This window comes from Phoenix dactylifera, chromosome 8 (genome assembly GCF_051530095.1).
Source record: "Phoenix dactylifera cultivar Ajwa chromosome 8, Ajwa_hap1_PhDact_Kaust_v1.1, whole genome shotgun sequence".
Classification (NCBI taxonomy): Eukaryota; Viridiplantae; Streptophyta; class Magnoliopsida; order Arecales; family Arecaceae; genus Phoenix; species Phoenix dactylifera.
The window spans coordinates 32,613,046-32,736,667 of NC_143197.1; the positions used below are offsets into that span (position 1 = coordinate 32,613,046).

Here is a 123,622-nt window from a genome sequence, read left to right on the forward strand (position 1 = left end):
AAAGTCGGCGTCCGACCTCGGAACGCCCGACCTCAAGACATCCGACCTCGAGACCTCCGACCTAGGAAAATCTTGATGCTCAAGGTCTACCCTTGTCAGCCACCTACTACGGCCGTACTCCTCCGAGGTCCAACTGAGGACCATACCCTGCCACTGCTTTAGCATTTATTGCGCATGGCCGCTGTAACCCTCCGGTTCACTCTACAATTAATGTGGATCTCCGGCTTACTCCACCATTAATGCGGATCTCCGGCTTACTCCACCATTAATGCGGATCTCCGGCTTACTCCACAATTAATGCGCATGGCTCCTGACATCTACGGATCCTCGGCTCTCCACGGCAAGTTAGCCCAGCAGAGTCTGGTCAACCATGATAAGTCTCTGATCTCGGCCATACCTCCGACACCAGTGCAATGATTCGCCTGGTAGCGTACTGGTTCGGGTCGTACGACGCCCTCACCGCCGACATCAGCACAATGATTCGCCTGACCGTGCGCCGACCTGAGCCACATGCCGAGCCGTACTATGGCCTCGCCCTGTTACATCACAGGTAAACCGACCCCCACCTATAAAAGGGAGCCTTGGCTTCTCAGGAGGGGGTTGGGAAATTCCGCGCCTTACAAGCACTGTTCATCTCCTCCTTACACTATCTGCCCCCTCCCTGACTTGAGCGTCGGAGGGCCGGCGCCGGAAAACCCGGCCACCGGTTTGTCCGCAGGCACCCAGACGGAGGACGCCGCCCGCTGACGGATCGCTGCCCCGCCGTGAGGACCCCCAGCTCCCTCTCTCCGGCCACCCCAGACGGAGGACGCCGCCCGCCGACTGGTCGCCGCCCCGCCGTGGTGATCCGCAGCTCCCTCTCCCTCGACCGAAGATTGCCCCCGGGTCCAATTTCCAACAACAATTGTTATGGTATTTATTTCATTCGATATTGTTTTTCCCATTATCTTTATCATAATTTATATTATTTATATTGATGTAGTAGTTGGAGATTCTTACAAGACTAGAAAGCTTATATCCATCTATTATATATATTTTTCTAGAGTCGTAAAATACATAATTTTGGATGGGTTGGTCATGAAATTCGAGCATCAGAGTTACTAGTTAGAAAGTTGCTTTTCTGTTACCAGATGAGCATTTAAATTAGTAATTTAGTAAACTTTGTTATTTGATAATAAGGGATTTATTTAAATATGGTTGAATTCTATGATTGCGATGATTTTCTAGTTTTATTAGAGATTTTGTTCATCTTATAGGCTTTACATGATCTTTAAGGCAACGCTTTAGAGTTCATGTGGTTGTATTACATGGGCGACCCAAGTAATCGGTTCGGGGTGTGACAAGAACACAATGCATTGAGATGAAGATGAGCGTTGGCACAAACGGTGAGCTTGCTTCATTATAACTTGAAGGTCACGAGTTTGAAATATAGAAATACACTCTCTATATATGGAGCAAATGGTGCTTATATTTGACTCTCCCCAAATCTTGCAATTGCAGGAGCCTCGTGCACCAAGGCCTCTCCCTTTTTTTTACATTGCATTGAGATACGCATTTGGGTATAGCATTAATTATCTTGCCGGCATTATCTTCAAGGCTTCATGCAATTCTCTGAATTAGGATGCATGTCACTGAATGCAGGACATGACAATGTTTTCATAGTATTTCTAAGTTTTATATCTCAAGTTAGTATATGATGCATTAAGATATATGCTTGAGTAGGGCATAAGGTTTCATTCCAATAATAGAATATAAATCATTTATCTAGTGAGGTTTACTAGTGACTGCAACATGCTCGGCTGCATGCATCGATCGGATATTTAGTAGATGTTAAGCACAAGCCTATTTTCACTTTAGAAAACCTAGCTGCCAACTCATCTAGGAACATGTGCATGCAACCGACATTTACTAGATGTTATGTACGTGCCTATTTTCACATCAGAATACCTAGCTTTCAAGATCTAGATTCGGATATCTAGTTAAAAAAAATCCTCCAGCAACTTATAATAGGGGAAAAATTTTCTTTTATATAACGTATACAAGGGATCAAATTGAAGACATCTTGGATTGTTACCTTCTACTCAGCCGCTATAACAACATTAACTCCCAGCATATAGTTATTTTTAAATCCAGTGAGATGGGGGGTATCATGATTTCTCACAGCAATAGGACACCGGCTGTCCCACTCCCACCCGATCCCAAAAGTTCTAATCGCCGTGGTATCCTCCATCGCTCTATTTCTTCTATCTTTTCTTTTTTCTTTTTCTCTCTCTTTTCTTTATTTCTTTTTCTTGCACCTTTCTTACTTTCTTTTTCTTCCTTTTTCTCCTTTTTCTTCTTCTTTTTCTTTCCTTCTTTTCTTCCTTTCCTCTTGTTTCTTCTCTCCTTTTATGGATGTGCCCCTTAAAATCTTGATACATCGATGTCCACAGTCCAATTCGTTTTCAGCCCTGCTACAAACTCATATAGGAAACGCAAGCATGCATGTGAACAGTGCATGCGTTTATAAAAAAAAGTGGATGGTGCATGAGGTTTCTACTGTTACAGAAACTGGTGAGGATCAGAAGCAGCCTTGCCACCGCACATAGCTGTTTTTATTTTTGGAATCCATAGCAACCAGATTACAGTAAAGCAATCACACCGTCAGCCAAATTCCGCCCAAAGGTGCATGCATTGATTGATATTACAAGAATTGTCGGCATTCTTTTTTAGATAAAAAAACGAGAAACATCAGTGCATTGCATTGATTGATGTTGCTCTCAAAAACGTACGCCCCCAGTCTCGCACTGACTCTTCCATCACTCTCTTTCAGTACTGTATGCACTGATTGATGGTGCGAGAACTGTGGGCATAACTTTTTTAACTTTTTTTTTTTTTAACTAAGCAACATCAGTGCATGCATTGATCGATGTCGCTTTAAGAAAATGTATGCTCAAGCCACATCACTGTCCTCACACGAATCCGTACGAATACATATTTAGTCCCACGTCAACTATATAAATATTGAATACTTATATCGAATCAAAAAATCCAAATAATACATTTCGGCTAGCCATTTTAGATGAGGTCTTGGATTGTTCCAAATGGTATCAGAGCGGATTCGATCCATAACCTATGTGGATTAGGAGATACTGCAGTACGGGTCTATTAGGATCGATCACAGGCTAGTCGTGGTGTTTGTGATTAGATCTGAATGGATTTGAACCCTTAGCTTGACGAGGATATCAAGACTTAAATAAGAAAGCATGTGAGGATCCGAGCAGGTGTCTTTTTAGTTCTACATCAATTATTCGCTAGATAGATCTTGAATATTGATATAGGCTCAAGAAGTCCAAATAATACTTTCTGACTAGCCATTTTGGGTGAGAACCTTATTGTTACACACCGCCTATTCCACAACTCTCTTTCACTCTTATATCTTCTTTTTCAACTTCTTTCAACAAAGTTTAAAAGCCAGTAGCTCTCAATCTCCACCCGAGAGAGATGGCTAGGTTTTTTCCTCTTAGTACTGGGGCAAAGATCCCTTCCGTGGGATTAGGTACATGGAAGGCTGAGCCTGGAGTTGTTGGAGATGCTGTTGTTACTGCTGTGAAGGTCCTAATATCTCCCTCTTCATATAACCTTCTTTGCGTATCCTTTAAAAAGAAGTTTGCGAGAATTTTGATTTCATCCATTACATGAAATTGCTATGTGCTTTCTGTTCTTTTTGTCATTCATCATTTATAATGTATTGTGGGAACAAGATTTGGGCTTGTTCAAGAGTAAATAAATGGTAAAGAAAGTAGGAGGGAAAAAAAAAAATTGAGGAGCGAATGATGCTTCACCATACAGTTTTGACCTGTATTTTTTTTTAATGTGATACTTTCATGTTGATGAGAGTGGGTTTACTGTCTCACCTAAGGACCAAAATAATGGTTTTGGATGGATGACCTTTATATGCCCGCCACCAGATTTTCTTTGAGAAATTGGTGCAAATTAATGTGGATTAGTTGCAAGCCTTTCTTGGGTTAATTCAATGCAGTGTTTTCTGTTCCATATGTAACTGCTCTAGCTCCTAAATCAGCTAATGTATCTGATACTGGATGCTGCAAATTTCTGTAGTGCCCTTTTCTTAATAATATAACTTGATTTACCAGATAATTCGAGTTTGTTTCTCTCGGAAGAAAATATTGAGAATATTATTTTAAATCATAATTTTTTTATGATTTTACTTCCATCTCGATATTTTACATTTAAAGCTAACAGTTGCTTTTTTGAGTTCTGATCATGCTTGTCTTGATGTTGTGAGATATGAATAAAGACCATTTTATCTATGTAATGGTTTAGTCTGAAACATTGTTGCTAGATTTCGTATTCTTCTTACGTTTGACATTTTTGTTATCTGTTTGTTGATGCAGGTTGGTTACCGACATATTGATTGTGCTCGAGTATATGATAACGAGAAGGAGGTATTTCTCGAAACCTAAGATTTTTCTCCACTTTTTTTTGAGAATAATGTCTGGAGTGCCACATTTTCAAGTTAATACCAGAACCTCTCCCCAGCTCATGCACTAAGAGGAGAGGTGCAGGTGCCAACTGGTGGACCCATGTATCTGGCTAGGAAAACAATCTTTTGATTATAATGAAGCAGACTTGGAGATGCATGTTCTCAATAATTCAATTGTTAAATTATATGTGGTGTGATTTTTTAATGATATTATTAGGGCATTTTATGATAATCGGAGGAAAAGAATCACCTAAACAGGGTTTAGTGAATTATTGATGATCTTATAGGTCTAGCATAACTCTGAGAAGGAAATCAAAACCAGTGCTTTCACTTATCATGCCTGTATCAATGAGCACTTGGCATAATCACATCATGCATTGGCAAAGAGAATATTCAACCATAACCTACAGACACAAAAGCATAGTGTGATAAATTAGATATGTCGGTTAATACTCTTGCATCTGGAATGTAGACTGTTCTAGACTTTTGCATAATGATTTTTTTGAGCAATGACTTTTGTATAATGATGAGTAGACAAGTTTGAACATTAAATATATATGATTCTTTCTTATAAAACATGTGTTCAGGTAATACTTCAGTTGTTCTATGCTTATGAACAGGTAAATGTTAATTTAAATTAATCTTATGCGCAGGTGCTGCATTTTCATATGAAGATAGGTTGAACTATCGTTTGTCTGGTTTATTCTAAACGAATGGTTCTCTATAAGAATTATAAATGAAAAAGATTGTCTTGCTTTGGTGTCCATATGAAATAGAATAGAAATAGTTGCGAGCACACGTTTGGATACATACATATATATGCATTTGTATATGTATATGTGGGCACTTTTTGAGACAATTTGGCACCAAAAGCTATTGACCGATCAATTACAATGAAGAAGTAGCCAACAATTTGCTAATGGAGTATTACCCAAGGTATCTCGTACCAGTACCAGTAGGCGTACCGGTCGCCTACCAGACCGCTATAGCTCTAGTTCGGACTGGTTTGAACTGGTACCGACAGAGCTAAGCGTGCGCGCCCCACATTAAATGCCACTCTGTGGCGTTAAATCTCCTGTGCGGGCGCGCTACCCTGCACGCGGGCCGGTGCAAACTGGTTCGGTTCGCACCGGTACGCAGCAGAAACCGGTCGGTACCGACCGATTCCGGCCCCTTTCCACGGCTAAACCGTTCCGGTTGGCGCCAGTACCAGTACGGTACGTGCTGAACCGGCTGGTACAGGCCCGTTTACCAGACCATGATATTACCCAAATCTTCTTTTTATGTATGTGTGAGGCCCCAACTGCTCCCCAATGAAAATCAATGGTGGCCTCTTAAAATGAAAAATCACACCTTTGATCATGATATAAGATTTATAAAATGCCTTCAAACAAAAATCGCATGCTTCAAAGCTCTTTTAGCCATGTTCAAATGGATACAAATATGAATAATTTGAACAGTATGATATTGTGTTTTGATTTGATCTATAATTCGAAAGCATCCAAATTAGCTGATTTTTTGTTTGAATATGTTTTAAAATATTTAGATCAAGATCAATGGTTTGCATTTGCAAATTATGTAGTATATAGTATACTTTTACTTGTTATCTATATTTTTATCATTCACTTTATGCCCATTTGATACATGGGCAAGAGGCCTCCAAAATGTGGGACTTCTAGTTTTTAAGCATCTGTACACTGTCGATCATGATCATCACAATAAGGTGTGGTGAGATATGAATATCATAATTCAGTTCCATTAGAATTTCAGAGGAGGCCAAACATTAGAACCAAACCAAAAGTCACAAATTTAGATTACTATACTATGGCATTGCTTGAGATTCAACTTAGTTAACCAATTTTCTTAATGTGGACCTTGGCCTCAAATTGAGATGGTAGAGGATTCAAGAAACATGTAGTGCCCACCGTAGCATGAAATGTTACTAGAATCAGCATCAAATAGGTGCTCTGACAGTTCTAAGAGTAGTGACGAGATAGAATTTCATCCTTCACAACCATGTCAGACTTGTCTCCATAAATCATGAAAGTGAATTCTCTCCTTTTCCCCCTTTCATTTTCCTCACCTTTTCTTCCTTAAAAATATTTTAGAGATATGAAGCTGTGAAAACCCTTGTAAGTTGGTAAATGATCTTTTTTTTGTTCAATCTTATCGAATACATTTTTTATGAAAATATAGAATCCAGGTGGCTAACTTCATGATTAAGTTCTACGTGTTGGCTCTTGGATTAGTTTTCTGCTTTCATTGCTGCCAAATTCCATCTTATTTTGGAGACCTTTTGCAGCTTTGCCTTGCACGCATAGAACTAAGATGAGCATAATATACTTTTGTGGTATTTGTAGGTTGGTTTCTCTCTGAAGAAGCTATTTGATGAGGGTGTAGTCAAGCGTCAAGATCTTTTTATCACCTCTAAATTATGGTTGGCCTTGCTTCTTGGCTTTTAACTCTTACACAGTAGAGCATCTGCTATTATGGTGTTGAAGAACCAACTTCTCTCCAAGCAACCTGACAACCTTTCTATTATTTAACACTATGCAAAACTATTTTGCAGGAATAGTGATCATGCACCAGAAGATGTGCCAGCATCAATGGACTTAACTTTGAAAGCATTACAGCTAGACTATGTTGATCTTTACCTTGTAAGTTTCTCAGCATTGTCAATGGTGGCTCGGCTTGATGTTACAGTTTACTTCGGGGTCTGACATTCATGCATGCTCGCAGATGTTATATTTTAGTGAGATCCATGATTTCTAACGCCTTTTTTTGGAAAAAAAAGACTTGTTCTATTAAAATAATACACATTCTGGACCCTGCATTAAGCTACTTAAAGAACAACCATCTGTTGTAGAATATTTTTGTCAAAAATTGTTTTATTTGCCTCAATATTTTCTTTGATGAAAATGCTCTTAGGTAAACCCATGATCCCTTTGTTTATGCAATGCAAAGGATGGTAAGTGTTAAAAAGAAATATTTCTTCTACTAAAGCAAATATTTCCAATTGTCACACAATCAGGCAAAGGCAGTTCTGATCCCTGAAAGCTAAATACAGTCCAGGCACCTGGCTTCTACTAGCGGCCTTTTTCTTTTTTCAAACTAATTGTGTTTCAAAAATCACCTTTACCAGGGAAGCAACTCATGATAGCAATATTGGACTATGCATTTCTTCTCTGCCATGGATTCTCGACTGTAGATGGGCATGTTAGTGGGAGATCCCAATGGAAGGCGACGTGGGCGAACTGGACTTAAGAGTGGTTTCCTGCAGTGGTTTAGAGATTCTTTAGACTTAACCTTGTAGAGTATGCTGTGTTACCTGATCTCTACTGTAAAATGGTTGCCGCTAGAAACTCTACTTTTCGAGATATCTTTTAATGTTTCAGGGTCACATAGTTACCGAGTCACCATGGTGCTTTCTTTCTTACTCTTGCTTTGCAAACAGAATCACTCATACGTGCTGTTTCAAAGTTTGTGGCAGAGTTAGAAACTGAAGTCTGGTAAGGAGTATCAACTGACAATTTGGACCATACATATTATGTAAATAGTTGTGCAGTAGTGTTCAATTTGTTCGTATCTAGTGTAGAAGATTGCTTCCTTTTTGCCAGATGCATTTATATGACACAGTATTGTCTTAAACACCGCATTAGCACTTCCAGACATAACACTGTTCATGGCTGCTCAGTCTCTCTGTATCATTTTAGCTGAGTCAGAGGTTCTAGTTTATGATATAATTATTGTCATGACAAATTATTACTTTGTAACTTACTGTGCTGCATATTTGTTCAAGATCCATTGGCCTTTTCGCTGTAAGAAGGGGACTCCTTTTGTTCTTGGCCCTGACAACTGTGTCGAACTTGACATACCGGGTACATGGGGGGCAATGGAAAAGTTGTATGATTCAGGTAAAGCTCGTGCCATCGGTGTGAGTAATTTTTCTACCAAGAAGTTGGAGGATTTGCTTGCTATTGCACGCGTGCCTCCAGCTGCCAACCAGGTGGAGTGCCACCCTGGTTGGCAGCAAACTAAGCTTCGCGCATTCTGTCAGTCAGAGAATATTCACTTATCTGTAAGTTTACAATTTGTCATCAGTGCTCTCTCTCTCTCTTTGTTTGCCAAAAACTAATCAAGAACAATTGCACATATGATTCTCTATCAAATTAATTTACCTGTGGACTTCTCATAGGCATATTCCCCCCTGGGTTCACCTGGTTGGTTGAAAGGCAGTGATGTCCTTAAGAAATCTGTGGTGGTTATGGTTGCTGAGAAATTGGGCAAGACGCCTGCACAAGTTGCTCTACGATGGGGGCTTCAAATGGGCCATAGTGTGCTTCCCAAGAGCACAAATGAAGCGAGGTTAAAGGAAAATCTGGACATTTTTGAATGGTCTATTCCTGATGACTTGTTTGCCAAGTTCTCTGAAATTGAACAGGCAAGTGGCCATTTTCTGTTTGAAACCTTGTGTGACTAAAATTATGTGACATGAGGATGGGAACAGCTTTTTCAAACTAGGAGCAATAAAAACTAATGAAATAGCATATTTTATAAATTTTCCTTTGGACTTGCTGTTTCTTCCTAGTACTGCTTGATACGAGGTTTTCTTCAAGTGCAGAAGATGAAAGAGGCATTTAATCCTTTAAAAAAAACATTAGATAAAGGGAGGTTTATTATTGAATTTTTTTTATTATTGTTGACAATTAAAGATCATAATATATCTAGTAACCATTGTTTTGATGGTTAATCTAAATTTTTTTAATGCAAGCCATGCCTATTGTTCCGTTATTACATTTTATTTGTTTTTGGTCAACAAGTTGGTTGCTGCTCACTTTGTATCTAGGATTTTAAATTTTTCTTAAAAGAACAAAATATTAATTATAACTTTACATGACTGGTCTATGGCTGACGATTTGTTTGCCAAGTTCTCTGAATTTGAGCAGGCACTTATCTGTCTTTCATTTAAAGTTCCATCACCCAAGAGATTGGAATTTTATGATGAGTTTTCAAATCCATCTGATATGAACAATTTCAAAGGAACATGATTGGTTAAATAAAGAATGTACACGTATATATGTAGAAGGATTTGTTCTGTTGTTTTTGCTTCTAACACTTCTTTTGGTCTGTGGTATACAGGCTAGGCTATGGACAGGTGAGTTCTTTGTTCACCCTCAATGTATCTACCAAAGTGTGGAGGAGCTCTGGGATGGTGAAGTCTGAGCATGCATCATATTCATTGGTCAAAGAGTGGGCATTAAATTCTGCATTTGGCCAGAATTTATATATTAATAAAGATGACTAAGCCTGTTCTCAATAGATCACACATTTACCTTCTATGTTCTTGCATCTATGCTGCTAGTTCTTTCTGCAAATAAAACCTCTGCATCTGAGGATATTGTTGATCTCTGCACTTGTCTTGCATTCATGCTCTTTGAGCATGTGAGTCTGCTTTCAGGAAGAAATGGGCAATAAATCCTGCATTTGGCCAGAATTTATGCATGAATAAAGATGACAGCCTGTTCTCAAGACATCATACATTTACCTCTTATGTTCTTGCATGTATACTTCTAGTCCTTTTCTGCGAGTAAAAGCTGTGTCTGAGGATAATGATGATCTCTCCATTTGTCCTGCATTTAGTCTGCTTTCTGGAAGAACACAAGAATACCTTTTCTTTGTGTACATAAGCTATCTATAAACAAGCCTGTCTTATTGTGAGAGAGAAATTATTGCCTGTACTGCATGCACCAACATGGCCATAAAGGCAGCCAATAACAGCATGAGATAAGAGGAATGGTAGCTTAGCTAAGGTACAAGGGAGAATAGTCCAACTCGGTGGTTGATCTTCTGTTAGCTTCCATTCGTTAACCAATCAGACTTTGGCTACACCTTCAAGAAGATTGTTGGTCCTCTGTTTTCAGCATCAAGGGATAAGAGAGCACCTGTTAGATATGCAAACAAGCCTGCCTCCTAAAATGAGCTGTACCAAGAGAGAGGAATAGCTTCTTTCGAGTTCTCTGTGCTACGCTTGCTGCTGCAGCATCATAACTCGCCAAGCTTCTTTTATCTTAGTTATTAGCTTTTTGACTCAATTTAGAACTTTTTTTTCCTCCTTTTTCACCCGAGTCGTTTAATTGCCGCCGGTTCCTCTGACACGTATCTCGGTGCACCATCATAAGAACCGCAATAACGCAATGTGCATGATCATGCTGGTGCATGCAGTGTAGACAATAATTTCTCCTTATTGTGGTAGGAAAGATTGGTAAGCCAGGAGTTATTTCTTATGGCGATGCTCCATGGTTCCTCTTTTATTTGTTGATGCTTCCATTAGAACCAAAGTGCTGCTTGTCATTGTCTGCTGAACATCACCAAAAGCATGATGATTTACCGGTTAGAGGGATTGAATAGATGTTCCCTTCATTTTTGGAGGAAGATGGAAAAGCAAAGCAGCTCTGACGGTGATTATCGAACAACTAGTTTGACAAGCTAGTTCATGAAATTTGATCAAGCAGCTGTTGAATTAACTCATGATGATTACTTTGCTTGGGGTGATTAGATTTGCAGTTGCAACTTTGTGGGGCATGTAGTTGCAACTTGTCATGATATTTTTCATGATCAAATGGGAAAATTTTCTTTTAGCCCTCTTCACTTTGCCAGTGTTGCACATACACTTCTTGGCTTCTTGCACTTCAAATTTTTTTTAATCAGATCCTTCAAAACATCATTATTGCAGTCTACTCCTTGCGCTAGTTTTCCGGTGGTGCCGGTAACAACTGCAGCCAAGAAGTATTCCATTTCCGAAACTATCCTTATTTCTTTTCTGTTCAGACACTCGATCGAACGGTGAGAAATTTGTATCATGTGACCCTTGATCCCAAGGTAAGGTACTGCATAATTTCTGAACTCGCCGGAACATGTTACCGCCACTTCCCTCTTTAACCCTAGACTACGAGTAGACTCCCTCGCTAAAACCCTACTCGGCCTGCCATTAAGGTTTCGTTCCATCCCTTCTAGAAGGCGTCGGCGGGCGGCGGCCATGGCCTTCTCCACCCCCCTCCGGCGAGCATTGTCTGCTGCGTTTCCTCTCGCGATCCGGTGTCTCGGAAGAAGTTGCCATGGCGGTCACCACTCCGCCCTCCTCCGTCCCCTGTCCCTGGAGGGGATCGTTTCTCGGGCGACCATAGGAGAGCGAACCGCTCTCTCTTTCCCTTCTCTCGCTCTATTCTCTTCGGGGGCCAAGAAGCTGCCGTCCGACGCCAACCTCCTCCGTATCATCGACGATGAGATCAAGTGCGCCGAAGACTCCGACGACCACGACCGGGTGAACCCTAATTTTCGCTTTTAACAGATCCTAATCTGTTTTTGCTTCGATTTATTTTTCTTAAAACCAAAATCTTTGGAGAAAATTGAAATTTGAAACCTGCTTTCGCATGAAGATTGCATTTTTTTCTTTTTCGGTCTCATGTTCAAGGAAAGGGAACGCTATATCGGATTGCATTTATATATGCTTGTCGAAAGTTGAAAACGCTTTCACAAGCCATTCTTTTTTCATTTCCCGAACCAAAGTTGAAATGAAAACTGCCATCATGTAAAAACTCTAGCTTTATGTGTCTAATATTCACCAACACTCTGATGGATGAAACTTGGTTAATGGCTGCGGGCATACCGTATACTAAGTATTAGTTACTTGATACTAATTTATATGAAAAGGTTTGGTTTTTAGCAATTGATGGTCAAAATAGTTTCTTGGAATTCCACTTTATATATAAAAAAGAGACGCTTTATATATAAAAAAGAGACAGGAAAGAGTATTTTTCTCTTCTCTATTATGATCGGAGTGCTTGCTTATTTTATGACTTTGAACAGGTAGAGGAAATACCTGAAGGGTTTCCTTTTGAGATCCAAGATGAGAAAGAAATGAATGTGATCACTCTTAAGAGAAGCTATCAAGGTGAGAACATTGAAGTTGTAGTTTCTATGCCAAGCCTCGTCACTGGAGAGGAACCAAATAATGATATGGAGGACGACCATGATGAGGATGAGGATGGTGGCCATGGTGAGAAGCCTAGCCAATCAAGCATCCCGTTGACTGTTAATGTCTCTAAAGGAGATGGACCCAGTCTGGAGTTCTCTTGTACTGCTTACCCAGATGAAGTTACGATCGATAGCATGTCAGTAAGAGAAAATAAAGAATCTGAAGAGGAGATGATTGCCTATGAAGGCCCTGATTTCAAGTGAGCATTTCCGATCTCCCTTATGATCTCCTTTGCCATTATTATGCATGATAGTTTGTATCATTTCTTTGTAAGTTTAGCTAAATAGTTCCATTTGTTGTGTCATAGTGATCTGGATGAGAACCTTCAGAAAGCCTTTCACAAGTACTTGGACATAAGAGGCATTTCGCCGATGACCACCAACTTCTTGCACGAGTACATGATTAACAAGGATTCCCGTGAGTACTTGCATTGGTTGAGGAATTTGAAACAGTTTGTTCAGAAGTGAAATTCTGGAAGTTTTGCCATGAAGCTGTGGCACATGTTCCATTTTTCAGATATCTATATTCTGCACCCATATATTGCCTATAAACAGTTTTTGTTGAAGAGTATGTTTGTTATATGATACAGTTTTAGTGACTAGTGGATTTTGCTCAAACTAATAGGCATTACTGACTGCATATCATCTTTCAGATGGTTAACTGTATGCAAAGAGAGATGTATGCCTGTAGTTAAGTTTTGAGAACTGGTGGTAGTGATTAAATTACCAATATTGTTGTGTAATCTTTCTTTTCTCAAGTTCTGCTCTCTCTCTCTCTCTAATAGCTTATGCTGTACATGCAACCCCACTATTTTGCTCTTGCTAATTAGAGCAAGTTAGAGATATTATTTTGCCTTAGTTCATGAACCTTTTTTTTTCCCTTAATGTTCAAGATCCTTGAACAGTCATACGTGCTAATCTTGATTTGTAAGTTCTGATGCACCTAAAAATTGCTAATCTGAGCTGCAGTTAAATGTTGATGATGAAATGGTATCTTGACCGGACACCTGGTTCTCATTCACAAACATTCAACTTATGATATACCTATTATGAACCATGGAGTTGCACAACTACTAGTCTGTGATGCCGTTTGTAGTTGCACTGTATGAAATGGAGGTGGTATCAAAAAGAAGCAATTCTATTTTATAGTGAAGCTGATGGATCCCTTTTTGTCATCGCTTAGCCTCTGGATTTATTTCTTGGTGTTCCTATGATGGCTGAAATTCTGCTTAGCCCCATAATTCCTTGCTTGTTATTAGTTTATGCCTGTGAGAGCTGATCTATACAAGCAAGCTGCTTGCCTTTTTGATGAAGATAATAGTCAAAATTTTGTAGGCTTTTATTGTGGGACAAACCATATTCAGTTTATGGCTTATTACATGTTGACTGTCTCACTCTTGGAACTATTAGATCAGAGGCTTTTGGATTGGTTTGTCTAGTGTTTGTTTTAGGCTTTTGTTGAATTGATCCACGACCTGGATAACCTCAACAACATGCAATCTGGTTTCACGCACCTCTGTTATTTATTCAGAGTTCTCTGTAAGTTTGTTGAGCAGTGAGCTTCGCATCTCAAGATTTTGCAAACGAGGTCCAGGAAACTTCTCTGCTTTTCTTCAAGTTGAAAAATATTCATTGAAAACCTTCTCAGTTGATCATATAATCAGTACGGCTAGGCCTTATAACTATTGCGCACTTGTGAGGTAAATTATGATTTGCGCTTACCTGGGATAGCCAAATATCATTGAGACTTGCTGCTGCAATGCTCATGTTATTTTAGAAAAGTGCTTTTTTTTTATTTGCTTTTTATGTCGAATTTCATCTATACAGGGGTAAGACCTTTGTTGTTTGAGCAGCTTACAGGGTAACAGCCTTCATTCTCATCATCTCCATGTACATTCTATTTGGGAGCACCCTTTATTGTTGTTTGCTAATTGTAAAATTGTGTGGTCAGTTATGGGCATGGTGATACATATGAGTTCTAATATACCAGTCAATTCTGTGTTAAAGCTGAGAAACAGACTGCAGGCATATGCTCTATGGTAGCATGTGGAGTTATAGTGAAACTTTATTTTTTAGAAAAAAATAAAAGGAATTTTTTTTCACTTACATGTATGGTCAAAATTAATAAAAATTATTTTTCAAAAAAAATAGAGATAGGGTAACCAATGTTCTACATTGGATTCTGTGTTTTGATTATTAAAAAAAAGGGTACCAAACTGGGTCTAAATATACATAGGAAGGGTATGGACCATTTTTCCATTTTAGCTCCAAAGAGGAAAACTGCCTTTTCATTTTTGGCTCCAAAGAGATAGTAAGTCTTATACACCAAAGAATAAAAAAATTGGAAACGATTTTGAAGTCCCAGCGTCCAGTAGCTGGACCATGCGAGATGGCGAGCCTACCTAATGATGAGCTGACCTGATATTTGTGTGACAAACGGGGTTTATTGAGGTATGGTCGTATCTAGGCGTTTCACGTTATATATATATATATATATATATATATTAGATGCAGTGCCATACATGAAAGCCCTGAAATAGGTCTTTGAACAAAATCTTTCCGATGGCACCTTCACCGACCAGCAAATCAAATCTTTCTGATGCTACCTTCAAATCATAAATGCAAACTCCAAATACATGAAGCGGTTTGAGGGCAAAGGCAAAGGTAAACCACACAATAAGTCCACCTAAACCAGGTGTACAAGCCTGATATTTTAATATCACCCAATCTCACTGATATTAACTGTTAAGTCCTCACCTGGGGAAAAATTCATGGCAGCAAAATCTTCTTTTAAGCCTTGCCCATAAAAACAAAAAGATATCTTCAGAAAGACGGGGAAAAAAAAAAGGGACCCAAGAGGCAATTCCATTCAAAGATCAAGCAAGGAGATCCTCTCCACCACAATTCCAATAGCATGATATACATTGTAGGTCCAAGTCAGTTTGAAGCAAAAAAGCATCATCCAGCAAACAGTTTTCAAAAATATCAAGTCTGGCAAAACATTTCACTGCAACTCCAGACATCAATTTAAGGTGTTTACATCATCCCTTCTCGTCCACTAGGTTCAGTATGTAAAGTCAGACCTTGCAACCTCATTTCCGTATGATAGTACCCTGCATATAGAATGAAGTAAAGAGCCTTGCCTTAAAATTCATCCGTAGCAAGTTGCAAAAATATTTAGCAAATGTACTGGTTCTTTGAGTAAATTTGTACATTTTATAAACAATATTTCTCAGACAAAATTCCAAATAGATCACGAAGAACATTTGTGCAAATTAGATCAAATCAAACAATTAGATTTCTCAAGTTTTAGACACTAATGATGAATCTGAAAGATTTCATTAAAATTTCTGCACTTGGCCTCCAGCAGAGAGTCCAAGATACTGAGTGAACAGTATGATTATGCAAATATTTTGCAATGCCCTTGATGCAGATCAGTAGCAAAATTGATGGCAAAAAAATATACTGCAACAATTTGAGGTATTTCAGAATTATTGTTTCTGATATCAAAAAATGCTATCAAGAGGTCAACTTATTTGGAACAAATGATTTATACACTTGAATAACATTATAGAGATTATATAATGTAGTGGATAGGGAGTTACAATGCCAAAAGTAAGCAAGCTTAAATAAATCTTGAGAATAAAACTACCTTCAATCATCATTGAACCTACCTAAAACATGTTTTAAAACATGTTTACATAAATTCGGCAGCAGCATGGAACTCTTTTTAGTATTTCACACACAAGCAAATGATCACATAATTCAACCTACATTACATACATCTTGGGAATCTGGAGCTTACCTGTACATCTGCTATCAAATATGCTGCACGCCATGATACCCCCTGAACATACAACCTCACGCGAAGAAGAAAATTTTGATGAAAAGTGCAAGCACAATTTGCAACAACAAGGCGCTAACAATTAAAACCATCAGATCACTCCCCTCTGTATAAGACTTTAAGTTTAGCGCAACGAACCAAGATGATGCAGCACCAGCAAGAATTATAATGATCCATCGGAAAATCTCAACAGGAGCTATCAACAACAACTGAAATATCAGTTAAAAGAATCCATAATTAGTTGATAAGAAACGATCATTTTCCTATGATGGAAAAAAAATTTTATAGTACAACTGGTTGTATGCATCATTAGATTGCGGTTGCTCTGCAAAACAAGCATAATTTTTCCCCATTTCCTCCATTTTTGTTAATCAAGCATACAGTTGAAGATGATATATATAGCTATGGCAGTACAGTACAATGGAGGTAGGAGAAAAATGCTTGCATCTAACTACTGTCAATAGATTTGAATCAATCTTAATCTATCAGACCTATAATTCACATCATGGAGCAGCAGGTGCCAAATATTATCATGAACAGCCTGGTATCCTGCTTTTAGGCAGCGAAAGATTAATAGCTGACAAATGAAAAGGAAGCTCACCGGTGTCGGATTTATCTTATTTAATCAAAGTGAAGTTTGGGTGGAGGCATGCTCTTGAAGTGAAGAAACCCACTAGTGAGCAATTATTAGTCATGACCTCTTTAAAGTGGAAAAAAGGGTTAAATTTTGCTTACTCTCCAAGTAGAAGTGTCAACCTATTAAAAGTTTTTGTGTTCTGTTGTTGACCTAGATGCACCATTGTTTATAGATATAGTGCTGAAAGAATCTTCACCAAAGTCATATACACCTGGAGTTCTCTCTTAGAATATAGCTAATCAAAAATTTATGAAAATGCAAATGACCAAAAGCAAAACAGAAAGGCCCGACTATTTAGAACCAACTTTTATAAATCAATCGCATTGACCCTAACGGTTGCACCTCCATTAACTTTAAAACCTTCCAAATCCTTTTAATGATTTTTCTCATTTTCTTCTCTTTCCCACCCATGCGTGCAAATGTGAGTCTCTGCTTACCCAAGCTCTCCAAATCTTTGTCGAATGTTTCAGTAACATCGATGTTCTAACATATTTTGTCCTCCATTGATATTAACCCTTGCTCTTCTGCTAAGTACTACTTTCTAATTGTTCTTTGCATTTCCATACAAATACAATTCAACATTTCCCAAAACTCTGACATTCTTTTTATGTGTTTCAGTGCACTTTGTCGCCGGACAGTCTGAAGAATATATGTTGCTGCTGACCTTGTTACAGCCTTAATGTTTAAAGAGATGACAATCAAAAAACCACCTGGATGCACTGTTCCACTTCTTAAACTCCTCCCTGATACTAATTGAATATCCATCTCTCCCTTCTAAGTTCTAACCATATTTAACAGGAAAAAACATTACATTGGAGCATCTCCCAATCATCATCTTTTATGGGCAACATTGTTGAATTTTCATGCCACCATGCAGCTGCAATACAAACCCACACAAAAACATTCCTATTTGTTCTGCCAATTTTTTAACCTATCCTTGTCTTTTAATTTGATGCTCTGTCTGCAAAACATACTGTATGATGGAGCTTAATTATCAAAAGTCAGTACACACATGAAAGTAATAACTTAGGACCTGTGGCATCATTGTTGTTTTTGTGTTTTTTATTATCTATAAATTAGTAAAATCCCATATGGAGATCGATGTGGAAGACAACATTCACTCCAAACTTCCGCTATTACTTGTTTCCAATTTCGCCCGTTTCTGAAAGCAACAAATCTTTCATTCCTAATTTTCTGAAGATTTTCACCAAACAAATTGAAAAAACAAAAGGGTTATGGTCTACTACATTTTGTTCATATTTAATTTTTGAAAACAAAAACAGAAAAACAAAAGCAACACAAAACAGGCCCTTAATCATTAAGATGGAGCTCAACTCTGCACAAACCGAATCAAGTGCTTCATCTCATAGTCTAAAAGTTCTGGTTTTCACCTGGTTGCCAACCTAACAAAATCATTAACCTTCATAATCCAAGCTTTTATGACCAACATCAACAGGGTTCTAAGACATCAGCCTATATGCATAATGAGTAAGGCTGAAACTGACTCTCTGATAACAACTATTAGAAGCCTGCAAATAGTCCTTTGCCCATGCCCTAACAGTTGTACAGTTACTGTAACTTTCTTAATGCCCAACAATCCAACTCCAATGACACAAATCCCTTCCAAGCCATTAAAACCCATATGCATAAGCTCTGTTTGACCTCAAATCTTCACATCAATCACATAGCAAATAGAGACATGCAGCAAAATTGATGCACAAGGATCCTCACATTTCTATATTGTTTTTTTTAAATCACTTCTCTTATAGATTCATAAAGTCATGTATTAGCGTTATATTATTTCTGCAATGATCTACACAAATTAATGACATTTTATTCGGTCAAAACTGATAAGAACCCTATACAACCAGTGATGTCCTGAGATATACCTTAGAACAAGTTGTGAGAAATTTTATTTCAAGTTGAGCTCCTAAGAGAAAAAAAGGAGGGAGGTTCATTCAGTTATCAAGAAAGAAAAAAACCTGATACATCTTCAGCCGGATAAAGGGACAGAGAAGTAAAACAAATAAATTGAATGAAATTAATGAACAATTATTTTATATATATTTTTCAAAATTATTTTGTGAAATTTCACTCTATAAAATGTTCCAGCAAAGCAGGCACTGCGCCTGAACAAAAAATTAGCTTTATGAGTGACAACTCTCCAAAGATTTCTTGGAAAGGATTATTCTTTTTATACCATCAAGTTCTGAATGTAAATCTGGACATCCCTCCAAAATCCTTTTTTCCCCTAAATCCACATGATTTTCTTATGATGGATTTTGGAACAATACGAAGTGATCATTCATTTAAATAACTCAACAATTATGTAGTTTAACTGGATGATGAGTCCTCAAGCAAAAGCAATCATTTGATTGAACAGTACAAATCAATTACAGAAATAAAAAGATGTAGCAAGAAACTTACAGAACTTGGTACGAAGATGAACAGCGAGTAGCCCCACATACACCAAAGGCGTATGAGACTTGCATTACATCCAAAGTACCGAAGCAAGAAGTAAAATGCAACTGGCACAGCAAGTGCATAACCATATATGATACATGCCGCCCAATTTACATAAGTGACGTCAAAGGCCCACGCAATATCTGGTTCATTTCTTTTGTGCATAAGATAGGTTGCACAGTTTCCAAGGGCAGCAAGCATGAATACCAATGTAGTAGAGATCCAAATGGGGCCATACCTATAAATGTCCAAATGTTTAATCATGTAAGCCACACATAATCTTTCATGGAGAGGGGAATGTAAACATTTTTCTTCCATTAAATGAGTGCCAGGAAGGATAGATCAACTCATCAACCAAAACTCCAAATAGAGAATTGTTGATTGGAGCAACCAGGGAAAAAATGATGACTTCAATGATTCAAAAATGTGAAATAATGATCTAGGAGAAAGTGCAGTCATATGCTAGTTGTAGGGGATCACAGGTAGCTAAGCACAAGTGGAGTAGAATGAAGTGAAATAAAAAACTCTCAATCATTTAAAATCCCACCAGACTAAGGTAGACATAGTTTCTGTACACATGCATTCTCAACAGCCAGGCAACTCTCTAAAGAAGAAACAGTTCCCATTTTTACAATAATGTAATATTGTCTGATAATCTAAGAAACAGACAAGTGACACATACACACATTAATTTAATCCTTGCATGAAAAAATGAGCCCAAATTTCAAAAGCTTCATCAATGCTTATGCAGCAGTAATATTGTGATTGTAACCTTCCTATTTACAGACCTTTAAAGGAAGGTTGTAAAAAAACTTCCACAAGGTAAGTACAAATTTCAAGAGCCCATTAAAGGTTTACTTTCAGGATGAAAATAACAGATCAGCAAGAGTTTGAGCCAAGATAGCCCGGAGATCAGCACACTGTACAAGAGAAAATAATAATGCAGTGACATTTAATACACAAGTGGCAGCAGGTATTGTTACTTCTATTAATTTCTTAGTATACATAGATTTATGAGAACAAACTTCATATGCTTGTAAGATGACAAAGATGGTATGAGAACACAAAACAAATACAAGCGCCTCAAATGTGATAGGGTAAATAATCTAATTTTTATTTGTTTGTCAGAGAGTAGATATCTAAATTCAATGCAGTCCAACCAACACAATATATGGGGACAAAGGTCGCAGCAGCCAGCTCACAATGCTCGTTATTCTTATGAAGTTAACTGGTATAAAAAGGTTTTTGGAAATGTCCATGATGGGTCAGCTTGAGAGGGGGAAATATAAATCAGTGAGAACTTAAGCCAAATTTACCAATCAGCAAAGATGCCTGAAAAAAACAGAAGTAAAAATGTAAGCATCAAACATGTATTATCAAACCTGGCAATATCTTGACACGTAGTTTTGACAGGACAAACATAATATGATCTCAAGCAGATAGGGATAATGATAATAAAGAAAAGATTAATGCTTTGGTTATTATATTTTATAGCCTACATGGATATTATGATTTTATGTATAAAGCAATTTGTGTATAAGCACAAATTAAATCTAACTGCCCAAATACACAAAAGAGTCTCATAAACTTAGGCTTCTATTTTAATTTATATTATGAAAAGGACATATTAGTAGAAGGGGAGTATTATATACACACAAAAAAAGCCTAAAAGTGAAAATATCAAGAGGAAATTGCAAACTATATATAAGCTGGTAAAAATTACAGGGAGGAGGAACTCACAGATCAGGATTGCCATCGATTTTCCCGGTAAAATCATTCATGGGATACACAGAACTAATAAGTCTACCCACCACAATATCGGTATCAACATTGAAATATGGGGTGTACGATGAAATGCTACATACCCCTTTCCAACTGCTTGTAGCTTGATCATCTCCACCTGCATCAATAGAAAAATGTTGTACATAAGCAAGAATAGCAAGTAAAGAAAGTAGCAACAACTACATATGGGCAGGTACAAAAACATATGGCCTTCTTTCAAATTACAACTAATATTTGATGGTTGAGCATCGACCAAATTTTATTCTAGCTATCTGCTCTCTCTCATGGTAGGTGATTATTAGCACACCTTCTTGTGGTAGGAGCTTCATCCAGGTACCCTTCATCCAGGCTTTTTCCAATTTTTATCAGTATAGGACTAAATGCATAACCTCGAGTTACAGGCACAAAGACTGCAAACTCACCTCTTTGGACATAATATATATCAGATTATGTATTTCTAACAATATAATTTTTAAAGTTAGGATTAGGCATCATTTTGAAGAAAAGGTTATTTAAAAAAGTTCTAGCAGTAAGTATTACATGTCAAGGGAGATAGAGAAGCTAGGTTTCAATAGAAAGCACAAACAGCTCCAGGATTGAATTGGTCATGATGCAAATTTTAAACTTACACAAGGCACCCATATTAATCTGGCCTTAGGCAGTTATAGAAAGTAATCCATGTAATTATTATCCATCAAACTGATCGTCAATACAAGTAATAACAAGAAATGAGATCATTAATTAATGATCTGCAGGTTTCATCACAACAGTTCCACGATTTCCAGGCCCAATTCGGTCATTAAACATGATATCTGAACAAGAATCGCCTTAAAAGCATACATACCATATGGACTCCCAGGGGCTTGATAGCCTCCATTAGCAGGCGGAAAGATTTGCAAGTTGGCAGATGAGGCTGCACATATGCCACAGTCAAAAAAAAAATTTAAAAAAGGAATCACAGAAATTGTTGTTTAGATTTTCCTTGCTAAAATTAAACAGCAAAAATCTTTATTCTTACATTCACTAGCAGCGCCTTTGGCTTTTTCTTCAGCAACCGCAGCCTAGACACAAGTTACAGCAGTTAAAAAAAAAAAATCAAGAAGTCCAAATTCAAGCAATAGTGGTGCAGGCATATGAAAATGAAAAAACACCAGTTCATGTCACTGAAAATAGTTTTCATTAAGAACAAATAGGGAGAAGCAAGAATGATTTCCTATATCAATTTCTGAGAATATACCACTAAAGGCGATCAAATCCCAATAAAAAGAACGATGAGAGAGAAGATCAAATCGGAAAAAATAAAGACGAAATTTTCTTGAAAAAGGAAAGCCAATAAACGATCGGACCATCATGTGATTAGAAGAATTCGCGTTTTCTTGAAAAGAAAAAAGAAATAGCCAAGAGAAATCGCGAACAAACGAGGGAAAGGTAGGGGGAAAGAGAGGAAGATGCATACTGGAACGGAACCGAGCAAGTGGCTGGTAGGCAGGCTGGTGTAACCTTCTTCCATGGCGGAGAAATCTCAGCAGAAGAAAGCCGGAATCACCGTCGTCTATAGATCACCATTTGCGAGCCCAATCGGAGGACTTTCCATCCCCTCTTTTGATTTCTTTTTTTTTATATATATACATCTCTTTCTTCCGTCGCTCACTAAAGAAAGCCCTAGCCTCGAGATATCTGCACCGAAGTCTTCTTTCAGACTCGGATACCTTTCAACTGTACGGGGCACAATTGCACCAGAGAAAAAAAAAAAAAAACACTATACGGGCACAAGAGGGGGAGCCAGACCCAAGATGTGGCCACCGTGCGATAAGATTCGTGGAACTTTCCGCATATTGGATTTTTTCAAAAAAAATTGAGAGAGAGGGCGTTGCAAAGTGAGAGATGGAATGTTGGAAGGAAAAATAAAATGATACCATCACCGTGTCAATACCAAAACTTTGAGCTCTCACTTTTGACTGAACTTGATCATTCAATTTGCAGACATAGTTACGGCTAGAAGTGGTCCGAGTCAGGCCGGGCCATATCCAAAAAATAAATAGCCTTTACATCTAAGCTCAAATCTGGTCCGAACTTTTTTGGGCCTAATCCGAAGTTAGCTCGTCCCGATGGGCTTTGAGCTGGCCTGAGCTCATTTTTAACCCTATCATAGCCCTCAATGTATTGCTGGATATTCCTAATGCATCAAGGCCCAAGGAATATATATGAGAGAGTTTATTGCAGAATACTATATAATGCTAGATAGCTATAGTATTATCTATCTTAGAGATGGATAGTTGTCACTAGTTGTCACGATCCGAGTAATTGTGTTGATGCAATGCAAAAGACACATTGCAAAGAATCCTGAGATTATATATATGAGACAGCAATCCTTGCAGTACATGGATAGTTGTAATCATAAATTGACTATCAAGTTTGAGAGCAAAACTTATAGAGGATCTGAACTCTAAAACTTCAAATTCGCACCACAACGCTAGACTTAAAGGTGGAGGTTCAAAAGATGATTTTGACAACAAATATGAAGGAGGAAATAATATACTTTGACGGTTATAGTATGCCATACCAAACTAAATTATATAGTCATACCATAGTGCTTTGGTATCCATACATAGTAGGAGGTCATGCTAATACTTGGTATGCCGAATCGATCTCCAAACCTAACAGAATGCCATAGGTACAGAATTCAATAATGAAATGGTATATCTTGTCAATAACAATATTTATAAACAAATGTTTAAAAACCTCCTATCTTCTGGAGATAATTTAATCATCCCTCGTGCATCACGTGATAGTTACTTTGAAAATAGAGGAAATATTTTAACGGATTGTTTTAAGAGTGATATAAGATTGTTCAGTGTGGTTCATCCTACATCATTGGTCAGGATTCGACCACATCATCAGAGATTGTAGTCGTCCATTTTTTGCGGGCCTGCAAGTTATGCCATAGGACCATCTGCCCATCCGGGCGACCTCGCACGTGCCTTTCGCGAGTTTGCGCTCCGAGCAACTCCAATCACGAAGTTTTTTGTTAGCTCATCGTGGACTGTAGCTAAAAGCGGCTAACTTTTACCTTATTATTATCTGCTACACTCCCCAGCTTCCGTTGCGGGAATTCAATACCTCCCTCCGCTACCCTCCAAAAAGATTCGCAACGCCACTTACCACACCCGCTGCCAGCTAAGCCACTCGTCTCCTTGGTCCTCTCTCCTCCCCTTCGCCGAATCGCCGAATCCTTTATTCATGGCTGCCGCCACTCGGATTCCGCTACCGCGCCCTCCCGATACGCCACCGGATCTTTCGCTGTTACATTCATGCCGAAACGCCCGAAGTGCCGCTCTCCTCTCCCTTCCCTCCTCTATAAAACCCTTCCCGAAGGTAACGTCTCCGCTCCCACTCGCGTTCTAAAACCCTAGCTCTTTCAAAGGTGACGTTGCCTTTGTGAAACCCTCTCTGTCTCTCTCTCTAAAACCCTGGTGTCCTCTTCTTTACTCTTTCTCTCATCCGCAAAATCCTAGATTTCGATCGGGAGGCGTCGCTCGAGCTGCTTCGTCGCGGGATCGGGCACGGCGATGGGGGAGAATGCCGTCTCGGATGAGAGGATGCTGGTAGGTGTCGCGCTCTTAATGCCGTTTTGATCGGTTCTTTTTGTTGGAGATTTCTTCTTTTTTGCTCTTTTTCTTATTGTTTTCTGATCGTATTGGGGTGTAGGTGATGGTTCCGCCACATCCATTGATCAAGCACTGGATCTCTGTTCTCAGAAACGAGCAGACCCCGTGTGCCATCTTCAGTGAGTAGTTTTCCTCCTTGTAGTCTCGTTGTTTTATTCCTTCGGAGCCCATTAGGAAAGGGAATTGCTTGATTATTTTTGCAATGGATTGGCCATACAGAATCCTGGCACCAATGAAGGGTTAAAAGTTGTTTCTTTCATGCAGAATATACATCTATTTGGATTTAAAGTTTCTCATTTGGAAACCTACAAGTGGGTTATTTGGTCGCATTGGATACATGCAAAACATTTGTCAGTTTCTTGATAGATGTGATTCTCTGTTTCCGCACAGTAATAAACTTATTGCAAGTTGTGTGTGTCTAACTGTACTTATATGAATCAATGCATATTAGCACATAGTATATAGAAACCACAATTTATGAGCATTGTATCTATGGGAAGAATAGGCTACAATCATCCTTGACTCTGTCACTAATCCCTTGACATTTTTTTATCTATCTTTTATCTGCTATCCCAGCTGCTAGTTTTACTTTCAGTAATGCTTTACTGATTTCTGCATGCAAGCTGACTCATAAAGAGTTTGCTTGAAATTTGCTGCATGGTAATGTATACTGCATGATATATAGCACAAAACAATTAGAACCAAAGGCACCACAGTGTTCATTTGTGTAATTTCATGGGGTGCGCGTCCTGAATATAATATTTGTTTTAAATATATCTTTTAATTGCTGTCAATTCATTGTAGAGAGTGCCATGGCTGAACTTGGGAGATTACTGATATATGAAGCTTCAAGAGATTGGTTGGTAAGTATGCTTCTCAAAGACCTTCTGGTTGCACTCATTTCATACTTTGTGTGAAGACTTGTACTCCAAACACATGGCGTGTACTTATCATTTAAAGTATCAAGTATGGGACAGTTCTAAATGCTCAACCAGGTTTACGTACTCCAGTCATTAGCATCAATATATTAGCTTTTGCATGCCACCATAATTTATCATGCAAAAATCATTGAAAAACAAACAATGTTTTTGCCACTTTGCAAGAGGAGATTGGCCATCATATTGACTGCCCTCATGGCTAGACTGTATTGCTAAAGATCCACACTGATTTGATGTTTTGTAAAAAAGACTCTTGCATTGCACCTCCTGAACTCAAACTTCTTTCATGTCAAATGGGTCTTTCTGTTTGCAAGCATCTATTGTAGGAAATAGCATATTATAGGTCCTTGGCCTTCCATCTCCTATCCTTTCTAACAATGCTTTTATGTTCAGACTTTGACAACTGACTTTTTCTCCTTGCAGCCTACAATCACGGGAGAGATCCAGTCACCCATTGGTCCTGCTGCTGTTGAATTTATCGATCCACGTGAGCCTGTGGTGGTCTGTTTTTTTTTCTTTAAATTATATCTCAGGTTTTAGATAATTTTTTAGAAATAAGAATATGATAGGCTTATTCCTTATTTTTGTGTTATTCCTTGCCATTCATAGTTCATTTATTTAGCATTCTCTTATACTTATTTTGTTTAGATCATTCCCATCTTGAGAGCTGGTCTTGTGCTAGCCGAGCATGCTCCATCAGTTTTGCCAGCAACAAAAACTTACCACCTGGGTAAGGAAAAGTCCTTCATCTGGATTTGTTCAGGCTTCTAATATTATGATGGCTTCATGTATTTGGTGTTAAAAGACACTTATCGTTCTCTAGATTAATGTTCTACAATACAATTTTTGGCATATGCATATTGATCATGATAAACATCTATACTTGCTATCTAGGAATTCTTTACGAGTGATGATATCAGGTTTTAGGATTTAAGTAAACTGGATTTGGACTTGGACTCCTTTGAAATGCCAGTCTTAGTTTTGTTTTTTGTTCAATTATTCTGAAAGAAAGATGTTCCATGCGATATCGGTTTAAATCAGAAAGCTACTGAACATTGGCTGATAGTCAGGTTGATGGTTATGATGATGAAAATAGTATACAAACTAGAATTTGAAACCTCCTCTGTTTCATAATCGTGTAATGTTTTCTTCTTTTTGCAAATGAAGGCATGCGTAGGGATGAGGAAACGCTACAGCCATCCATATATCTGAACAAGTAAGAGCATATTTTCCATGCCTTTTCTTTTATATTGCAAAGTATCGAAATGTTTATATGTGGTCTAGTTCTAGTGGTGACACTTGGAAAGTTCAAGGCTTGAACGCCTAGTAACTTGAGTGCACTTATCCATGATACAAGGGTAGAGGTCGTGGAAGGGTTGAAATTTTCGTTGGCTGACTTCTTTGAGTTCATCTTGGAATAAGCTTCCCTTATTGTTGTAAAAAGATTGGCTTATTAGCATATTTCCTAGTTTAACTTTGTGCAAAACTCTCTTTTGCTATTATTTCTTCCAATTGCTATCAATTGGTATTCTTGTTTGCATTTTGTTAACAGGTGCATTCTTGCTTGCTTTTCTAGTCTAAATATAATTTCTACCAGAATACCATCACAACAATTTCACTTTATCTAATTGGTCATAGCTCCATTATCTTGTTTTGCTGAGTCAGGACATATTCTTATTTGCAAATGCTTATATTTGTTTCAGTGGTGGCACTAGAATGCCTTGAAGCTTGAGAACTAGTTAGCATAGAGCTGTTTATTAATTACGCATGTGATTTAGCAAAACCTTGCCCAAGCCCTTGGCCATCATCATTTGGTTGACACACTTCCCTAAGTGTGTCAAATTTGTTCTTTTATGTTATGATGGTGTGAAATTACATTAAATGGGGAGACTTGAGCAAAACCTTCATGCAACAGCTTTGCAATCAGAAGGGTAGCTTTTCTTTTCTTTTTTTTGGGTTTTGTAGTGAAGGGGCAAGGTTCAGAGAAAGAAGGAAAATTACAGCCAATAAAAACGTCCAACCTAGTTGGCATATGTCAGGTGCAATAGAACCCAAGGAAAACTATCAAACCAAACCTGCTGCACAGGAGGCTGAGAACCCATATTAGCCGGGAAGTCCACTTGGTCATTGCCCTCTCTGAAAATGTGGGAGGCCTAATAGTGACTCAGTGAAGGGAGGAGCTTGTGAAGGAAGACAAGGATGGAGAGAGGTAGCATCAGTTGACAGCCAGGCCACTACGGTAGAAGAATCACTGTCCAGCCATATTCACTCAGCTCCAAACTGTCAATGCCACTAGGAGACCTGTCCATGCTCCAGTCAACCCAGTCATCGGCACCAGCTGGGTTGAGCAGAGGGAAAGACCTGAGTGCAAGTCATGGTTTAAGGATTAGGGAAGCTCGAGATAGTTGAAGAAATGGCATTTTAGGGATAAAATAAATGGTAAAATAAATGAACAAGGCTTGTTGGTTGTTGATTCATTCATCTATTGTACTTTGTGATATATATATATATATATATATATATCTATATATATATATATCCATTGTTAAGTAGACTGAATAATCTGCTCTTCTTCTATCGTAAAAATATGTCAGGTTGCCTGCATTTTTTAGAAAGAAACTGCTGAGTTTCCTCATCATGCCTGTTTTATTTAGTTATTCATTTCCTGTTTTCCTTCGTGTAGCGTAGTAGAATCATGCACATATGATCTCCAGACGCATTTGGCAATAGGCGGTCTTGCAAATAATTATGGTATATATTATTACTAACTTGTGAACTGGATTCAGGTTGGTCTACTTATCCTTCATTGTTTACTGCAGGTTACCTGATAAATTTCCAGAGGGATCTCGTGTACTTGTTGTAGACCCTATGCTCGCAACTGGTAATTTTTTCTTACTGATGTATATGCTTTCTACATATTCTGGTTGAAATATTTTATCATGGCAATTTCCATTAGAACCATTACATTTTGATTCTAGTTTGGTGGTATCTTTTCTTGTTTCTGATGCTGAGATCCACTTAGAAACACTCATTTAGATTGTTTTACTTCTATCTAAACTAATATACTTTGGCTAGTAGCACACACTCTTTATGTATAATTTGTTCCCTTTGCTCTCAATATAGCATGCATTCTGGAACCTTTTCAAAGTTATGTTTTGCTGCATCAACTAAAACCAATTTATTATAATTTCCTTGGTAGTTCAATAGGTGCAAATTACATTTGTCTCTGAGGTTTTGTGTTGTAAGGGCATGTAATCCGGACTTGAATCCTTAACATTATTTTTATTTAGTTAAACCACTACTATCTATAGACCTATTGATTGGCATCTATAGGCTAATAGCCAAACATGTAAATTTTGGCAAATCTGTGGAAAAAGAATGATAATCATGAACGACAAGACCTGTACTAGCCATTTGGGATCAGTCGGTCGAGCCTCCATGACCTTTTGCTCTAATTAAAAATCCAATCCTCATTCATGGCAAGCTTCATCGAATCAGAAAAGAGCAGTTTCTTTATTTCCCTTTTTCTTTTGAAAACTTTTTGCTAAATAGTCCAGTAAGTATTCAAAACATGCCTGGCTTGATTTAAGCGATTGATATTATATTAAAAATGCAATTTTCTGGATAGAACGTTTATTTGTAGAATCATCATAATGATAGCCAGAAGCAATCATGACTCATAATTAGAAAATTATATGCCATGAACATTTTGTTAGGATACTTCATTTCATTGTTTTGTGATTTGATAGGCTGGCAATGCTTCAAAATGTTTCCGCTCCTCAAAATCAAATATAGCTTGCTTTTGGGTCTTAAACAATTCAATGTTGTAAATTTATAAGTTCAAACTTTTCAAGGAAAGAAATATAAAAAGACAGAGATTTAAGAATACAGCAATCTCTTTTGGTTGAGTGATGAGAACTTTTGATGGTATCGTTAAAGAGGAGCAGAAGTGGACCCCCTGGGAATGCTTGTCTTTTGTTTATGCATTCTTGAACTTGTTATTTTTTCGATATGTATGGTTGATCATCAAGATGATCTTGATCATTACCGTTATAAGCAAGTCCTTTTGATCAAATGGGCTCGGATTTGGAACCTATATTTTCTTTTAATAACAGTAGATTTAGCCTTTGAAAATGGGGTATAGAACATAAAATGCGAAAACCTGCTTGCACCTCTTTAAAAATTGAGCACTGCTAGGTGGACCCAGATATTGAATAGCCTATGTGTAAGTTATTTTTTCTGTCAGCATGACAATTACAGAAAATAATTTTTTACTTACATGGAGCAGTGATAACATTATGCAATGCAGAGTCTAAGTTAGTTCGTTCCACATTTGGATCCAACCAGCATATCCATACATCGGCTCACAAAAGACAAGTTCCTAGAATGGGTGCAAAGTGCTTGTTTAGTGATCTAATGCTAACGTTAATGTCTTCCTGAATTGCAGGTGGCACCATAGTTGCAGCTATCGACCTGCTGAAGGATCGTGGAGTTGATGGCAAGCAAATAAAAGTTGTAAGTGCACGAAAACATCCTTCCAACCACTACTACATATTTTATCCTCTGTCTCTTATTTCGTTAGACAAATCACCATTTGGCACTAGATATCTGCTGTTGCTGCCCCTCCAGCATTGCAGAAGCTCAGCAAAAAGTTCCCAGGGTAAGGCAAATATATATCTGCTTGTCCCACTATTCTGGACTCGTTTATCAAACTGGATGCTGGTTTTGTTTTCAGGCTTCGTGTATATGCGGGAATAATAGATCCAGTGGTGAATGAGAAAGGGTATAGTCATCTCTGATCAGTATACATGCATGACAAAGCACATGAACATATGCTTGCACACACAGCATGAAAAATAGGCTTCCCATGTAGAGAAGCATGTTTTATGCTCGCATCGACACACACAATGGATAAAATTTGTCTTGCATTAACATCTTACCATCTATCCATGTTCAGGTTCATTGTCCCGGGGTTGGGAGATGCAGGAGACCGCAGCTTTGGTACCTGAAACTTGGCATGCCTTCGTTTCCACTTATTTTCTCTCCAAAATATCGAAGAAACCTTCAAATTCAGTTGCATTTGTATGGTTTCTGCCAGATTTTTATGCTGAGCATTTCGCAGAATCTGTCTGTGATGGTTTTTGCTGGTTACCTGTAGTGTTAGTTGATTCCTTCACCCCCAATTGCCTCTTAAGGTGGCATGTAAAAAGTTACTTCTCGTACCTTGGAATGAGATCCCTCAATTGCCATTTATGAGATGATCAGATGTTTTAGGTGCTTTGGAGATTCATAAATTTTCTGCATGGTGGTTTGCTTGTCATATGGTACCATTTTATGTTTCTCTCTCTTTTTTTTGAAGCAATATCATTTTTAGGTTTCCAAAATAGAAGGATGCATGTATAAAGGCAAATCTCCTTACTATAACCAAGAAAGTTATAATAACTATTTCATTATTCGTGAACAGCTAATGTCAACATCAAAATGTGGTAAATTTAGGGGGAAGAGAGTTCTAAGGATTAGGGGGAAGAGGTGCAAGAATTGGTTGCATGACATCGTGAATGTTAATCAAATTTTTTTTATAGACGGGTGAAGACGTGACAGATCTCCTCCATTGTTGATTTGCTGCTATGTCAAAGCAAACGCGGATGATCCATTGGTCGCTTTGAGCTTTATGTAGGCGGATTAATATTTCAATTATTTGAGATGTATGCATATGAATATTTAAATTATCCACGGTTGCTTTAAGATCTGTGCAAGTAAATGGATAATTTTGACCCTTTATTGTTCGCTTTAAGAGCTGTGCAGATAAATGAATATTTCAATCATCAGATAGGCGGATGAATATTTGGATCGTACGTGATTGTTTTGAGATTTGCATAAATGGATGAATAATCTGGATCTATAATTGCTGTCGATAGACGGCTGCGATGAGAACTCCGCAAAGCGACGGGTATTTTCGGACTAACGCATGGATAGCCGCATCGTCGGATCCCCAGCTTCCGACATATATATAGAGAGGGGGTCGGGGGTAGTAATAAAGGAGAGAAAAAATCAGGTCGAAAAAGAAAGCCAGCGGAGAGAAGGCTCCTCTCGGCTCTCTCGGCCGCCATGGATCCCACTCGAGCTTTCGTCAAAGACGTCAGGCGCATTATAATCAAGGTTCGTCTCTCCTTTTCTATTTTCCTTCTCTCCTATTCTTCTTTAATCTCTCTTGCGATTTTCTTGTTCGATCCTCTCTTCAGAACCCTAATTCTTTCTTCTTTCTGGAACGAGAACCCTAGTTTCTAGGCGGCAGGAGGCGTCAATACCCGTTTGTCTCATAAAGAATGGCTGGGTTTTTTCAACTTGTCAATGAATTGCCGATATTTTCTATGCTGCAGTTCTTCATTCTTCTCAAGAGCGCATTGATTTTTGTTTACTTCTTTGATATTCACGTTCTTGATTCCCCACACCTAAAAGGAAGTTATTTGTGTTTATATTTCTGATATTTACCTTCTTGATTCTTTTCGGTAATGAATTTTTTTAAAAATTTCCGCTGCTCATGGTCTTGATTTATTTCAGGTGCTTCTTATTAATAGAATCATTCTTTCTTTGTCTTGATTTGTAGTTCTTGAATTGTTTTATTGTAGCATGTATTGATGGTATTGAACTTTAATCTGGGCCCCGGAACAGAAACTTAAGAACTTCTTGTTTATAACTTGTTTTAATCCCTTGATGTCATTTGAGTGGGTATATCCCCTCTCCACCCAAAATTCTTTATTTCCCTGGTAAATTCACTCACAAGCTTATGTTTTGCAATGTCTATCGATGTTCCATGAATCAGAAATTTGGAAATGACAAGTTCACATTAATTGAACACTTTTTAATCTTAATCTTGTGTGCTCTTACTTTGAAAATAAATTCCACGAATCGCTGGTTACTATATAATGCTCTGCGTGATAGCAGATTGACTTTATGATACATATACTTTTTATAGGTGGGGACTGCTGTTGTCACTAGAACTGATGGGAGACTGGCTCTGGGAAGACTTGGAGCTCTTTGTGAACAGGTATGCTTGATCTGTCCCGCAGGCCACGGCCATATGCATATGCTAATTTGCAGTGCAAGATTCAAACTTTACCCTCTTCTTGTTGAAATGGTTCATTTGCAGGTTAAAGAACTGATCTCTCAAGGCTTCGAGGTTATTTTGGTTACTTCAGGTGCAGTGGGCGTTGGCCGGCAAAGGCTTAGATACAGGAGACTGCTCAACAGCAGGTCGATACGCCTTTTATATTTAAGTAAAACAAACATTTTCAAAATTTGGGATGCCCTCATATTTAATTAAAAACGATATTCAAGTTCTCTGCCAAAGAATTTACTCATATTCTTACTTTTGCTTATTCAAATTCATTGAAAGACCGTTTAAATGTTGCAGCTTTGCTGATCTCCAAAAACCACAATTAGAGCTGGATGGAAAGGCTTGTGCTGCTGCTGGTCAGAGTGGCCTAATGGCTCTATATGATTGCTTATTTAGTCAGGTGTGCTTTTGATCTATTAACCTTGTACAACAAATGTTGCTTGTTGTTCACTATTTGGCTGAATATCTTTTCTTCATTCGCATGTCACCCTAGTTTCTGATAAACTTCATTATAAATTCTCAATGCAGCTAGATGTGACATCATCTGAACTTCTTGTGACTGATAGTGATTTTAAGAATCCAGATTTTAGGATGCAGCTTTCTCAAACTGTGAATTCATTGTTAGATCTTAGAGTTATTCCCATTTTCAACGAAAATGATGCAATCAGCACTAGGAAAGCTCCATATGAGGTATGCTTTTTTTGTAATCCTTGAATCTGATCAAGCTGAATTCTGGTTGTTGTTTTATAATATTTGCTGGTATATAACTCATGGATGTGTGTAACTCATTAGGGTCTGTAAGTGTTTTCTTTTTCTTTTCCTTTTTTATCTAATATTTGCTGACAACAGGTGCTAACTATATATTTTAGGGAAAACTTGTATGGCTGCTTATTCTTTGGTAGGCACATTACATTATCTACGTAAAATGATGCTACTCCATTATCTTTAAAGGTGTAATTATTCCTAGGAGCCTGTACATAGATTGTAGATACTGAGTTCTGCATATGTGAATTGCGTGCATTGTGCTTCACTGTTCCATAGCATAACACATATTGTGTAACGCATGTTTCCCAAGTTTCATAATATTGCAGGTTGAAATGCGGCTAAAACCCCTTGCAAAAGCATCATATGCAAAGTGTGGAAATTCCAATTGCACCATACCTTTGCTAATGTATCTTGCCAGATCGTTGCTAAAAACTGCTGACTCCATTGTTGATTTCTGACCCCTATTTCTTTGGGGCTTTTATTTGCAACTGATAGAGGATATCATTGGGCACAATTTGCTAATCATGGGGACTGTTTTGTTTCTCTTTCTCCTGATTAAGCTCTCCCTTCCTATTGTTTAGTGAAAATATTTTTAGGAAAATTGATTCTCAATAATTGGATCTGGAACTAGTATCATTCTGATTTTGAGATGAGATGTTAAGAAGTGATATATTTGATTGGTTCCACAATTACAAAGGTAAATCTTCAAGGGATCATTTAGTACATTGTTTGTTTGCCTACTAAGAAATGGGTAGATATGTTGAGAATAAAATTAGCAAGAGCAGGTCGAGGCCACATTGGAAGGTGTGGACTTCAGAGTCAAGAATTTTTAATTATGAAAGCTCCAAAGGAAGTCTTTGATGAAGTGAAAATTTTCATATGGCCTGGAAAGCGGCACTAAGATTTGAATTTTTCATGATCTCATTCTTTCAAAAAAAATTAGCATATTGTGGAAAATGTTCTGAATATTTTCTTTGTAATAATGATGCTCCAGGAAGGATAATTCCATGTTTAGACCCTTTTCTCAACCGATCTCAAATAGCTAAGGGAATCATAATATTATGGAATTTATACCCTACCTTTCAAGTTTGTGAAATGGGACTACGGATTGTTGAAAATCTTTTGGTAGAAATGTTAAAATATGGAAATAGAACCCTTACACAACATACATTTTTATCTACACAAGACTATAAGTATATTGATGCGAACAGGAGTTTCTAGATATTTCTTTTAAGGTACATATACTTTGAATGTCAATGGCTTCTTGAAATTCACAACAGGCTTCCATAGACTTTGAATATGGCTTGTTTTGCTTGCATAGTCATGCAAACATTTAGATAATATGAAATTGCAATGTGGAGTTTCATGCATAATAGAGTGCATTTTATCACTTATCTTCCATATAACAAAGACTCAAAGAGGACCAACATTTTTAAGGACAGCTCCAAGTAAACTGATAGTTTATGATTCTTTAATTTTGGGCAAAGTAGATCAATACTCCCCCAATTGCCACTAGAATGGAGACTATCTTTGAGGAGTACCCAGCATTATGGCTGTAGAGTGTAGAAAGCATCAATTGAACATTTGATGATGTTGTGGGGATTCGAGATGTTAAAGAAAAAATGGTTGGATGAAATTTTTTAGATGATGTATAGATGACTTGCCAGATGGAAGAATATATTACTATTAACTGGTGATAGCTCACTTAAAGCAACCCTGTCTAAATCATTTGTTCTAAATATCTAATTTATAAAATCTTGTAGTTTGTGCTAGACTTTATTAGACAATGTTGGGAAGAAGTATGAGACAGTTGGGGTTTCATGTAATCATTTTTGGAATAGAGTTCAAAAAACTAATAAAGAAATACTTAGACATTTGGAGGCTTATTTTCTAAATTGGGCTGTTAAAAGCATCTGAGAAGGAATAGTGGGCTTACAAACACAAGTTGGGAGGAATATATCTGTACTATTTTAATGCCAATGCTCGAGGTTTGGACTCCAACCCTGAATTCAACTCAACTTTGTTTTGTTCCTTCCTTTACTGAATAACTCCAGTGATTGAGACTATATGAATTTAGTTTTAAATAGAGGCAGTTAAAGTATCCTCTTATGTGGCCATACGTGTAAATAATAAAAGCATTAGCTGATTTTTATTAGCTGTAACTCTCAACCGGTGGTTGGATTTAGATGGAAAGGGAAATTACATTTGGGTGCATTTTGGCTAAACTAGGACCCAGATATTTCTGATATTGGCGGTCATGTGCATTGCATATGCAGGATTCCATTATTTCTGAAATAGAGGTCATTGGATGCAACAATGGGATCAAAAATGTGGGCCATTCAGGAAAACATAGTAAAAGGGAATGAGGAATTTAGATAGTGATTACAATTTAAGCTAAAGAATGCTTTTATCTTTTAAGAGATATTTGAATAGAAGACAGAGATGGATGCTAACTTTCCTAATTTGCACTATGTTTGCATCATTAAATTTGCGGATTCCTTTATGTAGGTTCCTCTTTTTTCTTCCAAAATCTAAATGCTTATCTACTCATCTAGACTTGCGATTATTTTGCCTCCAAGATTTGTCTCCAGAGGATGAGGGAGAGTATTTTGTGCATCAGAGATAGGAAACTTGTGAGAGGTTTATAGATCGGTGTCCTTAGGATGAAATATGGATGATCATGATTGTAACTCAAAAGTGCGGAAGTTTTGTGCTTCATGAAGTGCCGAAGTGATGAAATATACCAGGATCCAGGATCTTGTTTTGTAGACAAGGCAGTGGCTTATCGGCTACATTTGGTGGTGTACTTGATGGAATTTGTTATTTAAGAAGACTTATGTTGACATCAACTCTCTGATAAGGCAGTTGGCCAACTAGCGTTTGAGCTTATCAGGGGTTTTCTTTATATACCGCAGTTTTCTATTTATACCCCCATATCAATATGTAAGAAGAAACCCTTTGTTTTGTCACTCGCGTTCTCAGTTATGATTTGTGATGTTGGGGATTTAGTTGTTAATTTGAATGGGGATATAACTTCAAGATATCTGCAAGTTCTTTTATGTATCACATAAGTTTTTTTATCTAATTTGTTTGGATTGTATCCAAACTCTTTGGGAAAGTGGATTCCAACAAAGAATTAATCATCACAAGTTGGTTTTTAATATAAGAGAATCATTATTTTGGACAAATTGTCCTAAAATGCGATCTTGTTCCTCAGAGCTCGAATGCTAGATTTTTTTTGTTGAACCAGCAACCTAAAGTTAACTCCGTTAAGCTGTAGAAATCCATTTTTCAGAAGTAATGAATGACCCCTCCTCCCCCGACACCACCCATAATGGTACTTGATGGCTTGATTTCTATCCCAGAATTCTCATTTTTACTGGATGTCTGCCATTTTTGTTGTGGGAGAAACAGTACATGTGCCTGGTGGAATAACTGGCATTGTCCATCGGAAAGGAAACTGATAAGGAACCTCCCTTCAGAATTAGGATATTTCCTGATCTTTGTAAAATCATTTTGTATCAAAATGATTAGCTAGAGTCTTGCTTTTAAATGCATAAATGTTACTTTTTAGAGATAATGATGCTTCTCATTAATCAAGGAGATCTACTTAAATTTTTCTTGTCTCTTACATTATCCGGTAATATCTTTATGATGACTACTCATGACAATGTAACTCAAACATCTACCTATAAACTCAAGCCTATAAGCTTATAACTCTGCCCATATCTTGAGTAACCCATCAAGCTTTTTTATCGCCTTTTGTGGTCTTTTGCTCTATCTGATAGCCAGTATAATTTGCAGGATTCTTCTGGTATCTTTTGGGATAATGACAGTTTAGCAGCCTTATTGGCCTTGGAGTTAAAAGCTGATCTTCTTGTTCTGCTTAGTGATGTGGAGGGTCTATATAGTGCTCCACCTGGTGAACCTCATTCAAAGATAATACATACATACATAAAAGAAAGGCACCAGGGTGAGATTACTTTCGGAGACAAGTCTAGGGTGGGAAGAGGTGGCATGACTGCTAAAGTAAAGGCTGCAGTTTATGCTGCGTCTGCAGGCACCCCTGTTGTAATCACTAGGTATGCCTGATGCCTTAACCCTTACTTTCAACCTTGCCAGTTATTCAGTCAAAATGTATGTTGTTCAGCATATTGTTAGACTGCATATTATCACTTAAAGATTTGTATGCCTTTTTCTTCACTTTATAGTCATTAAAGAAGTCTTCATATGGTCATTCATGCCAAGGTCACGAGAATTATGCTTCTCAGGTTTCAAGTTAACATTTTGATAAATGATTACCTTTGAATGAGATATTTGATGCTCCCTCCCCCCCCTCTCTCTCTCACACATGCATACATACACACCTGTGCACACATATGTGCACATGTGCGTACACACATCCACTTTTGGGGACTCTTAGGGAGAATGCCCTGCAACATGTACATATTCTGTATGTATACATATATATTTATATATCAATATATATTTTTACTGATACTAATAATACTCCACAGATGCTATTGTTGGTTGTAATGTCTATATTAATATTATAGAACTGACTTAATTGCTAATACTGCTGCAAATTTTGGTATTTATACTGATATAAATAACTTTGGTATTTGTGCTAATAATAATGTCTTGACACTGAAATGGGCACCTAGAAAGACCAATACTGTATTATACTTGTAGTAAGAGGCATTGCCTAAACTTGTGCATATAATAATGATAATTGCTCATTTTAAACCATCAACAGTTCTTAATGCTTTGATTTGTGATGAAAACTCAAGAGTTGGAGATTGGTCTCCCAGCTTTTGGGACCTTGGATGTGTACCATAGACTGCTATGCCCTATATGGTATGCTAGTGGCATAAGCAGATAACCGAGGCACCAGACACTTTGTGGGTCATGAGTTGCAGCCAATGATTACACTAATCAGGGGACCAAGTTGCATAGTGATGCTTTTGGCCATATTCAGGGGGTCACAGCAGGATAGCTGTTGTCTTTCTAGTTCCATCTGTTGTTACATAGATATTTTAAATTTCTTGCCTAATGCATCTGATTTTTATAGTGTCTCAACTAGCTTCCTGCTTTTTTCTTTCTTTTGGCTTTTTTTTTTGGGGGGGGGGGGGTGTTACTGCAGTGGTTTCGCCACTGATAGCATTGTGAAAGTACTTCAAGGGGAGAGAATTGGTACTCTATTTCATCAGGATGCACATTTGTGGGAATTGCCCAAAGAAGTTGGTGCACGTGAGATGGCAGTTTCAGCAAGGGAATGTTCCAGGCGACTTCAGGTATATTTTTATGAGTTCAAATAGTAGGGCATCTATGTTCTTTCATGGTGCATTCTGTCATACTTTATATGTTGTTTCATTGTTTATTCTTTATAGGTTCCTGTAGTCATGGTATTGTTTTACTTAAATGTAAACTCATTTCTTCAGACTGTGCTTCAATATTGAGATGTCCTGATTGCTTAAGAATTTTTTACTAACTTTTGTGGTGTCCTTTCCAGAGCATATCATCAGAGGACCGCAGGAAGATTTTGCTGGACATTGCTGATGCTCTAGAGGCAAATGAGAAATTAATTAGAATTGAAAATGAAGCTGATGTTGCTGCTGCACAGCAGACTGGTTATGAGAAGTCATTGATTTCTAGATTGACTTTGAAGCCAGGAAAGGCAAGGCACAGAGAATGCTTTCTAATTTATTTGGGACAGGACTAATGCCCGTGCATTGCAACTTAACATTGCTTGCTAGTTTGAGATAACATTTATATTAGTATCCACATTTACTGATTCAGTATCCACTGCGCCCTTTATTTATGAATATGTTGTATACAAATGCTTTGCTTAGATTCTCTTTTGTTTGTTTTAATCTAATGTTTCTTTATTTGACAGATATTAAGCCTTTCGAAGTCCATCCGTATACTGGCAGAGATGGATGACCCAATAGGCCATGTCTTAAAAAGGACAGAGGTCAGGAATCTACACTAAGAAAAATATTTTTTCCTTTGCTACTTTTTTGACACAATTTTTGATTGAAAGATTATGTAACATGAATCTTCAATATGTTTTTTTGGGAAAGTCTACCTGTTAAATTTGTAAATGCTTTAATACAATTTGATGCATATAGAATAATATATTTGTTTGCTGTGGTCATATGTTGCTTGCAATTCTGAGGCATAATATTCATTCAGCTTGCAGATGGGCTAGTCTTAGAAAAGACATCAAGCCCCCTGGGTGTTATCCTTATTGTTTTTGAGTCACGACCTGATGCCTTGGTTCAGGTAAAAGAACACTCTATTCCTACTTTTGTTTTTGTTTTCAGTTTTTTTAATCATGCTGGTAAAGTAATACTACTTGATATATCTTACAATGCAGCAATGACTAATTATAATGAGTCTACTTAAAGATTTAGCAAGTACCATTCTGCAGTACATGCTCATCTTTGTCTTCTTCCCTTTAGCAAAGAAACAAAATCACCATGCTGACTGCTGACTGTCATGTTCATAAATGTATCTGGTTTCAGAAAATAATGAAGAGCATCTTTTGAGCTTTTTTTATTGGTGAGCGCATTCCATTAGTATCAAAACTTTTGCCTTTATTAAGAAGTGAAAATGGAAAATAAACTAGATTATCAGACAAGTGAGAGGCATCTCTAGTGTATGCTCATCCATACTTCATCTAAAACCTCTTATGTATGTCACGTAATGAGATCTAGCATTGCTTGAGCAGTATTTGAAGACAATCCATTTGGTGGCACTTTAAACCTTCATGAGATGCATTGGTCTCTGCATGGTATTAACACCACACCATGCTATACAATGTTCACCAGTCATCTGCTGATATAACTTCATGCTGGAAGCAGAATTGGGATATTGGATTAGTGAAAAGGTCAAGAGATGAAATTAACCAATATGGTAAATCCTGTTGTGTTAAAAATATCAAATTTAAGGTGAAACTATCATATAAATTGGCTTTCAGATTTTCAAGAGAGAACAGGGAATGCATGGATAAATAGATGTGCTACAAATGGAAAAAAATATGTTTAACAAGGAATCTTTAATATTCTATAACAAGGAATCTTTCTTGGATTTGGATGTATGTTCCTGTTTCTGATACTTTGCAAATTTTAGGCATATCTGTCAATGTTTCCAGTATTCTGATTATCATATAATCATTCAATCTTATATTTGATTTATATTTAGGTAATCATGTGGCAGTGGGGAAGTAATATAAAGTTGAGTTCTTGACTGTGCTGACACCAAGAGTTCATTGTTTATAGAATAGCATAATGATTGTTATTCCTATGTGTTCATTGGGCTTTTCATGTTTATCCATGTTGCAGAGTCTGAAACACGTTTCACACTTATGCTTATCCGCATAGCAGTGCCTTATGTCAATTACTCGGCTGTTCTGTAATTCTAAGGCTCAACTTGTTGTCAAGTAAAGGTGGTATTAAAAATGAGATACCATATGATTGTTGGGTAGCGGTACTCATAGGAAGCATTATTTGGAGTTATGAGGGAACTAGATAATCTCTCACCACTATCTAGTTTTCCGGCCTATCATACTACTCTTATGATGAGCCTTTTGGTTACATATATTATATGGTGACAGATTTTGTTTCTTGAAAGTAACTCATTGCTTTATTTACTAACAACTCCTGTTATTAAATTTATATGAAATTTTAGTGTGTCTGCCACCTGTTTTATGTTGCTTAATCTTAGATTTTAATTTGTACATCAGAATTTTTTATTTCTGTGTACAGTTGATATAATTCTCATTCATTTGCCATTTTGCTTTTGGCATGATCATTATAGATTGCATCTTTAGCAGTTCGGAGCGGGAATGGTCTTCTTCTGAAAGGTGGAAAGGAAGCCATGAGATCTAATGCAATCTTGCATAAGGTTTGCTTCTTTGATATCGACACTAACTTGAGAATTTCCATTTTTAAATCTATATGTTTTTCTCATTATGTTGCAAAATGTTTGTCTGATGTCTTTTGTATTAGGTTATTACTGGAGCTATTCCAGATACAGTAGGCGAGAAGCTTATTGGGCTTGTCACATCAAGAGATGAGATTCCTGATTTGCTAAAGGTAAGCTTGTCTTAGGTGTAGGACCTTAAAAGAATGTCTTTCTAAATATTAATATTATTGGAAAGGTTGATTTTTTTTTTCCCGACTATGAAATTACAATTTTTCCAGCTTGATGATGTCATTGATCTCGTCATTCCAAGAGGTAGCAATAAGCTTGTAGCACAAATCAAGGATTCTACTAAGATTCCCGTTCTTGGTCATGCTGGTAAGATAATTATTCTTGATATACTTTGGAAGTGCATTGCATTGTTGGAACCATAGCTTGAATCCTATTGCAAGATGCATTTTAAATTGAAGGTTAAGTTTACTTCTGGTCTCTACCCTCCAGATGGCATTTGTCATGTTTATATTGACAAATCGGCTGACATGGATATGGCAAAGTGCATTGTATTGGACGCCAAGATAGATTATCCTGCAGCCTGTAATGCTATGGTATTTCTATTTTTCATTATTTAAGATGATGGATTTGCTGTTTAATGTTTTCCTTAGTGCACTTTGTATTATGACTAACCATTTTTGTTTATCATAATTGCAGCTTATTTTGTTCTTATACTTGTAGATTTATTTCTCTAGGCAAGTTAATCCATTATGTTTTGTCCCAACTAGCTGGAGCTGGATTTGCTATTCTTCATTTGCCAATTGTTCCTGTTAAGGACCACTTCTAGTTCTACTAAGCCTTTCTATCCCTTTTTACAACTTAATTGCCTGTTAGCTTATGTCTTCCTCTCCTTTTTAGATATTTCAACTTGGATTTGAACACTTTGAATTATTAGGGCCTTGTCTAATTTTATCACAAATGACAATGCCAAATCATTGGGTTTTGCATTACTGTCTCAACTGATACACTTCTATGTTTCTTTTAATTTACCCATCCTTAATCTACCTTGCTTTCCCTTTCCACAAGTCCCTCTCTAGATTGTCAATTTCAACAACATTGTTTATCGTCCAACATTTTGAACCATATAACAGCTCGAGCTTAACTGCCACAATGTAAAATCTTCCCTCGAGTTGCCAGGGCATGTATCAGTCATGTAATATCTATATTTTTCATCTAAATCTCCATTTTTTCTTTGATTATTTGACAGAGCCATGATAATGTAAATCGTAGGAGCACCTCTCTCCAATTTGTTTTCACTCTATTGACTATAAGGCCATTATCCCCTTGGACATTCTTCCGTATTTCCAATTTAATATCCAATCTCTTCCTCTTCACATCAATCGAGACTGTGTCATCTGCAATAACATGTAGACCTATTTTATGAATTTATTTGCCTTTAAATTTAAGTTGCATCCCTTTCTACTGTTTGCAGGAAACACTTCTCATACACAAGGATCTCTTGAATAGTGAGGTGCTAAATGATTTAATGGTAGAACTCAAACATGAAGGTATGATGGTAACCCTCAAATGATACAACTGATGTTTGGCTGAATTTGTGAGGGATAGTTTTTTGATTGATTAACATATACTTACCATGTTGTTCTTCTGCTGTTTTTTTAATTGGAAAAATGCCTGATATGCATTAGAGAGAATATGAGATGGTTCTATCGTATTTGATAGAAAGACAGCTGCTAAGATACATTATACAATTACAATTTACAAGTAACGTTTACTATTAGCAGAAGGGATGCAAGCTACAATGCGTGGATAGTCAGGTGCAAGAGTTGAATTCTGACATGTAATGGATAAGATTCATTCATAGGATATTTGAATATTAAAAGTACCAAGGGGAAAAGCAAAATTAAGAAAAAAAACTTCCTATCATTTCTATGGCATTATTTTGAAGTCATTGTCTTGATTCTTTGCATGTTTATTAATTTAAATATAAGTTTATGTGTCATTATTTCTCAGTCTGAAACATTGATATGTGGTTGTCTGGTATTATGCATCAAACGTGTGATTCCTTTGAAGTACTTGCCTGTTTGATTTGAGTTTTCTTACCAAACGTGTGAAGGATCTTTTACCAAAAAAATGTTCTATACAATATGCTTCCGGTCAGATTAGTTATCACTCAGACTTCGAGTAATTTGTTTCTGAATTTCTATGGTTAATTTATGGATTTATAAGTTTCTGCATCACCATGGTTCATTTATATAATTTGTAATGGGAAGAGGTCGATTAACAATGTACGAACTCTTCTGAGACTATTCCAGAAAATATTGGCATCACCCAGACAATGATTCCCTTGGAAACTCATTAACTATCTTCTTTTGATGTCATGAAGATCTGATATGCCCGGATAGTTTCATTTACTTAATACTTTTCAGCTGTTGCCTGGGTTTATTCCATTGCTTATATAAAATAATGGATAGAGGGTTGTACTTGACATTTTCCTCCAGATTGAGAAAGGTATGCTACTTAAATATTATTGTCTGTCCTCCATAAAGAACACTTCGAATAATTTAGCCTGGTTCAAGAATTTACCTGCTGCACAGCATGACCTTTCTCTGATAAAAAATGCACAAGATCATATGAGTATTTTAGTTGGTTATATTACCCAGACCTTTTGCTATTTTATTACAACTCTTGCTAAAACTACAAAGTTTGTCACTTTGAATTTATGACTTGGGAGTTGCATCAAATGGGAAATATGAAATCGGTAATCATACCACCTCTTCTGTTTATTGATTCCGTAGAGTGCTTTTTAGAAGGATAAGTAAAACCAGAAAGCACCTATCCAAAAAGCAGACTGTAATTACACTTCTTAAGAGAATTCGCAAACTACTAAATTTATTCTGATATTTATGTTCTGATATGATGTACCATCGTGTAACTGGATTTTTGCATCATTAATCCTTCTAGATCATGGTCAGGAATGGACGTTTTTAGTAACCTACTCTACCAGAAAACCAAGTTGTGTCTGGGACATCCTTTGGGGAGCGAAAGGAAAATATTGCTTGAAAGAAATCTGCACATGTTGGATATTTAAGATTATTAATCCGTGTTATAAAAACCAGAGTCATATAAAAAAATTCCTTGAACTCTGTCTCTAGGTTAGAAACTTATTGCAATCCATGTCATCCCCAAACTCCCACCAACAGCCCCCCACACAAAAAAAAAGAGAGGAAAAAGAAAAATCCATAGTGAACCAACCGACCAACAAAATAAAAAGACACTTGTTTACTTATTATTTCTTGTTGTCCATCTCTTATTGCAGGGGTTACTCTTTATGGAGGACCTAGAGCAAGCATCGAATTCAATATTCCACGGGCACATTCATTTCATCATGAATATAACTCGATGGCTTGCACTATTGAAATCGTCGATGATGTACATGCTGCAATTGACCATATACATCGCCATGGAAGGTATGTTTTAGCATCTCTGCAGCACCTATGTTCCTTAGTTTGGGCAGGGGTGTGTTTCCATTTAGTTTTCATTGCCATCTCCAAGACATAGGGTAGTATTCAGTATTTACCATTTAGAGTTATGCAAATGCCTCTTAAATATGAGATATAGTGAAAAATTATTGTTCTGGTGCCTTGGTATTCTCCAGTGCACATACTGATTGTATAGTTGCAAAGAATCTTGATGTTGCAGAGACTTTTCTTCATCAAGTTGACAGGTATGACAACTGATCACCTCTTCATTTGGTGTATTAAGTTGTATCCGTTCCTTTGTTGTATGCATCCCCTTTCAGTGCTTCACTTAACATTTTAATGCATTGCTGTATTTAAAAAAGAAAATATTTCATCTTGCTTATTTGAATCATCTTCTAGTTAAATTTTGTTCCAACTATTACACATTATTGACTCATTAACTACTGCAGATAAATAATTGGATATTTGCTTGTCACTCTCTAATGATATTGAAAGAGACTTATGAAGCATTGCTTTTCAATTATGGAATCCAAAATGGATTCACGGTGCCCTTATATTAAAATTCTGTAGATTAGCAATAGGCGTATCTAGTTTTTCCCTCTCAATGTACTCATTAGCAGATCATACTTAAGTAGTCGCTGGACTTGGTCAGACCCATTTTGACGAGTCGGTATGATCTGGTTTGGAACGCAAGCAATTTAGGCAAAAAGACCAAAGAGAGTAGAGATGACTAAAGAAGACTTAAATGGGAATAGTGAATTTTTTTTCTTGAAAATCTCTCTATGTTGGGGTACATAACCATGGATAGGAGCAAATGAGTGGGCTTCTGTGATGATCCTTAATCTTCTAGATCTGAACACTGAAAGATTTAATATGTGCTCTGTTCAGTCCAAACTGGTTTTTTAGCTAATCAGTCAGCCTAGTTGAATAATGTTGTGATATAGTGTGTTTGTAGTTGTTTTGTGTTCTATACAGTGTGCTAGAACCTGGGTGGGTTAAAAAAGTTAACCTGGACGAACTGCCACAGCCACCTATTGCAGGTTGGGTCCAACCCTGACGTTCTGCAAAATGCATTCAAACCACCCAGGTCATTGGCTTGAATTATCTGCAGGGCTGATTGCTGTACCCGATCCCAAATTAGGCTGTACAAACTAAGTTTCCATCTCATGCCTTCTGTATGGGGATAACTAAGTGCATCACAAAAAGGCGATGGAATCAAATATGAGTGTGGTCCACCTTTGATTGAAATGTTAGCTGTGACCTGGCAATCAAAATGGCTAAGCCAGACCAACAGTTTAAAAGCACTGGTTTTATGCCATCATACACATGCACACCACTCACCACGACATAAGGCTGCACTGGTTGGTTGCTTGTACATGTCATATGGTAGCTTCAAATCTTGAGATGTGCAAAATCCCATTTTTTTGAAATGCCACGGATCATCTTATCCAGACATTTTGGTTCATTTCTATGTTATTATTTGGGTTTACCTCTTTTACAATTTTAGGCTTTTAGCCAACTCTTATTAGGTTGGACTCCAGTCCAACTAATTGGACCAATCTTGATTTTTTAGACGTGGGAAATCCAAACTATTAGGATCGCACTTGTTGTTTAGCTTAAAAGTTTTTTATCTGAAAAGGATATATATACAACTTAGTTTTAGAAATTTTTTTCTCTTATTTTTCCTAGGGGAGGCAGTTGTCATGTTTGATAAATATTCTTGTGCTTGCATCGAGCTCTTTGGTGCCAATTAACCAGCTTTGGAATATGCCCAAGCATGGCTGGGGTGTAGAACTCAAGCCTCAAATCCTGCATACACCAACCAGAACTCGTCAGGAAAAAAAATCAAAAATAAAAATTAAATATCATCGATATGTTATCTATTGGTCAGACAAGAAGTGCATGTTGAAAGGGTGGGCATGGAGGTGAAGGTAGCATCTGGGTGTTTGCAGGATATCTCATCCCCCTGAATATTAATTTGACCACAAATTTCCTAGTGTTGGTTTCTGCAGTTTCTTGTTTTGAAGGTGGATTTGCTATAATGTGTTGACATTCAGCTGCGGGTCTCTTGAGCAGGCAGAGTGATTGGAATAAGACATCATAGTTTCAGAAGTTTTATCTAGTTAGGTTGGGGACAACAAAATTGTTGACATCCATACGAGTTAAAGTGGTGTGCTCATTTTCAAGTAGTTCATATCATAATATCTTTATTGAAGACTTTTCAAATCTTTGCATTTATAAAATGCTTTTTCCAACTATTTAATTAAGCATGTTAGATGCACATTTCTGAGGTTTATGGTGGAACAGCATATTCCTTTCTAAATTTAACTTTTTTTCTCATATATTTATAAGTTGAGTCTCTTAGTATGCCTCCCATTCACTCCTTTTGGATGTTAATCTGTGTGTGAGGGGGAGAGAGAGTTAGAGAGAGAGTGAGATTTCTTATAAGAAAATAAGTCTCCCCCTTTACCAAAGTTGCAAAAAAAAAAAAAATCTTCCCTTTTCTTATACTTTTTACTTTCTAAAAGCACTGCATTTTACATTTTCTTTTGCCTGAACAATGTTAATTCTTGATGAAGAGTTATATCTTGTTTGTTATGTGATAAATTTGGATTTTTGGGAGCAGTCTTATCTGTCCATGTATATGTTTTGTTGTAGCTGGGTATATTCATGATATTGTTTGGATTAATTACCTGTCAAAATATTATGCCTAATTTGGTCACTAAGTTACACTAACATTACCATTATTTACATTTTTCAGTTTGGCACCGATTCTATTTAAACATTCTTTTGTGATTATTTGCAAAAAAAGCACCAAGTTTCGTGTCAAATTAAGTTTATAATACACGTATATGATTTTCCCCCTCCTGCATTCCCAACAGTGCAGCTGTTTTTCACAATGCAAGCACCCGATTTTGTGATGGGGCTCGTTTTGGTCTTGGTGCTGAGGTATGATTTCTTTGAACAACTTGTTCCAAATGTTTTAGTCACCTAATTTATTGCCTTATATTAAATAGTGTTCATGGCTTATGAAGGTTGGTATAAGTACAAGTAGGATACATGCTCGAGGCCCTGTTGGTGTTGAAGGACTTCTAACCACCCGATGGTACATGCCAGATGATGTTACTTTTTCTAGCATCTTGCGATTATTCTGCTGTTCGTGGTTTCTTCTGGTTCTGATAGGCAACATGAGCATTCATTGGAGAGTGTTGGTTTTTAATATAACAAGCTGAAAGAAAATAGAATAAGTAATTGATAAAAACATAGAGTGAGGAAGAAAAGTGGAGAAGAAATTAAAGTATGCAAGTCACAGCCATGCATAATGAAATTGGTTGCCAGAAAATTGAAGGGAGGTTTTTGGCTGAGAATGTTAGAAGGTCTTTGTCATTCTGTTCTCATGGAAGTATTATTATTGATAATTTGCATGAGAGCTCTTGTTCATGCTTGTTCTTGAGATTCCTATCGCTTAGCCCTAGGAGCCACCTTCTATATGGAGATTCCCTCTTTTTTGTAGTATATATTTTGTCCAATACTGTTCATACCATGAATATCCTTATGCATGTGTTCTAACTTACTGAACTATGTTATCTTCATGACATGTAGGATTCTAAGAGGAAGCGGGCAAGTGGTGGATGGAGATAAAGAGGTGGTCTACACCCACAAGAATCTTCCACTTTATTAAGCCTCAATCATCTCTTTCATATGATGTAATTTTTTTTTATTGAATTTATATATTTTAACATATTTTGCTTTGATTTTGTCAAATTAAAATTTTGTGAAACATGATGAATAAAGAATGTGACCCTTGATAGGGCTAAATGATGGAGCAGGACTTACAGGAGCTGGTGAGACAAGTGTTATTGGATTTGTTGTAGAGGTGATTTTTCACAATGGCAAGAGTTTCCTAATTTGTGTGTGCAGTAATTGTAGAAATTATATCAAATAAGACATGCACTTGCTTTATCACAGCACAACAGATTAGAAAGAAAATTAATTCCTTCAGTGTAGAAGCTCCGAGTGAATAAAAAACTACATAATGATTTCTGCATATGTATCCTATCATAATATATATATCATGTGCATTTTATATTTTATGCTTACGCTGTACATCTTTTTGTACTCAGGAGTCAGGACAAGTGGACAACCTTATTTTGAGGATTTGATGTTATACGTGTTCAAAATCTTAAGAATGTCAAGTTTTTGTTTCAAATTTCGAAATAAGCTAAACAATTTTGTCTTGATGTTTGATTGGCCTAAGATTTCAGATTGCTGGCATATTACTCTTCTTTTCTTTTTCTCTTTTTAATTTTGGGGGGTGAGCACTCATCGTTTACAGCATGGACTACCAAGGTATCTAATTCTTATTTTTCCTACCGGCTAGAATTACTTTACTCTCTCCCCACTTTTCTTTTTGCCTTGCTCTATATAAGAGTTAATGATGGTAGTTGAGGATATAGAAAGAGTAGCTCATGATTGACAAGCAAGTAGGCAAGGGTCATGATGGTGAGTTGGTTGGCGTAGAGAGGTGGGAGCGAGGAAAGGTGGATGTTAGTGATGGTAGTTGACCTAGCAAGTTTTGAATTAATGAGTAACAAGCAAATGTGTAAGCATCATGACTCTGAGGGCAATAATTGAGAGTGGTGAATGGAGAGAGGTGAGAGTGAGGAAAGGTGGTGCAACTGCGGTAATGTCAGCGACAGAAGGCACCATTTTCTATGGGGTTGGTCGCAGGGGATTGTTCTGGGGCTTGCAATAGGGTGCACTGGTTTAGAGTGCCGAAGCTAAGGTGGTTGCTTATGTAGGTATCATTAGTCGTTGCCACTTCAATCAGCCCAACAGCTATGACGATAAAAAGGTTCCTTTTCTAAGTTGACATTCGCGAACACATCACTCATTTGTTACTTGTTAGCATTGCCAACATGGTTTTTTGCTCATTTTATTTATTCAAGAAGAAAACGTCATATTGTTACGAATTATAATACTCGCATATTTAGAATCAGTGTAGGATTTCATGTGCTGCATTTATTGTTTTCATGTACCAATCTGTTTTCTATTATCTGCTTGGTCTTGAAGTGGCTAGGCAGATCTCGTATGATTTGTACCAATCTGTTTTCTCACTCAATGGCAGAAAGTTGTGTTTTGCTCCGGATATTCTATTAAGTTATGAAATACTAAGAACCCGGACATCTCAAGAGCAGGAAAGAAGTGAAATACAAGTGTTTGCTTTATTTTTTTCGGTGACAAAATACAAAATACAAATATTTGTTGATTAGGTGATCATTGAAAGGGTTCCTGTATTTTTCCCAAGTACCAAGGATTAGAAGATTCAGCTATTGCTGAAGCTCCTACACAGTTGCTTGTAGCCGACGGAAGCCAATTACGGGTTCCAAGTCATCAAGATCCGCTCAATGCACCAAGCATTCCCATATTATACACGAGAAAACCTGCAGCCAGAACTTTACAGTTTTCTACGAAAATGCTCATAATTGCAGAATGCAGTCAGTGTCAATACACTGTTCTAGCAACAAGGAACAGAGATCAAACGGCAAGGAATTCAAAGAATCGAGAAAAAATCCCCAAAAATGATCAATCCCTTGCTTCACAATCAGATCTTGTTGTACACCTGTGTACATACAACTATCTCCATATATTAAAAGGAAAAAACAGAAACCTATAATGGCTATATACAATTTCTGATGACAAAATCGCATCTAGATCCACTCAATTATCGTCTCTACTTTTACCCCTCATAGGTATAACCCAAAACATCAGCATAGCCAAAATATACTATTATTTCAGAGAATCCTTTAGTTCTAGCCCTGCTTACACATTGATCAGCTCCTAAGTAGTAATCCAATTATTGTGAACTATATGCACATCGCAAATCTTGATCATTCTGAAAGCAGAAAACACCCAGAAAAAAAGATTATAATTTCATTGAAATCCCTATTGACACTTCAGAGTAGCTGGCGGAGCTGCTGGTTTTCCCTCCGTAGTGACTGTATTTCCTTCATCAACTCATCTTGCTTTTCTAAGATTGAGGTCAGCACACCCAACATTTCTATCTATCATCAACAAAAAAATATGAGAAACACTGTTTAAGAGAAGACGGTACAGGATTATCATCATTATAAAGGTTGCCGCTATGGTTTAATGATAAATATAACAAATATGATTAGAAAAACAGCTTCACTGTATGGATCATTAATTATAAATAAGAAAGTATATTGAAATTATGAATAACAACAAAAGAGCATGAACAAAAGATTGGCAATCTAGATGAAACAAGGTAGATCAATACGCTAGAGGAAATAAAAGTAAAATTTGCATAGGTTTAACTGTGAGAAGTATTGTTTAAGATGATCAGAGCCATGTGCCCCACAAGCCATATACAGCCTTGGCAAGAAAGAGTGTTACGTACAGATTTTGGGTCAAAATAGAGGACCAAACTGCTTTGATGGAAGCAAAAAACTGTAGGCCCCGTAGAAATTAGGATGTCAAAGCATCTATGTAAGAAATCACTCGCTTGGATATCGTGTAAATGTAATAAGTACTATATGGATTCTGATACAGTAAATAGATAATGGTTGTAGTTATGATAAAACCAACCGATCATAATAAAATATGGCATCAACTGTAAATATTTATTTGATTTTGGGGGGTAGAAGCATCGGGAAGTTGGAGAGAGAAGTGGGGGAAGGATTTCGAAGGGTGTGGCACATAGGAAGACAATTTCAGGTATTGAGGTTTCCATTTTGGAGGGCTGGACCCTGCATAGCAACCAATGCAGAAGTATGATACTATGATCTGTATAACTGAGCCAACTTGATGAAATAACACTTGCTCTTTATGTTTATGTTGATAGGAATGCAGAGGGTTATATCTCCCACTTAAATTCAAACAGCACATCAAAAATTTCCAGGATTCTCGTAGCATATTCCATTGTGCTCTTTTCATAATACTAGATATTTGTATCTCATGTTGAAATATGAATCAGAAAGGTATCAGCTTTCTAAAATCAATTTGGCATATATTTGAGAAAGGAGTCTCTGCCATCCTAGCTAGTCTAAAAGCCTATGGCTGAAAATTCAATGCATTTTTTAAAAGAAAAAAGAAACGCATACTTGTGCAAAGAAATTCTAAACAGTGCTCAGATACAGATGTTTACATGAAAGTTAAAAATAAATCAATATGATCTACCTCCTGCATATGGAATTGTCTTAGCAGCTCGATATGAAGATTCCGCACATCCTCATGGATGGACTGCTGCACAGATCCCAAACTCTCTTCAAGAGTGCGCTGGACTAACTGAAGTGAAAATGAAGTTCCTTGTTGATCTGTTGGCTGACCTAATCTTCGCATAGATTGAGATGGCACTCCCTGTTACAACAAAAATTATGCACAAACTTCAACTTCTCATGCAAATTCATAGAGGTGTATGAGTGTGCATTGCATGTGTGTGTATGTGCATGCATGTCTGATTACATTGATTGCTGGAAGGCTCCCTGTCCCACAGGTAGTTGATGCTTCTTGCCTTGATAGCAGGCTATTTAACAACTCTTCTCTTGTTTCTGCTCCTGTTTTCTTTGATTTTGGTGAACCCACTGCTGAAGCTATTCCCTCACTAAAGGAAGAGGTGGTGCTTATTCTCTCAGCATATGTAGAAGACCTCAGAGAGAAAGTTGATAGCAGTGTTCCTGGCAACTCGAGATTAAATGATGATGATGATGCTATTGTCTTAGTCCCTAACGATGTGGAGACAGAGCTAAGATGGCAAGCAGACGAGGATTCCAGGATTTCAGAAGAATTTGTATTGTCTAAGGTAAGTTTGTTCTGCAGGTTTATAGAATTTGTGATAGAATTGTTCAGAGAGTTCTTGGTGGAGTGACTAATGGATGAAGATGAATCTTGCAAGCCTGCAAATATGGACCCAGTGGCTAATGATACAGAAGGCACGAAGCGTGACAGTGAAGTTGGCTGGTGATGATGAGTTAATTTGTCCGACAATGCTTCAGGAGTTGGAGAGACAGAAGGAATTGGAAAGAGAGATGATGTTTCACTCCTTGAAGAGGCAACTGGTGTGACGGCCAATAATGTAACAGTAGCACTGTCCTGCAATGTTGATGATCAAATTTTACTTAAAAATTTTCCATAGGCTACTGAATTATACAATAGAATGATATGTCATAAAGTCTCCAGAAAGAATAAGACAGCCAAATAGAGCAATGCTACTGCTTTCTCACCTTACATTCTTAATAGTCTCATATGCTACTAAAAAAAGAAAGATGCAGAAATAAATTCATCAATTAGAGTCATCTCATGAGGAGCAATTTAGAGATGGGCATCGGGCCGTGTCGGGCCCGGCACAGGCCCACCGGGCCACAGACCAAACGGGTCGTGCCTGGCTCGGCCTGTTACTAAACGGGCCGTGCCTGGCACGGCCCGCTTAACCTATAGGCTAAGCCCGGCATGGCCCTAGGCCCGTGGGGTGGCGGGCCATGCCGGGCCCGGCACGGGCTGTGCCCGGCACGAAACGGGCCGTGCCTGGCACGGCCCGTCTGTCCAAAAAAAAATAGCCATTATGGGTGGCCCATAACGGCTATTTGTGGCTTTTTACCCATTTTGCCCATCCCAACAGGCATAAAACGGCTAATTTGAGGGGTATTTTGGGGAAAAAATTGGAGTCCTATAAAAAAATTGGGCCCGCGGGCCGTGCCGTACTTGGCCCACGAATCGTGCCAGCCCAGGCCCTTATGGGCCATGCCGGGCTTGGCCTGCGGGCCAGAAATCCTTAACCCAGCCCGGCCCCCTTTTATGAGCGGTGCCTAGCACGGCCCGTTACTGTAGCAAGCGGACCATGCCGGGCCATGGGTGGCCCGGCCCAATGCCCACCTCTAAGGAGCATAATTGAAATCACATCAAATCATTTTTTAGTTAAAAATTTTCCCTAGGCTCACTGAGTTATACCGTAGAACCATATGGCATAGGGTCTACAGAAAGAATAAGATAGCCGAATACAGCCATGCTACTGCTTTGTTACCTTACATTCTAATGATGTCTCATATGCGACAAAATTTATACATGCTGCTAAAAAACAACGATGCAGAAATAAATTCATTAACTGGAGTCATCTCATGAGGAGCATAACTGAAATCATGTCAACCAATGAGTGCCCTTCATATAATAGAACCTTAGATGAGCTCTTGCCAAAAATTGCAAGCCTCTTCAAATGAAACGGTCAAATAGTTGCAGTTGTTTGCTGTGTTTTCTAGCTATGGATCATCCACAGTGCCAACAGGTTGCAGTCACAATCATGCTAGATAGAGATAACATTCACTTCATACCTACAACTACTCTTTTTACATACTGACGGCAATATGAAAAGAGCAAGAATCAAGTATTAAACCTGTTTGGATATAGAACTTGACCTCCAATCTGAGATTGGATGAGAGTCAGTGCTGCCTTCACTATAGGGAAATCTCCTAACAGAGGAAGGAAACACTGCAAATTTCTCATCAATGGGCGCGTAACTTTTTTTTGCTTTGTCATGGTCATCCCACCAATTGCCAAGAGAAGGTGTGATTGGCTGAACATCCACAAGCGGAGAAAATACATCCATATCATCATCCTTTAAGTTATAACTAGACCGAGGTGCCTGTGGCACTGCCAAAGATCCACCTGTCCAAAATCGACTCCACTGTGGAGTTTCCTCTACTGCTGGCGTAGTTGATATTGACCCACTAGTGCTTGTTGTCCAAGAAGAGCGAAAGCTAGGCACCGTTGCAGAAGGGAAACTCAATGCTGCCAAAGAAGGCCGGGGATCTGGCATAAGAACAGAATCTTCAGTGGTACCTCCAAGAAGAGCAATTTCAGCAGTACAACTATTTTCATTTACAATAGCAGGCTTTGATCTTTGCCAACACAAACTTGCGACTGCCTGATAAGAAGATGAAAAACAAAACTAAATAAATAAAAAAGGATATAGCTCCAACAATAAGATATGTATGTGCAGACAAAATTACAAGAAGTCCATTTCATTATGTTTTAATATAAGGATTACTAATACTCAGAAAGCAATCACATATGTTATCAGAAAGTAACACCATCAAGAAAGTACTGCTAAATACAGAAACCGTGAATAATGTGTGGTTGTGGTAACTAACCACATATGCATAAGAGCTATTTCACATACAATAGGTAGTGGTCAGATTTGAATGGCAACAGAAAAAACCCAGCAAAGACATCATTACCGAAAAAAATGGTTTGCCACAGTAGAAGAAACTCACTCCTTTTTTTTTAAAGAAAAAAAGGCTATAAATTTCACTGTGGCACGTTAAAGATGATTTTATTTTATTTATATTAACCCAGAAACTAATTTACTATCATGCAAAGTTTTGTTTCCTTGGCTGTCTCCAGGAGTCATGATTCTTCTAACAAGCATAAGCACTTAATCTTCAGGATTACTAAAATAGGTACAGTGAAATCAATGGATTGGAACATAGTCGCATTTATAAGGATTGCCCACGGTTGAAATGAATTCTGTTTTTGTCAAATCCACTGGACAGACATTCTAGCGAAAGCAAAGGAGGGTATAACTAGCTTGCTTTGATTTATTGTTCTGAAGTGCAACGTATTCTCCCATTATAGATGCTAGCAAATCTAGATACAGAGAGGATTACTCAGTAATTCTGAAAAATCAATATCTTCTTTGCTTCAAGGTTGTGGAGTCAGAATTATGAATCTGAAAGATAATGGAATGGTCACACACACATAAGAGGCTTGCTACCAGAAGATACTATTCATTTGATTATTTATTTTACCATTGCATCAATGGACAAATTCATGGTGAAGATACTAATAACTTGCACAGGAGTATAAAATATTATACATCATTTTTTATTCCATTAACAAAAAAATACCACATATGTATAGAGACCTGGTCAAGAATCAATAGGCAGGTGCGATCAAGAAATGAAGAAACTAATCCCAGTTTTAGGGATCTTCTGTCTTATAGCATATTTAGAAAAGATTAATACCTCAGAACTATTATATGCACGAAGAACGGTAAAAGGTTGAGGTTTTCCCCGAACATCATAGAATACTACACGTCCACTGTTTGTTCCAGCAGCCAGTATATTGCCATCATCATGATATGCCAGCGAGGAGAAAGGTGCCTCATAGTGAGTGCATGATGTGGGCCTTCTTGTCCCAGAATCATATGTATACAACTTTTTATCTAGACCAACACTAGCAATTATCTATAAGAAGGTAAGAACAATGTCAAGAGGTATCAACTATATATCATATCTATAAAAATAGAAGAAACTTACAAAAAGAATTAATGACAAAATAGTAAAAAAGTTAACATCTTGACCAAATGCATTAACTTATTATCATAGACACTATTCAGCTAAGGCAGTGATACACAATTAAGCAAAAGATGAAACCTTGTCACTTGATGGGGAGAAGCAAACACCAGTTGTTGGAGCAGAATGCTGCTTCAGCCAAGAAATCTGTGTCCAGTGAAAGTAGTGAGCTAAATCCCTCATCTAAACATGAAGCAACCAAGCATCAAAACAACATGAAGTAACTGGAAGCACAATGACTTTCAGCAACAAATTCACTAACCAATAAATAGGGTGCAGATGGAGATTTAATTATAGTAGTTTGTCTATATCTTTAGAAATTTTATAGCACAAAGAGGATGAAAAACTGAAGACTCATAGACATTTAAACTTCAATATGTTGGAAGACATAGACATCTGTGTTTCCTTCCTTCAAAATCCATGGGCATTTAAACTTCAATATGCCAGAAGATTGAATTGCTTGGGAAAAGGCAGTGAAAGGAAGCCTTAACATGAGGGGAAAAAGAATAATAGACTTTAAAGACACTCCGTCTATTGATTTTGAGTTCACAGTTTTCAAAAGGTTTTAAATGCCTACACATCACATGTATTTATAGAATTATAGGAGCATCATTAAATTATCAGCCTAAATTATCAGCCTCCAAAATCATTAATGTGAAAAGTAAAACCTCCAAAATCACCCTAAATTATCAGCCTTCCTGAACACCCAGACCATCCAAACAATCTGGGAGAAAATATCCTGTCATGACTTAGAAGCAAGTTACAGGAGCATCAAACCATGGTTTCCAAGACAAACCTCTACCACCCCAAATGGGCGTACTGTACTATATTGGTAAGGTATTGCATGGTACTAAGGTTTGGTATGGCGCAGCCCACTAGTCCCTTCTAATTTTATTGTACCAATTTGTGCCACCAGATTTCTGGTGGTACCATGGTTGGGAGTGATAGAAGGGTCTCCCAGCCTGTATTGGTATGGGGCTGTATCGTACCATACCAAGCATACCGTAGTAAGGTAACAGCACAGTGAACCTTGCGTCAAACAGTGGAAGCATTTAAAATTTTTATACAGTTCTGGAGCATTGTTACGCACATAGGATAAAAAAACTACAACAACTAGCTGCTATCACCAGCAGTAATAGGAAAAACTGTCATCACACAATTCTAAACGAGCAAGTAACCCAGAAGAATCTCATTTTCATTTTTATATATGCAGCGAGATTCAGCAATATTTTCCATACCTTTGGACTGCGGCCAGTTATATCCCACATATGTACAGATCCATCATCACCTGCTGTCGCCAAAATGTGCCGACTGAGTCGAGAATAATCAAGCACTCTTAATACCTGGTCTTAGAGCATCAACCGAATGAAATATCAGATTCAGAAACAGTTTGTAAAACATCTTTACATGAATGGCAATAAGATGATGTACAAACAAAATCAGTTTAAAAAGAAAAGAAAACCAAACAACCTGCCCATTTGGATCCTTGAGTTCAGCAGCCCGTGCTCCAGAAGCAAGATTGTGGAGAATAAGTTCCCCCTTCGCACTGATGGATGCCAAATGCTCATCTTTGCAGTTGTACAGGACACCAGTGATGGTATCAGTATGACCACTCAACCATTTGATGCAGCGTTTTCTTTGTAAATCCCATACTCTGACAATACGACCACTTCCGCCAGAACAAAGATATCTAGAACCTTTGTTGCTAAAGCTGATAGAAACTATAGCCTCCTGCAAATGAAGGAAAAAGATTTTCAGAGAATGCTTGGAGAAATTGTGGTCTCAAAACATGATCCAAATAAGTGATGGTGTTTGGTAAAATTATGCATGAAGGTTTACGTGATACCCAACATGGCATCAGACCAATTTTATGGCCACAGCCTTTTGGTTAAGAATTTGGTTATGAACAATTGTTAAATATCGTTTTATGTATATGAAACTTTGTTTTGTCTCTGATTAAATAACAGTATCAGGTTGCAAATTCTGTAACAATTCAACAGTGTGACAAATATATGTGCATGTTTGACTTCTTAAATGCTGGACAAACTGAAAATGGAAGTTGACATTTAGAAAAATCCATCCTTCATGACAAATAAATAATTATCTGCATCTTGAAATGAAGCAAGATAAAAATTTATCAGATGCAACAACCCATTAGTACCATCTAGCATAAAAAATAATCCCAAGAAGGTAGTGCTATAATGAAATAATGCCTATCAAAAAAGAAGTGCTACTGGTATGGCAAATGTAGACATCTACTGGTATCAGTTCCTTCGGTACTATCGGCGCTAGCAGTAGCTACTCTCATACCCGAAATATATCTCAATTATTGGTCATTTCATGAGCTAATAGACACATCAGCAAATGCATAACCAAATCTGCATGCGAACCTGTGAATATATACATGTTATAATGAATGCTATCTTAGTTGAAATAACCAGACAAACTACTTTGCTCATTACAACTATTTAACTATTATTAGCTTTTTCAAGCTGCTGATGGCAGAGTTGGTAAATAACTGTCAATACTAGAGACCTAGGTTTGATCTCTGCCTTCACCCAATTAAATAAGGTATACCACTGCATCTGCTCCTCCTGCTCTCTAAAAAAGAAATAGTATTAGCTTTTCTATTCTTCTTAATTCTTTCATATGCCATCTTATTTTTCTCATAATACTTGACTTTTGACACCTCCACCTATGTTTTGACCCAATCAGTTTGGGATTAAGGCTTACTTGAGCTGAGTTGAGTTGAGCCGACCCCAACAAGTTTGGGATTAAGGCTGAGTTGAGTTGAGTGTCCCAACTAGTTTGGGATTAAGGCCTAAGTTAAGATGAGATAAGCCGACCCCAACTAGTTTGGGATTACGGCTTAGTTGAATTGAGTTTATTTGACTTTTGACATTCTATTGTTCTAGTTTTATGTTGGCATATCTAGTGGCTCCAGAATAGGTAAGAAGTAACATTAATGCTCAAGCAGCAGAACTAAAGCCAGATACATGACAATAACACATTGTTTGACATGCAAATGCTATTAGTATCCCCTCAAACAAACAAGAAATGTTGGGAATGGCTTAGATTGAAAAATGGCACTTGGAATGGTTTCTAATGTGTCTTTGTACACATATCAACCATACATGCTTGCAATATCCTGCATAATAAAAATGTGGGCATGAGTAATTAACCAAAAACACAAACTTTAGTGGAATTGTAACCCAAGAAAAATATCTTAAACACATATTTGAACCCATATACCACACTTAGAAGTACAAGTAATGTGGAATGTGGGGGTTTTCTGTTGCATTTTTTTGCTTTTTGTCATTTCTTTTCTTTTCCATTTGCTGGTCCACCTTATCACTATGATAAGAGGACCTGGATAACTTGTTCACCCTCTCTATAGTTACATCTTATTGTTAAAATAATTCTATGTTTGTTAGTACCCAGAACAAAGGAACAAAATGAATTGAGTACTACAAAGTTTAACTTCCAGTTACTACAGGGAAAACGTCTACAAGACCTAAAAACCTTCCTGGATAAAGATATCATTAGTTCAAGATAGTATCAAATTACATTTTTTTAAAAGCAATATTAAGACTTCAATCAAATTATTAAGACTTCAATCAAATTTTAAGAAGGTATAGATTGCTATCACCCATGACCAAGTTTAGATATCTCCATCTCATCTTACAGAAGCACATTGCAATGCCATATATGCTAACTGCTTCACCCAACCTACCCTGTAATCCAGATACTCGACCAATATTGCAGTGCCTAAGTAACATAATTTGTAAAGCAAGTATACTTGCACAGAATATGAACTTACAGAAATTGCACCAATGCAAAAATTCAAATGCACAAACCAACAAGATGAACCAATTTAACAGCAAACATGTTAAGTCTAAGATGTTCAGGGAATCAAAAACCCATTTATCGTGTAAACACTGAAAGAATATATACAATTAGGAAGTTACTTCTATATCATCACCAACAACACTCCCACGAAGGGGTATGACTCCCACACTTTGACCGTTTTTATGCCATAGGGAGATCTTCCTATCATCCCCAGCACTGGCAACCACTAGATCTGCAGCAAAAATAAATAAAACTAAGATGAAAATATTCTCATAACTCAGATCAAATGCATACATCTCAAAGGTGTTTTATTGTCTTCTACAGTATCACAATATATTAAATTAAGGATTTGTGCCCTGCCAATGACAACCCTACCACAGACACATCTCAGAACAGAGTAACACTTTGGTTCAGAAAGGCCATACAAAGGTAATATCAGAAAACAAGCAGCAGTCAAGAACCTAATATTATCTGGTCGGCCAAGTTCAAGGAGAATAAAATATTAACCAATATGTGTAGTATCCATTAGATACTCAACAAACATAAATTAGCTATGTTGTGTTGTGCCGGTTCTAATTAAGCAAGTTTTCAAAAATTGAAAACCAAAAAAGAAAAATCCATCTAAAACGGGATTCGAAAAGGGAAAAATGACAGTATATTTGAACTGGAAAATTAGATGAATCCCTGCAGCAAAAAACACTAATAGTTAAAAATTAAAGAAAAAAGAGAAACGAAAAAGCATGGCAGAAAAAAATGTATATATGAGCTAAGATGACAGAGGGCAAACTAAAACATATAGATTTAATCAAATCAACCTTAACGAGGATGATGCAATTTAAATGGAAGAAATTAAAGTTAAAAAAGGTAAAGCATGTTTAGAATTACTTAAACGTCACTGCTTCTACGGATATATAAAGAAACCACAATGAGGTAAGATGCATGTTTGCTATCACATGAAGTATCAACGAAGCATGTATCATGTAAGTGGAAATTAAGTTCTTTCTTCTTGTTTAAAAGCAGTATAACTTTTTTGTAAATTGGATAATAGCTATGCAAAAAACTTAAATAGATTCCATATATAGAGAAAAGGCTACCGTAGAAGGAATTGATGGAAAAGAAGGATTCTCGACGGCGTTCCTATTAAATAACTGAATTAGGTTTTCTGACTATCATACAACTATGAGCCTATGAGTGTGCCTCATTATTATGAGCTCCATTCTATCCTCTTTTCCTTATTTTTTCCATTTCCAGTTAAAAAAATGTCCTAAATCACTCATATTGCTTCAGTTTCTTAGGAGTATAAAACAATAAATTTGTAATTCCACAACTTCTCCCTAATAAATTAAATCACGTGATAGCATTTAATCTCGTGCAGTAGTTATAATTACAAGTGGCCCAACAAGCACATCTCAAACATCATAACCAAGAAACTCTAGTTTTATAAAACTAGTGAAACCAAATATTAGAATTCTCTCACAAAATTGCAAGCAAAACTAACTTATCCATTGAAAAAAAGAAGAAGAAGAATTTTTTGTCCCAAAAATAAAAAGGAATAGAAGATCAGAAAAATAGAGCAAAGAGATGGAATGGGTTTACTGGTGTGGTTCCATCTGACGGAGTTCACTTGGAATCCAGGGGAGGGAGTGTAGCTCAGCACGCACGGATCGCCCGAATCCACCGTAACATCGAAAATCTTGACAGTGTCCCCTCCGCACGTGGTCAGCAGTGATGCCGACGAATCCGCGAAGCTCATCTTCCGATCGGATCAGCGATCGAAGCCTCGCCCGATTAAAAAACACAAAGAATACCCGATTCAAAAACTCAAAGATCAAAGCAATGCCCTAACTATTTCCACAGAGAAAAAAACAATGCCCTAATTCGACGGCGAGGAGAGAGAGAGAGAGAGATCAAAATCCTACTAAGAAACACGGAGAGATAAAAATCAAAACCCCGGTAATGAGATCATGGAGTACCTCTGATTCAAATTTTCTCCCTTTATCGATTATTTTATCTCCAAAAAAAAAAAAAATCGAGGGGAAAGTAGAAATAATTCGAGCGGGGAGCAAAAGAGGGAAGGAATGGAACCCAGCAACGGTGGGGACTCGGCTACTGTTTTCAAATGGCGTTTGGATTTTTTTTTTTTTTAATTTTGTCCCGCCGGAACTACTAACAGTCAAGTTTTGACATGCGTTGCGGAGATCCCATTGGGTCTTTTTCTCATCTCGTGATGGTGCTGGATTTGGGAAGGGGTAGTTCTATATACACCCCCCCTATTGCTCAGGACATCCCCCAAAAACCAAAAGAAAATACCCAAACTAACCTTTAGTGTAATTACCATATTGCCCTTGAAATTTTCTCATACACCCCCCTTCCTCCTCCTCCGTTTCGTTTTGAAAAGAAAAAAAAAAAACCCCCCTCAAACCCCCCTTAAACCCCTCGATCCATTTACATCGTTTAGGCGATCTTTGAAGGAGATTTAAGCCCCATTCGAAGCATGGACAAGCAACTAGTGATTTGGGACGAAGAATCGGCCGCAAAGGTACGTGTTCCACCTTGTTTCGAAATTTTTTTTTTTTCACGGTTCGTGCTCCGTTCGGCACTGGATCGCCGAACAAAAGGCTTCTGTTCGGCTGAACAGTGCCGAACAGAAGCCTTCTGTTCGGCTGAACAGTGCCGAACAGAAGCCTTCTGTTCGGCAACCCTCAACCGAACAGATCTGTTCGGCTGCACAGTGCCGAACAGAAGGCTTCTGTCCGGCACTGTTCAGCCGAACAGAAGCTTTTTGTTCGGCGATCCAGTGCCGAACGGAGCACGAACCGTGAAAAAAAAAAATTTCGGGAGAAGCCAGCGAGGTGGTTCCGGAAGAAGCCGGCGAGGTGGTCGGAGATCGGGAGAATGCCGGCGACGAGAGGGAGAAGGGGGAACGGGGGGGTTTTGGGCGTTGGCGAGGTGTTTTGGAGGGGAAGAGCGGGGTGGGGGGGGTTTGGGGGGTGTAGAGAGCAATTTAGGTGAGGGGGTGGGAAGGGTGGGGGGTAATTTAGGAATTTTTAATTTTTTAGGGGTGTCCTTAGCAAATGGGGGGGTGTAGAGAGTATTTAATTTTTTTTTAATTTTTGGGGGGTGTCCTGAGCAATAGGGGGGGTGTATATAGAACCCCCCTTTGGGAAGTGAACGGTAGGTAGCGAGTTTGTGCTGTTGGTGCGGCGGAACACGACATGTTATCCCTCTTTTTCAAATTTTAAGACTCATTCGGCCGGCAAGTTTAATTTGGATTAAATTAACAACCGTTGTCGTAGCTTGGAAGGTCCCCCGTTATATCTCCTTTTAACAAACGGCTGATATCTCATAATTAACCTTTTCATTTAATGTGTTATGTTTCATCTTGGCGTTTTGCTTCACAGATGTCTCTTCGAATTTAAATAGAGTCCATATATATTTCTAAGATATCTTTTCTTAGCAAAATTTTTTTTAACAAAGTTCAACAAAATTCCATCGACTAGAAAATATAATATATTTTAAAAAAATTTAAAAGGTAAATTTAATTAGCATTGGCTTGTCACCATCAAGCGGTGATTAAGTAGCAATGGTGATAGAGTTTTTTTTGGTTGACATCGTATGTGGCCAATGATAAGAATGTGTATCTCATCATCGAGTAAGAAGTCCTTATATGTCATCTTACCTTGATCTAATTAGGCCGTTGGAGATGTGGTAAAGGAGGCCAGAATCTTGTAGACCTAATTCAGAACTAATTTGGAACATATGGTTTGAAATAGAAACATACCAAATAGCTAATTAGATTTGGGTTTGGCCTAAAAATATGATTTGAACTTTTACAAGATTTCTACCAAAAAAAAAAATTATAAGGTTGAGTACAGACTTCGATAGACTCATATTTAAAAATCGAAAACACGACCCTACACACAATACACCGTATATATGCGTGTATATATATAGATAGATATGTATGTATGCATGTATGTATGTATGTGTATATGTATATGTATATGTATATGTATATGTATATATGTTTGTATATGCGTATGCACATATGTATATGTATGTGTGCAATTTATGTAATGTATAGATGCACAAATGCATGGGTGCATACACATGTATCATGTAATATTTTTTTTTGCTTTTAGTCATAGAAGAAAATGAAGTAGATGGTATATGAGATTGTAACCCATCTTTTTCCACTAATTTTCTGTAGTGGACTATGATTTCACTATTTGAAATCAAATATAATTATCTCTTTTTTTTTAAAGAAAAAGGGACCCTTGGTTTGAATACAACTTAATTTTTGCCATTTTCCTATATCATCATTTCTTTTTTTATGGTTCTCAATTAATGAGACAATATTTTGGATGCATCAAATAAATTTAAAAATAACTTAAAAGTATAATAAGAAACTTGTTAGATACTTGATTACTATCTGATATGCAATCCTTACGAGTCTAATGTTCAATATGTGCATAGAGTTTTATTTAGGTTTAGCCTAAGCTTGAAGCTAATACATATATTTTAAGTTGGATAAGGATGTAACTTAACATAAACCAAACCTGGTCCCCTAACATCCCTACTGTATACTATCTCAAGGTATTTCAAATATCAAATAAACTTCCCTACTGACTTGGTTCAATATTTGAATCTAATGACTAATAGGTAGTTTATCATGCTTCAATTGCTGGAGTTAACAATCTTATGAAGTAATTTTTGAGATTTTGCCAGCATTCGAACGTTTAGAGTTCAAGATCTTGGTCATTTTGGCCAGCGGAGGCAATACTTAATCGTTTAACTTGATTCAATCTTTTGTAAGTCGGGTTAGGTTACTAGTTTGATAAAATGGTTAGGTTCAGATTCGAATTTTTGACTTATTTAATAAATAAATCATATTTCGATTGAGTGATTTTTGATTTATCTTGCATCAGACCTAATCCATACCTAGTTTGATCTGACCCGACTGCCCCTCCTAATTTTGGTGATGGCTAATTTTGGTGATTGATTTTGATATGTTATAATATATGGAGAAATGCTTCCCTGCATTCATGCTTGTAACACCAATCTTTTTTATGCCATATGGCTGAAAATTTTATTTTTCTTTTTGAAGTACATATTGTAATTGGCTCCTCATATTTTAGAATATGGTGGTTGACCACCATTGCATTGGTTCGAGCTTGAGATCTCTTAATTGAAGAGTAGGTGCTAATTAAATGCTAGGTAGCTGCTGGCTGTTGTAATTATGTAACAAAATCCATTTATATCAACAAAGACGGCAAGGGTCTTACATCGGCGGTGCACGTTCCTTCTGAGTGGTCGATTATTTATGAACCGAAGAGGGCCTGTTTTAAAATCATGGCATAGACGGTGATCATGCGGATCTCATGCGGGCACGGAAACACGCACCTCGCATGCCACGCGGAGCGCTTGATCACTGGCCGTCTCTCGAATTAGGGGCGGCCCTAATTTAAAACAGGCCAAAAGGGTGAAGTGGAGGGGATCCCAACTCATTTCTTTTTGAGTTGGAGGGTGATTTAACGAAATCGGTTGTTGGGGTTAGATTTAGCGGATGCGCATTAACCATCGGGCAGTTTTGTTTATATGGAAAGTTGTTTGGAGGTGCCTGCCACCTAGAGAGGTACTGGCGCAGCGAGGAGTCAGCAATATTCTCCTAAGTTGTGGGGCGCGTCAGGAGACGGAGGAGTCTATCTTTCATGTGCTCTTCGACTGTAAGTGGGCTATCCAGATTTAGGAGTGTGCTTCGATTTATTCCGGCTTGCTTCGGAGATGGATGTCGATAGAGAACATCCTGTCCTTCTTGAGGGAGTCCTCTTGGAGGCCCACCCATATGGAGTAAAGGATCTGGATAGCCTATCTGGCTTAGCACAGTAGGCTAGATAGGAATGTTCGAATTTTTTAGGACATGGTGCTAAGGTAAAAACTTTTATTAGTTCTGCTTAGCTATAAAAAAAACTTCTAAGAAATCTTCATTGCGTCTACTAGTGGTACGCGTGTTGAGCACCGAATTAACCCCGACGACTCGTCATTAACTTCAACAAATCCTTCGAAATAAAGTCCAGTACAGGCTGAAGCCAAAATTTATTGTTCATCATGAAACACGAGACACCTCACGCAAACAAGAAAGCAAACAAAGAAACAAACCAACGTGAGACACATCCAAGCAGCGAGCAACGAGAAACTTTAACATGTCCTCATAGATCAGTAGGCGTAGGAAGCTGTCGACCAGACGACGGGTCCATAGACGACGGCTTGTCCATTGATCTGGACCACAAGCACATAGTCTCCATCCTTGGATGCGGGCTGGCTGCGCCACACCGTATCGTACTCGTCGTCTACAACGGCCAGCTGCCCACGGTGGTCAAGCCTAAGGAAGCAGTTCTCGCCTCCATCCACCGTTCCAGTCTGCCAGATGATGCCTTTGGACCTCTTAACCAGGGCCAGATTGCAACTCTCCCTCATGGTGAAGATGTAATCCCTCGTCGTGAGCTGGGCGTCGTCGTAGAGAACCTGGGACGAGAACAGCACGTTGTTCGCCATCGGAACCTCCATCGCCTGAGTAGAAACAGCACCCCGCGCGGTGCTGAATCCGAAGTTGGGCGTGGACCAAACGGCAGGGCCATAGATGGCTACTTCACCGTCGGGTCGGAGGACGGCGGCGTACTTTCCTCTCGTGTAGTTGCCGCGGGGCGAGGCGTACTTTTCTCTCGTGTAGTTGCCGCGGAGCGTGGAGCTCCAGACGGCGGAGCCGCTGGCGACCATGATGACGAATTGGCCGAGGTCGTCGAGAGTTAGCGTGCATGCATCACCGAGGCCGGACGTGCCGGACTGGAAGCCGCGGCCCTTGTTGTACAATACTAAGTTGCAGTCGCCCTGCATGACGAATGTGGCGTCGCCGTTGGAAAGCTGGCCGTTGGTGGGGAGAACATCGCCGGTGAGAAGGACATTGCTGTCGTTGGCTGTGGATGGCGGTGCGAGGAGTGAGACGGTCGATGAAAGGACGAGGAGGAGGAGAGAAAGTTGGCGGATCGAGGATGGAATTATTGCCATTGCTATTGGTTGAGTGTCTTGCTTTTGCTCTCACCGCTCTTGATACGTGATCATTATATAGATAGAGCAAGAGGGGAGGGCCTTTGGCCAATGTCCTTAGCCGTCTTGCCAAGGGACAAGGTTCCCGGCCGGTGTCGCCCAGCCTGGCTGGCGTTGAAAGCGAAGCAACTAGACGACACCTAGACGACACCGATGAGCCCGATGAGAAATACTATTCAGGCTCGCCGGCAGCCACCCTAGTTTCCCACGTTGAATGCTCTGCAGCTTCTCATTGTTTGGGAGCCAGCTTTCCCTTTTGGCGTGATAATTAGTTTATCCCTTGATTTTCCCTCTTCTTTCTTCTTTTTACGTGCACCTAATAATTTCATGTCATATAGCCCAATTATATCTTAAATAATGTCACTGTACTTGAACTCGTAGTTGGTCCCTAACTAGGACCGGACATTGAGCCCCTAATTAGGACTCAGACCTTTTAGTTGGTTGGGATTGAATAAAGTTAAACCTAAAGCTCAATGAAATCTAAAAGGTTGTAACAGTTGGGTCAATAATTTTGTTCCATGATCCAAAAGGATCATCGGACTCGATGTGGGCTACTATGACCACTACGAGTATTTAGGAGGATCACAAAAGTCGATGTAGATCGCTTTGGCCATTATGAGTATCCAAAGAGATTACCAAACTCAGTGTGGAATACTTTGGCCACTACGAGTATTTACGAGGACACCAAACTCGATGTGGATCACTTTAACTATTATGAGCGGGGTTGGACAGTGTTCAAGAGAAATATCTGCCACATCATGAAGTCAAGTCGCAGCCAAACTTTCGAAAGCAATTATTTGGTCATACAATGCCCAATTGAAATGATATTTTTTGAAATTGGGTATATTTTTGGGATCTACAACTTTGGGCCAAATAGGGCCAAATACTATCGTTTAGGCCCCAAAACGGGCTGCTTAAATCCAAAATTTTCTTTTTACGTAAGACTTTGTCCAAGCGTAGCTCTCTATCCGATAAGAATTCCTCGGAGTGACATAAGACAGAGTTAATATAGAAGTCAAGATCTACCTCCTTGAAATTTTTAGCTTTTTTTTACTAGAGATGTCTATTTAAGAAAAAAGAGTCCTACTAGGATTAGGAAGAGAAATCCGATCTAAATTATGTTAGGATGAACCTCATATTATAAATAGAAGCTATGTATCTTATTTTTTTCTAAGGATCAATAAAACAAAAGGGGACTAAAAGCTATACTTTCGAGATTCTTCCATCTTCTTCTAGATTTTTTTTGAGAGATTCGAGTTAAGCGGGTCGAAGATAATCTTTCTTATCCCTAATCGGATCAAGTTGGTACTAGAGCAATGCTCTTACCTTGTAAAATTCCAACTTGATTTGATCAGATCAAGTTGGCATCAAAGCCTCGGTCCTCTACATTTATGGGAGCTTTAGTGCATTGTCCAGATGCACGAGTAGTACAAGTAGTTACGAGAAGGACTATCCATACTTGAAGTACACTCAAGGATAAAGACGAGTATACATGTTACTTCTATCTCGACGGATAATGAGATAATGGAACGTTTCACACAACTAGAGAAAAAGATAGCCCAATTCACTAAGATCGTATCTCGATTGGCGACACCTTCAATACGAGCACAAGCAACTCACTTTTTTCCACCAAATTTCTATAGTGGACTATTTTTTCGTTGCTTAAAATCAAACATAGTTATTCTATTTTGTATTAAGAAAAAGGGACTCTTGGATTACATACTACTTTTACTTATATCATTATTTCTTTATTTATAGTTCATAGTGCACGAGACAACATTCTGGATGCATCAAATAAATTTACAAGTAACTTAAAAGCATAATATGAAATCCCTCCTGACTAATATGTGTATTTCGAGTTTGGATAAGGATGTAGCCAAACCCGGTCCATCGACATACTAGTCAGTTGTCTACATGGACATTATATACGTACCATCTCAAGGTATTTCAAATATGAAATAAGCATCCCTCCTGACTTGCTTCAATATTTGGTTCTCATGACTAATAGGTAACCAATCACGCTTCCATTGCTGGAGTTAACAATCTTACCAAGTAATTTTGAGATTTTGCCAACATTCAAGAATTTATAGTTCAAGTTGTTGGTCATTTTCGTGGTGGCCAATCTTGAGATGGATTGAGATCTCAATCGAGAGGAGAAACTTTAGGAGTTGAGGAAGAGATTTTGGTTAAGACATAGGGCGAGATTCAGAAGTTTGACTTGATGGTAAAATTTATATTGTCTATCATGTTCAGATAGATATTGATTTCCAGATTTTATAATTAAAGAAAAAATTGCTTTGGTGCCTGTTTTGTTCATGCTGGAAACTCCTTGGAAATAAAGCTCGTACAGGCTGGTGGCAGCAGCAAGCCAAAATTTATTAATCGTCAAACATGAGATACCTCACAAACAAACAAACAAACAAAGACGAGACACATCCGTGCAACGAGCAACTTTAACTTATGCTCATAGATCAGTGGCCGTAGGCAGCTGTCGACCAGACGACGGGTCCATAGACGACGGCTTGTCCATTGATCTGGACCACAAGCACATAGTCTCCATCCTTGGATGCTGGCTGGCTGCGCCACACCGTCTTGTACTCGTCGTCTACAACGGCCAGCTGCCCTCGGTGGTCAAGCCTGAGGAAGCAGTACTCGCCTCCATCAATCGTTCCACTCTGCCAGATGATGCCTCTGGACCTCTTAACCAGGGCCAGATTGCAGTTCTCACTCATGGTGAAGATGTAATCCCTCGTCGTGAGCTGGGCGTCGTCGTAGAGAACCTGGGACGAGAACAGCACGTTGTTCGCCATCGGAACCTCCATCGCCCGAGTAGAAACAGCACCCCGCGCGGCGCTGAATCCGAAGTTGGGCGTGGACCAAACGGCAGGGCCATAGATGGCTACTTCACCGTCGGGTCGGAGGACGGCGGCGTACTTTCCTCTCGTGTAGTTGCCGCGGGGGGTGGAGCTCCAGACGGCGGAGCCGCTGGCGCCCTTGATGACCAATTGGCCGAGGTCGTTGAGTGCTAGCGTGCAATTGTCGCCATTGCCATGGGTGTTGGATTGGAAGCCACGGCGCTTGTTGTACAAGACCAGGTTGCAGTCGCCTTGCATGACGAATGTGGCGTCGCCGTTGGAAAGCTGGCCGTTGGTGGGGAGAACATCGCCGGTGAGAAGGACATTGCTGTCGTTGGCTGTGGATGGCCGTGCGAGGAGTGAGACGGTCGATGAAAGGACGAGGAGGAGGAGAGAAAGTTGGTGGATCGAGGATGGGATTATTTCCATTGCTATTGGTTGATTGTCTTGCTTTTGCTCTCGCCGCTCTTGATACGTGGTCATTATATAGATATTGGGCGAGAGGGGAGGGCCTTTGGCCAATGTCGTTAATTAGACGTCTTGGCAATGGACATGGGTCCCGGTGTCGCCCAGCCTAGCTAGCGTTGAAGGCGAAGCAAGTATACGACACCGATGAGCCCGAAGAGAAATATTATGCAGGCACGCCAGCTACCATGCACGCCGGCAGCTATCCCTAGTTTCCCACGTTGAACGCCCTGCCGCTTCGCATTGTTTGGGAACCAGCTTTCCCTTTTGGCGTGATAAGTAGTTTATCCCTTGATTTTCTCTCTTCTTTCTTTTTTTTACGTGTAATGGCAACACGTGCTTGGTGTACCTAGGTCATATGTATGCCAATTAGATCTTAAATATTTTCACCATGCTTGAACTCTTAGATGGTCCCTAATTAGGACTGGACATTAAGCCTGTCGACCTTTTTTTTTTTTTTTGTACATCGGTGACTCACACACAACGATTGTGGGTGTAGCTCATAAAGTCAGAAACTAGAAAAAATTGCAAGAGAGACAGAACAGAGCCGTAATTCTAGCAGAAATAGACTGGTCAAATCGAAAGTTTTTTTTTCGGGATAAGACTTTGATCGAGTGTAGCCCTCTATCCGATAAGAATTTAATGAAGCAATAGAAAACAGAGTTGATGTAGAAATTAGGATTTACATCCTCGAGATTTTTAGCTTTTTTTCTACTAGAGATATCTGTTTAAGAAAAAAGAGTCCCATTACGAGTGAAAGAGAAATCTGACCCAAATTATGTTAGGACGGACCTCATATTATAATAGAGGTTTTGCACCTCAATTTTTTAAGGATCAATGAGAGAAAAAAAAGGACTAAAAGTCCTACTTTCGATAATTTTATATCTTCTTTTATTTTTTTTTTAGGGATTCAAGTTGAATGGGTTGAAGAAAATCTTTCTTCTCTCCGATTGGATAATCCCAATTTGATCCAGAGAGTCTATCTATCGGTCTTACTTCGTCCATATTTACATAAGATAGAGATAGAGAGAGAAAAAGAGTATTAGAAATCAAACTAAGTTTTACCTTCCATCTGTTAGTAAATTAATGGGAATAAGTAAAAGGCTTGATATATGGGCGAGAATTGCTAGCTAAACCCCAATTCACAATTGTGCTTCCATTTGACAACCCAACAACACCTCATCATCACCGGATAGGGGTTTTATCTTTGGCGTGAAAGAAGGATTTACATTCCTTCACATGAATCCACCGTTGGATCATGCAATGGCTGCTTCGAGATCTTTGCAGATAGATGAATGGAGTTTAGAGGGCTTGGAGAGCTATACAGACCATTATTATAGCTTGGAAGGTCCTCTGTTATATCTTCTTTTAACAACGGCCGATATCTCATAATTAATTTTTTTCATTTAATGTACTATTTTCCATCTTCGTGTTTTGCTTCACAAACATCTCTTCTTATTTTATCCAAATAAAGTCCATATGTATTACCATGATATCTTTTTTAGCAGTTTTTTCTTTTCTACTAGAAATCTGAAATCATAATATAATTAAATTTTTTAAGAGAAAAATCTAATTAGTATTGGCATGTCACCATCAAATGGTGATCAAGTAGTGATGGTGATAGATTTTTTTGATTGACAAAGTATGCTGCACGGCAAGGGTGTGTGCTTCTCATCAAAGTAAGAAATTAATCCTTACATCTCATCTGATCTTGACTTAATTATGCCATATGGAGATGTGTTGAAGGAGGCTAGTAACCATGATTCAAAACTAACTTGGACCATGTGGTTTGATTTAGAAATAGACGCAAGTCACGCAATAAGTAATTAGGTTTGGGCTCAGTCTTGAAATATGATTTGAACTTCTATTAGGCCAAGTGTAGATTATGATGGACTCATTCAAAATTCCAAAACACGACCCTACACACACACACACACACACACACACACACACACACACACACACTATATATATATATATATATATATATATATATATATATGCGTGTGCGTGCGTGTGTGTTTGGATGCATGCGTTCAGGCATACATGCACCAAGTAACATTTATTTGCTTTTAGTCATAGAAGAAAATAAAGTAGAAAAAATTTCAATCTGTAACCCACCTTTTTCCACCAAATTTCTATAGCGGACTATTTTTTCATTGCTTAAAATCAAACATAGCTATTCTGTTTTGTATCAAGAAAAAGGGACTCTTGGGTTACAAACTACTTTTTCTTATATCATTATTTCTTTATTTATGGTTCATAGTTCATGAGACAACATTTTGGATGCATCAAAAAAAATTACAAGTAACTTAAAGAGCATAATATGAAAACTTGTTAGATACCTTATTACGATCCGATATGCAATCTTTTCTTTGTTTTTTTTTGGTTTTTTTTATACACATATGCAATCTTTTCGAGTGTTCGGTATATGTATATTGTTTTATTTAGGTTTGGTTTGTGTTTGGATCTAATAGGTGTTTTTCATGTTTTGATAAGGATGTGGCCAAACCTGGTCCGTTGACATGGTAGTCACATGTCTACATGGACACTGTATACGATCTTGAGGTATTTCAAATATGAAATAAATTAACATCCCTCCTGACTTTTGTTAATATTTGGATCTCATGACTAGTAGCTAGGTAACCAGTCATGCTTCAATTCCTGGAGTTAACAACCTCACCAAGTAATTTTGAGATTTTGCCAACATTCAAGAATTTATAGTTCAAGTTCTTGGTCGTTTTGGTGGTGGCCAGTCTTGAGATGGGTTGAGATCTCAATGGAGAGGAGAAACTTTAGGAGTTCAGGAAGAGATCTTGGCGAAGGCATAGGGAGAGATTCAAAAGTTTGACTTAATGCTAAAATTTATATTGTCTATCTGATTCCAGATTTTATAATTAAAGAAAAAATTGCTTTGGTGCTAGTTTTGTTCATGCTGGAAACTCCTTGGAAATAAAGCTCGTACAGGCCGGTGGCAGCAGCCAGCCAGAATTTATTATTCGTCAAACATGAGATACCTCACAAACAAACAGACAAACAAAGACGAGACACATCCATGCAACGAGCAACTTTAACTTATGCTCATAGATCAGTAGCCGTAGGCAGTCGACCAGACGACGGGTCCATAGACGACGGCTTGTCCATTGATCTGGACCACAAGCACATAGTCTCCATCCTTGGATGCTGGTTGGCTGCGCCACACCGTCTTGTACTCGTCGTCTACAACGGCCAGCTGCCCGCGGTGGTCAAGCCTGAGGAAGCAGTACTCGCCTCCATCAATCGTTCCACTCTGCCAGATGATGCCTCTGGACCTCTTAACCAGGGCCAGATTGCAGCTCTCACTCATGGTGAAGATGTAATCCCTCGTCGTGAGCTGGGCGTCGTCGTAGAGAACCTGGGACGAGAACAGCACGTTGTTCGCCATCGGAACCTCCATCGCCCGAGTAGAAACAGCACCCCGCGCGGTGCTGAATCCGAAGTTGGGCGTGGACCAAACGGCAGGGCCATAGATGGCTACTTCACCGTCGGGTCGGAGGACGGCGGCGTAGTTTCCTCTCGTGTAGTTGCCGCGGAGGGTGGAGCTCCAGAAGGCGGAGCCGCTGGCGCCCTTGATGACCAATTGGCCGAGGGCGTTGAGGGTTAGCGTGCAATTGTCGCCATTGCCATGGGTGTTGGATTGGAAGCCACGGCGCTTGTTGTACAATACCAGGTTGCAGTCACCTTGCATGACGAATGTGGCGTCCCCGTTGGAAAGCTGGCCGTTGGTGGGGAGAACATCGCCGGTGAGAAGGACATTGCTGTCGTTGGCTGTGGATGGCCGTGGGAGGAGTGAGACGGTCGATGAAAGGACGACGAGGAGGAGAGAAAGTTTGCGGATCGAGGATGGGATTATTGCCATTGCTATTGGTTGATTGTCTTGCTTTTGCTCTCGCCGCTCTTGATACGTGGTCATTATATAGATATTGGGCGAGAGGGGAGGGCCTTTGGCCAATGTCGTTAATTAGACGTCTTGGCAATGGACATGGGTCCCGGTGTCGCCCAGCCTAGCTAGCGTTGAAATTTGAATGGGAAGCAACTAGACGACACCGATGAGCCCGAAGAGAAATATTATGCAGGCACGCCAGCTACCATGCACGCCGGCAGCTATCCCTAGTTTCCCACGTTGAACGCCCTGCCGCTTCTCATTGTTTGGGGACCAGCTTTCCTTTTTGGCGTGATAATTAAGTAGTTTATCCCTTGATTTTCCCTCTTCTTTCTTCTTTTTATCCGTAATAGCAACACTTGCTTGGTGGACCTAATCCACATATATGAAATTAAACCTAAAGCCTAATGAAATCTAAAAGGGTGTAACAGTCGGGCCAATAACTTAGTCCCATGATCCAGAAGGATCACCGGACTAGATGCGAAGCACTATAACCACTACAAATACTCAGAAGGATTGCCAAAGTCGATGTGGATTATTTTGGCCATTACGCATATCTAAGAAAATAACCAAACTCGATGTAGAATATTTTGGCCATTACGAGTATTCTGGAGAACATCAAACTCGATTTGGATCATTTTGAACACTACGAGCGGGATTGGATAGTGTTTAAGAGCAAGACCCGCCGCATCGTGAAGCCAACTTGCAGCTAAACTTCCAAAGGCTATAATTTGGTCATGCGATGTCTAATTGAAAAAATCATTTTTTTTTTTTGAAATTGGATATTTTGTAGAGATCTACAATTTTGGGCCAAATCAGGCCGAAATTTTATCATTTAGGCTCTGAAATGGGATGGTCAAATTGAAAATTTCCTTTTCGGATAAGATTTTGATCGAACGTGTAGAAGACAGAAGTCAAGATTTGCCTCCTGGAGGGTTTGGTTGAGGATGGAATTGCCATTGCTAGCTCTTGGTTGGGTGGGTTTATGGGCTGCCGAAAAAACGTGGTCACACTATATATATATATATATATAGCGAGAGGGTCTTCTGCCATTTGCCAAGGCCGTCGAGCCTTTTCATCAGTTCTGCATGCATGGGCACGTCTTGGTGTAAGCCAGCTATAACAAAACGACACATCGATGTGACCATTGAGTTCGAAAAGAAATCCTAGGAAGCCACACCTAGTTTCTCACGCTGAATGCCATCATCGCAGCACAGCTAGTAAATCACTAGTTTTAGCCGGCTCATCTTGCGACTTGTGAGTTTGCTAGGAAATAATTGTTATATTCCTTGAACTATCCAAGAAAACAAGCTAAACCCAGGATGGTTTTTCTCCATGAGTCCATGGCCCATTTAGTAAAAGGGTTCGAAGATGAACAATCATGCCCGGCCGGCTGAAATCTATAAAAAGCTCCAAAAAGAGCCATCACCATGAGTAGTTGGTTTCGCCAACAGGACATGGTCCAGTTGGTTTGCATCCTCTCAAACAGGTCCTGGGTTCCATTTTGGGTTTTAGGTTTTACCAGACAAAACATCGGTTACTGCAGTTGGCACTCCACTCTGAAGTGAGGATTATATGCCAATATCATCAAGCAAAACTCTAATCCAAACGGTGCATATATCATGGGTTTAGAATACAAGATTTAATAATGGATTACAATGTAAAACTGACCGTCCAGGACCTCATTACTTACCATTTTTAAGAATCCATCCAAATGGTGGGTGGAGGGTTGGCACATACAAAGGCATAAACACTATGCAGCAAAGACATACATACAAGGGATGGAAAGCTGCCTTGGGAGCTCCGTGATATGTTTTTTTCCGATTTTATTTATTGGATACATCTGCACATATATTGTATGAATCTCCCGGTTTAGCAAAAAAAAAAAAAAAGACGGCATACAAACAGTAAGATTAACCAATGATGGCCATTATATGTGCTTTCCCAGTATTGACTTGCATTTGAATTGGGCTTTGACTGGTCCATAACAAGAGCAGGTTGTGGGCTGCCAAATTTTAGGATCTGGAATGGGCTGAACATAGTCTGGCTGACCAAGGCCCAACAAAAGCCTAGCTATGCATATGTCCCTTTAAAGTTGCCATTTTAAGAGGTGGTCCGTGCTCCGGCAGATCTCTAGCAGCCCATAGATAGACAATCAATAACAACGACATCAACTATGATTGTTTTAATATGTTAATGTGGTCCGTGCTCTGGCAGATCTCTAGCAGCCCATAGATAGAAAATCAATAACAACGACATCAAATATGATTGTTTTAATATGTTAATATCTTATAATGTGATGCAATCTAACTAAAAAAACATAGCCCAAATAACAACCGTTCCATTGAGACAATCTAGGCCAAGCCAAGACGCTGCTTGGTCCCTCTCTTCTCATGATTGTCATAATTACATTGCGGCCGCCCATTGGCACTGCTACTATTTCAAAACTGTGTAATAATTCTCCTACTAATTTATCTAAACATATTGATGATTATTAACATGCTAAGGCTAAGAAACAAAAAAAGAACCTGGCACCTAGTTGATAACTGACCTTATGCTTTCTCTCCTGTTAAGATGAAGTGACAATTTTCAAGATAAGCTTTCCAGGACCAAAATGTTTGAACAGTGAAGGCTACATTAATATGCAAGGTAACAGTCGCGATGCAATGAGAGATCATATGATGTACCAGACTACAACCATGGCATCTTAATGTTGCACAGCATCAGACAAGAACCTAACAATAATAAGAAGATAAAGCAGCTTAAGATATAACTAAATGCACGGTAGTAAGCCATGGATAGCTTATTCGATTCCACTCCGAACCCATGGATCCACCAGGTTGCAGTCATCTCGCAACACCAGCTTATAGTTCTTTCCGATAGGCTTGCAACACGGTGTAGGAATGGGAGACAGTCCGTGGCGACGTTGGAAAGCTCCGGATCGCTCGGTTCTCCTTCGTTGGAGCTGGACCATACATTCCATTGCAAGAGGAAGGCGTAGCTCTCTTGGACGGAAGTATGAGGACTAGGTTGCAGTCGGGTTGCATGACCAAAAAAATCCAGCAAAAGGGAAAAGACTTCCAATAAAAAAAATAAACATATATTGACCTGATGATGCTTGATAGGGCGAAGGCTGCAGTTAAGGCAGTAACCTTATGAATGCACGCGCCACATGAGAGCAAGATACTCAAATTAGTGAATAAAGTTACTAACACTTACCCCTATGTAAACATTTTTTTTTCAAATTCGTAATACAGCTAAAATTGCTCATGGTGAATCTATCTCTCCATATGCTATGATAGATCGAAAAAAAAAAAGTCCTACTAGAGATTAGACCTGCTCTTGGCTTACTACAAGCAAGTATATCTGAAACTTCAACAAGTTGAGATGGGTACATTTATCTTGTTGAGGGCATGCTACAATCATTGACTCAGGATGAGTTCAGGCATCTGGCAGACACGGCGAAACACCTAAATCTGATTGACAAATTCAAACAGATCTCTGAATTAACATCATGATCACTTCCAGCTATAGTCTATTCATGCAATGCATAATTTCCAATTAATCATTCATACCACCTAATCAACATGGCTTTGTCATAATTTTTTTTGCATATTTGGATTGTCTTTTAAAAAAAAAAAATCCGTTACTTAAAATCAGGGCGTTGAAGAAGAGAGTAGGCTACTCCAACCAGCCAACACCAATGTACGCACACCTGCAGCATAGTTTTGCACATTGAAGATGAAAAAAACTACAGCACTTGCCATCTAAGAATGAGATAGCTTCCAGACAGACCGCCAAATGCCTATATCATATTATGTCAGCTCCATTAGTGGCATTAACACGCCCCAAATTCATTTCCATTATTCATGAAGCTTTGCACCTTCGATTATCAAGTTTCTAACCTGAAATAGTGCAATAGCATCCTTTAGAATGAGCAAATTTGATACTCAGTCTACAAAGTTGATGCTGCTACAGGAAAGTAAAATACAATGACGAAATAGAAAAGGATATGCAGATAAATTGCCTTCCAGCAGAATAACATGAATACAATGCCTGTTTAGTAATAATAATTAAAAAAAAAAGACAAAAGGACAAAACATTCATCACCTACTTTTGGTTGCATATGAAGTCAAATATCATATGCCATGATGACAAGAGATAGTATTTTTATGTACTCCATAACCTACTAGCAGCCTTGAAGTAAACTACAAGCTGTAAGATTGTTTCCATCATTGCTGATAAACATCCTGCATATATTGAAATTTTTACTCAGTTTAGGATCTAATTCTAAATATAATATCTTTTTTCATAAAAGTGTTTCAATCCTTTACATTTTGAACCAAGTTATTTATCTGCTGAGTCTCAGTTGATCTTTTTTATAACATGAAATCATACTAAACTTATATATAAGATCACTTGAACCTCATTATTATCAATTTATTTTCTTATTTTCTCTTAATGCACTCAACTGCATGCATACTCATGGAAAATATGGATAACACAATCTTAAATCCCGACATATTTCTAACATATCCTTCTCCTTTTTATTGAAGAACTAAAAGTTTATTTCTGCTCTGTAAGTTGTCAAAAAAAGCATCTGAATATACAGCTTCAACTTTGCCAGATTGTACTCAGAAACTAAAATATTTTTTTATCAATGAGGACTGCCATCTTTCCACCATGGAGCTCAACCTAATACCGCAAGATGCCAGTAACATTGTGTGTTTGGAAAAGCTTAAAGCACTAATAATAATTTTAAGCAGACCAATACGCCCTTAAAGCTTGTCAATCATGTCTTATATAACTAAATTCAAGGGATTTCGCAATTTCTGCCTTGCAGGAATTTCTCCAGCACAAAAATCATAAATCTGCAATAAAAAGCATAACATATTTGAGATCAATACACCTCTATAAATTTCAGATAGAGCTTGATATAAACAGAATGTTGTTCCGCAACAGATTAATGATTTAGGCATGCTGACTGAATGGGGACTGAACCAACTGTTCAGTATTAGTGCAATCGGTCCATCCAACCATGCAGTAGCAATGAAGAAAGAATTGCATATTATGGACCAGAACCTCACTGTACTATCAAGCAAAAATGGACATATAACTAGTGATTGAAGAGTCAACAATCTATGTAAAATCAACAAAACAGGCAGATGAAAGTCAACTAAGAGGTTACATGTATCTCAAAATTGTAAAATGGTCAAAGGTCCAGCTATACCTAAGAAAATGCAAGAATAGGCGGTGGCTATTTTTATACTGTGTAGTTCCGCTTACAAAAGCTTTCTCTATTTTTCCTATTTGCCCTACTAATAAGTGATCTTTATGTTCTCTATTTTTTTTTCCATTCTTTTTGTCCCTCACCTGTGTGTGCATGAAGCAAACTCCTATAAGAATGGCATGATGCAAAAACTTCCAGTGCACCATGGTGAAAGGCATTCTCATTCGCAATTATCACCTTAGCTACCAAACATTTTCAGAGCATTAACAGAAAAGTCGGATGGCTACTCATACATGATATCCTTTTTTTATTTTTGTTATTTTTTTTGTAAAGATACCCATACATGAGTATCTTTTATCTTTTACAAATCATTGACAGCAAAGGAGGGAACAAGATAGGATAAGCTGCAACTAACCATGATAATCATATAGATAAATAGGCTTTGTTATTATCATATTCCTGTTGGCATAATAAATTTGGGTTTCTTCTCTGCAGGCTTGAGAATTTGAAAAGAGCACATTAGAGTTTCATCAACACTCATCATTGCACCGGCATTGTCAAATTCACCACAGTAGTTTGGGGCTGAAAATATGGTGACAAGTTCTCTGTTAGCAAAGAATTCATACCCATCCTCAACAACCTGCAAATTGTAAAAATAACTCAGCACATGAACATAAACCATATTCTACAAGCAAGAAAATATGGATTAATTTATAACCTGATGAGCCCGACAGATAAGATCCAGATCATGCTTCGACAAGAATTCTGAAACCTTATCAGCACCAAAAGTGTATGAAACCCCTCTATCATTCATTCCCCAACCTTGAATATCTCTACCAGGATCTGACCAAAGTAAGTCGCATAATAAACCAGTGTCTGGGACATCAGTTGGACGAGTTAAACTTTTAATTTGATCCAAGTTTGACAGATCAGGTGAAAGGCCACCATGCATGCATAATATTTTGTCATCGATTAGAGCAGCTACAGGAAGGCAGTTGAAGCAATCAGTAAAAACTTTCCATAATCTAACATTAAACCGGCGCTTACATTCATCATAAAACCCATATATTCTATTTATAGAAGCGCATTCATGATTTCCTCTCAGTAGAAAAAAGTTCTCTGGGTACTTTATTTTGTAAGCAAGAAGAAGGCATATTGTTTCCAAGCTTTGTTTTCCTCGGTCCACATAATCACCTAAGAATAAATAGTTGGCCTCAGGAGGAAAACCACCATACTCGAAGAGTCTTAAAAGATCACTATACTGGCCATGAATGTCACCTGAAATTCCATATAAAACATGGAATAATAAATTAACAAAGGATTCAAAGCAATACGACTCACAAGTGATTAAAAAAATATCATATAATAATTTCTTCAAATATGCAGAAACAGAAAGGTGAATAGCCATAACTAATTGCTTCTGAGTAAATATTGAAGTATAGACAATAGAACGATTCCACATTTTCCATAATGTAAGTGTGAATACAAAAAGTAATATCGCTGCTATAAGAGGAGCCTACATTTATTTTAAGCAGGAGAGCTCTAATCCATGGATTGACACAATCTCATGCTACAAAAACAATGAACCCTGAAACAGCATTTGCAGCATTCAAAATATGAAATGCCAAGACTAACAAATATATTATATATTAAAAAGTCTGCTGCTTGGGGGGTGGGTGGTGGGATCCAAATCTTATAGGAGAGCAGAAGCCTTTAGTACTGTAAGAATCAATGGTGGAGAATCAAAAATTTAAAATTCCCAATTTGGAAGGCTGATCATTGGTTTCACATCAATAGGAATTGGAATTTCATACTACTTGCAAAATTTTAACAAACATGCGCATGCATAACACATCCATGCATGACATATGTATAATGTTGCGAGAACAAAATATCTACTTCTATTATTTGTGCTCTTAAATGCTCACATAAGCAAAGTATGTGGTACTGGTACTGGCACCTGTACCAGTTAGCCAGCAGTACGGCACTGTGCCATGTGGTTTCGGCACGTACCGACAAAGGAAATCAGGCGAGGTAGGGGGAGAGGGAGAAGGAGAGAGAGGGAGGGAGAGGGAGAGGGGGGAGAGGGGGAGAGAAAGTCCTTTCAAATAGGGATGCCCCCTGTGGCCCTTGTAGAGAATATGAGGATGAGAGGAGGGCTTTCGAGCCCCCCTCTCTCTCTCTCTCTCTTCCAGCAACTCCCTCCCTCCCTCTCTTTTTTTCCTCTCTCTCCTCCCTCCCTCCCAATTGTTGTAACAGCGGGTTTAGTATCTATAATGGGATCATTCCTTCCATTTGGAGCAGATCTCTATGATCATCTTGTTGTTTCACTAAAAGATCCCATACCAACTATAGTGGATTATTTTAAAGGCAATAAACTAAGACAACTAGGTCAAACTTTTTATGACCACGGTACCCTCTTGTTTCCATCATTATTTACAAAAGCATCTAAGAATTTCAGAGGAACTTTTCAATCAGTCCATCTCTTATGCCTCTTCTTCCGCAATTAAAGAAGGTTAAAAAGATTTAAAACTTTGTACATACTAAGTTCTTTGGTTGATCTTTCATGATGGACAACAAAACAAATCATACCAGCCCTCTTCTCGAAAAGCATCACATTGCATTGCGTCAAGTACTTTTATGCAAGCAATAACCATCTTCAGCAAGCATTAGTTATACTCTTATAGCTTGATTTTTCCACCAAGGACCATTGAACCATCCCAAACCGAGTAATTCGGAGCATACCAAACCGGACCAACTTATTACTGGAATGATTCGGCTAGTCAATCCAGTTCAACCGAAACCTGTTCCTATAAATCCTCTCCCCTCCCAATCCTCTCTCTCTCTCTCTCTCTCTCTCTCTCGATTCCTCTCTCCCTCTCTCTCTCTCCCAATCTCTTGATCTAAATTCTCCTCCCACTCTCTCCCTTTCTCTCAATACTCCACCTAATCTTTCTCTCCGGGATGACGATGTAATGACACAATGATGCCGACTAGACCGGTAGACCGGTAGACCTCTCTCCTCCCCTCTCTCTCCCCCCTCCCTCTCCTTCTCCCTCTCTCTCGATGTCTCGATCTCCATTCTTCTCTCCTTCTCTCCCTCTCTTTCGATTCTCCTCCCAATCTTCCTCTATAGGACAACGACGACGTGATGACAAGACGATGATGCTAACTAGGATTAGGGTTTAGGTCTATGACGACAACAACCATTACACCTCTCTCTCCCTCTCCCTCTCCCTCCCCCTCCCCCTCCCCCTCCCCGTGGTTACAATATGCCTCGGCTCGCTATGATACATATTGGTACCGTAGCGAGCCAGTCGCTATTGGTACAACCTTTGGTATTAATTCAGTGAACCTTGCTTCTCACTCTTTCATGATAGGTCAAATAGGCCATTTCCACCTTCAAGTCTGCTAGAATCACATTTAACAACTTGACCTGAAATGTTAATCCAGCATAACTTTTCTTTGTTTGTATTTGAACAATTCTTCCTAACAATTTCAACCTTTCCATGGAAATTTTCTTGGGATTCCTCTATATTCTATTTTTGACTACCATTTTAAAATGCATTAAAAAAAGCCCTTCTGCACACATGCTGACATATTTAAAATGTCTGTCCCATCAAATTCACCATCCACAAGAATTGCAATGAAAGATGACTACTGCTGCACTGCAACAGAGGATCGTGAGTCAACCCTCCAAGATGAGGAACCAACAAATCTTCCTTTTAATAGGTTTGTGGCTACTGCTAAGCAAAGCCTCTTAAACTACCTACAGCATAGAGGCATCCAATTCAGTTACTTCAATAAACACGTCCTATCAACTTCCACCCCTATGGCACCGAGAAGCTATCACTAACCTAAGAATCAAATACACAATTGCTGACTAAGGCAAGCCATCTAAATACTGAGAGAACAAGGGTATAGCAAGCCCAGCAATAACTCATCCTCAACATATGAAATGCCACTTGCCTTTTAGGTGTAATTCTCTTCTAAAATGGCAACGAGGCATGTGCAATGCACATTCGAGGGAAGAGAGAAGAGAGAGTGAGTGATACAGTCCAATCTATTTAGAAGTTAAATCAAAGAGTACAACCGTTTTGGAAGTCAAATTAGAGAAAGAGTCCAATTTGTTTGGGTTCTAAGTGGGAAAGGAAAAGAGAGCACATGTGGTAGTTAATGGTGAGAAAGTTAGATAATTTACATGTTTTCTAAAATAATTGGATGATTATTTCCGGCATAAACAATGTCAAATAAATCAAGAAAGAATATTCCTTGATTTCAAAACTATGAATTTTATATATAGTATAGATTCCACTAAAATATGCAGTAGGTAAAAGAAAAAGGTCATAATGATTACTTATTAGCATATTCTACCGATTTTGACAATCTTGTATGTGCATCGCACATGAGACATTAATTATAATGATAATGTGAAATAGTAAATTATACAAGCAGCATACAACACCATTCGGACATCATTCATGTAAAACAAATTGCCATGCAGTAGCATTTGTTATGAACCCTATAGTTTAACAAATATTTGGGGATTTGATTAAGTACCTAAACCCATCATGGCTGGTCCTAAGCCTAAATGAGAAAGGTAGAGGGTTGATGTCAAGTTGACAATCGATCATAAAAATCAATTAACAACTATGAAATGGATCCACATTTGATACTTTGTGAATGAGGATCCATAAAGTCAACCCCGAATTGAGAAAGGCTGGTTGGTTGTGGCATAGTTATGGTTTCAATAACTACAAATCATTTTTCAATTATTTTTTTTTAAAAAAATGTCGGCTATCTAGATGGAGGGGGTGAATTTGGGAATGCCACATAACTATTGGCTCGAGTAATTGAAGAATTTAACCATCCCCTCCAATTAATTACAACTAGACCTATCCACACGTCCCCCCGCCCCCCCAACAACAACCTTATCGGCCCCCCTCCTAACTACGTGACCCTTCTTTTAAATTATCATTGTCCCTGCCCCCCTTTCCTCCTCTCTCAACCACCTCTTTTCACCTAGATCCCTTGCCCCACTTCTTTCACCTGGTCCACCACAGAGAAACAGACAGATGAAGCATGTGTTCCTCATTTCATGTCCTGTTAGAATAGTGCTTAAAGTTCATTCACATTTTATCCTACCCTCAAGAACAAAGCTTTCTTCTCTTCTCACCCTCTCTCTTTCTCTATCAATATGCACTTTAATGCCTGTACAACATGGAGCTAGAGGAGGGAGGGTCGCCACAAGATCCATCAAGAGAATGGAATAGTATGATGTAAGTTTTGTGATGGATAGAGTTATGAAAAAAATACTTACTTTTAAGGGGTAATTGAAATCAAACTGTACTTCATAAAGGTTCTTATTAAGCACCAACTGATAGACGTTGGTAGTAGCCTATTTAAAGAAAAAATGAATCTGAGCTGCCCTTTCTTTTGTGCCATTTTCCGGCACTGAGATGAAAGAATTGCACTTTTTAGCAACTATTTCCTTGGGCCAGAAAAACTTATGTGGAAGAATCAAAGCCTGAGGAGGATTCTCTTTTCCTTTCTTAGCTCTATCATATTGCCTAATAAAAATAACCTTTGAGTTTCAAAGGTATTATAATGTACCAGCACCATTAATCAGTTACCCTAGGCTGTCAACAGATAAATCTAGACTGTCCACTGCAACGCATGGATGGGCACAAGTAAAGAAAATGAAGCAAATAGCATATTCTTTCTGGGATTTGAATTAAACCATTTTAAATGTCCATTGAACTTGTAGTAAAAGATGACCTATATTGTGTTCATCTGCTGACTTAGTCAAATTAAAAGACTTGGAACTTCTAAAGGCGTTAGAGGCATCATAAGGAAAAGCGAAATTCAGAAATCATTCCTATGACAGCTTTTCGCACAACACAGAATACATAATTTGCTGGAATGGTGCCTTTAATATAATTTTCCATGCTCGTTCATTATCAAGAATTTGATTATCTTTGATGTTTCCTCAGAATTTCCAGCCGGTTAAAGTGCACATTGCTCAGACGATGAAGCGGCACAAGATCTAAGATGAAAATCCAAAACAGGCTGACATGTAAATCCAAGAAAACGAGGAATGTACATCATTATGAATTCCAAGATCAAATATTTCGCAGTTTCAATTGATCCCCCTTCCTGAAAAACCCTAAATCACCCGTGAGCTCTCAAAATCAACTGCAGTTGTACCAAACCGCTCCGCGCAAAAGGAAAAGGGGAAAGAAAGGAGGGAGAGAGAGAGAGAGAGAGAGCGCTGACCGCAGATCTTGATGGGAGCCTCGAGCTCCAGGAGATTGGGCTGGCTGAGGAAAATCTCCCGAGAGACCATGCAAAGTTGTCGAATCTCCGACTCCGAGAGCTGCACCTGCTGCCCGGACCTCGCCAACCGCACCTCCAGGAGCCTGTTTATGATGCCATCGAGCAACGCCGGATCCATCCCTTCCCCGATCGATCCCGAACGATCCACTCCAGAATCTAGATCTAGACAACGAACGTATAAACTACCGGAGAGAAGGAAAAATCTCCCCGATTTCGATCGTCTCTCTCTTCTGCCTTCGGGAGGTGCATTCAGCGGTAAAAAAATTAGGATCGGAGGAGAGAAGATGAAAAAATCACCGTTGTTGTTATAAAGAAGAGGATGGAGAGCGAAAGAGCCAGGGACCTATTCGGGTGGTGCATTAATTGGCTCGATGCGCACCTGCATCCTGCGAAGGGACCGACGACAATGGCCGCGGTTGCAGTTGTCAAGTTCATCCGGATCATGATGCTTATCGATGTGAACCGTCGGATTTAATCGGATATTTTTCTAAACCTCCCGGGTACTTCCAGTGATGTGACCGTCACCGTGACCGGCCACTGCGCTAAGGAAGATCATGCATAATTTTAGCATTTGCATTTAGATATTCTCCAATGCTCTCTCTCTCTCTCTCTCTCTCTCTCTCTCTCTCGTGAGAACAAGGGGAATCAGACCTAGGTATCAACAAGGAGAAAAATCCTTGGAGGGGGCATTCAACCAGCACCAGCAAATGAGTCTTCAAGTGTTCCATCTAAATTTAGCTTTACTTGAACCAAGTGAGGAAGAGTAGGTCAAAAGGTAGTGCCACAGGGAGTATGTTTGTCCTAATGATCAAGGTAAAAGGTCATGATAGAAGTTTAAACTTTTTTGCAGCAGACAAATATCCACGTACCAGTGCAGATTGGCATGAAACTAGAGATGGACCATCTTAGAAACATTGAAAGATTTTTCATTTGTTAAAAGGTACTTACCACCTATTCCCTTTTTTTTTTAAAAGAAAAAGGGCAGCATTCATCAAATTCATTGAGATTATGGAGTCTAATGGAGGAGGAACTTCATTGATGACGATGCTGGTTGCTTTAGTTGGTAAAAATCCGTGGTAGATTTGCTGAAAGTAATCTAAGTTCAAGTCTTATTTTTCGATACTTGAGTTGGCCCAACTCTTATTCGGAAACAATTAATACTACTTAGACCTTCTCCTTGAATCAAAAAAAACAACAGATGCATTCTTCCTTTCCTGAACAACGAAGACTGTTATACTCTGAAGTTGCATGAAATTGACTTTGTTTTGCAGCCTTGGTTTACCTATATCCAGGGTGTTCCAATTACATGCAAAAATGTAAGATATAAAGTAGAGAAAAAAGAGAATCAATGCACGATAGGAGTTGATTATCATATATGAGTGAGTTTGTGGTTTAGACCTATGAGGCAGCAGGCAGGTAATGTTACTTTGAATTAATTTACGAAGTTGGTATTATTTATGGATAACCAAAGGAGAAAAAAAAGGATGGTGGCTCTCAAGCCTAATGATGTTTCAAAATGATAATATAATTTATTTGGAAAAACTTTAGCTACGTATATGCATCACTATAGCATATTTTTCAACAAAATTAAAACATTTTAAAAATGTTAGAGCATTTAACTTTTGAATCTACGTCATTTTGATATCGGATTCTATACTAGTACTAATTTGTTACTGTATCGGTACATCCAATATGAAGGCCAATTGGGCGTATCGATACTCGATACACCTTTTGTACCATGTATCGACACTCGATACGTCTCTTATACTACCTCTAATTCGATACCTTTCTTATATTATGTACTGATTCAGTACTTATACGTACATACGGTCAGCATGCATTTATACCAACTCGCATAGCATTCTTTGGATCTATCTTTTCTAATAAACCAATATATTATGTGCTTGCTTGTACATATGCATTGAAATAGTCCATCAGCAATCAGTGACACCAAGGTAATCCTTTTCTAACCTCCTTAAACTCAAATCCCTTACTAGCTGTGCTAAAGACTCGACTTCATCGGGCTTTATTTTGAACACCTTTGTATTGGCCAAATAGTTTTCAAAAAAAAAAAAAAAAAAGCTATCAAGGCCAATATTCAATATCGCCATGCTATGTTTTTCCAAAATATTCTTTATTTTTTGCAGCAATATTTATAGATAATCTAATTCGTATATAGAAAGCTAAAATATAAAGCATTCCTAAGTTATAATATTTCATTACAAATGCTAATAATATAACTACTGGCAAATATAACACAATACAAGACACCACCAATCAGCTTGCTTGCAAGATTTTATTTCTTCGTGGTTCCATCTACTTTTCAATATTGACGCAAATATAAAAAAGAAACAATGTTTGATTATTATTTTTGTTGGCCACACCTTTTGCCCTTCCATCTCCTCAACGATTCATATTCCCACAGCTCAGCGGAGCGGAATAAGAATGCTTTAATATTCTACACCGACCCGCATTAGCCTTGTCCAACCTTTACCAAATGGGTTCGGGTTGTATCTTTGGCTCGAAAGAATGGTCGATCCTTTTACCGTTGGATCGCGTATGTCACAAATTTTAAAGCAGTCTAATTATTTTTTTCTCTCTGTCTGCGGCCGTTATTGCGCGATCCAACGGTTGACATCGCGAAAGAACGCGAATCATTCTTTCGCGCGAAAGATATAACCCAATTCCCGTACAAAATTCCCTCCGCCCCTTCCATGCGTGTCGTTCCCGCATCTCTCTCTCTCTCTTCCATTGGAGAGAAGAATCTCTTCCTTCCTCGTCTCCCCCTTCACATATTCTCTATCTCGCCTTATAAGTTAATCTTCTTCTGTAGCTTTTCGAGATGCCTCCACCTCGTTGGGCGGCCGCTGCTGCTGCGGTGGCTTTTTTCTCTATCTGTCCCGATCCCTTCCTTTCCATCTCCACCTCTCTTTTCTTTCCCCACCTGCCATCATCTCCCCCTCGTCTTTCTTTTCCTGTTCATCATCAAAACCCCTTTTCCTCGCTGCAGCGCCGCTCTCGACTTCGATGGCTTCCCCCTCCGACTCCACCTTTCTCTCCCAGCCCTGCATCTACGGTACTCCAAACCCAATCTCTGCTTTCTTTGTGTTCTTCAACTCTCCGAAGGTTTCCTCGATTTGTTGATTTTCAGGGTTTTGACGTTCGTTCGATGGAAAACTAGTAATCTGTTTTGAAAATTTCCATCTTCGATTATGTCTGTTGGGGGTTCTTGTTCTGGACGAGTGCTACGAGAATACAGGGCAAGAACGCTTATGATAAAACTGATGGTCTATGTTCGCTACTGTTTCTCATGACACTACCCGAGTTTGCTTGCGAGGGGGTTCAAGTTAAGAGAGCAGTCTGAACTTTTTTTTAGGGTTGGATCGTGCATACGTTCGTGACTACAATCTTTATATACGTTCCCCTTATATGTTTATTTTGCATTGATCATGAATACATTCATAACCCTACCTCCGCCCGTAAAAATAATTATTTTTCTTTTTTCTTTTTGATGTTCTTGAATTCTTTCTCGATCAGGGATTTTGTCTGAAAATTTTTAGTGCTTGTCATTCATTAGGGTAGTATTGATAGGCCACGTTTGCTATTATTTCTCATGACACTCATGACGTCACCAAGAAAGATTGCACGGTGATTCAAGTAAAGAGACAATGCATAATTAGATTATATTTTAGGTTTTTTCCGTAAAAAAAGATTATATTGACATATGGACATTTCTTGGAATTCATCATAAATATGTTCATAACTACAATCTCGATCAACTTCATTTTCCATTCTAATTTTCTTAATGTGTTTCCCTTTTCAAATGTAGAACTATTTAATAAGTGCTCTTTCCTCACTAGGGCTGTCTTCAAAATGTAGAACTACCTGCTTTTTTTTTTTAAAAAAAAGTTTAAGTAATTCTTAGGAGGTTGATCACACAGTATGTTGCACTCTCTCCATTCAATCCTTCAGTTAAATTCCTAATTTTTCTTTCATACCGACCTCATTTATGCTACCAGGGCACACAGCTCCATCATACAGCGAAAGAAAATCCCGCTTCATGAAGTGGCTGTGCAAGATTTTTAAGGGAACGAGTCGTGGAGCATCAAATGGACAGCATCCACGAGCTCTCGGGGAGAACATATTTTGGCACGAGCCAGTTAGATCAACGGTAATATGCTCATATCCTTCAGATTTTCTATGTTAGACTGCCCCCAGCTATTCCATATTGTCATCTCATATGAATAGGGCATTAGCTGGGTTTTGAAGCCAGTAGCATGTTCATTAACTGACTGCTCCTTGTTAATAACATGCCAATAGGGGATATGTTGTTAAATTTTGTATTTCCCTCTTTCATGTTGTTGCATGAGATTGTGTTGCATAACTTATTGTCAGGATGATCAACCTAAAGCTGAGAATGAGGAATTGGATCGTGCAATTGCAATTTCTCTTGCAGAGGATGCTAAGAAACGGAAATGTAAGTTTGGATTATTTGAAATTTAAATTATGAGCTCGCTTAGCATCGTGTTTTTCTCTTCACTAAACTATTTGCATTAATTCAGCTTTTTCTTTCACTTTTAAAAATATAACTTGCATTTCAGAATCTTCTCCATAACATAACAAATTTGTAGGACAGCTTCAGGATACAATGGAATGGGCAATAATGATGAAGAACTTGCAAGAGCCCTACAAGAGAGTTTGAATATGTCTTCCTTTCAGCCATACGCCCCAATCCAGTATTTACCTAGAGAATATAGGTTCGTATCTGCATTTTTTAGTCCATACAATATCTTGCTAAAGGGCACCCAAAGTTCCACCATTGCTTCAAACCCTGCAGAGTTTGTGGAGGTTGTAACCAGGAAATAGGCTATGGCCGTTACTTAAGCTGCATGGGAACCTTCTGGCACCCTCAATGCTTTTGCTGTCATGCTTGTAGACGGCCTATCCATGAAACTGAGGTATGCAATTTTTATGGTCATATAATTTTGTTTAGTTTTTGTTTCTTTTCTGAAGAATTCTACTGGCAAAGTGCCTATCTTAGAGGATTTTGTAGCGCAGCAGATTTTAAATGTAGCAATTGCTTCAGTTTTCTTTGTCAGGGAATTTGCCATACCACAAGGCATGCTATAAGGAGTCGCATCATCCAAAATGTGATGTCTGCCATGAATTTGTAAGAACATTTAGTTCCTGTATATTTGCAGATAATCACTTATTATAAGATAATTTTGTTAATTAATGCTTCTACCTTGTTACCAGTGCTTCAGTTAACAGGCCATCATTGAAACTAAACTTTCTCATTGAAGTAGTGTGTTTTTGTATTAATCTGCTATTTAATACATATTAAGTTTAAATATTTGTTTATCAGGTTACATTGGGATTAACTCATTGCATAAACTAATCTCATTCTGGTCTGCTTTATCTTCTTTGTATCCTCTGCTGCTGCTCTTCATCAATGACTTCTATAAATAATTTTCTTTCAGGCCTTTTATGCTTCGTGTTTCCAGCTAACCATGCATTATATGGTAATATAAGTTATTACCATCTTAATACCATCATGCATCATATCCATTCTCACTGTGGCCTCTAGATTTATACATCACTTACCTACATACATGGCATTTTTCTGATCGACAATTTTTGAAGAAAGCAAACTATCAAACTACTGCATGCAATTTGTTTCTTCTTTTCTAATTTCTAGGTTTGTCTTTCGAAGGTATGGTTGGTTATTTTAAAACCATTTCAGTGGGCTTCCATTGGATGGGCCTTGGGAGTGAAGTAAGACCCTAAAGCTAAAATGCAAACAGCTAGTCATGATTGCTATCATGGTCTTACTATTCCGATACTATAGGCATGATCCCCCTAAAAGTTGCTGGTGAAAACACAGAAGATGTCGATTTTTTTGTTTTGCAAAAAAAAAAAAAATCTTAACAACAATTGCTATTTGTATGTAGTATGTGTCTTATCATTTAGAAGCTGCATGCTTTCCCCCTTTTGATTGATTAATGCTGGTTCTCCTGCTTCTATTTCAAAGATGAGGAAGAATAAAGCTGCCACAGATATCAATAATCGAAATCATAATTGGCATGAACAACCATTCTCTATTATCTATTTTTACAGATTCCAACGAACATGGCTGGTTTAATTGAGTATAGAGCTCACCCATTTTGGGGCCAAAAATATTGTCCTTCACATGAACATGACAAAACACCTCGTTGTTGTAGTTGTGAGCGGATGGAGGTATGCAATATTATTGTTTAAGTGGAAGTACCTATTTGTCGTTTTCTTTTTGCCAATAGGATTCAGGGTGGACCTGACTCTACATTGATTTTCTTTTTCTTTGGTTAATATCAAAGTCAAGGGGTATGAAATACATTTCTCTAGGAGATGGGCGCAACTTATGCCTAGAATGTCTGGATTCTGCTATCATGGATACTGGTGATTGTCAATCTCTATACCATTCTATCAGAGACTATTATGAAGGAATGAATATGAAAATAGATCAACAGATTCCAATGCTTCTGGTTGAAAGGCAAGCACTTAATGAAGCCATGGAAGGGGAGAAGGATGTGAGTTTTACTTTGCGGTGGTTTTACATGCTTAATCTTGAGAGTGTTCTCTGAAATTGTTGTGTTATTAGGGTCATTATCACATGCCTGAGACAAGGGGCTTATGCCTTTCTGAGGAGCAGACAGTTAGCAGTGTAAAGAATTTCTGTCTTGCCATCTTTATCACCACAATTTTTATTCTCAGATATATAAAAAGCATATCTTTATTTTTCTATCTTGTTAATATAGATACATAAGAGGCCAAAGATTGGGGGAAATCAAATATTTGGCATGAGAACTCATCCACAGAAGTTGACTCGTAAATGTGAGGTCACAGCAATTCTTGTTTTATATGGTCTTCCCAGGTCAGTTTCATCCAATGCCATGTTATACTCCAGCGTTTACATTTGTAAATACATTGGTGTGATCCAATTAGATTGATGTTTTGAGTGCCATGATCTGGTTTTCCTAACATGCTTGAATCTGGTTGCAGCATTATACATCTTATTACCTTTCGTCTGATTTACAATTGCATTTTTCTTTAACTTATTATAGCATATTTTTGGTCAGGACAACAAAAGTGCTTAACTGAATCTGGTATGCTACTTATGCTTTTGTGCATGGAGGAACCTACAACTTTTTAGGTGTCTAAAGCGAAAATTTGGGATACCTTGGTTAGATCATATAAATTTTATTCATTCAACCAGTTGAGATTTTTTGAAATATTTGAACCATGTTATCTGATAAAAGTTTATATTACAACAGGTAGAAATGCACAAGTGCAAATGCACACAATCACGCCTGTGAACACACATGCCCCTCTATATTGTAATTATTAAGAAAGCAATTCTAGTTTTTATGCCACGGATGCACATTTTGAGTTTTGCATCGAATCAATTTTTTATGCATCGAAAAGATTTAATTAAAGGTTCTGATGTGTCAACTTCTAGTGAACTATGAGAATAACAACCCGCTCCCTATAGCCAGCAACATGCTCATACACCACAAGTTCCTGTAGCTTTCCCATGACTTATAAAAGTCTTTTCTGGTTATTAATGCAGGCTATTAACAGGTTCTATCCTTGCTCATGAATTGATGCATGCATGGTTACGCCTCAAAGGTATATTGCACTGCTTTTCAGATTCTCATTAGGGTACATCTTTTGTTGTCAATCCGAGAAAGATTATTATAACTTTTCTCTGAATCATAGTCTCTTATTACAAAACTCTGTTGCTTGTTTTGTAAATTAAGATTTTATGCACTTGTTACTGCTGATGAAGGGATGTTTAACAGAGACTGATATAATGTAGCTAGTAAAGTCAAAGGGAGCTCTTTACCTTTGGCCCTTCATCTCATTATTACTTGTCAGTATCTTTTCAAGCTTTTGTTTGGTTACTTGTCTGTTGGGGTTGCAACCTGCTAAGCCTAAGGTGTTGCCATGATTTGCCATACTTGGCTGGAAGCTCTTGACCATGGGCCCAAACCTGGACTACAAGCTTAGATGAGGCTTATATATGTCCATTTTCGACTTAAGCCATGTCAAACTAAGAAGTAGTGCTGGTAATGGGCCCGGGCTGGCTTGAGGCCCATTGGACCGGGCGGGCTTCAAGTTGGGTCTCTGGGTTAGGCCCAATATTGCTTGGGTTAGGCTTGGGCCTAAAAAAAGGGCTCAGATAAATTCTGAGCTAAGCTTGGACTGTTGCTTGCCCTCGGCCAGGGCTCAACTCGAAGCTTGAGGCCGACTTTTGGCCCGGCACCCAAGCTCGAAACTTGGCCCAATCTTGGGCTAAATTCACTATTAGTATTTTTTGCTAAGAAGTCAAGCTTCGTTCACACTCAAAACCTAGAGCTGTTAGGAAATGACTGGGTGTGACTATGCAGTCATGATTTTCTTCTGATATTGCTTGTAGATGCTAAAAATGGTTACTATTAAGCGATTTTACATGATTTGGTGCCCTAGAAACTAACAAGTTCAATAACACTGAGTCATAAGTAACAACTAATGAATGGCATGGGACGTGGACTCAAGTCATACCACTTCTAACCTAAGCTTTCAGCTAAACCCTTCCTGAAGTTTGACCAAACCTGAAAGCTCATCTGGTTGCCCCAGCATGTGGTCTCCTCTTCATGTAGAATAAGTGGTAGCAAAAACTTTTTATCTGAGTCCTTCAAAAGGAACATTGTTCAATGCCTAATAAGTTGGGAAACTATCCCCTTGGCAATAACAAAAAAAAAAAAAAAGAAGCAAAAGGGCCAGTTGTGAATGGGTTGGATTGGGTCATCTGAACTTTAAGGTCCAGTTAGATTGGGCTTACATGATCCCTATATATCCTCATGCTTGCATGCATGTGTTTATGTGCATGTGTAGGCGTGCATGTGTGCTTGTATGCGCATGCATGTGGAGGGGATTTTTGTTAGGTACAATATAATTAACATAATTTAATATAAGGAAGTGTCTCATCATATGCCTATAGTGTTGGCCTTTTTAGGTACATCAATTGCTTGTTTAAATTAAAGTGGTACCCTTATTTTTTTACAACTGATTGGAATGAGGAAAGGTTATATAGGTCATCTGGTGGCGTTCGTAAAATCCTCTCTTCCACCCACCTCATGTCTTGATTCTTTACTTTTGTTCATTTTAACATAATGCTTCGAGACATATATTCATGATTGGCTCTAACTTCGTTGAGTTTGCGTTAGCTTGCTGGTTAAATGGATCTGGTTGCAGTCCTACCTTAGAAGTAGCTCTAATAACCTCCATCACTTTCCCTTCAACACCCATTTACCACCTATGCCTCTTCCATCACAACATTCTTTGCAACATTTATCCACTGTCATTATCTTTCTATGCAGTTAGCAGTTGTAAGATGAAGACTCATGGGGTTTGACAAAATCCTTGTATAAACATATATGTGAACAATAAACTGTGTGAGCTCCATGGAATTCTACTTTGTTATTAATTCCCATCATATTGATTTTACCAAGTTTATCCAAGTCTTCCTTGGTTCTCTCTCTCTCTCTCACTCACTCACACACACACACACACACAGAGTTTGATTTTTGTTTTATTATTTGCTTGGTGCTTCAAGTTTCAATACTGGAGTTAAATTTCCTTTCACCAATTTAGGCTACCGCAATCTAAGCCCTGAGGTGGAGGAAGGTATCTGCCAGGTGCTCTCCCATATGTGGCTTGAATCAGAGGTTATGCCAGGGTCAAGGAACATGCCATCCTCATCTACGTTTCCTTCGTCTTCATCCTCTTCATTTCCATCATCCAAGAAAGCAGGAAAATCTGATACTGAGAAGAAGCTTGGTGATTTTTTCATTCATCAGATTGCTCATGACACTTCATCTGCCTATGGTGAGGGTTTTAGAGCTGCTAATGATGCTGTTAATAGGTATGGGCTTCGTTGCACCTTAGATCACATTCGCTGGACAGGAAACTTTCCGATGTAAAGCCATTTCTTCTGTTGTAAGGAGATATATTCCTTCAGAGATATATTATGTCTTGATGATAAAATTAGTCATGGAAGCTTGGACAAGCTCCCCTTAATTTTTTATGGGGCTACTTACCAACTACTATTTCAGGTAAATAAGCACTTGTATTGGATCAACCATCAATAAAATCATTTTCTTCAAATTCCAGCAGCATTATTTGTGAAAATAATAGCAGATATATAGGGATCATCTGTGCTATATGGCAATTGCAGGCCTTTATGGGAAGTCGGCGCTTGCTGGCTAAAAATTAGTCATAGTGATATAAAAGACCAGACAATTAAATGAGGTACATGAGCAAGCAAACAGTAACGCTCATGCATCACTATGTTTAACAGGCAATATGAAACACACTTCAAACTTACAATACCAGGTTCTTCACCTGTCATGTCTTCTAGTCAAACTTGAGCTTACTGCTTATAATTCCTAGGAAGGTGGTTTAGGATGCTGGATGTTCCATGTCCGCAGATTTATTGTATGATGGGCCGGCTTCCTGATAACCAAGGCTAGCTGGTTGCACCATTTTGTGTTGGCTGGAGCCTGCTTTCAGGAGAATTAGCATGCTGTAGCTGTCTCCTTACATGGGCTTCTGTCACTGCTGCTTTTTAAGTGAATTGCGTGCAAAACTGAAGTGTTAACGTTAAATATCACTAGAGGCACTACACCAAGATGTTCAATTTCATGTTGCACTCACATCATGTACTGCTGCCTAAAAGGTAATGGTGTTTTGATTGATCTTTGAATGGTTTAGCCAGCGATGTCAATCATGTTGGTAATGAAGGATATTATTAACTGATATTATTTAAATTATTGGCTAGTTCAATTCCTTTACTTCTCTGTTAATAATCCATAATTGTTTCATAACCATTTTTTCAGAGAAAACTTCTTTCTATTGGAGGTTTTTAGTTCATATGTTTGATGCACTTCATTTATCTGCTTGTGCAACTGTTCATCATTTTGTACCTAGTCCATGTCATGCACTCTAATCTGTTGTCTAGATGTGATCAAATCTAGCAGCAAAGTGGATGCTGGCATTGAAGTAAAGCTCTCAAATTATATTTGATGGATTTAACTAGCATAAAATTGCATCAGTGTCATTCTTGTTGATCTAATTTATTCTCTCCCTCACTGTACGACAGTTATTGGTGACTGGTCTATTAGTGAGCTACACAATATGCTTGCTTCCAGCCAGGACCACCGCATAAAAAAGAATAATATGCTTGCTGTTTGCTTGAATTTGCTTGATATACATGTCCGGAGCAGTTAATGGTTTCATCTTATCTATTCGTTTATCTTCTTTATTCCTAATCTGGAGTCCTTTCATACTTGCGGTTAGTTGTAAATGCAAGAGTGGATGCTGGCCATGAACATAAAGCACGAACTTTAATTGGTGTCAAGATGCGTCTGCTTTTTTTCTAGATGGTTGCATCATTAATTTTGCACCAAGTCACCTGACAAAACAGGAATCAGTGGTAAAGAGGAAATATCATCAAACTGCATCTACATATTGTTTTGAATAAGCAAGTAATTCCATTAAGTTTGGTAGAAATTGGCGGAAAGGTTGGATGGCTTGACACCAATAATCGTAGCTCTACTCGTCATGGTTTCTGATTTCAGTTAATGGTCATGGTTTCTGTATGACCTTAACCTTCCTCTCTATCTTTGTTCTGTCTACTGGTTCCTAAAAGAAATTCTCTGCATCAACATGGATGGTTCCTCAATAGCATAGTTTAGAGCGGATGGATAAAGACAACTTGTTGAGAACAAGTGGGGACAAAGGGCCATGAATGTACTCTCAACTAAGGCTGAAGCTCGTGTATGACTATTTCTGTGTTTCAATCCTGAAGCTGGCAGCACTGCATCAGTTCCACTTTCAAGATGCATTCTTCCACTTCCGGTTGAAGGTTCGACTACTATTATTTTTCAAGTTAAAGCACACCCTATCGAAGTTGCTTCAATAGGATTTTCTGTTCTCTAAAATTTGATCAGTAGAACTGTTGTCATAGGATGCTCAACCGGTGTCATCTCTTCAAATTGGTAATTTATAGAAAACAATGCAATCAGAAGCAACGAACCACCCAATATTTTCTTCCTATACTAAATTGCTCAACCAATCACTGGCTGACACCCTAGCTTATTTGAAACGGACAAACAAACAGGCGATAATTCTAGTAATGATGGTGGGCCACTATGAGCCACCGATTAGTAATGGTCATGGTGGTGGGCCTCTGTATGGACCACAGATTAGCAAGTCAGCCTGTAACACGATTTGTTGCTTTGATTAGCTGAGTGAAGCTTGGAATTGAACAACCTGCCTAAAAGCTTTCACTCGATGGCACGAAGAGTGGCATCTTCTAAGAAAGAATGAGCGCATGATTCTTGAAGCATCAAAACAGAACCTTCTAAAGCAGTTCACACAGGACCTAGCACCATTCTTTCACAAGCAATCAGACTCATGACTACAATACTTCTCATATAATTTTAATGAATCGACTTATAGACTAGAAACACAGGATGCTCCTTTCACCTGCCCCTGTTCTCTACAGATCAAGTTGAGGATGAAGCACATTAAACTGTCCCGAAACAGATTGAACAAAAACCTCTATCAACAAGAGCTAAGGCCCCACTGATATTACAAGAATGCCCTATGCATAACCAGCGGTGTGTTTAATATATCCAAACGCCAGAATCAGCTTCATTTGATTGTGCAAACAGTTATACCAATCAGCATATCAATGTGGGCCCCTACTCAATCAAGTTGGTAACCAGTGACAACATTTTATAAAATTTAATTGCAGAGAAGAATTTGTTTAAACACCATGAAAATTGACCATGGTCTTCGATGAGTTAAAAGAAAATAAACTTATCAGCTAAGATCACAGCGGTAATTCAAAACTGAGATCCTTAGCTAGCAAGTCACCAACAACATCTTGCAGTAGCTTCTGGGGATGTTTTCACCATGCATATGACGTCACTTGCTGATAGATATCTTTCACCACCCATCCTCCCTGATGTTGGAATTAATAATTTCCTGAACTGGCAAGTTGCTTCTGTTAGTTAAACAAATTCTCCATCACTTTTTCTAAAAAGTCATTGTTATAATCCTCGAAACCTCGCATATGCTTTTTACAAGAAACTCAGCTGGACCTCCATCAACAGCAAATAGACAAGTAGGCTCCAAAGAGCCCAATCATCTTTTTTTCCCTTAAAGATCAATCAAAACTGAGAAGTACATGATCTGGAAAATGCTAGCAGAATTGGAAGATGTATAACACTTAATGCCTCATGGATAGAGTTGAAGATATAATTTTATAAAAATTATAACGAATGAAAAACTTTTTCATGGAAGCAATTGCAAAACTTACCACCATGTGATTCCTTGGACACTAGAAACTTTTCTACCTTATCTCTAAGAACTTAACAATGTGCATCAATGTCAGAGGTCAAAACTTCATCTCTGAAAGATCTCAATGCTAGTCATCAGAATCTCTGCCAGACAGGCATGACTTCAGCATCTCGTAAGTCATGAAAACAATGCCAACACCTGGGACAACTTTATAGTACTCAGGCAAGATACCTCTGTACAATCCTCGAAATCCTTCAGTATAGATTATGTGCCTAAATGTTCCAAACAGCCCCGAGTTGTAGACATGAACCTTTCCAGCTGCCCCTTCCAACTGCATTCGCCGCCTCACAAGATCTAATGGGAATGTAACTGCAAAACAATTTTAGATGTATCAGCACTTTAGGTGCTCTAAATTTGAGCAAGCAAAAAATATAAGGCTATCATCAGTTGGATATATGGTCCATCTTGCATACTAACTTAGAAGTATTACCATGGTTTGCTATGCCGGTACCGGAGCCTGGACCGGTTGCCCGGCGGCACAGGTTGGTACAGGCCCGCGCCATGCTGTGCCGGGCTTGTATCGATATAGTAGAGGAGGCAGAGGAGAAGGCGAACGGGAAAGGAGAAGAGAGAGGAAAGGGGGAGAGAGAGAGAGGGGGGTGGTGGAGGCCAACGAAGGGCCGTCGGAGGCTGGCAACATAGGCAAGAGGCGTAGAAAGGCTCCGCGGCAGGGTCCGACCTCTTTTTTTTAAATTTCGCAATCTTTAAGTAAAGCCAGCAAATCACTTGTCGACTTTACTTAAAAATTACGAAATAAAAAAAGAGGCCGGACCCATGTTTCATTGTTTTTCGGCTGCAGAGCCCGGAGGAGCGTCCTCTACGCAGCTCGCCGGCCTCCACCTCCCTTTCTCTTCCTTCCTCTCCCTCTCCCTCTCCCTCCCTCCGCGTGGCTCGCCGGCTCTCCGCTAGCCGGCTTTCTCTTCCTTCCTCTCCCTCTCCCTCCCCCGCTCGCTCTCTTTTCCTCTCTTCTCCTTCTCCCCTTCCGGCAACCGATCTCGTTTCCGTTAACGGAATCATTCTGATCCGCCGCCGGGATGGCTCCTTATGACCGGAACCGACCGATTCGGGACAGTTCCGCTGACCTTGATGATTACTATAATTATCACTTGTTTCATTCTATAATTGATCATGTCAAGAATTATAAATGCAATCTGAAAGTCACTCCAAAAAACAGGTGTCTCAAAAAATAATGCCAGCATATCATGCATGAGTTAACACCAATCTATGGCATACAAAAATAATAATTGGAGTCTACATGTGCATGTAGAGACTGGAGATTGCAAATGCACATTTAGAAAACACCCGAACATTAACATCATATCTGCCGGTGCTAATTCCAAACTGAATTGGAAACTAATGAAATACTTACCAAAAAGAACTACTGCAGCAAAGAAGGTGGACACTTACAGATGACATCACCAATAAGAGCTCTCTTGAAATTTTTGGACAAAGTTCAACCTGCTTTCAGGTTGATTTAAATACTTAATGCAATGAGTTTGTCCTTTTGAAATGTCTTATTTTGGAAATCAGTATGAGAACAACTTGAGCTCAAAGAATATTGCTTATTAGAGACACATTATTTCACGTGTCAAGAGGTAGAGCTCAAAGGATATAAAACTTTTCTGTCAACCACTTCCCCATCTGCCTCCTCTCTTCTTTTCCTCTCATCTTATTCGTCCCCCCAATTTTTCTTCTTCAAAGGCAAGAACGCTCCCGTAGCCTATTCTCTTCACACAAAAGCGAGCTAAAGAAAATTTGCTTAAGCCAATTATATGATATTCAATTTTTTTTAAAAAAGAAAACAACTTGCATAAATGACCAAAAAGTTCACGATCAAGCTACTTTTGGAGCTTATATTGCAATTAGGCATAATTAATAGGCCTGGGGCAGCAACTTTTATCATAATTACTTATGCGAGGATTTTGGTATTTTGTCTTCATTACTGACTTTCCCAGTATATCAAGTAATCATGATACTGGACAGTGCACACTATACAAATTAGTCTTTCTGGTGCCTATCCATTTTTATCCTTTCTCACTATTAGCAATTGATCCAAAATACAAACACAAGAGTAGATTAGGATTAACTCAAAATTCTTATTATTTGATTAAGTGTCAATCAGTCATGACAGCTAAACTGCAAATACCAGGCAACTTATCACTGAAAAAAAAGAGGTTCAAGTTCAAATAAAGGATTGCAGGAGATGCATACAGTTGGGAAAAAGAGGCAAAACCAACCAATTTATGTCTGTTCACTTAATTCTGCAAAATTGTTTAGTTGTAGATTTTTAACTTCTTTAGATCAATTAGTGCTATGATTCATCCTAGTATCAGCTTCCATTCATCTATAGTTTTTTCATATAACTCTGTGTCCATATGCGCAATCCTAGATTCTGGTTATCAAGTTGTCAATCACTTACCTGTTGATGAAGCAATGCCCGAAATACTTCCACAAGCCAAACTAACAAATACAGCAGGATCATTGGGCCTGACATTTTACAGGAAAAAAATTCACATATCAAAATTTACCATACAATGTGAAAAAGTAGTGTCTCCTCAGCATATGAAGCACCAAAATTATTTAATCAAAGCACAAGGAAACCACCTCTGTAATTGCCAATGAGATCGCAAGGTTTCATACACAGAGAAGCTGATCGCTATATTAGGTCCAACACCCTGCAGCTTACCAATGGTCAATGCCAACAGAATGAAAGTTTAAGAACCATGACCTCAATACGGATTGATCTGAACAGCTTACCAACAAAGTTGCTCCAAGTCCTTTATATAACCCTCTGATACCCTCATCTCTGTAGATGGCACAGAGTGCATGAGAAATGCCTCTGTAATACATGGTTTTTGTCTGCATAATTACATATCTCAAGTTAATTATGCTGCAAATCCTGGTCTAGATAAGTTCTGCAAACAATGGAAGTAACAGTGCAAGAACACAAACTTCAATATTTGTAAAAACAACAATGTAATTGCAATGAGAAGAGAATCCTAACAGATCAGGAAAATTTAGACTAATTAGAGTGTTAAAAAAAGTGAAGCCAAAGTTTTATCTGCCATATCAATCATCAATGAGGATTGCAAACTCTAGAATAAATAAATTGGTTATTCCAAGATGCTTCAGAATAGAATCTGTATTCATACAAACACCTAACCCAACAACTAAATCAATCAAATAGTATGATAATGTTGGATCAATGCATGAATGAAAAGGTGGGTCAACTAATACCATGCATGGAAGAACAAGCCAGATATACCTAAAATATCTGTTCATCATTTCGAAGTCACGTAATGGGAAAATGTACTTTTAAAAAGTGAAATCATAACAGTTTTGTGAAGACAGGTTGTTATCACAGTTTTTGAACAATGGATATCACACATTTAGTGGACTGGAAGTTATAAACAGGTATTCCAATGCAAGATACTGCAAACTCTAGGATGCTTATAAAAAAGTTATCTTATATAAGGTATCTCGGCCAACATCAACCACTAAATCCTGAGACATCAGTGGATATACGTGGCTGATATTCTCTCAATCACATATTTTAATTACTTAAATAGATTTTTAATGAATAGATTGCAAAACCAGTGCCTAAAAATAGCTGCCGATCTTGGAAATACCATGTCAATTTTTGATATCTTGCATCTAAAATATTGGCTGAGATGTCATAAAATTTCAGCTCTTTTCAAATTTTTCAACCTTTCATATTCAGCCAAAATAAAGCCAAGACCTCTGCTCATCTCAATCTTGGTCGCCCACCAAATAATCAGTACCTCTGTTTTTAAAAACCTTGCATAGATCTTCGATGGACTTATATATATTTTGTCTAATCTAGCAAATTGTCAGAGTCATGAGGGATGTGTAAAACCATTTTTTGTTCAAGCACTTGAAAACATTTCTCTGAACTTTCGGTTAAAAAAGCTATAATAGTGTAAAACTTTCTTGATCTCAACCCTTTTTGCTCTTTCTTGAACCTATTTCGCCAGTCTCTACCAATCAATAAGTATCTTTTTAAGCACAAATATAAGCATGTAGAACAAGCAAAGCAATGATATTAAGAGAATAATGAGTTCATAATTTTCAACGATAAGGCCAACATGAGTATTAAATGTTACATTAATGTAATGGGAATTGTGAGATCGAAGTGCACCATGATATAGAAACCCAAAACAGAAAAAACCTAAAAGGCTGGACTTAAGTGGTTCATTGGGTGCACTACCTAGGGCACAATAAAAGCTCCTATATGCAGCAGACCACCTACAACATAAAAATTACCATAACACAGAAAGCCCAAGAACAACTTGAAAGGCAGCCACCTGGACTTGAGTGGTTCCTTGGATGCATTACCTGGGGCATGATTACAGCTCCTATATGCAACTGACCACCTAGTGAACAATCAAGCAACCTGCACATGCATAGGCAGCGCAGTACTAATGGGCTTGGACTACTTTTTCGTACCAGTTTACTAAGGTAGGCCTAGGTATTGACCATATTAATTATGCACCTCATCACCCCCCATAAACGTCTTGATGAAGCCATAAACTTTAAACTGATTACAGCTTATGAGTCATAAATTTACTTACTTGTTAACTTGTCATTTATTAATTTTCATCATTTGGCAGCTGTCTTGTATTATCAACTTCAATAATTATGCATGCCTTTTTTAATGATTAATATATAACTCTCAGAAAATTTATCTCATCATATAACTTCCTCAAGAATATTGTGATTTTACTGGTTCATATGTCACATTGCACTAAAATAGGTCCTCAAATAAATAAAAGGAGTTCTCTCAATTTGACCTTTTTTCCTTCAATTTTTTATGCTTTATCTGTATTTTCTAGTTATGTATATATACATACATATTTGTGTGCACATGCATGAGAGAGCATTTAATTTTATTCTAATATTCCAATGGAATCTGCTTAGGCATGAACCTTCTTCCTAAGCACTATATGGTCCCTTCAGCATCCACATTCCATGATCACCTATCAAGTAACTAATGGCACAAAGTACCAACATTTCAACTATTATTATAAGTTTATAACTATCTTTTTATGAGAAATATTATTGCCATAACTATCACCAAAATCAACATAAAATACAGTAGTAGAGATTCCTTGGTTGATTTGCTTTTTTTCATAAGGAATTCTTAATTTTATATATCAGACCACAGCACTCAAATCTTATTCACCACATATCGGCCATATTTTTTCATAAGGAATTCTTTATTTTATATATCAGACCACAGCACTCAAATCTTATTCACCACATATCAGTGCCATACCATCTAGTGCCGGTTGCATGCGATATGCCGGCCATAGCAGATATAACTCAATAACTACGGGAGAGTTTGGTATGGGTTGATCATTCCAAGATTAAGGGTGATGCGGGTGGACATAATGAGATCACAACATTTGGTTGCACTACAGTGATCTTGGGCTGAAATTTGAGGACAAAAATGTCCGTCGGTCCAACAAAAAAAATTGGTATATAACTATACCATTAATATATTATATCAATATTATATATATTATTTTATATCGATATTAGATATTTTACTTATTATTAATCATATTATTGTCAAATTACTATTCAATAATAATTTTAAATTATAGTAGAAGTATATAATTGTACTTTATATTTATATAATAAAAATATTTAATACATTACTTCTATTTGCCTTATTTTTTTAATCAAAATAAATATCAGTATTAAAAATAATATATTATAAGAATAAATAAAAATATTAATTCTTTAATAATTATTAATATATCTTTATAGGATTAATAATTATAGGACATAAATATATTTTTATGGAACATACTAATAATAAATATATTAGCAAATATATTAATATTTTATTATAATATATTTGATGTGATTACTAAATATAAGTTTATAAAATATATCAGAGGTAGTTTTGGTATTACATGTTTAGTGATCTTGGATTTTTATGGAATAACAAACAAGTTACTCATGGATATCTGAGAATCTCTCGTCACTGGAATATAGCATGCCAAATGAGGTGATCTTAGATCATCGCGATCAAATTACCCTCGGATAAGAATCATTAGTGATCGAAGATCACCTTGGTGATCCCACTGGGGTCACCCAACGCCACCCACATATCACACGACAAGAATCCTTAGCTTAGGGAATGTAAGCACAAGTCATCATATAAGAAACTTGTAAACTATGAATTCATAGTTGTCCTATATTTTATTAACATAACTTTTGAAAGAATAACAACCCATGCCAAAGTAGAAGTGCAAAGTGTAGGTGATGATATTCTTCCTTTGACTCATCATCCTTTCTTTTGAGTTGTACATAGTTAACTTTTTTACATTTCTCTTTTTTTTGACTTTTGATATTTTGTGATTCTACAAGAATATTAATCTACCAATTCAGAGTAGGGCAATTTGGGTTGTAACAAACCAAACTGAACTGATTAAGAACCAGCACAATTTGGATGGTTGGGACAGATCAGTCCCTTAAAAACCTCATGTAGCCCCCCACCCCAAGGCCCTGACCCTCTTCCTCTCTCTCCCCCTCTCTCCCATCTTCCGCCATGATCGAAGCTTCGAAGCTCCACCACATGCGGTTGAATCTTCGAGAGAGTGTTCGTGTTCTCATCGCGCTCGCTCGGTTATTCGTCTAGCTTGCTTGGTAGCTCGTCTTGCTCCTCTTCAATGTCAATCGATGCCCATGTAAGCCCCCACCCCAATCTCCCTCTCTCCCCCCCTCTCTCTCCTCCCTCTCCCTCTATTAGGCCGGTATAGTATATATACTGGTATCATACCAAACCGATCACCAGTCAATACGAGCCTTGGTACCGGTCTAGCAGACCTTGCTTCATAGACTTAAACAGTGATAGAAAGTTCAATCGCATTGTTGAGCAGCGAACTCCAAATGTATTACAATGTTATGAATGACCCTAACAATATTGATAGCAATTTTGCTTATTTATATACCATTTTTTCCCAAATGGCTCATCTTAGCCAAAGCTTATCAAGATTTTTGTCCCCAATGTCTAGCTGAGAAATAGTTAGATACTCGACTTCACCCCCAGTCTGTACAGCATGTGCAACAATGACCAAAAGAAAGCCCTACTTATAGGTTTCAAGTCTTATCAAGGGAAGACCTAAAGAAAACGGCAGAACAGCTACGACAAAACAATTTATGCAATTTAAAATGAGTAAACAAGTTACACCAGAAGAAATGAATGGGAAAGAAAGATTTATCACCATGACCCACAATCAATGTGAATGAATTACCAAAGTTAGTAGGCATGCAAACTTCGCTTCACGTACCAATCAATTATATAGCTAGGAATTTAAACCATCAGATTCTCATATTTTTTATTACAGAAACAAAATAAAACTTCAAAATTTTACAGCTTGAAGAATGAATTCAAAAGGAAATAGGATAACCATATTAAATAGGCACAACTCATGCAGAAGATAAAAGTGTCAGAGTGCATCAAATATAGAAACCTAGCCAAAAGAATGATCTCTTAATATATCAATTGAACTTAGTTCTAACATGATAAAAAATAAGCATATAAACAAATCATGAGAATTTATTCAGTATACAAATATAGACTTTATTAAGATAACTGCATACAAGGGAATCCCATCATTCAAGCAAATACACATTTCTATGATTCTATCTGCACAAAGTATATCCCAAAATGTCTATGTGATTGCCCTATGACAGTAAGAAATGCAAACTAACATCCACAGTAAACAACTGACAGCTCTTAGTAGCTGGACAGTTATTATCAGTGCCAAGTTATATCTAGACTACAGATCCTTCTAGAAAAGAAAATAAGCTAATTAGCAAACATCCTGCTTCATTTGCAACGACAGATATTAGCGATGGTTTATTTTTTTAAAAAAAAGCCTTGAATTTGAAACCTTGAAGAGAAGCCATCATGCATTTTTTCTCTCCTACTTATTCACTGGGAAAAAAAATTAAGAATTCAAATTTTCAAATATGATTGCTGAAGATAAGATTAATAGATAGGAATTCTACTGCATGATGTGATATAATAATGGTGAGATCACCTGAGCAGCAAGACGCGTCCTCACAAGGTCCAACGGGTATGTGATAGATGCAGCTGTTACACCTGCCAAAGCACCACCTAACAGCCGAACACATACATCTGCAGCCATATAATCCTTATGCCTATCAAGCCCAGGAATCAATTGTAGTAACTGCAAAAAAATAATAATTGATATAGACATATCATTTAAAAATTATAAAACCCAACTAGCTGACTGGCCAAAACATATTTCTCCAACAAACCTTCATACTTGCATGCTTGTAGTGTTCATAAGCATAGAAGCTTATAGATGAATATGGTAGCCGATGAGCAATAGTGACCAAATTTCCTTTCCAAAATGCTCTAAAACCTTCTTCATAGACAATGCGTGAAGCCTCCCTCCATATACTAGCCTTGCTTAGGGTAGCAACATTAGAATGCATGCCTTGCACCTAAGGAAATAAGATGCCAGGAAAGCAGTTGGTGATCTGAGAGAACAGGTGAGAAATGGAAGCCAAAATGAAGGATCCTCTCTATGACACCAACCAATATAGATAAACCATTGTAGAACAGATAGGAAAATGAAGAAAATGAGGAAGAAAAAGTGGCATGACAACCTTAGATAACAGAACGTTACCAGTTCAGCAGCACACAAAAGCCTTAAATGAGGACACATCTGGAAAAAGCATCCATACGATGAGGTACTTTTGCTCAAGTTCTCTGTTAAATAGATCTAAGTGTCGAGTCCTTTCAATATCTAAGAATTACATATTACAAGCCCTTGTCTGAATACCATACCAATATCCGTGTCCAAGTGTTAGGTAAACTGAAGGATCCAGGTATCATAGCCAACAAACAGTTAGTTAAGTCTTAGCCATTGATAAAAATCAAGAAAGAAAGCTAAAAAGAACTCTACCTAGAAGACCCTTGCTAAAAAGAACTCTACCTAAAAGACCCTTTAACATGAGTCAAGAACATAGTTTATAGTCTGTTCTTGTGCTTACATCTTGAGCTAATTATTTACCCAAACAAGCACACAACACTCTTAAAGCATAACAAGAAAGTCCATGTGCTACAAACTTGGCCTTGCAAATAACTGGTAAAGCTACTAGTAAAGCTTGTTGAAATGAATGGTTATTCGGTTATTCGCCTATAATATAAACACCACAATTCACTTATTTAAAAAAACATGAATATGAATCCCCATAAATACCAGCTACAATGAAGTGAGGGCTAAAATCGTATTTTATTCACTTGCTCACTTTCCAACTAGTAGTCATGCATGCCAAATGAGTAATGGGAAAGAGATTCGTTGGGTCCTTAAATGAAAGGATTTAAAACAGAGACTTCAATTATTATGTCTTACAAATTCAGATATGAGGAGTTCTGAGCTTCCTTAACTTCACATAAGATGCTTCCATGGAGGTACAACATGCTTCAGATAAGATTTTTCTTTTTAAATCTTAAAGAGGGAAACTTAAGAAATTTTAACATTTGGGATTGTATGATCAAGTCAAGGACCGATGGCTAGATGCTAGAAATAGAGGAAACTGCAAGTCTGAGGTCTTGATACAGCACAAACTGGATCGTATAAATATAGATTCTCCAATTATATAATGAAGAATGTGTATGAGGACTCAATCTAGGACCTAACTCTAATGGGCAAAAAAAATCTAGTAATAGGAGTTATGGAAGAACTTTATGAAGGCATAGAATAACAACAAATAATTGATTAAAAATCTCACCACCTAACAAATCACCAGCTAAATGTAGGCAGTTTCAGGTCCTTGCTGAGAGATGGTAAATTCATTGCCTCTAAGCATAAGGTCATCATCATGGCAGAAAAAATAAAAATATATGTTCACTTTTATTATTTCTAATTGATTTTTCACTCCCACTACATGGGTGCATAAAGAACATAGAAACAATCAAACAAAGTGTTAATTATAAACTAACTCGCATATAACTAATCTAAGCTCAAACTTTACTCATAAACAACACCTTACTTACAAGTTACAACACAAATTGAATCTGTTGCCTGGTCATTATTAACTAACACTGTGAATTACCCATGTAATGACTTTGAAATCGCATTACTTAAAATATAATACAATAGAGTCAACCAGAATAATGTAAAATTTGAACTGTATGCTTGTACCAGCACAAACACCTACACAAATGAATACTTTTTAAGGTTCCATCCTTGCTGCTCCACCTTCTTAAGTCCAACATCTAACTTATCACATATCACGCTTGTGCTAGTCAGGGGCCAGCTAGTACAAGTTCTGCTTTACTTGGCCCCCTGGCAATGAAAAATACACAACCAGCCATAAGATATCCCAAATGAATGCTAAGATGTGGAGTAAACCAAAATAGTTTCTAATGAATTTATACTCTGCAAACTTGATCTAAAATTTTGACTTCTTGTAAATTTTTCATATTAAAGCATAAGATGCACACTTATGTGTTGTGTAGGCAATTCTACATCATGATACAAGCATATAACATGATATGAAAGGACCATCATTTAAATCTATTTTACGAGACTTAAAAGAGCATTCCCCCATTTCAACTTCTTTTTCACTTGATCACGGATTATGCTCTATCATTGAGATATATTATGCATATATATATATATATATATATATATATATATATATATATATATATATATATATATATATATATATATATATATGTACATGTACATGTATGTGCACATGCATGTACGTCTATGTATGTGCACATACATGCATGTCTATGTATACATGTATGTATGTGCACATATAAATGTAACAATATTCTCTCTATCCCAACATACATTAATCTCAATTTCAGTATGCCAGACTAATAAACATGCAGATACATATCGATATAGATGCATTTTGTACCCATTTTCTTCATATATTTTACCAATCAAAGACATCATTAATTAATGTAGATCATTACCTCAAAGAAAATCTTAGTATATAGAAAATCATATGAATTCTTATAGCTTTTACCGTAGAACTTGAGTGCAACATTTCGTTGATACTTTCAGTGTTCTTCAGATAGCTTACTACAGGATTTAAGGCATGCTTTGTCAATAATGCCTTCAAATGCTAAAGTTGGCAATATATAATTAAATAGGATGTTCAGAGGTTCAAAACATCTCTATTTTTGCAAGAAAAAAAAAAGCTATATCTCAAAAAGGAAAATTGTTCCTTAACATGTCTTAGAGTCATATATCGTTTTAGCGATATTTTGTTTTTTTTGTTTGGAACCAATATAAGCCTGCCATCAATATGGTACAATACAATACCTACACACCCTTGGACCCTTACAGGGAATGGTGAATACATAAATGCTAAATTGTTGTGCTCAATTTCAATTTGATATCAATTATGTCATGCCTCTAAGAAGGTAACAAACTCTGAAACCACAAAAGTTTCCCACAATCCCACCCAAGTACATTAGTAGGATGACTTTAAAAAAATGATTTAAAGTTTAAAACTTGCAACCAACCACCTAGCCCAGTTGAAGCACACTCAAGAAAAGGGGGGAAAAAAGAAACACATAGTTAAGCAAAATGCATTATTGTCCTTGTTAAGCCTTAATTGTATTGTGACCTGTGACTTAGACATGCACTATCTGTGTGCCTAAATATGAAGATGTTCTTCGATACTTTGTTTTACAGAAAATCATAATGGTTTTTCTTGACAAAATTAGTCCTAAACATTCTAAATACTTACCCAAAATGAAGCTAAACAATGTTCCCTGATATTGATCGTACAACGAAAATTAGGAACTAAAATCTTTCTCAACTTAATGATTGGTACAAAATTCATCTATAGACATAGTTTCACTTTGGTAATTACTCAAAAAACATGACATTTTGCATCAAGAAACTATAACAGGTGGTCAAATTTGCATGCACAAATTTTGGCCCGTACTTAGAGAAGTGCTTACCCATGTCTTCTCAATTTGATTTAGTCATTCCTTATGGTAGAATATGAACCGTTGAGTGTACGTGAAGATTTGACCTACGAGGAGCTTTCGATCCAAATTGTGGACAGAAAAAATCATGTATTACGGTACCGAATCATTCCTTTTGTCAAAGTACAATGGAATAATCATTCAAAAACAGAGGTTGCATGGGAGCTTGAGGAAGAAATGAAGGTCAAACATTCACAGCTTTTTGAATCTTCAGGTATATTAATTTCGAGGACCAAATTATTTTAAGAGGGAGAATGCAATAACCAGATATTTTGGGATCGTGGGCCGGCTCGAAGTGGCCAGGCCCAGCTCGACTCCAACTAGCCCAACTTGTGGGCCGGCTCGAATAGGCCAGACCCAACCCGATCCGGCATGTGAGGGGGTTGGGGAAGAAGACCCCGGCTGGGAGTCTTCTTCCTCTTCGATTTCGGCGAAGTCAGCGACTCACCGAGGGCAATCCAAGTTTGATCCGAACTTTAGGATCTTGCCTATTTAACTCTCCACCCCCTTTGATTTCCTCCACCCCAATTGCCGAGAATCACCGCAATTTCAAGCTCTTCTTCTCCGAGTCTCCTCCTCACAATTCGTTGTCGGAAAGGGCTGCCAAAACCTCGCCAGACCGAGGTAAATGTTCCTCATCTTATTCCCCTTCCTTTCCTAGTGTTTGAGTAGACTTTTGCTTAGGTTTGAGCCAGCAAATCGCCGGAAATTTCATCCGAAACAGGGTATTTCGGTCTTCATCGCTCCTGTTCCACCACCTTGCTTCAAATTTGCGCACTTTAAAACTTTTCTTGGTACAAAACGAACAACAAAACCACGGAAAATAAACATGGAACCACCGCTTTCAAGAATTTGTAGGAATTCAAATTTCACCGAAAAGAAAAGAACCGCCGCCTTCAAGAATTTGTAAGAATTCAAATTCCACCGAAAAATAAGAGCAGTTTCACATGGTTCAAAGACGCTCCTTCCAACAAGTGGAAAGAGAGGGCAAGAGAGGGACCGACCTGAAATAGAATAGTGAGACGAGAAAGTGGGGCCGTGCAGGTCTTGCTGAACGCTCCGGCGACGCCTCCGGCCAGGAGGTTCGCCACCGGCGCCATCTGCGGCTGAAGCTGAGGGGCCTGCTGCCCACTCTGCTGGTTGGGGTGCGAGGCCGAGTACCGCCGGATCCCGCCCTCCACGGCGACTCCGTGGGCGGCGGCGAGGGCCCTCTGCCCTCCGCCTTCCACCACCGCCCTCATCCGCGCGTCCGTCTGCATCTGCGATCTCGTCCTCCTCCCGCTGTGACCTCGGAAACCCTAGAAACGAGGCGGAGCGGCTCCAGATTTGGATTGGACTCGCCCCCTGGAATCGCCGAAATGGAAGTGGAAATCCTAGAGAAACCCTAGAAAGGTGTCCGGCGCGTCTGGCGTCGTCGTCTTCGTTTGCTTCATATATAGGTTTTTGGGCGAGGAATTCGAAGCTGGAAAGGATGCAGCGTCCGAGTGGGACTCTTCCCTTCCCTTCCCAATTATTATAATTATTATTTTCCTTTTCAGTTAGCGTTTTTGTTTGGGTGTGTTGCCTATCGTGATCACGCTCCCCGGATTGCACGGTCAGGATGAAGAGTATCCCTGAAGACCGGAAGATGCGGTGTTCCATCTCGGGGGCAGTCTCTTTTCTGAGCCGCATGACGTGGAAGATTACGATTCGTGGACGGGACTGTTGGTCTTTTGATGTGACCGTCAGCGAGCACTCGGGGTCTCGGGCCCAGGGTGAACTGTGGGAGTCGGAAATATGGGAGTGGGGCAGGTTGACCGGTGGGCCAGTTACCATGGATGGTGGATGGGTTTCAAACACTTTTGGAACAATAGTCCCGATTTAACATGGTTGGGTCATAAACTTGGAAAGCAACCAGAAGTTTACCAAGATTGTGATTCATCCATAGAAACTATGGAGACTTAATGAAGTAGGAAACTTGGAACAAACGGAGGAGGACTAGTATGGGAAAAGTCAAAATTAAATGGCACCGGTATAATTTTGTTTTTTGTTGAACCAAATCTACTGGAGCAACATGTACGAAATGCATGTGTGTTGCTCCATGGTTGGATTGGTGCATCAGGTAAATAGTGAATCTAGTCTAACCAATAATCACTTCTGGAGCAAAACGGCAGGCAAAAATTAGGGATGCACATGTCAGCAAGAGTCGCTAGCTCATCCTCAGAGAGGAGTGTGATGTCTCCATCTTCCTCGTTCAGGCGCATCTCCGAATGGATCCCAGCCTCCAACCATGGGCAAGCATCATAGACAGAGCCGGCCCAACTCTTAGGCAATTGAGGTGGTCGTCTAAGGCCCCGGCCCAAAGAAGGCCCACCGCAGGAAAGGGCTCAAAGACAAAATGAAAAGGAAAAAGGTTCCTGTGTGAGTTAGCTTTAGATTGGCCCACTGCAGAAATGCCTCAAAGACAAAACAACCTTAGGCCCCCAAATACATTGGGCCTCTCCTGGTTATAGTCTCTTATTTGAAGCTGCAGGAGACGGTTCTTGGCAAAGCTAAAACAAAGTTCATACGAAGGATGATCGGGAGTTCAAGTTCACACCAACGAGAAGGAAGATGCTTTATAAGGCCAGGAGATATCTTCCCATCCTTCTTCTGAGGCAGCAAAGATTGACGAGGGGCAATCTTTTGAGGCAGGCACTCAAGTGGTTGAAGGAATTGCCGAGGAATTTGTTGTTATTTCTTCTTTATGAATGTTATAGTTTAGAATTGCCGAGTGCAGCAAAACCTTCTTCGCCGGCAAATTTTGGGAGACTCTGTGCTATTCATAATGTTGATTTGGGAGTTTGACAGCCTGGGCTGTCTAATTTAGGCAATCTAACCGGTCAAACTATAAACCAAGAGTCATGCTAGGGTAGAGATAGCTCAATAGAGATTGTTGATGGAGTCTAGTGGTGGCTGGCAAGGGCACCATTAGGACTGTTCAGAACCTCTTCATTGAGGGTTGACCAGAGGTCCACAGAGGAGGTTAGGACTCTTTAGTAGGGTCCGTAGATTCCTATAGAGAGAGAAATAGAAAGAAGAGAGGGGAGAGAAAAGAAGAAAAAAAAATGTGCCCTTAAAAAAATTAGAGGAAGAGGTGCAGTGGCTCGATAGTGGTGGCGGTGAGCTATTAGTCAAAGTTTGGCTTCTGGTGAATGTTGCATGGTGACGGTGGCAACGACTAGCGTAAAACAAGCATGGAATCGGTCTAAGAAAAAGGACTGAATAGAGTCAAATGATTTGGCTAAGAATCAGAAAAAGAAGGAGAAACCTAGGCTTGGATGGTGGTGAAGACCAAAGGCCGCAAGCAATCGGTGTGAAAAACTAAGAAAATAGGATCTAAAGTGTGGCAAAAAATAAGGGTCTAGTGCTCAGCTTAATTTCAGTGATTGTTTGCCGGAAACCTTATAGATGGTGGATGAAAGAAGAGTAGGGGCACTTACCTCATCTTCATCAAGCTTTTGTGATCGGGTTGGCAAGAAGATCGCCGATGAAATCGAGGGATTTCCACCATGAAATCTATTATGGCTAGTAGTGATTCGATGGTGAGACTTGAAGGAGGGAGTGAGGCCGTTAAATAGAGGTGGGAGCTAGGTTTTTCCTAGCGTTCGACTGCCTCTAAGATTTTGAGTCTAATTAAGAGTCAATCAGGGAAGAAGTCTCCCATTAGGAGTCTTCCTCTAGCTAGGCACATTCTAGCTAGGTATGCACTCAACTGAGTTCTTTTTCTTTTTCTCTTCCTCTAGGGGCTTGGGTCGTCTCAAAAATAGACCATTTATGGACTTGGTCCGCCAAGAGTTGGGCCTCACAAATATTGCTGTTGTATATGATTGTATAACAAACACTCTCTTTTCACAAATAACTTGTCACCATAAAAAGCTTGTATTATGTATTAAAAAACTTTACTGATTTATGATAAATGATCTACTTGACTCACCGATTAGAGTATTGTTTCATGCGGCAAATCGAATAGCTGTTTGAGTGATGTCTAATAAGTTTTCTCGTTTTTCCTTTTTTTTTTCCTTATATCAAGTTAGTCTCGACCATGTTCAATTGGCACAATCCAAAATATGGCGTATAATAATACATATCTAAAGAGCTTCTTTTCATTCAATGCCACTATCTATGTGATTTTCTTTCGTACTGCAATTCTATGAAGTACATGGTTTGATGATCCCTTCCTAAAATTTTTGGAATCCAAAATCTCTTGACGGTGAGGTCTTCCAACCACCAATAAATGCAATTTTAATTTCGTCGAAGATTCAACATACACTCACATAAATATCAAGAGACTCATAATGAAGGTCTAATCTATTTTAGCAAAAACACCAAGGAAACCATAAATTAATGGTTCAACTTATTTGCTGTCGTCAAGCTCGGATGATCAGTGAAGTTGATAATGAATATTTTTTTATTGTAAAGAAAGCGAGCAGAAATGACTTATGATTCTAACCCTCTCTTGTCATTTGATTCATTCTTTTACCACATTGTATCAACATCGTTCTTGACCAAATTACATAAATCGCATCCTTCATTTCTTTTTATAATTTCATTCCTATAAATCACTCAACAAATTTAAAATTCTCGGCATGAAAAAGAATCTAGCTACTTTTTGATCAATCTAAACCATGATCAAATACAAAAAAAAAGTATTTAAAAAAAAATGAGAGCATGTCGTACCAAGCAAGCATAACATGGTCTATAACGTTAATTCGCAGTATAACTAAAGCAGAAGGTAACGACTGTACATCTAATTCCACACTTGAAAAACCTCTCCACCAATCTCAAAACACATACTTCTACATTGGATTAACCGTGGCAGACTACCAGCCCTGCTTCTGCTTACGATCAAAAGTCTTGCCACGAGTGAGAGAAGCCAGTGGCGAATTTAGGTACAGATGGACTCCTCCATCTGCCCCGAGCGCGGATACCCCGTTGGATACGAGTGAAATTCTCATTTTCTAAATACGTCCATTTACAAAGTACAAACTAGTTATAACGCTCATTATCCTTTTCTTTTTCCAATTATTATTATAACCATATTATAGCAGTTCTTATTCTAAATCTTGGTGGCTGCAGTCTGTCGCCTAACTGTAACGAGGACTAAAAGTGCCAGATAAATATAGGCCGCGGTGGAAGCGCTGACAGCGTCCGGAAAAAGCCATGGGCACAATGAGAGAGGATTGAAAAAAAAAAAAAAAAAAAGCTACATCTATGAGTCCCATTCCTTAGTTACATCACGAACAGTGCTGTCATTTCCAAGAAAGGCACCCGTTCCTCACGGAGCATGTCATTTCCGAGACGGCTACACGTTGGCCACGAAATTGTCCAAAATATTTGCTCTTGGCGCAACTCAGAAGCCAGGATCCGCTGCATCTACCTTCTCCCACACCAATTTGCCCCATTATCCCCATTAAATAACACTGACGTCGACGCAGCCCTGCCGCAGATTAATAATATCAAACAGGGCTTAGAGTAATGGATTTTTTTCCATACAACTTAGCGATTAAAGGACTTTAAATGCTCGCCCCACGGAGTATTAAATTCCGACTGCTCGGAAGAACTAAATTAAAAGAGACACCAATATCAACGATAGATCCGTTTGACATGGGTTTCAGTGAAGACTACAACTTAGCTCCTATAATCCATCCGAGATCCGTCTTGGCTGGACACAAGCACGAAACTCCATTTCACAGCCTAGCCTGCATCCCCTAGATGGGGCAAATGGGCTCCTACGTTCCAATCCATAATTCTAGCCAGCTAAACACAAGCATTTGTTAAAATGATTTACTTGCAGCCTAAGCTAGCAGGTCAATTAATGTACACAGCTCATGCTCTACAATCAAGGTAGACCATCATTGTTTTCTGTATTCCAATCAGCAACTATTCCCAGCCATCTCAAACGGCAACTTGGCCAACTTGCACTGTCGTTCTGTACATAAAAATAAAGTTGGCGAGTGTCTATAGAAGAATATATATAACACGTAGGGAAAAACAAATAGATCTACATACCTCGACACTTCATGAAGAACCACCTTCCAAATTTCTGATTGGAAATTCATGTCACACAGAGTCCGGATGAGATGTTGGGTACATTGATGTTAACATGATAGCTCATCATCAGCTGCTTCAGTTTTTGTAAACTTCGTGAGCACTTCATCCGACAAATCATGAAGGAAGTGCCCGCCAGGTATCCTTTCCGAAGTGTCGATCTTGTCCCTCAAATGCACCCATGACATAAGGATCACTGTAGTCTTCAAGGCCAAAACGGCGAACGACATTCATAGGAAGCGGCTCTGCTAAGCAAACACCATTGTTTTGGTGGAGGCCCAGAGTGAGAGAAACATCACCCTTCGCACCACCAGCGACATCCATTCCGTGCTGATGGCCGGATAAATCATCATAGACAAAGTTCCAGGATTCTCGGATGTGGCTGGATATGTGGGTGAGGTCATCTTGAAAGAGTTCCGTGGATGGATTTTGATTCTTTTGGCTGCTGCTGGCATAGAGAGGTTGAGAACTGGACGGAGGTGCAACAGATGCTGATGGAACCTGAGTTTGCTCTTCGGTTTTACGGTTTCTATCAGCTGCTGGGGCTCTATGCAGTTGTCGCATGTCGAGAGTGTGTATTTCTTCGATCATTGGCTTCCAAAGTCTTACTCTTGCATTGATAAACCAGTTTGAGACCTGTTTGAATCAAATATGTGATTGGTACAAGATATTGTAAAACTGTAAGGATGAACAAGCGTAAAGGCAGTCCATTCAAGGCAAATTGGGGTATATCAGGCAAAAAAAGGGGGCATATCATCCATGTAAGAGGAGAGAAAAGTTTGGTGCTATTAAAAATGTCGGTTTTTTCCCCTCGTAGGAGTCAATCGGGTCCTACTTTTTAGTCATATCGTGATTATAGGGTAATATGCAACAGCCATACTGCCAGTGGCAATTTCTCCAACAAAAAGTCCTCATTCAATCAGACAAGAAGAGCCATGCTCGAGTATTTGAACAACATCGATTCACAATGAAGTAAATTTAGCATGAATGTAGATTTTACGTACCTGGTTTCTTGTTAGACCTGTTTGTTTAGCCAACATTTGCTTGTCGGTGTCGGTCGGATACCTAGAAAACAGTAATGGAACATATCAATGGATGCATGCTTATATCTCGAAAAGACAAGCACAGAACGAAAGTTTTGAGCAAAATAAATCTAACCATTTATTTGCCGCTCATTTTATTGCCTTGTGGTTCAGAAGCAAGGCACTGGATTTTTGAAGAAAAAATATGGAAGGCGAGCATGGTTACATCAGCAAAGCAAATAAGCTAATATGTTTTTTTCTTTTTTATTGATAATATAAAACAACCCAAAACATAGATACTCCCACTGATTTTTCGCAATATCTACTAAACAATGCCTTATCATATTGTCATACTCAAAGATACTATACTATATTCACATGATCGCATCTATAGCACATAATAAGTGAAAAATCCTCCATCGGACTGTATCTCAATAAAAATGTTGACGCAAGAAGAATGTGTCCTCTCCAAATGTTGATATCATAAATATATTCAACCATGACGAGCAAAAAATTTTCAAACCATAAACCAACGAAGAAGGAAGAAGCCCACCTCTAAGGTGTTGCTCTCAGCTATATTTCAGAACCAGTTCCAGGAGTTTAGAAACTTACGGGTGCAAGAAGTGTTCAAATAGCCATGCACGAAGGACGGACACCGCACGTTCAGGAAGTCCTCGTTGAGGCCGCCAAATATTTGCCGGACCAAAAGTGCCAGAGTCGTTTGGTGCTCTTTGGAGACCAACACCACAACTAATGAGGCCAAAGCTTGAGCTCTCTTCTCTACTGAGGCCTTCTGTCGACCTAAGAACCTTGTTTGCGTAACTTAGTTGATTAGATATTTTTTTTTTGAGGCACCTGAAGTGCTTCAACATGGTTCTGAGGGCCATGGAGGCATACGGAGCTGCAATCCTCAAGCCCGCCACAGATTCAAATGATGTGATGACAGCTTGCACCTGTTGATAATATTGCTTGTATTTTCTATAGACCTACAATAGAATCAATGGGGTAAATTACAAAAGGAAACAAAGAAATGACAGTAGGACCACAAAATAGCTTGCATGAACTATTTTAATACAGTAAACTGCTTCTTGAGTTGTAATCAAATCCAATAGAGCTGCAATTTAATAAAGAATTAATATAATTCTGAATGCAAGTCTAGTTAACTCAACAAGGAAAAAAGAACCCACATGATGATTATTTCCAGAAAATAGATAACCTGGGAAGGACCAAAGAAATGAACAAATTTAAAGAAATCATTTAAGATCCACTAAGGATGTGCAGCAGATTGCATTTCAATAAGACATTTTGGCTTACAATTGTTCCCTGGAGACATAGATTTATCAAATTTTTGTTATCTTTCTACCTTATTGTAGACTTTTCAAATTATAGATAAGTTCAGATCTTTCATCTCTCAGTTGCATGATCTTCGACTACAAAGAATAATGGAAGTACCCTTAGCTGCAAAATAGGGTTATTGATTTTATGGCAGACTGCTCTATAGCTTAAAATTGCATCAAGCAAATATTCTGCAAGAAATCTGGGTGAGTTGCTATCAAATTTACTTGAGACTGCGTTCCGCAGCTGACAGTATGAAGAACCGCCAAGTTTCTAGATGTTTTCATGATAACAGATGAAAAGCATATCACAAAATCCTTGAAGTTTGCCCTTCCAATGCAGATCAGCCATACAGTCAGTCTACCGTTTATGTTAGCGAAAATGTTAAATACCATGATGATACCCACACCACAAGTTAAAGGTCATACAGTTGTAACATAAACATGAGAAGCTTATGAAATTTGGAATGCTTGCTAAGCAATTCAAAGGTCATCAAACGCAAAAGAATAAGCTTCTGCACAGGTGCATGAAGAATTCCCGCAGCTCGCGAGGTCAAATACTATGTCATTCTTCATATTAAAAGAGCAAAGCTAATTATATGAACAAACTAACTCAATTAATGATAATTGCCGAACGCAATTCATTGATGAGTAGAGCATTAAAAAGGTAGAATCATCTCAGAAATAAATGAGTCGCAGAAAACACTTTGGTAACTGCAATATATATGTCAAAGTCTACCTCATGAAGCAACATTTAAGCCTGTGAAAAAATTGAGTAAATTAAATGCACTTCTCTCAACTTTTTTAGACACTTCACATCACAAATTCAACCCGAATTTTCCAGATGTGGCACAATTATGAGTGGAGTTTTTTTGACGATATAAAAACTGTCGCTGAAATTTCGCCCATGACATGATACTCATTCCATAATGAGTAGCAAACACGTTCATCTCAATTTGTTTTCTCTTACAAAACAAGCTGGACATATTCCTTCTAATCATATGGGAATATCATAATATCAAGCTCCTGGTAAAGATTACCACCACTAATCTAACAAAGAAAAAGATTATCACGACTAATGCTAGCTAATTAACAAGAGCATTCTTTTTCAAGAAAAATAACCTAAAGCTACTGACCAGCATTTACAGGTTCTCGCAAAATCATGGCCTGATTTCAGGAATATCAAATCAGCCCTAGCTTAAACAAATCAAAAGTAGGAGAACAGGAGTAAGACAAACAGTCACAGATAAGAAATACTTCATTGATCTGAAAGAACTATGCTTGGGCTGAGCAGTAGCATCACCGACACCATAAAAGATAAAAATCTTCCATCTTCAAAATAAGCAAGCAAAGATTATATCAAGTAATGATAGCTATAACCATGCCATAAGTTCACGACATGACCATGATCTCTTAACAGTAACAAGATTCCACGAGTTGCAACCAAAATCTTCTGACATGAAAGAACACAGCCATTGTTTATGAATATATGCAACGCCTCGAGAAGATGGCATAAATGGATGAGAGAACTGAGACAAAGCAAGTCCTTTCATATGAATAGAGAACAGAAAAATAAAAGAACAAAAATCCAAGAAAGCAGGCGAAGTTGTTTCAAGAGCTAGACTCCCACCTCGTCAAGCATGGACACGAGTCTCGTTTTCTTCCACTGCTGCTCGGTCCCCGAGATCCGGCCCTCTACCTCTCCTCCAGCCAACCCCTCCATCTTATGATGATCCAACGACGAAAGCTCCGGCGGATCGGCATCGAGGAGCATTCCCCCGCCACCACCACTTAGTCCTTGTCGACGTCCTGCGTCGCAAATCTCCTCTAGAATTTGCCGGGCGGGCTCGAGGAACCGGGACCGGTTCAGGACGGCGGCGTAGCCAGTGAAGGGCCCCGCCGGCCTCGGCGCGGGCCCGGCGGTGAACTGGAGGTGGGGCAAAGAAGGCGGAGGAGGCTTGGAAGAAGAAGGGGAGGAGGCAAGGGACAAGGAGAAGCCCTGATGGCCCGAAAATTGGGTGGTTGGAGAGAAAGTATCGCTAGGGTTTGGAGAGTAGTAGGACAAGGAGGAGGAGGAGGAGGAGGATGGGAGGAAGGTGGTGAGAGAGTTGGGATCGTGGTGGAAGAAGAAGGAGGTAGGCGGCGGGGATTCCTCCGGTGGGAACCGGAGCTTCTCTCGCCGGCTGTATTGAGGCACGTGGTACGTCTGATGGTGGTAGTGGTAGAGCAGCTGCTCCGCTTCTCCGTCACCGCCGCCGTAGCCCTTCGCCGCCGACGACATCTTGTTGTTTCTTCGTTTTGGGTCGTATTCGTCCACTCCTCTTTCTCTGCTTTAAAACGCTGGAGAGAGTGAAGGTGGAGAGAAGGGCTGTCCGTCACTTCCGCTTCTTTTTCTTTCGCTCTTCCTTTCTGCAAAGGGGGCAAGAAAGTGAGGGGGAAGCGTGAGCAGTGAAAGCGATAGGGGTATGGGGATTGGGGGAATCAGGTTATGATAAGAATTTAAAGTGGAGAAAGTTGATGGACGGAGAAAAGGGGTTGGGGTGGAGCATTGTTTTTTTTGGAAGGAACAGTCCTGGCGGTGGCTAACTTGTGCCGGTTGCTAGATTCTCTCAGTTACAGTGCATTTCATGGTTTCTGCTCCTAGTTAGTTAAGATATTGTTTAATTATAAATGATGCTACAAAGAGCCGAGTAATGCAACGGTAACTCAGAAAAATTACTTGAAAAAAAGTCGTAAGTGCCGTGCACCATTCTCTTTGCTTCTCTAATTTCACACTCAGGCATTTTCCTGTTAATTTAATAAAAAATATTTAATTTATAAAAAAAAGTTATCAAAACATTTTTTTTGAGAAGCTAAAGCGGCATACTATAAAATATTTGTTAAGCTTTTAATAAAAAAAGAAAGAAATTCTATCCCATTTAAAAGTTTAAAAATATTTTTCAAAAAAAATTCTATAATTTCCAACCAATGAAAATAAATGTTTTTCATAATTTTTCTTTGCTATATATTTTTTATATAAAAAACTATTTTTATTTTTAAAATAAATAATTAAATATAAAATATATTTTTTATTCTAAAAGAAAGGCGGTTAGAAATCCTTACGGTCATGGACCTGCTATTGGAAGGCAATGACGCTGACGCCTGAAACGCTGGTGCAGTAGAACACCGATACAGCGATTCGCACACGTTACTTGCACCGTTGGAGGATCACAGCCTTTGGCTGCTTAATAATTAAGGTGGCCAGCCGGGTACCTTTACTGATTGTGCTGGTGGGACCTGGTACGAACGAAACGTTACATCAGACCGTAGCTACGCCGGGACCCACATCAAATTTTTTTTACTATTTAACATGCATCAGATGGAAATAGACCAACGGTAGGGAATAAAGAGATGGACATGTTCCATCGTTGCGTGTACGTCTACAGATTGTGATGATTACGGC

General features: G+C 38.4%; 10 protein-coding genes and 3 pseudogenes across 35 annotated transcripts; 5 read left to right on the forward strand and 8 right to left on the reverse strand.

The window, feature by feature from the left end:
* Positions 1-3,358: 3,358 nt before the first annotated feature.
* Positions 3,359-10,017, forward strand: LOC103704122 (NADPH-dependent aldo-keto reductase, chloroplastic-like). Its single transcript, XM_039125077.3, has 7 exons — positions 3,359-3,594; positions 4,398-4,448; positions 6,847-6,923; positions 7,056-7,143; positions 8,286-8,564; positions 8,682-8,927; positions 9,626-10,017. The coding sequence occupies exons 1-7, from the start codon at positions 3,484-3,486 to the stop codon at positions 9,707-9,709; spliced, it is 936 nt and encodes a 311-aa protein (XP_038981005.3). The 5' UTR covers positions 3,359-3,483; the 3' UTR covers positions 9,710-10,017.
* A 1,370-nt stretch (positions 10,018-11,387) lies between these two features.
* On the forward strand, positions 11,388-13,263 carry LOC120110319 (uncharacterized protein At2g39795, mitochondrial-like). The gene is made up of 3 exons (XM_039125080.3): positions 11,388-11,807; positions 12,353-12,720; positions 12,829-13,263. The coding sequence occupies exons 1-3, from the start codon at positions 11,523-11,525 to the stop codon at positions 12,986-12,988; spliced, it is 813 nt and encodes a 270-aa protein (XP_038981008.3). The 5' UTR covers positions 11,388-11,522; the 3' UTR covers positions 12,989-13,263.
* Positions 13,264-15,358: 2,095 nt separating this feature from the next.
* LOC103704123 (Integral membrane Yip1 family protein) lies at positions 15,359-22,984 on the reverse strand. Its single transcript, XM_039125078.3, has 7 exons — positions 22,703-22,984; positions 22,265-22,307; positions 22,091-22,159; positions 21,205-21,364; positions 19,429-19,702; positions 16,326-16,573; positions 15,359-15,633 (listed from the first exon to the last, which is right to left on the reverse strand). The coding sequence occupies exons 1-6, from the start codon at positions 22,754-22,756 to the stop codon at positions 16,382-16,384; spliced, it is 792 nt and encodes a 263-aa protein (XP_038981006.3). The 5' UTR covers positions 22,757-22,984; the 3' UTR covers positions 15,359-15,633; positions 16,326-16,381.
* A 1,344-nt stretch (positions 22,985-24,328) lies between these two features.
* On the forward strand, positions 24,329-31,110 carry UPP (uracil phosphoribosyltransferase). Of its 2 annotated transcripts, none has more exons than XM_008787289.6 (12): positions 24,329-24,621; positions 24,762-24,851; positions 24,955-25,033; positions 25,719-25,777; positions 26,276-26,353; positions 26,501-26,582; positions 27,020-27,068; positions 28,672-28,733; positions 30,300-30,367; positions 30,457-30,512; positions 30,588-30,635; positions 30,810-31,110. In XM_008787289.6, exons 1-12 carry the CDS (start codon positions 24,487-24,489, stop codon positions 30,859-30,861), a joined length of 858 nt encoding a protein of 285 aa, XP_008785511.3. In that variant the 5' UTR covers positions 24,329-24,486; the 3' UTR covers positions 30,862-31,110. The 2 variants fall into 2 exon arrangements, with proteins under 2 accessions (XP_008785511.3, XP_088559835.2); XM_088703709.2 differs by having other exon boundaries at positions 24,569-24,670.
* A 750-nt stretch (positions 31,111-31,860) lies between these two features.
* On the forward strand, positions 31,861-49,426 carry LOC103704121 (delta-1-pyrroline-5-carboxylate synthase). 8 transcript variants are annotated; one of them, XR_603569.6, is made up of 22 exons: positions 31,861-32,011; positions 32,829-32,900; positions 33,003-33,106; positions 33,267-33,369; positions 33,498-33,659; positions 37,539-37,816; positions 38,878-39,028; positions 39,247-39,411; positions 39,631-39,708; positions 39,930-40,019; positions 41,556-41,642; positions 41,747-41,833; positions 41,942-42,038; positions 42,162-42,265; positions 43,144-43,219; positions 44,989-45,139; positions 45,328-45,396; positions 48,034-48,100; positions 48,187-48,257; positions 48,755-48,858; positions 48,964-49,028; positions 49,276-49,426. XR_603569.6 is itself a non-coding variant. In XM_008787284.5 (21 exons), exons 1-20 carry the CDS (start codon positions 31,961-31,963, stop codon positions 48,831-48,833), a joined length of 2,142 nt encoding a protein of 713 aa, XP_008785506.3. In that variant the 5' UTR covers positions 31,861-31,960; the 3' UTR covers positions 48,834-48,858; positions 48,964-49,059. The 8 variants fall into 8 exon arrangements, 5 of the variants coding, with proteins under 5 accessions (XP_008785506.3, XP_008785507.3, XP_017697524.3 ...); XR_001879269.5 differs by having other exon boundaries at positions 48,755-48,797; XR_015968463.2 differs by lacking the exon at positions 45,328-45,396.
* Positions 49,427-50,724: 1,298 nt separating this feature from the next.
* On the reverse strand, positions 50,725-62,595 carry LOC103704120 (protein NEDD1-like). Of its 4 annotated transcripts, none has more exons than XM_088703705.2 (11): positions 62,340-62,483; positions 61,963-62,145; positions 60,486-60,598; positions 57,988-58,248; positions 57,756-57,860; positions 56,599-56,664; positions 56,188-56,409; positions 54,558-55,088; positions 52,637-53,263; positions 52,352-52,531; positions 50,725-51,212 (listed from the first exon to the last, which is right to left on the reverse strand). In XM_088703705.2, the coding sequence occupies exons 2-11, from the start codon at positions 62,117-62,119 to the stop codon at positions 51,195-51,197; spliced, it is 2,280 nt and encodes a 759-aa protein (XP_088559831.2). In that variant the 5' UTR covers positions 62,120-62,145; positions 62,340-62,483; the 3' UTR covers positions 50,725-51,194. The 4 variants fall into 4 exon arrangements, with proteins under 4 accessions (XP_088559831.2, XP_038981009.3, XP_088559830.2 ...); XM_039125081.3 differs by having other exon boundaries at positions 50,725-51,216; XM_088703704.2 differs by having other exon boundaries at positions 50,725-51,216; positions 61,963-62,595.
* A 3,987-nt stretch (positions 62,596-66,582) lies between these two features.
* On the reverse strand, positions 66,583-67,616 carry LOC103704186 (mannose-specific lectin 3 pseudogene; annotated as a pseudogene).
* Positions 67,617-69,776: 2,160 nt separating this feature from the next.
* Positions 69,777-70,754, reverse strand: LOC120110136 (mannose-specific lectin 3 pseudogene; annotated as a pseudogene).
* Positions 70,755-73,878: 3,124 nt separating this feature from the next.
* On the reverse strand, positions 73,879-74,731 carry LOC120110320 (mannose-specific lectin 3 pseudogene; annotated as a pseudogene).
* A 3,328-nt stretch (positions 74,732-78,059) lies between these two features.
* On the reverse strand, positions 78,060-87,002 carry LOC103704118 (serine/threonine-protein phosphatase PP1). Of its 5 annotated transcripts, none has more exons than XM_089925139.1 (6): positions 86,622-87,001; positions 86,219-86,508; positions 81,137-81,220; positions 80,661-80,923; positions 80,358-80,582; positions 78,060-78,617 (listed from the first exon to the last, which is right to left on the reverse strand). In XM_089925139.1, exons 1-5 carry the CDS (start codon positions 86,720-86,722, stop codon positions 80,394-80,396), a joined length of 927 nt encoding a protein of 308 aa, XP_089781265.1. In that variant the 5' UTR covers positions 86,723-87,001; the 3' UTR covers positions 78,060-78,617; positions 80,358-80,393. The 5 variants fall into 5 exon arrangements, with proteins under 5 accessions (XP_089781265.1, XP_089781266.1, XP_089781262.1 ...); XM_089925140.1 differs by having other exon boundaries at positions 86,219-86,512; XM_089925136.1 differs by having other exon boundaries at positions 80,661-81,220; positions 86,622-87,000.
* Positions 87,003-88,980: 1,978 nt separating this feature from the next.
* Positions 88,981-96,463, forward strand: DAR2 (DA1-related protein 2). 3 transcript variants are annotated; one of them, XM_088703713.2, is made up of 12 exons: positions 88,981-89,354; positions 90,298-90,449; positions 90,674-90,755; positions 90,915-91,035; positions 91,116-91,236; positions 91,365-91,448; positions 92,396-92,515; positions 92,632-92,844; positions 92,916-92,978; positions 93,073-93,188; positions 93,885-93,943; positions 95,951-96,463. In XM_088703713.2, the coding sequence occupies exons 1-12, from the start codon at positions 89,306-89,308 to the stop codon at positions 96,277-96,279; spliced, it is 1,509 nt and encodes a 502-aa protein (XP_088559839.2). In that variant the 5' UTR covers positions 88,981-89,305; the 3' UTR covers positions 96,280-96,463. The 3 variants fall into 3 exon arrangements, with proteins under 3 accessions (XP_088559839.2, XP_088559841.2, XP_088559838.2); XM_088703715.2 differs by having other exon boundaries at positions 89,123-89,354; positions 90,910-91,035; XM_088703712.2 differs by lacking the exon at positions 88,981-89,354 and adding an exon at positions 89,445-89,624.
* A 2,613-nt stretch (positions 96,464-99,076) lies between these two features.
* LOC103704116 (uncharacterized) lies at positions 99,077-113,276 on the reverse strand. Of its 9 annotated transcripts, none has more exons than XR_003385048.3 (9): positions 112,760-113,276; positions 108,044-108,232; positions 107,803-107,952; positions 102,482-102,583; positions 102,329-102,399; positions 102,144-102,211; positions 99,896-100,033; positions 99,684-99,807; positions 99,124-99,349 (listed from the first exon to the last, which is right to left on the reverse strand). XR_003385048.3 is itself a non-coding variant. In XM_008787272.6 (8 exons), the coding sequence occupies exons 1-8, from the start codon at positions 113,012-113,014 to the stop codon at positions 99,770-99,772; spliced, it is 1,011 nt and encodes a 336-aa protein (XP_008785494.3). In that variant the 5' UTR covers positions 113,015-113,276; the 3' UTR covers positions 99,077-99,769. The 9 variants fall into 9 exon arrangements, 3 of the variants coding, with proteins under 3 accessions (XP_008785494.3, XP_008785493.3, XP_026659254.3); XR_003385047.3 differs by having other exon boundaries at positions 99,124-99,354; XR_005511253.3 differs by lacking the exon at positions 99,124-99,349 and adding an exon at positions 99,405-99,556.
* Positions 113,277-117,546: 4,270 nt separating this feature from the next.
* Positions 117,547-122,778, reverse strand: LOC103704115 (BEL1-like homeodomain protein 9). Its single transcript, XM_089925141.1, has 5 exons — positions 121,811-122,778; positions 119,459-119,832; positions 118,829-118,889; positions 117,786-118,460; positions 117,547-117,705 (listed from the first exon to the last, which is right to left on the reverse strand). The coding sequence occupies exons 1-4, from the start codon at positions 122,459-122,461 to the stop codon at positions 117,942-117,944; spliced, it is 1,605 nt and encodes a 534-aa protein (XP_089781267.1). The 5' UTR covers positions 122,462-122,778; the 3' UTR covers positions 117,547-117,705; positions 117,786-117,941.
* Between the last annotated feature and the right edge of the window lie 844 nt (positions 122,779-123,622).

What these genes read in the sequence shown, in the direction of transcription:
- LOC103704122 (XM_039125077.3), top strand. Translation starts at nt 3,484, where the DNA reads ATGGCTAGGTTTTTTCCTCTTAGTACTGGGGCAAAGATCCCTTCCGTG. An exon ending in CAGAGAATATTCACTTATCT is followed by an intron (nt 8,565 to 8,681) that starts GTAAGTTTACAA and finishes GACTTCTCATAG; the next exon opens with GCATATTCCCCCCTGGGTTC. An exon ending in AGTTCTCTGAAATTGAACAG is followed by an intron (nt 8,928 to 9,625) that starts GCAAGTGGCCAT and finishes TGTGGTATACAG; the next exon opens with GCTAGGCTATGGACAGGTGA.
- LOC120110319 (XM_039125080.3), top strand. Translation starts at nt 11,523, where the DNA reads ATGGCCTTCTCCACCCCCCTCCGGCGAGCATTGTCTGCTGCGTTTCCT. An exon ending in ACTCCGACGACCACGACCGG is followed by an intron (nt 11,808 to 12,352) that starts GTGAACCCTAAT and finishes GACTTTGAACAG; the next exon opens with GTAGAGGAAATACCTGAAGG. An exon ending in TATGAAGGCCCTGATTTCAA is followed by an intron (nt 12,721 to 12,828) that starts GTGAGCATTTCC and finishes GTTGTGTCATAG; the next exon opens with TGATCTGGATGAGAACCTTC.
- LOC103704123 (XM_039125078.3), bottom strand. Translation starts at nt 22,756, where the DNA reads ATGGAAGAAGGTTACACCAGCCTGCCTACCAGCCACTTGCTCGGTTCC. An exon ending in CAAAGGCGCTGCTAGTGAAT is followed by an intron (nt 22,160 to 22,264) that starts GTAAGAATAAAG and finishes GCATATGTGCAG; the next exon opens with CCTCATCTGCCAACTTGCAA. An exon ending in AGCCCCTGGGAGTCCATATG is followed by an intron (nt 21,365 to 22,090) that starts GTATGTATGCTT and finishes CTATTGATGCAG; the next exon opens with GTGGAGATGATCAAGCTACA.
- UPP (XM_008787289.6), top strand. Translation starts at nt 24,487, where the DNA reads ATGGCTGCCGCCACTCGGATTCCGCTACCGCGCCCTCCCGATACGCCA. An exon ending in CTATAAAACCCTTCCCGAAG is followed by an intron (nt 24,622 to 24,761) that starts GTAACGTCTCCG and finishes GCAAAATCCTAG; the next exon opens with ATTTCGATCGGGAGGCGTCG. An exon ending in TCTCGGATGAGAGGATGCTG is followed by an intron (nt 24,852 to 24,954) that starts GTAGGTGTCGCG and finishes ATTGGGGTGTAG; the next exon opens with GTGATGGTTCCGCCACATCC.
- LOC103704121 (XM_017842035.5), top strand. Translation starts at nt 31,961, where the DNA reads ATGGATCCCACTCGAGCTTTCGTCAAAGACGTCAGGCGCATTATAATC. An exon ending in ACCCCTGTTGTAATCACTAG is followed by an intron (nt 37,817 to 38,877) that starts GTATGCCTGATG and finishes GTGTTACTGCAG; the next exon opens with TGGTTTCGCCACTGATAGCA. An exon ending in GGTAGAACTCAAACATGAAG is followed by an intron (nt 43,220 to 44,988) that starts GTATGATGGTAA and finishes CTCTTATTGCAG; the next exon opens with GGGTTACTCTTTATGGAGGA.
- LOC103704120 (XM_088703704.2), bottom strand. Translation starts at nt 62,119, where the DNA reads ATGAGCTTCGCGGATTCGTCGGCATCACTGCTGACCACGTGCGGAGGG. An exon ending in TCAAGGATCCAAATGGGCAG is followed by an intron (nt 57,861 to 57,987) that starts GTTGTTTGGTTT and finishes CTCTAAGACCAG; the next exon opens with GTATTAAGAGTGCTTGATTA. An exon ending in TCTCCCCATCAAGTGACAAG is followed by an intron (nt 56,410 to 56,598) that starts GTTTCATCTTTT and finishes ACCTTCTTATAG; the next exon opens with ATAATTGCTAGTGTTGGTCT.
- LOC103704118 (XM_089925136.1), bottom strand. Translation starts at nt 86,722, where the DNA reads ATGATCCGGATGAACTTGACAACTGCAACCGCGGCCATTGTCGTCGGT. An exon ending in TTAATGCACCACCCGAATAG is followed by an intron (nt 86,509 to 86,621) that starts GTCCCTGGCTCT and finishes TCCCGAAGGCAG; the next exon opens with AAGAGAGAGACGATCGAAAT. An exon ending in TTATCTGTCGGGCTCATCAG is followed by an intron (nt 80,583 to 80,660) that starts GTTATAAATTAA and finishes TACAATTTGCAG; the next exon opens with GTTGTTGAGGATGGGTATGA.
- DAR2 (XM_088703712.2), top strand. Translation starts at nt 89,570, where the DNA reads ATGTTCGCTACTGTTTCTCATGACACTACCCGAGTTTGCTTGCGAGGG. An exon ending in TATTTACCTAGAGAATATAG is followed by an intron (nt 91,036 to 91,115) that starts GTTCGTATCTGC and finishes CAAACCCTGCAG; the next exon opens with AGTTTGTGGAGGTTGTAACC. An exon ending in GTTTTATATGGTCTTCCCAG is followed by an intron (nt 93,189 to 93,884) that starts GTCAGTTTCATC and finishes TTATTAATGCAG; the next exon opens with GCTATTAACAGGTTCTATCC.
- LOC103704116 (XM_008787271.6), bottom strand. Translation starts at nt 113,014, where the DNA reads ATGCAGACGGACGCGCGGATGAGGGCGGTGGTGGAAGGCGGAGGGCAG. An exon ending in ACAAGCATGCAAGTATGAAG is followed by an intron (nt 107,953 to 108,043) that starts GTTTGTTGGAGA and finishes ATTTTTTTGCAG; the next exon opens with TTACTACAATTGATTCCTGG. An exon ending in GGGCATTGCTTCATCAACAG is followed by an intron (nt 100,034 to 102,143) that starts GTAAGTGATTGA and finishes ATTGTTTTGCAG; the next exon opens with TTACATTCCCATTAGATCTT.
- LOC103704115 (XM_089925141.1), bottom strand. Translation starts at nt 122,461, where the DNA reads ATGTCGTCGGCGGCGAAGGGCTACGGCGGCGGTGACGGAGAAGCGGAG. An exon ending in TTTGAACACTTCTTGCACCC is followed by an intron (nt 118,890 to 119,458) that starts GTAAGTTTCTAA and finishes ACTGTTTTCTAG; the next exon opens with GTATCCGACCGACACCGACA. An exon ending in CAGGTCTAACAAGAAACCAG is followed by an intron (nt 118,461 to 118,828) that starts GTACGTAAAATC and finishes TGATTCAAACAG; the next exon opens with GTCTCAAACTGGTTTATCAA.